Consider the following 132,693-nt stretch of genomic DNA (forward strand, 5'->3'; position numbering starts at 1 on the left):
CTTAGCTAAAGCTCTCATTTGACTCTGCATTGCTGCGTTAGCCATCCGGATACATCTGAAAATGTCTAAAAATGCTCTGTCGTTTTCAATTGTTTTCATCCACGCTGAAAACTCTACATTCCTGTACTGCGCATGCATGAAACGTAAGACCATTCGACCTGCGTCATTTCCAGCTGCCGTTTATTTACTTTCCGGCTCTTTGAAACGTCGCGGCAAAATGTTAAGGAAAAGCGCCGAGTTTATTTGGAGCTATCTGGAGCATTTACAAATGGATATTAATCTTTAATAGCACCATCAAAATTGAGAGTAAACAAAACAGCTGCTGTACAATGCCGTAAATCCCCACTTCCACTTCAGCTATGAAAATAACGCATTTAGAGTCTGGTTTATCTTTAGGGTCTTTGTAGCTAATTATCCATTTGTAACACATGTAGCGAGGACATTTTGAACGTGCATCCACAGGCAGCTGTAGCTGATCGCTGTCTGCTAGGCTACAGTGTTATTACTTGAAAAATAACACAAGTTTCTGTGCAGTACAGACCATCCAAGGCGTCTCTGCTCCAGTTTCGGTGAGTGAAATTCAAGTACTGTATTAGCTTGTAAGTTTTTACTAAAAACAGGCATCCATACAGTTTATATATGCAGCGTGTTTACTAATCTTGTTGGCCTAAATGTGATAACCGTACATCTAGTGTGACTTCTGGTTTAAGAAATGCCAACATGTCACTGTCGATGCTTTAAATTGTGGAGTCCTGAATCTAGTAGCTCATGCCAGAGTGATTATGTCCATCTTTTATATACAGTTTATGGGTGCTTTGTCAGCTGTTCCTCAGATGATTTTGACAGTTCAACACAGGAAATATTGATTTGTTCGTTCAGCTTGGTTGAAAGATGAAAGTGCAGCAAAGATCAGAACTGCGCGTTTTTCTCTTTCTTAGTGTTGCCTGACAAAAATGCACCAGCACAAGCTTTGACAGCTGTTGGTGCTGGTTACCATCTTCCTGGAAATATTGTAGTTTGAATTTTCCCGTGTAATGCACAACTAGAACCGTACCACACCTGATTCTTGAAATTTTTCAATATCAGTTCAGTGGTGTACAGCTAGAGTAGCGTAGTGAGTAAGAAGTGGGTTGAATGAGTCATTCAAATTTTCCTCTTCCCGACTGCGGCTCAATAAGAATAAACAGCAGTGCACTGAAGTCGTCGATGATGTTGCACAGTTATTTACATCGTCTATTTTCCTGAGTATTTCCGGCGCGTGAGCGCAGAAACCACTGTAAACATCTCAGATTCTGTGGTGTGAGAGGAAACATGGCTCGCTTCACCTTCTGGTTCACACATTGCCAGTGTTCTGCACCAGGCGTCTTGATTTCCTTTTCACATAAAAGTGGTTTGCTTATCTGCAGATGTTTAACCCTTCCTCAACATATGGATCTAGTCACAGTATGGCAGTTTGAGCTGGCAGCCGGTTTAAGTCTGCTTGGACCTTGACCTGAATGGAAACAGTTTGAAAGAAGGTCTTTGATCTGAAGCAAAGAAGAAAGAAAGAAAGAAAGAAAGAAAGAAAGAAAGAAAGAAAGAAAGAAAGAAAGAAAGAAAGAAAGAAAGAAAGAAAGACAGAGGGGGATAAATAAGAGCCAAAAAATTAAGACCTAGATTTCTCCACCTCATATTTCTTCTTTTGCTTTCCAGAGAATACACAAATGGATTATTAATATCCTGTCTGCTCTGTTTGGATACATTTTGCAATATGTGAGGGAAAAATCTTCTGAAGCAACATCAAAATAAAGCACATCCCATGTTCACTTTTTGCCCTTGCTGCTTGGGAAGTGACCTCAGAGCAATGTTTTTATTATATACTCCATTTATCCCTCAAGGGAGTCTTGTTTCCTAAGCATCGCTGGAGCAGGTAGGTTAAGACTCAAGGCTCAAGGATAGATGAGCACATGTAGCTCGTATATATAGCTTTTTGGTATTGGAAAGAATACCAAAAATCTATCCTGCCTTGGCTGAAGAACTGACACTCTAATCACATTTTATGTCATGAAATTTACTGTCATGAAAAGGCTGAAAAAAGCAGGTCATGAAGGAGGTACTAAAAAAATATCAGGTCATAAAAAGCTATCTAGCTACTTCTCCTGGTGCATCCAGCTTCCAGTCTGGCCTTAAACACCCTCTGTACTTTTACATTTTGGGTTATAGTTACGGTTGGATTAGGTTATCCTGAACCACGCACCTTATTTATGTTGCCATGGTCTCCCAGGAGACCTTCCATCATTAACTGAGCTCTTCTCCACTCTGTGTAGTAATAAATGCCACTACTGCATAAACTAATTTCTGATAAACAATGCCTGAGATACAGGTGGAGAAAACAGCTCAGTATGAATGATAGCTCATGGGAAGATCAAAGAGAGAAGTTGTTTTTGTGGCTCTGTGGAAAAAGGTCCAAAAAACCCTAAAAGAAGAAACACCCTTGTTAGTCCAGACTGCATATTTCAAAAATGAGGTTTTCTGTTAAGAAAATCTTTCTAATGGAGTATTTTCATACAAACTGGAAACATAGAAACTAGTGAGGAAGAAACAGCTCTCTTTAGGCACTGGGGCTCGAGGATGATTTTACATACAAAGGTTATAATATTCAGAATTTAAGTGGTCTTGATTAAAGGGACAGGAGCACATGAAAACTGTGATTCTCAAATCTGCTAATGTCACGTTACTCTACGATGCCTCTCGATGATTTATGGTATTTGTTGCTGCATGCAGTAACTGGCTCTATTTGTCTGTGGGTGCCATTACACTTACCAGCTGCTAATTTCATTGTTCATTTGAACTGCCTGCAGCTGAAACATGTCTATTATAATGAGGTGTCCAATTATTAAAAAACAAAGAAAGTAAAAAATTTAAATTTAAAAAAAGAATGAGAGGGTGTTAGTATCATCATGTTGTTCTTAACGATTTCTTAGATAACACTTTATTATATAATCATTTTAAACATTGCCTAATAACACTGGAGTAATAGCAGGACAGCGAGCAGAAGAAATCAGTGGTTGCCTGGTGACTGTATTGCATTTTTTCACTTTAGGCAAAACTGTTGCAAATAGCAGTAGCAACCAAGTGATCGCTCCGAGGTTGAGCATGCAAAACCGTCAGCCTCTGAACAACCACTTTCAACCACAGACTGAGGGAGTCTGTAAATAACTGCCATGTGAATTATAAGTGCAGACAGATTGCCACCATGTTGCACTCAAACTGAGCCATTCAACACTAACGAGGGCAACTCATCTGCAACGCTTCACTTTGCTCAACTGGTTGTGTTCTAGTTATATTCCCATAAACATCACGATTTCAGAGCATTTATGTCATGTGGCAGGTTAATCGCAGTTTTTCAGCAACTACATCGCTACATGTGAGATGCCAACGTGATCCCATTTAATTGTAAGCTGATAGCTGATTGGCTCTGGCTAACTGCTGTCTTCACACACCAAAGACTGTTCGGAGACGATAACTGACTGCATGGTTCCAGACCTGGGCCCCATCTTTGAAGCAACCATTTCAAAGGCAATGAGATCGTAAGTTCACGGGAAACAGTTGCAATCATTTTTTCCATATTGCAGTCTCCAACCATTGTTTTCACCAGTGTGACTGCAGCATAATGCAGATCAGTAAGCCCTCAAACAGAACATTCAATTTGACCCCAGGACAGCAGTAGAAACACTAGAGATTTTTTGTATTATATGAAAACAAACTATTGTAATAAAAAATGAAATTTCATGAAGAGAAAATTAAGTTTTTGAATGTAACTTTTTTTTTAAACAAAGAAATATTAAGGAACCCAAAAAATTGTAATAACAAAATAATAAGAGATTTTGGACAAACATTGCTCTGCATTACCCAGAGGGAATGAGCCATGTTCCCTTCATGGGTAATCTCATCACCAAAGTGAATCTACCCTTAAAACAAACATGAGCTATTCACTTCAGCTGACTTTCTTATCTGTACAGATCACCAGCAGTGACAGAGGAAAGCAGTCGTGGGCTGGAGCTTTTAAATGCTACATTAGACGCCTGCTAACCTGCCCCTGGAGGGAGATGGAGATTGAAAGCTGTTGTCAGTATGAGGGCTCCCTCAAGTCATGTGTCGCTACACAGTGGGAGCTGCTTCCTCTCTTACAAACACACGCTCCCTGCGACATCTCAATCAATAGTAGCCAACTCTGATCCATATACACGTCCCATTATCTGGCAGAGAGCGCAACTAAAGACGTGGACTAAGAAGCACCTGTAAACACAGGGCAGTTTTGTTTTGTTTTTTAAAAAGGTGTGTATTACTTTATGCAGTATTCTGTTAGCACACTCTGCCCTGCATTTGCGACATGCAGGTACCCACACGTCAGCAGAAATCCCTGTCCAAACAATGAAACAATGCAGTCATGTGAGCAGGTAAGTACATCCCATAGAAACTGTTTGACATCTCTGAACAGTGTCTACATATAAATATTGATATAGTCAAACAAACAATACAGAGTAGTCAAATTCTCAATACATAAAACAGAGCTGATGTACGTCACGAAAAAAGAAGCAGCAATATCCCCGAATAACATCTCCAAACCTCTGAAATTAGAATCAGACCAGATAGCAACATTGGCAGCGAACGAGGCTGACATCTGCAGTTATCTATGGGTCACATCTGGCCATGACTGTCAGCGCTGGCTCAGAGTCTGGATGCCTCAACTCTGCCACAGATCTACATAATGTAGGCCAGATGTCAGGGGTGTTATGGCATTTAGGGTGATATCAGGCCTATGTAGCATTTGCCATAAAACCCACATTTGGCAGCATCATAACTGAGCTGTAGTTTCCAAAAATAACAGAGTTTAGGCTTAGACTGTCAGGAAGACCCTCTGCAATCCAGTTCATCAACTGATATTGGTTTCGAGTAGAGGGCCAAAGATAATTCACAGACCAGCACGTGTCAATCATGGCCTGCATGAGAGATAAAGGCATGAACGTTCCTCTTCAACTCGGTCTAAACTAAGCTGTCCTGGTAAAGTAAAATAACTAAAACTCATCCTCGTTTCAGTTTAAATGCATTTGTCTGGTCGAACCTCAGCACTGGATAATAACTGTCCTGGGGCAGGCCCACAGGTCATGCTGGGAGGGTCAACAAATGAACCCACATGCTCAGGTGTAGTCCTCCAAATGTCCACCGTTAAGATTAGGCGTTGAGATCCTGTGGTTAGTGGTTAGGATAAGCTGTCAGGTTGGAGTTAGTTTCTAAAGTCTCTGTTTAAGGTTAGGCCTTAAAAAACGGTGCTTAGAGAAGATGACCAGGCTGGATGCCCATAGTCCCCTGTTGCCAGATCCTGAAATTGTTCTGTAGGCTATAACTGATAGTAACGCTCCCAGGAGATCCCGAGACAGCTGCACAAATGTCTACGCTGTTTTTGAAAGACTTTTTGGCTGTTTAGATCAATCAAGTGGAAATGCCATGTGGCTGTGCCGTTACGAAGAAGTGTGACAACCATGAGATGTTCTGTGTCATACTGACTGCTTGGAATTGGTTGTACACCTGCTCAAAATCAGCCACCAGCTCCTTATCTTTTCTCCACGTTTAGCAGCAAGTTTTCCTCAGCAAGACTGTTCTTTCCCGGGAGCTCTCACCGCTGTTTGCAATCCAGTTGCAAAAATCACTGTGATGTTCTCGCTATGTCTGTGGATGCGGTGATTGGTGTGCAGCATGAACAGGAGGGGACTGAGCACACAACACTGGGGAGCTCCAGTTTTGAGCACCACAGTGGGGGAGGTGTGACTGCCAACTGTCACACCAGGAAGTGTGGCACTCAGTTTGCCAATTAGTTTCTTCAGGGAGATTCTATTGAATGTTGGGCTCAAATCACTGTATTCAGAAATAGGTGTTATTTTCAAAGCGCGGGACTATAGATTTGAGGGCAGCGGGAGTTGGATCCTCTGCGGATCGATTGTTTATAAATGCAAAGCGATGAGGGTCCAGGCTGGCTGGGATGCCAGTCAAAACAACTCATCCGAATTGAGGTGATTGCCACAGTGCAGTATTCATTTAGACAAGACACTGCAGACTTTCCAGGTATAGGGATAATGGTGACTGCCTGGAAGCAGGTGAGATGCCGGCAATAGCATCAGCTAGCTGATCGGCACATGTTTTTAGTACACAGCCAGAGATGTTTTCATGCCCAGCAGGTTTGCTCATATTCACACTCAGCGGGATTCTTCTCACATCCACTGCAGATACTGATCATGCCAAGATCCAAAGAGCTCTCTAAGGCCCTCAGAAAAGGCTGCAAATGCCCATGAGATTTTATAAGATCTCAGAATATTTTGAAATAAATAACTTTAAGGAACTACTAGAGGTCAAGATTTCACAAGCGTGACCGTTTTCAGGACTGGTTGGTTGCCACAACAAATTTAGCCCAATCGCAGACTATAAAAAGAAGTCTGCAACAATCCCAGAATCTCATTAGAGCATCTGCAGATAACTCCTACAGCTGATCTTGGTGGTGATTCATCTACAGTCACAAAGATATTTTTACAGAGTTCAACCACATGAGAGGTGCGCTTAAAAAAGAAAACACAGAAAAGAAACTGAGAAAAAAAACAGATTTGAAGTGAAAACAGCGGTGCATGCTTGAAAATCGTCAGACATATCGCAACTGGTAGGGAGGCACCTACAAGTTACTGCTGTGAACTGGGGCAGAGTTACAAGCTTCTGAAGCCAAGGGTGTATTTTATTTTTCAAATATCACATCATTTGATGTTTTTGACAAAGCAGTAGGTGCGATCAAAACGTTTTAGGATCATCTTCATAAAAATCAAGAACCTAGACTGAAATATATCGGCCCGGTCTCACAGTCAGGGTCACCTTCATGGGCACGTCCAGATGAATTCCAGCACCGCTGCTATTTTTAGGTCTTTTCCTGGAAGAACCGTTTTACCACCACAAACTGCAAACTTGTACAGAGAGGGAATATAAGGTGTGTGCTTAAAACCCACTCGAGTTTCATGTGGAGTTCATGGAAGCGCTGGTCTCCAGTTACGCATGAGCAGTTTTCAGTTTCCAAGCCAGAAGGCAGCACCATCACGTGAGGATGGAGACCAGGAGAATATTTGCGTGTATGTGTTGTATGAAATCATCCCTCAGGCCAAGACTATCAAGCAGATTTCTGCTGTAATGTCCTGAAGCATTTAAGGAAGAACATGGGGTGTGCGTCATTGAGGCAGTGTGTGAGTGCATTGGAGTTTCTTGGCCACACCACTGCTACGTTCGCTCTCCTCCTGCTGGACTTGCCAGATTTGCCTCCCTGCAACTTTGTCTGCTTCTTGAAGATAAAAGGAAGCTGGAGGATTCTGAGGCAACGGAGGCGACACAGTGCAGAGGAACAAGTTAACAAGGAAGACGCTGGCTTTCCACAGGCACATCTAAAGATAGCACCAGCACTGAAAACGATGATCTTTAATGGCAGACTGGCCAATGTTTAAGTTTGGTATGGTTAATGACTTTTAGGCTTTTCTCACATTTAAAAATGTGTTCAAAGAGCCAACATGTTTTTTTTGTCCTTTCTCAAGAAATTCCAATCAACTCGATATTGCCACTCTTCAGAGTTTGTAGAGTGCTTTGTTCCCGTCACGTGAACAAACTAAGATCTGCTGACGTTTGCTCAAACTTGCATGAAAGGTTTTTTTTTAATGTCCAGTAAGTAAAAAAACTGAATAATCACTAGATCAGTAAGTAATGTAATGAAATCTGATTACTGACTTAAGGAAAAGCAATGTCGTGCATTTGCTGTAACATAAGCACTGCAACGTGACTACAATGCTTTGTAACCCCGAACACTATACAAAGGACACAGAACAGCCAGAAAATAGATAACTTTAACAATTTTATTTGTGAAAAACTACAAGCAAAATTCATAAATAGACATTTCTATTTGAAGCAGAGGAAAATGATCGGGTTAGCCTATAAGCGCAAAGTCGTGCACATGCCAGAAACATGTATTAGTTCAACATTATAAGCTAGACAAGGAGCTGTGATCTGCTGAAAATGCTGAGTACATTTCCACACCAGGAACATAATGTGACCATTTCACAAGGGAAAACAATGACACATCAGCTATAAGTTTAAAAAAAAGAAAAGAAAGAAAGAAAAGAAGAAAGAAAAAACTAAAACTGGATTAAACAAAGAATGGATTATTGTTCTCTCCCTACTTTTTTTTTTTTTAATTTTTCTTTTAAACAGAGCAATAACTTTAAAAGCATTGTACAAGACATCGTTATAGGAAGAAATGAGTTTGTATAATACACGTAATTGGAATTCACGGTTAAGCTTATACAGTCAGTAAACAAGCATTCTATATTTGGGTCTGACAAACAAAGCTAAAAAATGTAACCATCTTTACACAGTAAATTAAGGTTACTGGTCGCACACAAGAACAGAACTGCTTGCGCGGGAAGGAAACAGGAAACAAAAAAAAAAATACTTCAGCTCCAATGCCAGTATTCATAGTGTTTGCTTTTGCACCTTTTTAAAATTCTATATACAAGCAATAATTCATATACTCAGCAAATGGCCCATTTGTCAATAATTTAACCATGAATCCTTTCTGTTGGGAGTACTCAGTCAAAGTGAATGTGGTTGCAGATAAGGCAGGTGAAAAGATGGCTTTTTAGGCCCATTTCTAACCGATTGCATTACAAAGCAGGGTTTCATTCTCTGTAAAAATTGGACAAAACATTTCCCCTCTGACCAGCAGTCCCACTTTTTTTTTAAAGTTCTATTCACATTGCTTTTCCTCACTTTGAACACTGATTCCATATTTGAATGCAATAAAGTACATAATTACATATTAACCATCGCTCAGAAGCAGAAAAAAATAAACACATCTCCTGACAACACACATGATTATCATCCCTACGTGTGACTCTGGAAAGCGTTTGAGTGTACACAGATCAAATCCTGCCCCTCACTTCCTAGGAGGGTTTTTTAGTTTTGGGGTGGAGGGGGGGTAAAGGAGGGGACGGTTACCTCTCGTAACCTGGCTTTTAGTTGCTCTGGGAGCGGCTCAGTTTGTGAGCTGGGGCCTCCGTTAGGGGAGCTGCATGTACAATGGTAGTCCAGCAGAGCGAAGAGGGGCTCGCTAAGGCCAAAGTCTTAAGACCCAGAGCTCTTCCCACGCCCACACTGCTTCTCACTGTGTGCACGACGAGGCAACATCCACCACTGCGTGTGGAGCTGTGGTTTTCCCTCGACTCCGCTCACAGCATGATGACCTCTGCCCCAATTTAGCCACGCACAAAGATGAGTGGACAATAAGAACACCATTTACATGGATTATATTAGTCTTTATTTAAACTGTTATTCATCTCACACATTAGATAATTGCATTTCAAATTGTTATTCATCTGTCTATGTATCATGTCATTATGAAATTCCTTTGGTCCTTCAATAAATAAAACTAAGATATCATATACACATTTATTCTTTATACAATTTCATACAGTTAAAAGGAAATTATGTTGGTCTAGTATCAGCTAAGGTGAACGTGAATTAAAACCCTTAAATAAGCCTTGCTGCATTAAAATTGAAAGAACAATTGTCTTCTATTTAACTACTGCAATATTGTTTTGCCTTCAATGACAGGAGTCTTAAATTAATACAAATAAAAACAAGTCAATTGAATTGTCAGTCTTTGTAAATTGTTCTCGTCTCTGCACTCTGTTTTCTGGGTGGACTTCAGGACCACAAAAAAAGAAAAGAAAGAAGGTGGAGGAGGAAAAATAAAATAAAATCGACTCACAACAGCTTGACACAACAGGTCTATTTTTACAGCTCGATATGGTTTTACCAAGTGGAACTGCTTTTAACCATCATTCAGTCACAACAGAAAATGCTCTGGCTCCTCACCAGCTGAGAGGACAGCTCTGCCTGCAGCCAGAAAACTCAATATTTAAGTACCAAATGCAGAAAAATATTGACAGCTTTTAGTGTTTTACACAACAGCCTACACTGTACAGTTAAAGACATAAGATACTGTATAAGAGATCTGCTATAGCATACTAAATCATAGACAATCTAGTTGAAAAAGTCAGGTGTCTGAACTTTAGGTGACCTTCTTCTGATGCACAATGACCTGTACAGAAAAAGTAGACGGACCTGGAGGTCCCGACAGTGTTCAGCGAGACAGTGTTGTTGAGAAAAGTGAATGAGAATTTGATTCATCAGCACTTTGTCACATTGAGCGAATGGGCAATCCCAGATCTGCAAAACCGCTTCACAGTGTATCTAGCACCAGTGTGTGTATGTGTGTGAGTGTATATGTGTGTAGTATCTGACGTGTGTGTGTGTGTTGTCCTATTGTTTTCAGACTGTAGTAAAAACACTGAAGGAACGATCGATCTGCAGAGCTACACAGCAAAGCTTCAACATAAAAAGGAGAATATCAAAGTATACAGGTGCAACAGGTAATAAATAAAGGTAATAATAGTTTTAAAGTTATTAAAAAAAGTGGTGGTTATTGTGCCCAGCGGAGAATTCTTCTTTACAAAAACAAAACAAAACAAACAAACAAAAAAAAGTTGACTTGGCCTCACATCCACGTACAAATATAAAACAATACATACAAGTGTCTGGATGCTACTGGGGAGGGGGCTGAGGGGAAGGAATGAGGGTGTTATTCCGTGTAGGCCACCTCTCCTCGCCTGTGCCACAGGTGTAACCACGAGGGATATTCGCCAAGCGGGGGGCGCTTGTTTTCCGTAAAAGATGGCACCTCACTGTTCCTCTTAGCATCCAGGGGAGATCGTGGAATGAAGGCGGGTCGGCGATGGGAAAAGGTGAAATCCCTCCCCCTGTGGGATCCATAGTGTCCAGAAACATGGGGAAAGGGGGGAGCGGTGCAAGGGTGGGTCATAGGTGGTGGAGGATGGCAGCGGGACCTCAGAACGATTCGTCATGCCCCACAGAGAGATCCCCTTTTGGGGTGGAGGCGCGTGACGAGCCCTTGTCCATGCTCTCGGAACCGGAGCTCTGGTGCTGCTGTTCGGAGCCCGCGCTGGATGTGACGGTGGATGAAGATGTGGAGGAGGAGCGGGTCTTCTCCTTAAAGTCTGTTATGATCACCGTGACGTTCCCTACGGTGATAGCCAACTGCTGGGCAGTACTCCGGTCAATGTTCTTCAGTTTGGGCCTGAGGAGAAGAGAAGGAGAAAAACTAAATATTAGTAGTCACAATTGCCAACTACAACATGTGCATCTCAGCAACAACAATGGGAGGCTTCCAGCACTGTGGGGGTGGTTACACTAAATTGCTCAATTCATCGGGTGACACATGCACAGTCAGAACAAGTGCATCAAAAGAAAGAGTGGGCGTTTAGTGTAAAAGATCATTTGTGAATCAGCTGAGCTTTCCCACTAACCTTGTGCTAGATGAGTTTCTCTGACCAGAACTACTGCATAGTCATACAAGTTAAACCACGTGCTCTGTGAAACACATGCAGAGCAGGGGAGTGGGCTACGCACCTGGAAATGTGAGAGTTCTTGTTGGTCTTGGTTGCTGATTTGCCAGACTGTATGCTGTGTTTGTCACTGGGTGAACTCTGATGGCTGTCAGATTTGGGTCTGGAGGAAAACAAACGCACACAAGTGAGGATTGATATCAGCACCACTGCAGGCATGCAGAAACATGCGCTGTGATTCGTACGCTGACCTGGTCTTTTTGCTGCTGGGCTTCTTCGTCAGAGCTGGGCTGATCTCCTTCTCTCTGTCGGGTTTGTCTTTGATTGGCTGCTCCTTGTCGCTCTTTTCCTTCTCAGGAGTGTCTCCCTCTGGCCTCACTCTCTCTGGACGTTCGACCTGTGGGCGTCCTTCTCCGTTGGCTCGCTCTCCTTCACCCTCCGGGCGCTCCTTGTCTATGCGCTCGCTCCTCTCTCTCCGCTCCTTCTTGGGTGGGGGAGGCATCGGGTATTGCTGAGCCACCTGCTGGGCAACCAGCTGGGAGTTGATCCGGGGTTTCCTGTGGAGGAGATCCAAGGCACAAACATGGATTAGCCTTGTAGTAGAGCTGTGAACTGACTTTGGCCACAGACCAACGTGGTCATGCTACAGCTGACGAAGAGAAGCGACTGAACGTGGAGGTCAGCGGGGGGGAAGGCTTGTTGCTCCCAGCTGCTGCACAGGCAGGTTTGTGCAGCCGCTTCCTGGCGGAGCAGCTCTATTTTAGGACTAATCTCATTAGCTCACGGTCATAATAAAATGAATGCACAGGATCACAAGGTGGGACATTTGCAGCACGTCACTTAGGTCCTCTAATCTGATTACTGTAGGGTTGGCCCAATTTGTCACAGATTGAGATTCAGCTGGACGTGGTATTGCTGCTCCCTCTCAGTGAGCTCACCAGCAACCACAGAGCCCTTTTTTTATAACTCATTTGAAAACACAAATAATCACAAACCGCAATCTGACTGAGCATTCTTATTCAGCAGAGACAATAAACGCAAGGAAGATAAATGTCACAAGCAACTTCTAATTAACCAGAGAGGGAGGTTCACATAAAACAATTTGTTCCTGAAAACATCTTTTCTGTGGTCTCACGCCACAGAACTGCTGAATAGGGAAGTTGTGAGGTAACCCAAAGTCGGAGGGACTGAGCCAAAACACACACCTGCTGCATGATGAACATCAGCTGACAGCATCTGGGGGGGGGGGGGGGGGGGGGGGGCACTCGGGGGAGAGGGAAAGATGCCTGTAGTCTTCCAGAGACTCAGCAGAGACCAAACCGCAGCCAGCAACATGGATAATCACAAGCCAGCACTGGGCAAGCGTGGTGAGGAGTAAACCACAAGTACGATCACACACACACAAACATGCACTCGAAAAGCTTAGCGTGCAAACAAACAGCCGGGCACAGCTTAATGGCTGCTCAGGGGCCCTTTCAACAGGAACAAGTTCTACTAGTTAGATGTGTATACCCAACCTTTCCAAAACCATTTCTAATCTTGGCAGGAAGTTTCTTTCTTTCTTTCTTCTTTTTTTGCAACAATACTCCAGCAGAGCAGAAGACAGCCCTCATCCCTTGACCTCTGACTGCTTTAGTAAACCTGTGGTCACGGAGTGAGGCTTGAAAGTTGTAGAAACTCTGCTGGTCCAAGTATCAGTCCAGACAAACAAGGGTTACTGCTGGAAAATGAAGCTGTAGTGTGTCAGACTGTTTTAAGTGGCTTGCAGTAGAGAGTGGTTTTCAGACAGCAGCTTAAGTGGCAGGCCTCAGTGTTTCAATTTAGCAACATCATATTGCCACTCCTGTTACTCTTGTTTCTGCACTTAAATCCTCGCACATCTTTCACAATTGAATCTCCGCTCTCCAAGTCTCCCAACCTTTTAGTGGCCCGCTGCTTATAAACTCAGAGCTGTGTCCATCTTTTCTGTTTTTTTTCTGCTGATTCGCTCCCAATCCTCAACTGCTCCATCAAGCTCGTTTATTCTCCTCCTGCTGTGAACTATTACAGAGTGAGAAGGAGAGGGTGGGGACCCGCAGCTGATCAGAAGACAATCAATTGGGGTATAATAGAGCATCATGTTGTAATGCTTGCACTACATTTCAATCAATACAGCAGCTGTGCTGAATGCTGATGAGCCCTGGGCTGCTGATCCAGGATCCATTAGCTGCTGTGGTTCTCTGGAGCCCGTTTTCTTTCCCCTCCTACCTGCTGCCCCTGTGTGTGGCCTCGTTTTGGGAGTGTTCTGTGGGTGAAAATTAAAGCTGGGAGAAATCTCATCTTTATAATTGCCAACCCTATCCTATTCCCATCAAAGAGATCCCAATTCCACTTTAATTTGGAGTAATTACTTCCTGTGCTGAGTATGAGAGGTCCTAATTGGAAAAGCCAAACTAAACTCAGCAAAGCTTTTAAATACAAAGTGATGAATTTAGTAACTACAGTAATGGACTGGATGTTGTGTGTCACATCTCCAAGGAGATAAAGCGTAATGTTCGATGACATTAACATGAATTCCTGACATAGGATTTTCCTTGTCCTGTCTCGATGGTTCTCTCTATGGGAATTCAACAGATCTCTGGACCTCATTCAGTATCATCATCATGCTGGAAATATGCACAGCTAACAAAATATGAGAACGTATTGAAGGTTTTAAATCTACTTCTTTAACCCACCGCCACAAGTAAACAGACAGGATCCAACAGGACCAGATATCATTCTTTGTGGCAGCCAGTGCTGTGAGTCAAGGAGGTGGTGAATGAGTGAGTGACTGATAAGCCCATTGCAGAATTGATGCCCTGGTCAGAGCTTGAGATTTGTGTCGACAGCACTGGTGGCAGCAGAAGCCGTCCTGCTGGTTAGCCGGTGATTCAGTGCCAGCTGTAAGTCAGCCATGAGCTGTTGCTGGCATGACAGAGCCACTGCTCTCTTTACCCCATTATTTATTCACTGACCATACATCGTGACTTTGCACACTGCTGCTCTGTGGCTCATTAACACGCCGCTCTGCATGACACTACGGTGTGTGCTACTGGATTTCATGAAATAATAGAGGCCCTGAAAAAGTCTCCTGCTTAAAAACCATTACGGTTCATTACTGAATTATTCCACATTGTTGAACATGGGAGTGTACTAATTAAACTACAACACCGCTAAAATTACTTTTACAAGTGAATATCCAAATCAAATAAGAAGCATCTATATAGCACAAAGGAAAATGGATACTGGGAGTAGGACCAAAAGTAAACCCCAGGGTCCAATTGCAGAAATTGCTCCAACCTCCCACTGCTGCCAATATATTCCTGGTAAAGTGTGTGTGTGTGTGTGTGTGTGTGTGTAAAGCCTGCTGTTGAATCATTTCCCACTGTGAGGGCTTACAGCATATTACCTCCCCTTCACACAACAATAGGCTGTGATTGACAGCTCCTCCCATGCTTGCCTCCAAATTCCACAGACCGGGGGGGAGGGAGGAATGGGGAGCCTCCCTCTACGGGATGCCCTGAAATAACTATCATCATGCTTAAAAGCTCCTAATTCAGTCAGACTGACACCCATAGTTAGACTGCTCCACTCAGCCTGAACTGTCACAGAGGCAGACACACCTCTGCTCAGCTGGTGCTCTCACTGGTCAGAAGCAGCCGATACTTGCCAGCCAGGAGCAAAAGCTGAGGCTGCTATTTCAGAGGCAACTCTTTCTACAGAAACTAAAAACAATGAGCCTGAGCACTTCACAGAGAGAGACTAATGAAGAGAGGGAATGAGCGATGGAGAGTGCGATATACAGACGGACACAGAGAGTGAGAGAGAGAAGGAGGAAAGCCCTCATTAACACAGCTCTTTTATTTGAAGTGCTGTGGAGGACAAGCAATTATTTCCTGCCAAACTGAGTGAAAGCAGCGGCAGACAGCTGAGCGAAGAGGAGAGAGAGAGTGAGACAACTAAGAGACAACAGAGTTCTTTGGCCAAGGCCAGCCCGCTAAAGAGCCAGGCTATTAAACGTCACCCACTCCCTCATTCAGATATCAGCGCAGCAACAATGGGGGCTTCCTTTTCTTCAGTGATCTACAAAGTTGTTCTGCAACTTGAATCCTGCATACATTCATGGCCAACCTGAGTTTCTCCACTCACAGCTGAAAGACTAGAGAGCCTCAGCCTGGAGCACATGTTTCAGATCCTGCATCTGAGAATGTCACGGGCTTTTAACATCTCGATCAATGGAAATCACACCTTATTTTTAAGTAATCGATTGTCCCACTCTGTTAACCTCATTATTCTAAATGATTCACAAACACAATTAAGAGGCTGATATTTGCTACACGTTAAATCATATTATTCTAGTTATTTTATACATAAATGATAATAGACCCAGAACTAACAAGATGTCGAATGCACATCTTTATGTGCTTTTATAAAAATAAAAACTACATCAACTGGTTATGCCAGCACTATAACCACAGAGTAATAACCAACAGGCTTCATGTCCTGAGCAACAAATTCCAATAATCATCCTGTGACATCACCTTCACGTTTTGATGGGAGAGGAGGCTTCGAACTAGTATGGTTTGAGGATAGCTGCTGCAGCCAAAGCATATTCAAATATGCAAATTACAGGATGTTCACACTCAAAGTAGATGAGTTAGTATACAGGTTTCTGATGATATGACTGTAGCATGCAAATTGCTTGCAAAGTTTTATTCATTAGTTTTTTTTTTTTTTTTAGACAACCCCTTTTAACAAAATGCAGCCACACTGACAGGAGAAAAAAAAATCTTGTGCTCCTCCCAAAATGAAAAGTAACACAATCATCCTGCAAGGCTCCATCCATTTTATTCTTGTGAAAATGAGAAGGACAACTGTCTGACTAATAACAGCTTATGACAGCATACTGCCAAGTAATCAACCCCAAGACCTGGAAATTATAGCCCTACTGATGCTCTACATGCACACATATTTCTCAGCAGTTCCTTTATGCTTGGATCTTTCTGTAGACTCAGTGTTTGCCACCCCTGACTAGAGTAAGCACAGGCCAAGAGGTGACAGTGCTGCCATGAATGTGGTTACTATAAGATGGTGATTTGTCTGCACAGTTTCTCAGTCTGTTGTTTAATGCTCGTCAGTCTCTCTAGACTTTCTATGACAAGCAGCTCATGGTACCTGCCTACTAAACTGTTTGGTCTAACTGCTAATAAGATTTTCTCTGAAATGATGCGTAAAGTGGTATCTTCATGTCTAAGGTGATAAGGTGAAAAAAACGTCATAATTCCTGTGGATTGCATGTTATTCATCTATAGCACATCCCACCATTATATTTAAGGAAAGTTAAAGCAAATTCAAACATAAAATCTATCAGCAAGATTTTTTTTATTTTAATGAACTGTCACTTTGTTTGGCTGGAAAGAATTTACTTTAACTAGCAAATAATTCCTTCAGGCAAAAAAGAAAAAAAAACATTTACAAAAATGTGTAATAAATAAGTAAAAGTACAGGGCGACAGCTTCAGATTTCAGAACAAAACCCAAAGACGTTCACTGCTTAGCACTTATTAAAGTCACCTCATGCTTTATAGTGTTCTTGTTCCGCACAGCTGCCCCCATTGAGCACTGCATGGTACCACATGAACCAGAACCCAACCTGCTACAGGTTAAGACGGGAACTGCAACTCACAGCAAATCTTTCAGAGGTTCTGAAGCAGTGAAGTTTTCAGTAACCAGACGGAGACCGACTGAAGAGGCAGCTGACTAAACACTGACCAGAAAATCTATGCAATCACTAAAAATGGCATTTTCAGTCTAAATAATCACAAGATCTAGTTTTCCTTAGTTGCTGTAGTAAATCCAACTGTTGGATCACGCATCCCTGGAAGGCTATTCCAGTGAAGTTTCACAAAGAACGTGACTTTTGACCTTACAGATTTATCAAAAACATGACAGTATCATTTATCAGCAGAAACTGGAAGTGGGCGGCACCTCCCTGCCTGCGAGTACAAGTGAACCTTGGTGCCAAGAACACCTCTCTCAAGGCGTTTCTGAGATATTGCATTGACAAGAATGATCAGCAACCTGAAAAATAATGCCTTCGGCTCACGACACCCTTGCATAAATATGTGAAAGTGGGACACTGAATATAATTTGATTCCTTTTAATATAGCTGCATAGCCCACCATGGTAAAGAATGTGTGAGAAACACTGGCCTTAACTGACCCAAATACAGTACATACCTTATTTAATGTGAATTTAAATTGAGAAATTACATATACAAATTCCACTGAAGTGCAGAGCTTAGGCTCCCAGTGATGAAATTTTGCACCTGAAGAGACTGGAGCAGTGCTGTCACCTCCAGCCATCCATGGGTAAAGTAATGTGTGTAAGTGAGTGTGCTGCAGAGGCCGAAGCACCTCAAGAAGAGCCTGGGGCTATAGCACTTCTCAAATCATTCTCACTGCCCACCAGAAGCATTAAGCATTCAGCCCTTCATCTGCTCCTTCCACTCAGGATTTTGAGGGCTTAATGTTCGAATCACTTCTTCACTTCTTGTCTCTACCACAAACATCTTAAGAAAAAGCAAGCAACCAGAAATAGTATTTTTCCCAGTGGTAGCTACCATATAATGCCATATCATGTCAGTTAAACTACAGGCTGCAAACAATCACAAGGAACTCTGATTCAACAACCCACTTGTTTTTCAGTCAGCTTTGACTTGACTCTAGCTTGTGTGTGTGTACACAAGCAAGTGTTCAGATTTGAACATGACTGAATACAGTGAATACCTGTTTTTATTCAGTTTACTTAAAACTACTTTTCAGTTCAACTACTTTTAAATTTCACACTTTGTGTTGGCACATAAAGCATAACTAGTTTTGTTTGATTATATTAGAAAAATAAACACAGAGAAGACAATAAAAAGGGAGGAATAAAACGTTCCTGCAGAACACTGTGATAACTGTTAATAACATGAACACACAAAGAACTGCCCAACATTATTTAGCTAGCGCAATGATATTTTACAGCCTGCAGCTACAATCTGAAATTACACGAAGAGCAGTAGATATGAAATGTTAATTATTGATAGTTAAGCTGGAACATACAGACTTTGCAAACAAATTCTACACAACCCATTAATCTAAATTTTAAAAGCCTCTGATTCACAACTAGGAGATAAATTAGCACAAAGGCCCAATTAGACATGCATTAAGAATAAGGCTGCCTGTTTTTGGCAAAAAAACATAAATGGTATGATATAGCACAATTTTTCATAAACTTAAAATTCAGGCAGTTACTGATGTTTAAACAATTCTCTAAATATAATTAAAATGAAAAGTAAATGAATGGATTATGGTTGCAGAGAGCTTTAGTCCTGGATTAGCAGGTCTTTTTGACAGTAAAGAGCATCTCCTAAGGGCAACTGCCTATCCCACCCAATCTGCTTCTGTTATGGGGAGTCTTGAGGGTAAAGACAGGAATGATGAGAATCCCAGGCTACAAAAGGCTTGTGTTCCTCAGGAGACCTGCACTGTAGCCATGGGGCAAGAGAAAGAGATGAGCCGGCAGCCAACTGCTGCGCACCGCTTAAACTGGACTGCATGAGAGACCCTGAGCGATCCAGACACAAAGACAGCTGCAGGCAGCTACAAATCCTTCCTCGGGTTCAGCTACGAAACCCTGAGAGTTTTACTCATCTTGTTAACTTTCAGTCAGCCTGACTCAAGCTGTAAATAGAGTACGTTTAGGCTTTTAAGTAGGGGGCAAAGTACACCTCTGTGAAGGAAAGGCATGCACTTGATTTATAACAAGGAAAAAATCAAAAGAGCTTTGCAGAAGAAGAAAATCTGTTACTTGGAAAATCAGAGCAACAGATCAGCGTTTTTTTTCTAGTTTCTTTTAAATTTTAACTTTAATCTATAGCTTAAATTAAAATCAGATTTCTCACCTTACTGAAAACTTTAAAGGTGTCCTGTATTTTCTTTTGCTATAAATACCTGAAGATTTGCTGTTTTCTGTGTATATACACACATATATATGTGTACACACAGTGAAACAAAGAATGCTTTTATTGTGGGTCTGGTCTCAGTTTCAGAACCACAGACATTACCCCCCTAGTTTCTATGAATTAAAAAAATAATCTACTCATGGTCCTCTGTGGATTTGCCACTGTGTTTCTATCAAATTTTATTAGGTGTTCTATATAGACATTGGGTTTCTTGAAAGCACTGACACCTTCATCCTCATACAACAATAGAACAACAAGAAATGACATTCTGAGAAGAATTCACTGAAATCACTCCAAGATGTCTCAACTTTTCTCCAACAAGTGTTTTGCACCATGCTGACTGCTGTGGGCATGCATTTCTGCTTCTCCCAACAGCCCAAAGAGAGTCTGTATACCTTTATGTGTGGGGGCAGGGCAGGGCAGGGATAGCTCAGTAGGTAGAGTGGTTGCCCCATGATCGGAAGGTCGGGGGTTCGATTCCCCTTAACAGCTACCCTGAGGTACCCCTGAGCAAGGTACCGTCCCTACACACTGCTCCCCGGGCGCCCAATGGCTGCCCACTGCTTCACTGAGTGAATGGGTTAAATGCAGAGCGCAATTTCCCCACGGGGCTCAATAAAGTACAATAATGTACACACTTTCTTCTTAAAAGATAATATAATGGACAAATTTAAAGCACAGAAGTCTAATATGTGCAAATAATGCTTTATCTTCACTTTAACTAGCCTTTCCATGACTGACCTTTCAGGCTATGAACAGCGAGGCATCAAGCAGACTGACAGCAAGACATTGCAAAAGCACTGAGCACATATGAGCTTCCTCCATCAGCAGCACTGTCACATTACCCTGTATCACTCATTTGTTTTCCTCTCCACCACCTCTCAATCATTCTCTCTTTGCTCTTTTCCCCACTTCCTCGTCACTTTCTCCTCGTCCATTATCCCCCTCCCATCCTCTATAAATCCTGCAGCCTTTAACTACGTCTCTTCCTCACCTCACCTCTCTTCTGTTGCTTTGCCACGACTGTTACCCGTCAACTGGATCACTGTATCATTACTGCTGTCCTATCATATTCTTACCCATTCACTTTAGAGAAAACACAGCCTGGTTTGGAATTTCCTGAGGAAAAAAAAAATCACTGCGCTGCCAAAGGGGACACAACACCTTCACAGCAGGCTTGTGTTCTCCTTGTGTTCTACAAAGGGAACAACAGTTATCAAGCAAACAAAAACAAGATGTGAGGGAAACCCGACATCAAGAGGGCAAAGGTTCTGCCAAGCACAGCAGCCAGGACTCTTTCTGCAGGATTTATTATGCACTATAACCCGTGGCTTGGCAAGACCAAACAATCAACAAGATCAAACCACTAGTAAGGCAGTCGATTCTTAATTCGCTCTCAAACTCGTAAAATTTTGCTGTTCTCTTCCCATGGATGAATAGTGGTGCTAGTGGAAATGGAATAGGCTGTCCAGTCTTTCCCTCCCTGGGTAATGATGCGCTTCACTCTACTTTATCCCCCGGAGACTCTTGGCTCAGTGAGCACATCCCCCTTACAGCCAAACCCCCTCTCTCTTAATACACACACATAAATGTCCAGACATAACGCTCCCCTTCTGTCCCTTTACTGGTCCATTTCTCTCCTGTCCTCTCCTTCTCCTTACTTACACTTAACAACTCCCCCTCTCTTTGTCCTCACATGCTTTCATTCCTGTATTTTCAGAGGACTCCTCGCTCCCTCACTGTCACAGTCATTTGCGTGCCTCGTCTTTTTCCTGAATGGGAGGAGCCCCTGGATTCAACAGCTCTCTCAACATTTCTCCGTTTTGTCAGATTGCCAAATTGGCTATTGTATTTAATCACTCACACTGCCAAATCCCATGAAGTAATTAAGAACTTTTAAATCCGGCAATTAACATGTAAAGATTAGGGCTACCCGCTCATGCTCAGGGCTTTGGTGCAGATGCTGATAATGCTGGATAAGCAAAAGCAGTTTCCTCTGAGTGGGGGCTGCAGTGGGGGCTTGTGCGAGGGAGTGCGGATATAAATTGAGCGCCCTCTTATGTAATTCCATTATTCCAGACAATCTGCCTTAATGTGACAGTGCGAAAATCCACGCTTTATAATAACCATTTCGTCATAGCATAAGACAGACAAAACACACACAGAGACACATGCAAACGCACTGACATAATTATACTATGTGTGTATAACATATACATATACAAACACTGATGGACTTTCCTCATTTTTTAACCCTATATTAAGATTTTAGAGCTAGATATCATTTATATTCCAGCCACTCTGAATCTCCTTGAGGACAATAACTGAGAACATTTGACTTAAATGCAGCATGTTTGCAACAGTCATAAGACACAAGACGAGGTAACATGAAATGCAGCTGACTGGAGAGAATTAGCTTGTTTTCACTTAGAGCCTCACTTGTAAATGTGTGTGTGGGGGTGTGTCATATTTTTAGCTAAATCAAATTAAAAGAAAACAGGAGTGTTCAAAAGAGTTTACATTTTAGGCTAAATACCTGGCTACTAGACTCAAAGATATGTTTTACTTGGAACGCATCACAAAGGATGAAATTTTTAATTACAGTGCTATACTTTCTTTACTTTCATGCTTTAACTTGTCCATCTGCAGTCGCTGCGTTTTAACTAGACTTAACCCAAGTTGAATATTTTCTTTTAAAATGATTCATTAGAGTTTGAGAATTAACTTGTAAGACCTTTGAAATCTACTTTTAAAGGTTCAGGTTCTGCCGCCTTGCTTGAGTCTACGCATCAAATAAGCTGCACATTTGCATTTAAGCTTTTTTAAACCAAAACGCAGTACTGCATTTTGCTTACGTGTCAGAGACACCCATTTATCCTGTTTTATACAAAGCAGAGATGAAAGCTGCTTGAAATGGTTGACTACAGAGTGGAGATAACAGCGCAGCAGTCAGAGACTGAGGTACCTCAAGACTTCCTGTGATCTCCACCATCAATCAACTTTAGAGGGCTCCTAATGGTTTCTCTCTAGGCCCCGGGGCTGCCAGAGGTTCATACCAAACACAACCACAAAGCAAACTGATGCACAGCAACACAGTGTCACATTCACACAGTGATCAGGTTCAGATGCCAGAAACATTTAAATATGATAGCGGCCACCACAAGGGATGCTAATGCAAGACCTACTCCAATTACCAAAGGAGCGGGCACTGAATGCAGAGGCTGAACACCCGGGCTGTTTGGACTTGTAGATTAGCAGAAGGTCAGGTGCAAAAGCAGGGGTGCTTTTTGTTTAAGAGTCAAGAGTGGCAGAGGGTACATTTAGCCTACTTGGGTATCATGTTTCAACACTGAGCTGAACTGGGTCAACAGGTTCGAGTACTCGACTGGGGAAGACGGGGCCTCTCCCTGCATGCTGATGCCACAGTCTTGCTCTTGTTAATGCACATTTTTGTCTCCATTAGCATGAATCACAGGTGAATATCTCACAGCTAACTACGTTTCCTTTCGCTGTCAGGGGACAAAGTGTGATTCAGGTCACCATCTCCAAATCTGCAAGACCCATGTCACTTGTGTGTCTCCCATCAACACCAGAGGGGTGTATAACGAAACATGATTGACACGGCCAGGATTTTTTGTATTAGCCGGTTCAACGAAACCGTAAAACCACATGTGCAATAACATGTATCACAACAGTGACTAATAACTTTGTTAACCCAGGCACTCTTCTTCACTGTCTGTGCTGTGGGTGCTCACATTAATGGGGCTGTCTTATGCGTCATTTACTCGTCCACAGAAGTAACACAAAATGGATCAACTATGCGTATTTAACAGATTTATAATGAATAGCCTACACCCCCCCCCCCCCCCAAAAAAAAAATGGCAAAAGCCAAGCCAACACTGGTACTGCAAGTAAGGAAAGAAGGCAACAGAGCAGAAAAAAATATTAATACGTAAATATATTTATATCTTCACTCAGTGCACTGTCAGTGCTGGATTTTAATTTGTGATTTGACAGCTGCACATTAGAGCTCTGACACTTTCAAACTGACACATTTAAACATCAGTGCATTCAGCTCTAACACGGTCTTATAGCTGAATGTTAAGAGATGTAGAAATCACTAAGGTTTTTTTTTTTTTGCCAGATTGTAGCTAAATAATTTAAAGTGATTTATAAATCCTGCTGATAAATAGCCTATAAACAAACTGATTAATTTCTAATCTGTGTTTTATGAGCTGTAATTCCTGCAGTGTAAAATGGACTTGGCAGCAAATTAAAAATCTACGTAAACACATATATTATCTCTGAATTTTACACTGAAACTCTGAATATAACCTGCATTGGACCAGGTTGCATGCTCAGCATAAGTTGCTATGGTGATCTAAGCAGGCAAAAGGAGAAACACGTGCATGACACTGAAAACTCCCAACATCGATACTGCTTTGTAGTACAGCCCTCTGGTGTCTGGCTTCGTGCACACTGTGAGGATAGGATGCATCAAATTCAACAGAATGAATTTTTCTGATACTGGATTCCCAGACCCCCCAGACTCAATACGTAACTAGGAAATAGATACTTTGTTAGCTGGTTACTACCTGTTGTACCCAAACATATTCAATAACAGAGAGTTTTGTGACTGACCAGATGTTGATGGCCAGGACACAGAAAAGGAACTCTATATCGTGGAAGGAGTGAAAAGAACCAGCTTATGCACAATCACCCTGCGCAGAACAAGCTTTTTCAAACTTGCTTTAAAACACAATCATGTCACACTGACTGAATAAATCAATACCCAGCTTCGCTCATCTTGTAGCAAACACAAACCGGCGATCCAAATCAAACTTCAGCAGCGAGGAGCTCTAATTAGCAAACACGTGTGTCCTCATGCATAAACACACATCCAAAGTAGAGCCCCAGATAAAAGCAGCAAGACAAACATCCACACACAGCCTTAAGTGTAAATCATTTAGCTGAGAGCATTTTGCTTCGTCCCGAGCTTTGCCGGAATACATCAAACAGTGAAGAAAAAGATGGCTAATTAGTACTCATTAGAATAAGAGGCAGCCCCACAACTACACAGCTGCATTAATCAAAGGTTAACTATTCAGATCAAACAGGAATGTGTGACAACCACACCGATGATGTCATGCGCTTTACCAAATAGAGAAAACTGGACTGTTGCCAAAGCTTGGTAAATGGGGATGGAACAGGAAGGCTATGACACACTCGTCTCCGCTTCCTGCTTTCATACAGCGTGCTCAGCCTACATCATCAGCTGTGGTCTTAAACTACACGCTGCTGGGAAAAAAAAGATCAGGGGGGAGGGGAGACTTACAATTAAGATCGGGCTCAATCTTTTGGATTCTCAGCAAACCAGTCTAGTGTTTTCTCCCCATATGTGCCAGGAGTGTCAGACAAGCCGCTTATGGTAAACCACAGCTGTAAAGGTTAGAATGCGAGGGAACTTGTCAACAAACCCACAAATGACTCATCTGTCTCTCCATTACCACCATGCGACTGGTGACATTAGCACACAAACACAGGTCACGGCACACGCAACTTATCACCAAAAACATTCCCCAGAACAGAAAGAGTAGGCGTGAGTATACACAAAAACGAAAGGGAATCCCGTCAAGAAATTCAAGTTACACAATGATTTCATCTCAGTTTCCCATAAAACAATGCCTTCTGCTGACATCACAGATTTTATTCTGAGTTAAACTTAGGGGAAATGTCTGGAACAGTCACACAAACCCGTTACTATAAATGTTGACATTCATCTAGAGCAATATCTGAGAGCAGATTAAGGAGAAATAAAACAAGTTTGACTTCTGGTTAATAATTTACATGTTTTAGACTGACAAATATGATTTTCAAGACACAAGGCCATGCTTTGAAATCAGAGTGCCTTAAACTACTTGGCACAGGCAGTAAAAAAAGTCTGTTAAGACTTTTGAAATGCCAAAAATTCATGTTTAGTTTGCATCCAAACGCCAATCATAACCACAAAAATAAACTTCCCATCAGTCTCAGGCTCAATAAATCCAACTGTATGAGTGTTAAATGACAATCTGCAATCCTACAGGTAGGTGAAAGGCGCGCAGACACATTCACCTTGTTTGACTCGATGGGGGGTTAACAAGGGAAAAAAAACAAAATACAGCTCCTTCGATGTTGTGGATGCATCGTAGCTGTACAGCTATCATCAAGGACGGTCCCTCTTCCCCACCCCACCCCCTTTGGCTAGTGAAGCACGCAGCCTACCTAGACGGATGCATTTAAAAAAAAACGCGAAATACAATGTTTAGCACGCATAAGACGAGAAACTACAGATAATCCAGACAGCAGCGGGATGTGTTTGCAAAGACTGTCCATCAACAAGTCCCCATTCACTCACGGACAAATAGGCTGTCGATCAAAGTTGTCATTCCCATAAATTGCGATGCAATGCTGCTGCAGCCAGGCAAGGCAAGGCAAGGGGGGGAGGAGGGGGAGACGAGACGCTCAGACGAGTGGGAGAGCGAGGGAGAACGAGAGCTACGTTACCTTGTGGATGTGCCCTTCCTCACATCGCAGATGCTGCATTTGAAAGCCTCGGCGGTGTTCCTGAAGGTACAGACGCTACAGTCCCAGTAGCCGTCATCAGCGGTTTGTTTGGCTTGTCTTTTTGGCCTTACAAACGACACAAATGTTAAGGTCAAGTTAGTTTCTGAAATACCACAGATATAATTCACGAATAAACAAGAAAGGGGATTGTGACAAACAGAGCGCGTTGTGTAATAAACGAGCTCCTCAGCAAAGCCCGGGGCATGGTGGTGTTGTCATTAATATTGGGTTCGAGTCCCGGCAGTTAGAGCTCCTTGGTTCATAAATCTCCACAGCGGCGGAGCGAGCGACTATCCACAACGTCCGATTGAATCGCCAGCTAGGCTAGCGGGCAGGCAAGCACTGCTAAAAATTTCGGCATCGAAGCTTAGCATGTCGGCTAACAAAACCAATATCAAATAATGCCCATTTCGACATTGACCCTGCAAAAGGCTTCGTCGAGACGCAAGAGCGTTTCAGGGAATGCCAGGCGTATCCTCGGAAAAAATTCCCTTTGTCTGTTAACTGACTGGGCTGTAAAGCAGCGAGTAGCCGCCATAGTGACTGCACTATTCTAGCTAGCTGTGGCATACCAACTGAAAAAGGGAGAAACGATCCCTGTGTGAGAGAAACGCATCCAAATATCGAGCTCAAAACGCGCAAAACAAGTCGAAATCGACAGCGAGCGGTCGCATTACCTGGTAGGGCTCTTTTTGTCACCCATGGTGAAGAACAGTCCTCGAAAATAAGAAGAAAAAGGGCCTCCTTTAATTGTCAGTGAGTGTAGTATGGTCCTGGTAGAGCCGCTGTTGAAGCTGTTGGCAGACAGGCTCCACTCAGTGCTGGCTCGAGGCACGGCACAGCGACTGACTGCACTTCAGCACGTGACCAGCAAACAGCCAATCACATCTTCCATGGGTTTAAAAGTCTGGCTTGGATATTTAGTAGCTATTTTAATAACTACTACAGATATTTGACAGACCGCTCCTTTACCCACACACATACATATCTACAGATTGCAGCGTTGCAGCGCTGATACAGCTTGCAGCTCTTGTGATTAAACAAACATACACAGAACTTGTAAAGCGCATTAAAAGCGCTTCAGAAGTTAAATGAGGAAAGAAACAATACAGAGAAACAATAAAGAAACGGAAAGAAACGTTACACTGAAGCTATTCACAGAAAAAAACATATATATACACGACATAGGTTTGCCAAATAGACAAATGTGTGTTTTTTCTTTTTTCTTTTCTTTAATCATGTCAACAATTTGATATTTGCTCCATTTCAATCAGTTTTCACCTTCACCAGGACTGCTTGCTGTTATCTGAATGAAGAAGCCCAGGTACGTGCAGGTGAATCTCCATGGGCACGCAAACATCATCACGTAATTAAGCCCTACACTTAAACTCTATAAAAAGTGTTTTCACATACATTATGTCCACTTAAATGAGCACTGTTTGTCACAAAAAGCAATGCTCTTGCATTTAAAATACATCCACTGTGAATAGCCACATTTGATCATTCAGTCTCATGGACCGTATTACTCCTCATCAGAAAATGCCTAAGTGGGAAAGTTACTGTTTACTCATGCAGGCACAAGTAACTCTCTGGGTCTCCTGACTGATTCTAAACTATACAAAGACACAGAATCCTTATACAAGAGAAACTTTTATCCACTGTACCCTCCCGGCTCTAACAGGCTGCATCCTGGAATGTGCTGGAGCAAGCAGTGCACCTCTTGCGCGCCTCCACTCTGCCCAGGACAAGGCTCTCTGTGGGGGAGGCCAAGCGTGAATCATGTAGGCTCATTAGCTGCTCTCCACGACTCCAGGTCCTATTGTGAATCCCTCGCCTTTTCTGTTTGGAGTGAATATCCATTCCTCCACGTTAGTTTGCCCTCCGCCCAGTGATTACCTCTGCTTAGCTCATAGCATGCTGCTCTAATTGAGCTTCATCACGGTGGCCTACTGATAACTACAATTCAGTCAAAACAACATTACGCATTGCCTCGCTGCTTCTGTAATGAGTTCCTGGAAAAAAACTGGGGTTTTTTTGTTTGTTTGTTTTAACTTGCAAGTTATACACCGCTCACTCGCACAGAGTGTAGTGAGTCGAGTTCATTTGTATTCACTGTATGATTCCTTGGAGCAACGTTTTTCTTTTTTTGGGGGGGAAAGACCACAACATTTGTGCAGGCCCAGCTAATTTATTGATACAACACAGATGAAGAGCATATTAAAGGAGGTGTTTAGGAACAGAACATCTGGCCTGAAGGTGAGAGAAGTGCTCTTATGATGCAGATTCTTCCCTCCCTACCTGAAGGAGATTAGGAATCTGGAGAACTGGTGCCAGAGGAACAACCTCCTTCTAAACGTCAGTAAGACAAAGGAGCTGATAGTGGACTTCAGCACTAAGCAGGAGAGGAACTACCAGACCCCCGTCATCAACGAGTGCCCAGTGGAGAGAGTGGACAGCTTCAAATACCTCGGAGTTCACATCACGCAGGACCTGTCATGGTCCTGTCACATCAACACCGTGGTGAAAAAGGCCCGTCAGCGTCTCTACCACCTCAGACGCTTGAGAGACTTCCAACTGCCCTCCAAGGTGCTCAGGAACTTTTACTCGTGCACCATAGAGAGCATCCTGGCGGGAAACATCTTAACCTGGTTCGGGAACAGCACCATGCAGGACAGACGAGCTCTACAGAGGGTTGTGCGGTCAGCTGAGCGCACCATCCGCTCCGAGCTCCCTGACCTGCACTCAATCTACAGCAGGCGGTGCTGGACCAAGGCCAGGAAGATCGTGAAGGACCTCAGCCATCCCAACAACAGACTGTTCTCTCTGTTGAGGTCAGGAAAGCGATTCCGCTCCCTGAAGACCAACACAGAGAGACTGAGGAGGAGCTTCTTCCCGCAGGCGATACGGTCTCTCAATCACACCACCACACAGTACTGACCCACACATATGGTTCTTACACACACTGGACTTTCTGGACATTGTTTTTGCACAACACTGGTCACTATATTCTTCATTTCCAGTTAATACTTGTACAGCTGCTGTTATTGTGTATATATTTATTTATATTTAGATTTCTTCATACATTCTTATATAGTTCTATATTGTGTATTTTTTTGTACAGTTATTTTATTTTCAACTTTAATTTATATATTTTATCTTATTCTCCCAGTTAAATTTACCCTTCATTCTAATTTGTGTTGTACAGTTATTTCATTTTTAACCTTAATTTATATTTTATTCCTTCCTAGTTAAATTTACCCTTTTTAATTTTGCATATTTATTTCCTATCTTATTCATAGCCTTTCCTTTTTTTGTTTTCTTTAGGTCACGAGCAGTTGTCCAAGCATTTCACTACATATCGTACTGTGTATGACTGTGTACGTGACAAATAAAATTTGAATTTGAATTTGAATTTGAATTTCCCTCATCAACTGCAACCTTAAGCAAGGCGCTTGCATTACTCGCAGACGATTTCACAAAACAAACAGTTAGCCCTCATCCATTATTTATGAGAGGTGAGGAGCCGAGTTTGAACAGCATGGCATTAAGGTGGTGAAACAAATCAGGGGTGAGCTACGCAGAAAGAACTTTGAAGGCATTTTATGATGCCGAGGAGGATGACAGTCATGCCAATCACGCCGGTGCAAAACTGCAAGAAATCTAATTCCACCAGGCTCGAAGAAAGTGCGAATCGCTGTCAGATTGTTGGTTTACCTGCAACTCAGAACTGTTGAGACTCGATCTGACTGCATCCCTCATCTCAAACAAGCACTTTGTTTGAAGCGTGAAGCAGCCTTGAATTCCAATAACTCCAGAGAGCTGCAGAGCGTCTGAGAGTAAAAGATTGGGGTTGTACTGCTTCTAGGCATGAATGTGTAAAATCTGAGTAATGTCGGGTGTTTGGAGGAATCACGGGTTCAGTCTCTGCAGCAGCCAACATGCTCATCAAAAATCATTGCTCTGTGACACAATACACAAAGACACATACACGCCCAAACCCCCAAACAACGATGTCCATATTGAAGAATTCCACACCTCTTTGTTTACCTCTAACACTAAGAGTTCTTGCCATGGCTGAAATCAATGTATTCTCTATGTAAAAAGGTGGAATGATAGGTTATGAAAAAGTCACTTGTAAGATTTGATGTTCTACTTTTTTGATGCAAATACTCATCCTTAAAGTGGACTGAATAGCCACGATAGAAAGATGAGGACATGGGATAGAGGGTTAACAGTGCAGTGACCTGTCCACGGTGTACCCGCTCTTTTACACTATAACAGCTTGGATAGGCTTGAGCCCTGCTAGGATCCTAAACTGGATAAATGGTTAAGAAAACGGATGGATGGATAATGGGCACATTTTTGGACCATCCAAAGGGCAAATGGACTGGTTCTTATATAGCACTTTTCCACCTGAGCACTCAAGAGTATTTTATACAACTCACTCATTCACCTCATTCACCCAAGCACTTTTATCTACACCTAAGTGCTTTCTTTCTAACATTCACACGCATTCACACTCCAGCAAAAGCATCGGAGAGCAACTTGGGGTTCAGTATCTTCAAGGATGCTTTGGCATGCAGACTGGAGCAGCCAGGGAGCAAACCATCAACCTTCTGTTTAGTAGATGTCTCTTGTGCTGTTCACAGCAGTGTAAGAGGTTGTAAAAATGGAAAAAGAAAGAAACAGTTGTGTCAATTATGACCCAAAAAAAAGGAAAAAGCTCTGAATCTTGGCTCTTTTCTCACCTATCAGATAGCAGCCAACCGACTTGTTGAAAATGTGGATTTGAGTGTGGTTTAGAAGCTATTCGTCCAACCAGCCATCACTCACGTGAAGCCCAACCCGTTGCCAAACACACTCATCCAGAAAACTCTAGTTTGCACAAACCTGCTGTTCTCGTTTGTCCTTTTTTTTCCCCTCGCCACAGTCGGACCTTAACCCGGTGTTGTGATTGCCTAGCTCTAATCTAATCATCATGCAACAGTTTTCCTTTAACCCTAAAGGTCTCTCCATGTTTGAAGTGAACTACTTTGTACAGTGTGTCATCCGACCGCATCTTAAGAAAAAGATGTTTATAGCTGTTCCAAATGGCTCACAGTCAAAAACAGGGTGAAAACCCTGCTGTCAGAGAGAGTGGTGAGACATGATATGCATTTAAACGGGGATAAAAGCATAAACTGTCAGAAGGTTTTTCTCCTCATAGGCATTCACAATATTCTGCCCATTTGGATATTTGAAAAGTGAAAAACGCTTCAGTTCAAACACCAAAACGGGGGTCAGGGATCTCAGATGTTCCGCTATCCAACAAACACAAGAGGAAAGCCTACGGGACACCAAATAGTAGCTGCTGTGGCCAGATACTGCATATAGAGAGAATAAAAAAACAAACTGGCATGGCTGCAGTAAAACATGTTGAAATCGAATGTAATCCACAGCTTTGCAAAGTGTGTTAGTGGTACCGTTAGGGTGAAGGTGAATGTGTACTATGATGTAATGGTTGGAGCTCTGCATGTCAATTCAAGGCTGGACAAGATATCAGTGCACGAGAGAAAAACAGAACAAGTTCTCACTTGTAAAAGAAATATTGGAGATGAAGTCCTGTTCACTGAATCCTTAGACTATCCTGCGTGTCACGGTGTATTTAAGCTGAAAGATTACACCTTTATTAACAGGACAAAAACAAATCAGATGTCTCCAGGAAACCTGCCCAAAGCTTGAGTAGCAGTAAAACACCATCGCACAACAACTGCAATTGCACTTAGTGAAAAATAAACCTTCTTTTGTCTCAAGCACTTCGGTTTGCATCGAGGATCAGAAACTCCTCTGCAATTTCACCACAGGAGCCCACTGTGCAATTTCAATATGCCACTGAACCGTTTATGTGTGGGCACACAGAAAGACGTGCACGCTGGTGAGCACAGCCACACAGGAAAACACACCAGAAATCAGTTTCTGAAAATCTCTGTATGGGCCATTTCACTCTGTTTACTCATTCCTTGAGAACATTTTGAAAGTGGGAGAAAAGATAAGATTGAGATAGAGGGACAAAGTGGGAGAAATGGCTGATAAAAAAAAAAGGCCATGGGACTGCAGATTAAGGACACCTCTTCTCTTTCTCGCTTTGGCACTGTTCCATTCACATAGAGGAGAAAAGTGACTAATGATCATCTATCACAGAATTCCCTACTAACATTCCTTCAGTCATCCACACCTTGCATCCCTGAAGAGAACTTTATTTTACTCATAATTCAAGAAATTTTATCTAAAAGTTGTTCTCTGTTACCAGTGACTGCTGCCTGATCCACTCTCTGTGTGGGGGAGGGGCCCACATACACACATACGTGTTCAGCTATCGCAGGATGTTCACTTAAATGAAGTTCAAGCCTTTTGTCTTTTCTTTAAACCTAAACTAAACCTAATTCTAGTTTCATAACATCCAATACAAGCTTTAGTAATGAGGTTCTTTACATAGCACTTCTGAAGGGGAAGGAAGTCACAAAGTGTTTTACAACAAATACCAGCCAATGCCAAAAAGCAGAGTGGAACCACACAAACTGAGCCAAATGACACAAAACATAAAAATTATACCCGTCTGACCGGGATGACTTTTAAGCTGCGTTAAGCCTTTTAAAAGAGGAAATTGAGCCAAGGGTGCAAAGAGTGAGTGGCCAGTTTTAGCATTTAAACGGGTCTTTGAAGAGGTGTGAAAATATAGGTTTAGAAAATACATATAGGTTTTTATTAGATTGTGCTTAATTGTTTTTATCCTTGGTTTCCTCTGCTAAAAGTCTCGATGCATGCTCAAGAGAAGGAAATCCCAGGAAATTGATTCTGGTAATCTGGACGTAGCGTTTCAAAGCAACTGAAGAAGAAAAAAGTCCAGTCTCAGTCCGACACTGAAGAAACCACTTAGCTGAGTGACGAAACTTTGCTCCCTGTGAACATCCAGATGACCAGAATCAACTTTCTAGTTCAGTCATGAAGTTTGGACGAGAGGCTCTTGAGAAACTTGCAGTTCACAATCTCCTGCACGATCGCACTTAGAAAAAGTACAAACATGCATGCAGTGAGTGTATGCTTCTGGCGGTATTCTTTTCAAAAAACTAACTTCACGTTTTTTGCACGTGATGCGTTTAGGGCGCACCTGTAAATTGTGGCTATACTAAATTAAGCAGACGTAAACTCTCCAAACAGGCTCTGCACTAGTACATAATCATTTAAGTGATTTAAAGCCTTCTTTCTGCTCCCCACCTCCCTTTAGTGCAGATTCCTTAATGGATATCACCACAAGTCCTCTTCCCACTTTGCCATAACAGCTTTTGGACTCCTGTTGTGTCTGTTCCATTTCCACTATGTTACCACGATTGCATGTAGTTGACCCATCACCTGCAGGCAGTTCCCAGGTGAGTCTTGTTTCTGCTTCTGTATTGTTCTCTCTTTAACTCGCCCCATTTATCAAAATTACCGGCAGCACGGCCGTTGTTATTACTGCTTTTACCCAGATCTGCCGTCTGGTTTTAAAGAGCGCTCGTGCGATGTTAAACAAATTTACTCTTGTAACAGGCGCATAACAGCCCTCCAACAGCTCTCTCAGCGCTCTTCAGTGTAATGCTTGCTTTTCTGCGAGCGCTTTCATGGACTACTAATAAAAAAGAAATAAATTTTGAAAAACACATACAGTGGAAGAACCTCTCCAACATCTTACACGCAAGTGGGGTGAATGAGCACACTAAAGAAAAGTTGAGACTCCTGCTCTCAAGCCAAAAAATTGATGTGTGAGCACATGGTGATAAATCATGTGGAATAAGCTTATCACAGATTTCTTTACAACATTAATCTTCAATCCTTCTGGTTAATGCTCTCTCTTTCTCATACATTCCCATGCACATACTCTCTCCCACCCCTCTCATGCATAGTTATGCACATACTCTGTCTCCCACAATTTCTGTTTATCTCTCTCACACACACACACACACACAGATGCATGCACACACCCAGACTTGCAGCCCTCTTCATTTCCATCTCCATGCCTGTGCTGAATGGTTGTAGTCTGTGCCCGCTCTTGTGGTTTTTGTGCTTGTTTGTGTGTGTTTATGTGTGCTGATTGTCAGATGGTCAAGCCCCGGCGGGGCTGTGTGGGTTGTGTGGAAGACTCTTGGTTGGGAGGGGCTGGGGAAAAAGGGGAGTGAGAGGGGAGCTGCGGTTGAGGACACTGTTTCCCTCAGTGGTGGAATGTCTTCATGTTCCTGTTTGGAGAGGCTGCTCACAGCTCCCAGAAGTTGGCAGGAAACCACATGCTGCTTACACTGGGGCCGATAAGGAGGAGGAGGAGGAGGAGGAGGAGAAGGAGAGAAGAGGGGAGGAAGAGAAGAAGTGGGGTTGTGATGGGAAGGGAGGGAGGGAAGCAGGGGTGCTTTAGCAAACGTTCAGGAAGGTAGATTATCCCACGAAATGCTGGCAGAGCTTCAGCCTTTGTGTGTGTGTGTGTGTGTGTGTGTGTGTGTGTGTGTGTGTGTGTGTGTGTGTGTGTGTGTGTGTGTGTGTGTGTGTGTGTGTGTGTGTGTGTAGAGGAGAGAATGAGAGTGTGACAAAAAAAAAAGCTCCAGCTCCTTCAGCTCACTCAGCAGTGGAGAGTTTCAATGAATCCGGGGCAGTCTCCACAAAGGGCTGCAGAACAAAAGGCCTGCAAGCTGAGAATGTGCAGCGTGGAGGCACGGCCCAATCTCACGCTTTGTTAACTCTCAAACATAACACTGAATAAAGACTAAGACAGTCACACCTCACTTGTCAATTACCTGCCTGTTGATTAAAAATCTGACAGCTCAACACCTCAGACTGGAGGACACGGCGTCTGGCGGCTGCGCTGCATCCCCTTGAAAGCTTTTTATGAGTTTTACAGCGTTGCGTTCATGTCTCAGTCTTCTGATAACTAAAGGCTGAAAAAGATTTGTGCTTAACTTGCAGACATTATCTTTCATAAAGAAGTTATCTATTAAAGAATAACTATGCCCCCCGTCCTTTTGCCTTGACGTGTCTGCTGTAACTTCATCTTGCTTGCCTCAGAGTGTGCAATCAGAGCTGCAGTGGGTACTTTCTGATTGGCTGTTTTGTTCCAGCAGTTTGAAATGCTCACCGGGGAAATTTCACCCGTGTGCTAGTTTTTGGTTAAAGAAATGCTTTTCTAAATGTGTAAAAGCAACATGGAAATTATCATTGAGGATAAAGCTTCTAAATTATTACACTATTTTAACCTTCTCCTCACATTTGTTTTTCAAATTAGATTGAAAGAAAAAATACTGAATATAAACTTAAAAATTAGTAATGTATTGGGCTTCTGCAAGAAAATAAAGGTATATAATAAATATTATTATTCTGTTTTACTAATGTATTTATTTGACAAGTGACATGTTAACTCGCAGTCTGTGTTTTGTCATTTTAAAGATATTTTAAGTATTTAGAATAACAGATTATTACTGTGTGCATATAGTTTTATTTGCTGTGTGTTTTTTTCAGTAGCTAATTCTTAGTGTCCCCGGGGACTGCAGTCCTTGCATGTTAAATATGTTGGAAGGATGAGCGTTAATGCTGCAGCTGCCTTTGGGGACAATTTTAATTACTTTCTGTAATTTTCCCTGGTGAATCCAGTCTTAAACAATAATAACACGTCTTGCTTTATTGATTCTTTGTATTTTGTATATAAACCTGAATCAGCACAGGAGCTGGTGAAGTACCTAGAAGCAGGAGCTAGATATCTGAGGAATTTTCATTCATCCATCCATCCATCCATCCATATGTCCATCCATCCATATGTCCATCCATCCATCCATTCATCCAAATTCCAATCAAATTCAGAGTCAAAGAAGTTTTTGAGCTTTGGGCAAGAGGCTAGGAACTCCCTGGGCAGGTCACCAGTTAATTACAGAGATTCAGACAATCACTGATGCCTGCAGCACAGCAAGCTCACTGTGGCCAATTTAGAATTACCAGTTAACCTCACATGCACGTCTTTGGGAGAACATGCAAACTCTACACAGAAACAACCAAGCTGGCCGGCAGATTTGAACCAGGAAGTTTCCTGCTGTGAGGCGACGGCGCCAATCACTGCTCCACCGCGCTGCCTCACAAACTGTTTATATGCCCGTAAAAAAAAATACAGACTTTAAACCTGAAATGTGCCACCACACACTCAGGATTGAAAGCCAAATGCCATTCAGCAGTGTATTAAAAGTAAATCAAATGAAAAAGACTTCATAATTGTCATGCAAAAAGATGGCGACAATTGACAAATGACTGATCGGATAAAAAGGTCTTCATGGGTCATTTCTTCTAGCTTTGCTGTGCAGCCTTTGAGAAAGTAGATGGAGCAAGAAAAATTGCAGAGACATGACTGAGTCCACTCTCTGACCAAGCTTATCAGAGTGTACGACCCTTTATACCCCTACAATACAAGCACATGGGTTGAGCCCTACATGTTCAACCACGGGCTATGGTAATTCCCACAAGTGTGCACATACGCATGATCCAAGGGATTATAAATCACAGGTGCCTGGGAAAGGCTTCAGCTGACTATGGCTGGTGTTTATGGTTTTCTATGACTGACTCCAGCTGTTTGGAAGCGCACAGTGCTCTGGGAGGTGAAGTCAATTTGGCAGATTAGTGTATTGACAGATGGTGAGCCATCCATCCAGCAATCAATATGTTTTATTTTAATCCCTTCAATTGTTTTCTCAAGAATCTGGACACTGAACATCTGTCTCATCAGCCTCCTATTGGATGTTTACAGTACCTGCATCCTCCTGTTACACCTCTTCCATCTCTCTCACCTTTTTTCATCTTTGATTTTCTTTCCTCACCTCTTTGGAACGACTTTTCAGCCACTTTTCCACGCAAAAGCAACACTCTCTCCAGAGTGCAATGGGATACGCTCCCCCTTCGTCAAGTAGGGCAGCCAAATCGAGCAATGAGACAAGACATCCATCACTATGTTATAGGGTGGAGTAAATGACCTTGATGCAGTCTTCACACTCAATTTCAGATACCCTTGGGCTCCATTATGGGGAGATTTAAGCAGGAAAAGCGTGGCCGGCCTTCACATTTGATTCTTATGATACTGGATGTGATAAGTGTGCGATGCAGCGAAAGAGAGAAAGAGCAATATAGGAGGCACAGAAGGTGGGGAGGGTAAGGATTGTAAGGTGGAAAGGGTGAGTCAGCAGGTGATGAAAGGAGCAGAAAATTAAGATGGAGTAACAGGACTCCAGGAGATGAGAGGAGGAGATGGTTGAAAATAGCTGCGGGAGCGAGCAGGTAGGAAGGTGGCTGTGAACGGAAGAGGATAAATTGCTTTTCAAGGACTTTCTAACCCCCCTGAATAAGAGCGCTACCTCAAAAACCAACAGTACTCCACGTGGAGTAGACACAATATAAGGGTAATTTTCAGAGGGGGAGGGGGGGGGGATCTGAAGAGTGATACATCACAGTGGAAGCACATGAGTGATTTCAACTGTGAGTGTAAAAGCCCGGCGCTCTCTTTCTCTGTTTCCGCACTAGCTGGTGGAGAAGAAAGCCAGCCTATGAAAGGGTAAGTATAGTCACACCCCTCCCCCTCTCAGCTGTCTTTACTGCTGGTGGGAGGTGGTGCTGCTGGTGGGGGTATATGCACAGATGAGCGCTCTCCAATGAAAACATGTTATCATGCCACGCAGGAATTCGGTGACATGGTCTCCATTTTGATGGCGCAAACAAAAAAAATCAATAGGGAGCACCCGCTGAGTTTTGATGTAAAATGATTTGGACCGTGCTTTCCCTATAGTTTCACTTTTTGTCCTTTGATTGACTGCGTGTTCCTCCATCCCTTCCTACCAGTCAGGAGCAATGAGCCGCTTTAGTGCGGCAGCCGTGCACGCCGCTCCCCTGAGACTTCATTTGAAAAACACCACCTGCAGCTTTGAGTGGCATCATTAACAAAGGTCAGATGTGCTCACTGTGAAATTATACACACATGAATTTCTCATTGACTTGTTAATACACCTGATTTCCTTGCCCAGGGTGACAGTTTGCCCTTTGCTGTCTGCCAGGGGGGAGAGGTAGTCGAGAGTGCACCACGTGGCTACTGTGGATTTGATTCAATTAAAAGGCTGCTGATAACACTCTGCGCTTGAGTTAATCGTGCATGTAAATAAAACTAACGGCATTAACAAGCCAAGTGGCAAAAACAAATCAATATAGAGAAGATTGTAGTGCTTCAATCCCCATCGGAGGTTGCGTGTTCTTATCCGCCCTTTAGGAATTGGCTCTGCCTTGTCAGACTAATATTAGCTGTAGATTAAAATAACTAATAACTATCTTACAGTAATGTTTGATGTGAACTGATACACGTTTCTTTATGTGTGCACACTCATTAAATAAATGATACGATTTTACCAAATCCAGGCTAAAACAAACCTGTTCACTGCCGTGCAGCAGACCTCTTCAACTACTTCAACGACTCAATTGTTTGCCTACTATAAGCTATTCTGAATCGCTTGCCGGTGTATTTATTGGTAATACTAATAAAAAACTACAAGATAATACACATTTTAGGAGTTTTAGCTCAACAATCTCTTTGACAACAACAGTAGAAGCACTTTAAATCAGTTTCAGAGAACTGATCAAGACAGAAATACTGGGCCACCTACACTTGACGTCTACAAGATCTTCTCAGCCGTGGATACCCGTGCTGTGAAGTCTCTGGTCCACAGTTTTATGTGCTGATTTTAATGAGGCAGTTTGGAACAAACTTGAGTCAGCAGAGCATTGGCTTCTTTTACAGTCTGTAACTTTACGTGGTCTGCCTTCTTATCTGAGTTCCTAAATGTTTCTACTTTGTAATAATACAACTTCCAGCGGATTGTCGAATAACTGACTTTTTACAACAAATTTCATCCTATTACACTACCACGCTCGAATTCAAAGCTCTAAAGATCGATTCAATCTTTCACAAATGTTCATAAAGTCACATTTCATGGCTAGGTGCTTGATTTTCTACACTTGTGGCTATGGGACTGAGAGAAACTGAATTAAAAGATAACAAGGTGTGGTGTTTACCAGTATATTTGTCCATGTAGCATGTGTTCACTACGTTCTAAACAAGTAAGGCTCATTGTTCAGTTACTCTGTGGGATCCACATGCCTACACGTCTCCCGTTGGCATAAACCTCCTGTGACCAAGGAAGTTATGACTGGATGAAGCCTCACTGAAGAACTGGGCAGCTCAGCTTCGATTCGCTGTTCTTTCTCGAGTTATTGCTTCATGTTGTCAACGTCCAGTGTTGACAACTTGCAGTAGACTTGAGAAGTCTGAACACCCTTTAAAAAAGCTAAACTGTAAGGCCAAAAACCAAAACTGGTAACTCGGTTTCTGAGGCAGCTTCTTGACATTTTGACTCCTGAAATCACACAAGAAATGACTCGGTGAGAGGAAGCTTTGCGTTATTGGCTTTGTCACAGATTTACGTCAAACCTAAATAACTTTTCTTCTGTTCTTCTTCTGTTTGTTTTGTTTTTATTAGAGAAGTTCATTTTGGGGGGAAGAAAATGAGAAATGTTAAATTTACAGGCTCAGAGTAGCAAGCTAGCTAACCAGTACCACCACATTGCAACAAGACTTCTGGTTATATGGAAGCCTTTGGGAAAACAGCCCTTGGCGCCCTTGTACTGTGACCGCTGTAGACATTTTCCTAATAAGTTTATGGCTTTGACTGCTTGCTCCAGGTCATAATGAAGAAAAAATGACATACATTTTGTAAATTATGGTCCTTGGTAGAGTCAGAGAGGAGAGTTATTCAGAGTATGCTTATTGCTGACGACTAGCATCAGTCACAAGAGGTGTCCTCTGTTTCAAAGTAGTTCCCACTTTTTTCTTTTTATACCTTCTTTTAAACCTTCTGTGTCTTAATCGTAGCTTAACATTTGGCTACGGACAAAAAGCCAGTGATGAATTTCAGTGGTTTTCCACTCAACAATCAAACACAATCAATGCCAGCCTCATATTGATGATAGAGATAAGGTGATAGAATCTATCTTATGGGACCTTCACAGTCTAGAAAACCTCCATCATCCAGATCAAAGACTGGACTACAAGGATTCCCACACAGAATAGATTCTTGAGTTTTGTTTCAAGGGGAAAGACATCCATAAGCTTTTTGCACATTTCTGTACATAGCACAAAACATATAGCTTATCACCAGAGAGGTCATTGTGGTAATTCCACATACAGTATGTGTGCATCCCTCTAATGGTCTCACATAACACGAACAATTTGTGGTCATAACATTGTGTGAAGGGCTGTCGCGATGTGAAATGCACCATTAAGATTCAAGCAGCTGTGTCAGATCAGACTTTTACGCTGCCCGCTGCTTTCGTGTACGAGAAGGTTGCAGCTTGTCCTTGTCCACTGAAGCGAGTGTTAGCACAGTGGAAACAGGCCCAGGGCATGCTGCGTGTGCTCCACTCATCCATGTGACTGTAACACATAAAATCCTCCACGGTGCTTCTACTTTTCTGCCCTGTGAGTAAGTGTAAAGCGTGGAGGCTCATGTGGCTGAGATGTAATCGCAGTCTCACGGTGGAACGAGATCTCTGCGTTATCGCCGCGAAGCTTGTGCCGAGCACACGAAGCGTGGCTCGTCCCGCAGACGACACAATCGTCATTTGGATGCAAAGTATGCAATGACATGAGGAAAAATCATTTGATCATTTGAAAGCACAGATATATATACTGCCTTACTGATGTAAGTTAAATCAGACATCTCCTAGCAACTACTCTGAAGGCATCCACCAGTAGAGCTTTATGTCAGGTTAGAGTTCATTAGGGTGAAGATTACGATCTGGCAGGATGACTTTCTTATCAACAAATCCATTGTAAGCTCTGTCAAATAGGAGAGCTGCATGTGTTACAGCACAGAAAGAGAGGTACGGACACTATGCTCCCACTTTCTAAAACTGAATGATGCAACTGGGATGAGGTTTTAGATTCTGTGCTTCTGACATCCTTCCTGTCCAGAGGATGAAATAAAATGTACATGTTGATCCTTTGACTTTTACTCCAGTGTTACAAATGGGTCAAAGCTTTCACTTAACTTAACTTTCACTTGATCTACTGAGCTACGGTCAGCCTGTTCTCACTACAAACCTGTCACACACTGATGCCTGGTTAGGATTCACAATGTAATACAATAATACAATGTTAACAGTGTAAGCTAAAGTGCACTGCTGCTGTTGTCACTGTCACAGAATTTTGACAATCAAGGAAATGGCAAAGATGCTTGTCGCAGATGAGAGATGTTCAACTTATAACACGTGGTTAAAGGTGTGAGGTAGTGCTCTTTTTTGTTTTTGCCCGAGCCTAAAACAAGTACTTGTTGAGCCTAACCGTGTGCTTCTGATGCCTAAAAGTGACGCTAAAGGTTTACTAACCTGAAAGAAATAAGTATAATAAAACATGAAAAAAGGGGGTTATGAAGCGTTCTCACAGATAAGTGAGAATGTGTTGTTCTGGTTGATGGTTTGCCACACGTAAGATCAGCTTTGCATTGTGTTTAGTGCAAGTTAGCAAACAAACAGGTGGTGAACACACTGCAGTGACACTGTGGCATGCTCAGTGTATCGCAGTGCCTACAAACCGCTCTAGATGGCTATTGGCTTGTTTAAACATGTCCTTTGCTGTACTTGGTTGCCTCTGACAAGCTCCTGTTGGTGCCCTGAAAGCCTTTAATCATGTACCAAGTTTCAGCTAAACAACTTCATCTAAACATAAAATCAAAGTGATGGATGGGTGAAGAAACCATCCGTTCAAAGTCTGCAGAGAGTGTTATGTTTTACTGCACGCTGCTGACACGGTTGAGTCATAATTTTAAAATGGCCAAGTCATAAAGGAAACAGCTTTTCTCGATATTGTTGCTAAGTGATGCTGTCAGGAGAAATGAACCTCCAACACAGTGGCCACACGATATGCTCATAAAGAAGTGCCCACAAGCCAAGCAGCCTACCTGCTTTCTGATAATAATCGTGCTGAACAAACACTAACAAGCTGACACGAGTACAGCGCACTTTCTCCAACAGCCTCTAAATAGAAATCTCACAGTTTGAATGACGAAAAGACGTTTTTTCTTTTTCCACTCAAAACTGTCCAAAATCAGGGTCTGTTCTCAGTTAGAGGCTGTCACGATGCCTTCTGTCACAATCCTGAAACCTCCAGCATACTGGATAAATTTGTCAAGACGTACGTTTCCAAGAACGATCGTGCTAGCAGTAGATTCCCCACTATATGTTGTTCTCCACCTTTCTCCTTCCTTCCCTCAGATAAATACTGAGAATCATCCACTCCCGTGTTTATTCACCGCAGCCTCTTGACCCTTCAGAGTGAAGGAATGCTTCTGGTCAAGTTCAACGCTGAGCACTTATCGAACTCCCCCGCATGTACAGAGAGGAACGTCACACAGGTCTTAAGATCCAAAATAGTGTGGATGGGAGAAATTTCGGTTTTAGTAACACTTAAAGGGTATCGTCCTCTGAGAAACACCTTTGGTGCAAGCAAGCCAGGCTAGCTGTTCCAGCCCTCCTGGCTCTAACGCTGAAAAGCAATAAAAACAAGCGTGTGTCAAACCATTCCTCACCCATTAAATGAGGATAAGTATGTTGACAAGGTAATATTAGCTCATCAGTAGGTCATTCATCAGCTTAATGATTTCATTTGCATAAGTCATTATGTTGTGGTGATTTTGCTGGTTTTTACTGCCATGGAGTTGGCAGCGCACGGTGCCTTTACTTCTGCTCAATAGCAGAAAAGGTCGCCCTGCCGCACTACGCATTTGCATGGATGAGAGAGAGCAGCGGTTTGCTCTAAATAATCAGCATTTGTCGTTAGTTCCACTTGGGGAAGTGACATATTATCTCATATTTGTGGGCTCTTGAGGGAGGTCCTGTTGTCTTCTGATAAGATTCACAGCAGAGTATGCAGTGTGTCCTGATATTACCCCCAGGCTCGGGAGAGGTGTGTGAATGAAAGTGCATGGTTTGTTGGCATCCTAGTAAATCCACGAGTGACGCTAACATCCCACAATACGTGAAGGCTGGAGTCTCCTGAGCTGACAGCGGGGATGAATGGTGGGCGGGTGCCTCATTGATTTTTCTGTTGGTAAGATTAGTGCAGGTTAGCGTTACACACGAGGGCTGGGGTGCATTAAAAAAGGCATATACTTTTAGTTTGAATCCTGCACGCCCATCAGCCTTCCTCTCTGTTCACTGACATCAGAGGCTGGTTGGACCAGGCTGCAAGTAGATGGATTACCAAAAATATACTTTTGAAGTCTTTTGATCAAATAGTGAATGCTAATGTTAGAAAATGTGGGTTGAATTCTCATGTGTCTCATTTAAAATGAGATCCTTTGGGCATGATGCGTTCTCTCTGGCCTTTGCAAAGAGTAAATGTAACAAAATAGGTTAAACAAACATAGACATGATCTCATCCACTGTATATGTTGTATGTATATATATATATATATATGTTGGATGTAACACTGCATAAAAAAATACATTCCCTTAACCACATTACATTTTTTCTAATCCAAGTAAGTAAACAAATAATCAATTCAGTTGCCACATTATGGTTACAACTATGAAAGAAATGAGAAATTAGACAATTAAAAAGGGGAAAAAACTTTAAACATGTCAAGTGTCAACTTTGTCCAGGAAAGAGATAACAGCATTATACTGCTAACACAATACTGGTTAATTGCAAACATCTGCACAGACAGCATGCTAACACAAAGCAGCTTTGAGTGAAGATAAAGCAGAGTGTATGCTGACCGCAGCACGGCAGCCAGAGCCTGAACTTCAACAGGTAACAAAGGCAGCCAGGTTTGCAACACTGTTGCCTCCATTTCTTCTGTAAATGTTTCTCCAGTAGAATCGTACTGTTGATTGTTTCCTTGGGCTGATTTGTTTACTTTGTGTTGTTGTTGTTGTTGTTGTTGTTGTTGTTGTTGTTGTTGTTGTTGTTGTTGTTGTTGTTGTTGTTGTTGTTGTTGTTGGCTTTGTGTTCAAACTGAAACACTTACAGAAAAATCTATGTGTGTCCTCATTACGATAAAAAAATTTAACTTATTTTTAAACTATGAAGCTCAGGGTTTATATTGCCAATTGGTAATTATGTCACAGTGCATTTCAGGTCATATTAGGCAATAAAGTAATATAACAAGTAGTGTAATAAATTACTTTCCCATGGAGTATATAGGCAATAAATACTTATTTTGGGTAATAACCCCAGTGCTGGTTGTCATGTCACCCACTGGTTTCTGGACTTTCATTGTTACTGACATGGCCATGGTGTTTTTTGAACTCTCAAGTGATAACATTTGGATACGAGTAGCAAGCTGGCTGAACAAGTCGCATCCTGTTTGGGTGCAAAACAGATATTATCACAGCTACTTAGGACACTACACTTTTACTTAGCAGTGTTCAGACCTTTCATTTTATGACCTTCATTTAGCAAATGGTCATTGAAAAGCCGATGAGCACCAGCCAGTAAAATCATATATGGGGAAAAGTTCTAACTCTGTCTTGCATGGATGTTGCTTTATGGTGGTTGTGAATAATTAGGTCGTGGAGTTCTTCCTTACTAGACCTACGCTGAGCCCTAGTAAGTAGTTTTTTTCTAAACAGGAATGGTGGTGTGTTTAACACGCTTCGCATGTTGAATCTAAACAGCTTGCGCTTCCTGGTCGTCAATGCCCTGTTAATATGCCATGGTTTCTATAGATGTTATGGATGACTGGGTAACGCAAAGCCACTTGCACCATCTCAATGAACCCCACTGTTAACCTGGAAGACTGTATACTGTTTTCAAATGGGACATGAAACTTTTGGTCTGGTTCTTACTGAAAACTAATGTTCGCTGCATTTGCTTTCTCATTCACTCTTTTGCCATGATAATAAAAATGGAGTAAAAACAAGGGGGTAAACTAGATTGTGCAGCTGCTGTGGAAATTTCAGTTAGAATTTGGTTTACACAAAATATGATGTTGCTTTTGAAGCAGAATTCTGGCATGTGAGGCAGTGCATCTGTATGACATTCATTATGCTTCAAAAGCGTACGTTTGTATGTAGTCTCATCAAAGACATGCATGTTTTGTAGCTGCTCCACATGCCCACATTTGAACGTGGTGCAAAGAGCTCAACATCACAGATAGGTGTGCAGTGGTTCAAAGAGGAGACCCCAAACACAACACACCAGAGGGAGATTAAATACAAAATCAAAAACTTTATTGGCCAAAGGCACAATCAAACACAGTCGGCGAGGCAAACGTAGCAGCCAAAGAGGCAAAAACCAGAAACTGTCCAAAAGTCCAGATTAGCAAAACGCATCAAAAAGTTATCGTCAGAAGAGAGTGAGGAACAAACTGAGGGTATAAACTAGGAAAATAACAAGGACTCAAACTGAGTTAGTGACTGGATAACTTGATTGCAACAAGTTTGATTTCCAGAGACAACTGACAGAGATACATAATGAACAGTAAAAGGCAAATAAACTGAAAATACTGACTGACTAATAAAAAAAGAAAAGAAAAAATGGTGGAAAAGGCAGAAAGATGAGAATAAAAAACAAACAGTATATAGAGGTATTAGAACAAGTGCAGGGTTGTGTGGTAGCATTAACATATGGGCCAAAACATGTTACTATATCTATATCTGCATTCATTACTTATAGAAGAAGAAGGTGTAGCTGGTGAATCCATTTCTCTGAGCATTTCTCTGAGCTCTGTAAACCCCACAGTTTAATGAGAAGTGAAGACGAGCCATCGGAGGTACAACCATAAACTCTGCCCCCACAAACATCTGGAACATTCAACTGGAAACTTGGAAACTGGAAACCAGGTCAGTGTGACACAAAACCGGTTTTCTTCACAGGTTTAAGGTCTGCAGTGATGAAGAAGAGTAAAGAACAGTCTTCAAGCAGCACTGGGAACAGTCTAGAGGTGCGAGAGAAGATGATCTTAAAAGGGAAACACCGAGCAACATTGGACAAGTTGAAATCAGGGAGGTTTTGAGTCTTTCAGAACCTTATGATGACACCGTTTATGGATATTTAATACCAGTCCATCCATGTGTGCAAGAAGCCAATGGGAAGTCAGCCAGACTTGGTCATGCATGGGCTTGAGCTTTACGGCCCAAATTTGCAAAGCGTGTTGAACATCTAGGCGCCTCGTGTAGGAAGCTTTGTAAACTCTAGGGTATGTGCCCACGAGCAAGCCATTTGAATGAATTAGAAATTACAGCATAATTGGTTTCTGCTTCTCTTTAATACGTCCATGGAGGCAAAGCAGTCATTCGAACACTTTCAGCCATTCCTCGTGCTGCTGCTCCTCGGGGGTGCAGGCGAAAGGTGACAAAATGTGAAGAATCAAACACACGAGCTTTTCAGAGAAGCTCAACTACTGGTTACTTTTTCACTTCAACAGGCGCACACAATCTCAACATTAATTCCAACGTTGGAAAGAAATGAGGGCAATTTCAGCTGGAGCATGTAGTTAAAGATTTCCAACATGATAGCGATTGTTTTATACTATCACCTTAGCTTTTATATTCTTTGTTAGAAATTCTTAAAATAAAGACGGAGATAATTCTTCATTTCAAACTCCCACAAAACCAATGCAAAACACTCAGCTGCTATCAGATCAAATCTTTCAGCACACTTTCAGAGAGATCAAAGTCCCCACTCAGCACACACACAGGTACTCTATAATCATCCCACGCCATTTGGACTAGCTAAAGGTCATTTACAGCAGACACTCTGCCGGGGTGCAAAGGTCAACAGCCTCCTAGTGTACAAGTAAATGGATCCAAGTAAATGGAGCCTTTATCTTTTTTTAAGTGCTGAATCACTCAGCCTGTAGGTCATTTTAACCACATTATCATTTCTTATCTGATCAGACGCTGTTCCCAGAGTTGACACAGCATTAACGTGCAACACGCATATTCTGTAGCTCAACCGCAGGACAGTCCAGCAAGCTGCCACTCACACAAGTGTAGAAATCTCGTCAGGGCCAAAGCGCCACAGTCTGCAAACCTAATGACACTTTAGTGATGCTCTGCTCTTTGTTAACATGCTTTCTGAAATGTTTTAGCCTCAAATCAAATCGTTTGTGAGAAGCAGCAAAATTTCTCTCCAAGAAAAGTGCAGGCAAGAATGTCTTTTTTAAAGCGTGCAACCCCGACAGTGATTTCCCCCCCACCTAAGCCCCCACTTTTTTTCCTACGTTGATGCCGCGTGTCAACTGGGAGGCACAGCTCGATACCACGACGATGTAATCTACACCTCTCCGTGCCAGAGAAACGCGGCGGGCTGCCGATCCGTGACATGCTGACAGGATCGGCACAGCAGCACATGTGGGTATCTGCTTTCATGCGACACATCCCGGGGGAGGCCAAGTCATTGCGATAGCGGTGAAAGGAAGAGGTGCTGCACAACTGGGTGGGACTGCACATGCTTCGCCTGACATCAGTGTTACAGATATTTGGAACGAGAGCGAATTTAAGATGGGAGAGGATAAGTAAGGAGGCCATAGGCAGAGATGAAGTCCATCACATTTCAGCTATAGTGAGAAAAATGCAAGAGGGCCTACTTTTATGAGTGAATCGTGGTATTAGATACATGAGTGTTTTGAGACAATCATAGAAAACAAACATATACTACAAGTCTTTTCTGTTTCTCCTAATGGGCTGGATTTAAGTACATGAAATAATCCCCTGCACATTTAATATAATCAATATTAACAGGGGTCTTGTTCCGGAGTCTGCCGTGTTTATCTGCGTGAAACACTTTTGCAACCAATTGAATTGAGACCGCCAGTTTTTAATGAACAAAATATACTGTTAGAATGACTAAACTACGTAATGTGTTATGATGCGCTAACGGGGGAGCAGAGCCTGCAGACAGCTAAGGCATACAGCAGCAGACCGAGATGTTCTGTTTTTATGAGCCGGGAACAATGAAGGCTTCAGTTTATATTACTGACAAGCTCTTAGGGTAGTGTTTACCGCAAGTTATTAAAAGCGCAATAATTGAACACAGTGTTCATGATAATTAAAAATTGGAAACGGTAATGTTAACCCTCTGGGAAGGGACCTGCAACAGGAATTCAAGCAGTCCACGCAAAGCCAGTCTGACTGGTAATTCAGTAGAACTAAATCTATGCATTGATTTTACCACACAATTAATGTCGCCATAGGAAACAGCTGTATTATACTGTGAAATATCAATCACTAATCTTCACTAGTTAATAGAGCATGGCTAATATAAGATTTGTAAGGCTGTTACAGATGTTTAGTGATTTAACACATTTCTCTAACAATGGTTATGTGTAGTTATATAAAAAAATCTTGAGGTTGATGCAAGACTACCTATACTTTTGTCTGCAATGTTTTGTAAGAAGAAACTTATCCTGATGATAAAACAATAATTTGACTGACCAAGAAACCTATACGAATGCTGAATTTTCAAGGTATGCTTTAGCTATTGATCCATCCAGGGTACACGCTGGAAAGGTCGCCAGTCCGTAGTTGAACCTGGAAAAAAACTTTGTTTATTAGTTATTAGACTAACATGGATAGCCTACAAGACACACAAAGCTTAAATGAGCATGACTGAGCATGTAGCAGAAGCCTAAAGAAAAAGCAACTTCACAAAAACATTTTAATTAAAGCGAACATATGCTACATCATTGCAGTGGAGATAAGCATCTTGTTTTAACTACCGTTACTGACTCAGGCTTTGTAAGTCTGGAGTTTTATCCTGTGGTTTGGTTGCTTTTCACAAAGAGAAAAATCCAAGTGAACACCAAGCAAACCAAAGTGCGTCACTAGAAACCATGTGAGAATGCCCAGTCCGCTCATTGGCCAGTCTTGAGCTGGAGCAAAAAATATAAATAGGAAGAAGGCACTGTGTTCTGGACTACTGAAGAACATGGAGAACATTTACGCTTATTTCACGGCTCGTTGCTAGTCTGTACTGACCTTTGCACATCTACGGTACCCTGCAGCATCCCAGAATACAAAGCATATGTGTTTAAACCAGGAAGGTGTTTATCTCGAACTTGCAATGCGTACCAGAGTGGAAAATGAGTTTGATTTAAACGGACTAAACATAGCCGGCGTGAAAACACCCTTAGTCTCTCTTTCGCTATGGTCTCTTTTTCTGTGACGGTCCATTTCACTGTGTAACTTTCAGCAGTGAAGCAAGTAGATGTCATATGACTTGACTTGAGAGTCTCTGCTGACATCCACACCCACCTGCCATGGAGCCTATGGCAAAAGCTGACAGTGTATCGTGCTTGCTGTGTGGATTCTGGGAGGTCGGCCAGCTCATTCCTGTTTGCTATTTTATTCCTGCTCAAATGGATCATTTGTCACACGTCACAGTTTGGGTCAAATTCATGTGCGGGTAATGTCACTTGGCTTTAGGGAGTTTTTTTTTTCTTGTCTTGCATCTGTGTGATGTCAATAGGAGGCGCTGTCCTTAACGCAGTGATTACACAACGTGAACTGTCAGTCCAGAAGCCCCTCCCACCACGAAGTGGGATGGGTTTAGAGAGAGAACTCCTAATTTAAGCCCCGTCCACCGCGCAGTGGGAGGGACTTAAAGAGAAGTCAAAGCAGCTTCACACTGCAGACGAAAGCGCATCAAATTCGACTTTTTTGACCCTGTGCGACCTATATCCGATCATGCTATGACAGTGTGAACAGCGCAAATCTGGTATTTTCAAATCCGACCCGGGTCACTTTCGTATGTGGTACAGAATCTGATACATATCTGATGTTTTAGAAAGCGACTGCTGTTTGAACGGTCATGTCGCATTAAATCCGTCTTTTACGTCACCGACACAAGACAGACGCCAATTATCAGCGCCCGAGAAGACATTGCGAACGCTTCCTGGCCATCCAGTGTAGATTTTAGTGAAACTGTTGGGAAGACAACGTTGGAGGAATGTGAACATTTTATTTGTACTGTATAATCTGCAGATTGTGACAGAAATCTGTAACTATCCTTTGAAGCACCGCTCCTCTAAAACAGCAATAAGGATCATTATTAGGCCATATGCAAAGAACAAAATAACTTTATAACTTAAAGCAAAATTGGGAAACGTGAAGTCTGAAACAAGTCTTTATATTAAGGGCCATCAGTCAAACAATAGTGTTTGGTCTGGATCTAAACAGAGCGCGTTGTGTGTGACGTCTTCTTTTGCGCATGCAGACCGCTTTGAGGGTTCACACTAGAGCGCGTTTGCTGTCACATTTTATTTGTAGAGTGAACAAAAAAAAATCAGATTTTGATCAATATTAAATATTCAATTATTCTGAACTGTGAATCATTCATTTTTCAGGCCAAACAGTCTATGCACGTGTTCGCTTGGTGCATGCTAGCAGAGGCACTGGAACCAACGGGGAATTTCTTTTTAAAAAAAGTACCTGAGTGTGTTTCTGTGTTTACATGTAAGCAGAAGCTTTTATCTGTGTCAAGATGTTGTTGCAGGCAATAGCAGGGGAGCTTGTCTCGGAGTACAATCATGAGAAATCTTTGTTCCTCGTCTGTTTGTCAGCGTTCTTATATCCGTGAGGCATTGTTAGCTCGCTCCGCTCTAAAGCGGGACGGGGAAGAAACACGGACATCACAGAGAGGCCAAAGGGCACGTCCTGTGAACAGAGCAAACACCGTCTTGTGGAAGGGGTTTCGACGGTGGGGGTGGGGTTCAGCTCAGAAGTTCTTTTTACCTCATCTCTGGAAGGAAATATCAAAGACCCTCCACCTGTGATCGTTCAATCGACAACGTATGAAGTGATACACCTGGCTTATTCTGATTTCACATCACTTCTTCGTTTCGGGGAGTCACGAAAGACTTGCTCAACTCCATGAAAGCCGAACCGAGGAGGGGGTCGAAGGCGAACGCATACAGCAGACAAAGCGGGAGAAGACCAGAAAGCAACAGTGTTGGTTTGTTGTTTCCAGCTCCCCTAGCACTTAGACTTTCCCTCAGGCACAGTCTCTCACTGAAATATTAATCGTGTTTGACAGCTGTTTTAGCTCCGAAAACAAACACAAGACCGAAGCTTGTTTTTTTTGGAAAGCGCAGAGACATATGCACGAGCGTGGACTGGCTCAGATAAGGAACAACTGTTGTGGACAAAAGAAGGAGCAGGCTCGAGACAGCACAATGTGGAAGCAGCCTCATTAGGAATGTGCTGTTGTTTACAAGTGTGAAATTATGACAAGCTGTACTGTCTCTCAGCTGTCATGTCCTTGGGGGGAGCATTGTAATGCAATAAGCGGAGGAGTCGAGCGTTTATGTTCGCGTATCAGCGGGTCGGAGTCGAGCCTCGTGCCTGGCTACTCTTCCAGATAACTCTCCTCTACCTTAACACCTTAACAACATCCCTGCAACCCCAACGCACTTAACAAGGTGGTACAACGATGAGAGGCTTTCTCGCTCTCTCTCACACACACACATACACAAACACGGCTCTGGCGTGGTAGAGGCAATTTGCAGCATTAAGCTGCCTGATAGCACATGTCCACTGAGAGTTAGGGAGTGATTTAACGGACATTGCTCACACCAATTAGAGTGAATCAGCCAGGCAACGCTACTGACGACAAGTGGATGCCGGCGCTGTCAACACACAGCCACACACACACGTACGCTCCCACACACTGCGGAAAGGGGGGTGTTTCAATGTTTCTTTTGTGATTAAGAGCATGAAAATAGCCCATTTAGATAATCCCTCCCTGTCAGCACTGTCAGCCTGAGAGACACATCCCATGCACTCATTCCCTCATTACCATACGCCAGTCATTTTAAGAGGACCGAGCACAAAGCGGGAAGACTCAGCCGAAGGGGAAATGCTTCTCTTGCGGTAGTGTCCGACCGCCGTTCCCGTTCTCGTCGCCTGCCAAGCCTCGGAGCGACACCAGTCAGTATGGAAGGCCACAAACGGGAGAGCTGCGGTGGGCCGGGCGAGACAGAAAGGAGACGGTACACAAAAGGGGTTTCTATTTGCACGCCCGCTGGAGGAGTCATACCCTGAGGAGCACCTGATTCATTTCTTCTAGAGGGCTATTAATCTTTTCAAGCACCAGAATCGCTTTGCCTCTCAGGAGCAGGAGTGGAGATTGAGTTTTCTATTACAATCAACCAGAGGCAGTGTGTCACGGGGAGAGGGGGGCCAGTGACAACACTGTCCTTGGCGCTGCCTTTCCCACATAAAACAAAAAGCAGGGAAGGAATCCCTACCACATTAGTGAGATTATTTTTATATCTGTATTCACAGTAAGGCCAAGCAGGGTCACTGACGACCAGCTGCTCTAGAGCTTCTTTATATAAAATGCCACATGGTTAGTTTAATCTTCACAGATTAAACTGCAAATTAATTCACGTGTTAGCTCTAGTCTTCTACAGAGGGCACCTAGGGTTCTCACACTTACTGTTAGCCTTTGCGTCACTTTTCATGAAATGTCAAGGCATGATGTCAATGTGAGCAGGAACTAAGGTACACGATGGTGCATTTAAGTTCCACATATATCGGAGTTAAGCTCCAAACCTACCTTTGCGACTTCATCCTTAAGGGGTATTCTGGAGAAGAACTTTCAATTTCCTTTCTTGCTCTTGGAAAGATCAGTCCAACATCATATCTGCCCACTAAATATAACGCTACCCCAAATATAACGCCAGGAGATGGTTAAGCATAAAGACTAGAAGCAGGGAGAACAACTACTAAGCTGATGAGTGTGTCAAAAAGGCAGGCATGTTTTTAAGTTAAAGTTAAGACAGGCACTTGATTACTGGGAAGAAAGTCCATGAGCTTGGGAACAGGAGATCAGATGGAGGTTTTGGGAAGCTCCATCTGTACCTGCCCCTGCTGAAGGCTGCAGCAAGAAGACACTGATATTTGCCCCTGCTACATGAGTTTTGCAATCAGAAAATACTTCCTAGTCTAGGCCTCACCCCTGACACCTCCAGCTAAGTGAATCCAGGCAGCCGGCTCCAGAAGATGATGGATTTAACACCAGAGTGTTGTTATTCCCAAGTTCCAACACCTGAGGTATCTGGAACGTGATGTTATCTGCCATCCGTCTTAGACTACGTGAAGGACGAGTCATTCCCAATGATTGCACAGGAAGGGTGTACTCGAGTAAGACATTCAAACTTTTCATTGATGGCTCAATGAACGCAATCACTGGATGGGAAGCACTGGACAGGTCAGTGTGACCCTCTAAAGCTCAGAAACAGAGTGAATAAACAGAAATAGCAACCTCTTCCTTCAAGACTACATCTGTGCGTTAGAATCAGCTCCCACTCCCATTTACTGCTCATGTTCATGTTGGGATAATAATTTAAAGCCTAGCAGGTCTGGACTGTGAACAGATGATTTTTTTTTTTTACTTAAAAAGATAAGTCGAGTGATAAGGGCATGAGAAATGGTGCTTGTGCAAGATCCTCTTACTTAAACTTATACTACTAGCTTTAATAGAGTTACCTTCACTATTAGTCATCGGATGTTACTAATTGGCTCTACACAGACCATCCTAATTAGTCTTGCAGGTTTTTTTAGAGCCCTGCAAGTCAAAGGGCCACACTTACTACACTGGTAAGTGGCTGATTCATCAAATTCAAGTCAAAATAAAGCACACGTGTCACATTAATTATTGCCTTGTTTAATTAATCAGATCCGTTCACTTAACCGCGGCCTAGCCTCTTGAAAAATGTCTGTCGGCCGAGAGTATTAATTGCAAAAAGAACCAACTGAAGTTGCGAGCTCAGCCGCAGGTCTCTCAGTCAGGCTCCAGAACGGCGGCACTAATGGAGGAATACGGAGGCCACTTTAAGATGAAAAATGGCAACAGAGCCCCGTGTCACTTAATCAATATGAAAAAGCCAGTGGGGAGAAGGAAACCACCGCCTGCAGGGGCCACGCGGTCCCAGGTCTCATGTCCCCAGAATGATATGGGGTGTTTAAAATGGGCCCAATTTCACACCGTAACTCATCTCAGTCGCAGTGATGATGGCGCTCGTCCCCAAGGGGGTGGTTGCGAGGGAGGCGATGCCGTCTTGGGAGGTGCTTAACAACAGCATCCATCTCTGTAACATAATACTACAGACAGCTCCAACCAAAGGAGCCACCAGCACCGGTGGCTCTAGAGTTGCCTCCAATCACACTGGATGAGATTCCTCATGAAATCGCCTCGGGCAACGCTGCAGCTGTGCCACATCAGTCACTCTGCTCAGTTATAATCCGAAAGGATCACAAAGCCTGATGAATTCTGCTAACGTGGGTCATTCCTGCATTTTTTCTTCCGCAATTAAACTAATCAAGTCCCACTCGAGGGAAATTTATTTCCACACAAAGAGCGCTAAAGCAGAGAGGACACCGCATGCGGACATCTTCAGGGCTAAGAGTCCGGAGCGTCAGTTAGTCTCCGCTGGCCCTCTGCCCCTCTATCTTGCAGCTCCCTCTGGCCCCAGGGTGCTGTTATCTCTCAAACAAACAGCTCCTGTGCCGCAGCCCCGCTCGCAGACCTCATCTATCTGCATGACATGTGCTTCCCTGTTTGTTTTGTCTCGCCTGTTAGACGCGGCCGATGATATTGAGCTGTGTCGACGGCACTCTTCCGTTCACACCAGATGAATCAATCACTCCGGCGTGCTCCGCTGCCCTGTTTAGTGCAGGCAGAGTCTTTTCCACTTCAATCAATGCCGAGGGTTTAGGAAGAGGTTAGCGCTTTTCCTGCTATTTGTTAGGAAAAGAAAAGATCTCAAAAAGCAGCTCTGGCTGACTGACACACACACACACACAAAGTTTGTCAGTTTCCTGCAGTGTTTTGTTTATTCAAGCCCGACAGGAATATGCAGATTGACTGTGTAAATATGTAAATATACATGGTTAATAGAGACCACTGTTAGCAGATGTCAGCGCACTGAATTGAGCTCGCAGACGCTGTTAAATTCCATGAATAATTAAAAAGAAGCAGAAATTATTCATATAAAATCACACACTATGTTCAGAGAGCACGAATGTATTTGTATAGCAAGTGTGCCGCTTGGATAGTAGACAGATAACAGGCCAAAAACAAAAAAACAAACAAAATAAAAAGTAGGTTCGGCTGCCTGCAACTATCCTAATAAAACAAGATTATTTTGCACGTTTGCAGCGTTAAAGAAGAATTGAGACTTTGCAGTTTTATCATTAACAAAAAACAAACACTGTACAAAAATATTCCTTTAAGAGGGTTAAGACCCTAAAATTACACGACAAAAACAACACGCAGTAATTTCAAAAACAGAAAAGAAATCCTTAAAAGCAAAAACACTTCCTGAAATCATCTGACAAGGAGTTTAAAATGAAATCCTGGAACTTTCAAATTCCTTTCCATCAGCTGATAGAGTCCCCTTCAAGATCATCGGGATCTTGCTGTGTTTGGACAATGAGCAGAGGGTTTCTACAAGGACTCGGCTCTAACAAAGTCCCGCCGCTGCTCCTCCCAGACGTGCCTTCAGTCTCTGTCGCAGCGCTGCTCGGCTGTCTCGCTCCTTTGTGGCTGGAGTCTGGAGAGATTCTCAGCTCCTCCGTCACCCGTTCTCCCAGCACCTGAATCAGCTGTCTGAAGCCTTCTGAGGCTGAGGGAAGGGCATCCTCTCTCCTTTTTTCTGCTGAAAAGCTCGTGGGTGCCTGGGGGGTGGGAGAGACGGAGGCGGAGGGTTGGGGTTCTGGAGGGTTGTCCTTGAACATCTCTCCTCCTCCTCCTCCCTCCTTGGATTCGGTGCAGTCTTCTTCAGCCTCAGATTCCTCGCTCTCACTAGACGACTCGCTGCTGCTGTCACTGGAAGTGCTGCTGCTGTCAGAAGAGCTGCTGCTGTCGTCGCTGGATACGGGAGCCCTCTTGGAAGCTTGCTGCTCCTCTTCGACCGCCACGATCCTCGCAGCGTCCTCTAACTCGTCGATTTCCAGCTCCAAGTCGGTTTTTTGCAGGGTTGCTTTTTCCAACGTTGCTGCCAAGTCTGCCACCTTCTTGGACCTGTGAAGATGAGGAAAAAAAGTAATTAGGAAGGCAGAAAGTTTCAACTCAATACGACACTTACACACAGGGAAGGGAACGGAAAAAAGAGAGAGATCCAACTACCACTTCATCAGTGGTACCTGGGAGAGAGAGCGGCATGACAACTGACTGATCGACTGGCTCTGCGTACTAAAGACATAGCCACAGGATAACCATCTACAAATCTAATACCCATTAACCAAAGCCCATTCTCATATGAATGCTAAGTAGACCGCGATTTGCAGAGGCGACGGGGGCTCAATGAAATATGGAAATATGGATGTTTAATAATGTAGGAAGATGAGCGCTGCTGATACACGAGCCTTGGGATCTTCTCCTCCCTCCCCCAACTGCTGCGCTCTCTGCAAGAGGTGATAAGAGACCGAGAGGGATTACAGAGGGAGGCAGACCCCTCCTATTCCTCCTTCTCTACCTCAGTCCGTGCATGCAAAAAAAATCACATGCACACTTCCACCTATAAATATGAAATGGCTAAGTCAACCGCTGCGTATGGCACGATTAGTCGAGATGAGGTCAATATATCCTGAGTGTTTCGATGCTGGAGAGGAAAAGGAAAAAACAACAACAAAAAACCCCCCGAAACATCCAATAATAATGCTGCAGCTGGAACAAACCAGAACAAACACGAGCGCTTTGTGCATTGTGCGGAAGCAAATCAGCCCTAAGAGGCTAAAGACGGTGGAGTTGTGCTCCCAGTCACACTGCAATACAGTCAATAAAAGCGTGGATAGAGAGAGCGCGCAGGCTGAGGCCCAAACAGCTAAATGTCGCCAAAGATTAAGATGAAGAGAATGCCCTCATAAAGCAATACATTTAACAGAGTTCCCATCCCGCCACTTTAGTTTTATAGTTGCGACTGCTTGAAGAAAGACGCGTTTTTATTGCTGATGAATGTCCTCCTACAAGGCCCCGTTTGTGTAAAGGCATACAATTGTGTGGAGGCCCCAGCCTGCACATTATTCACGCTGGGAAAGCATGCCATGCTGCCAAAAACTTAAGTGGTTGCCATTGGGCTCCCCGGTGCAGTTAGGGCGTGTGTGCCCCCATCCCCTGTCCCTCCTCTCATTGCCATGGTGATTACGAGCTGACCTCTGCGGGTTACTGCGATTCAGACTATGTCCATTCAGGGTGGGAGAAACCATGTGTGTGTGTATGTTTAGAGGGGCTACTCTTTTTCTCACACACGGCTGCTGTTGCTCTCTCTGGCCCAATTAACCCACTGCTGAGCACCAGGATGGCTCCTCATTACCGTGCACTCCTAATGAGCTCCCCATTCTGGTGAGTAAAGTGTTTATGGAAGCAGCATGTAGGGGCTTTGCATTCATTTAGGACCTCAGGTGGAACTATGTTAACAGATCTCATAGTTGTGCTGTAGCATGAGGACACCCGTTCTCGGCACCACGACAGCCAGAAGAGAATCAACTGCAGATTGGTGGGATAAGTGATCCACTTGTTCTCAGCTGCACCTTCCCAGTCCACACTTAGGTAACGTTTAAACTGATTGTTTAAAAACAGAAGTTGTTCTAATTTCAATGGAGTGAAAATCATGGTGGACAGACTCTGAGGGCTGTGATCATTGGTGGATTTCTTGCAGAAGCCCATCCCAGAGTCATTAATGTCAGTGGCTCCAACTTTGAGCCCAGCAATTATGCCCAGCTGGTGCCAGCATGTTGACAAATGTCAAAGTTCAGGAACATTCGAGTGGGGCTTTCGCCAGGTGACAGTCTGGTTGAACATTTCAGCTCGTCTCACGGTCATCTCTGCAATACCTCGCAAAAATCAGTTTGCCAACGTATGCTGAGAGACTCTTCTCATAAACAGAACTTGGCTGCTTAAGAATAGAAGTGGTGTTGGCAATAAGTGTCATTTCAGATCCACAAATCACAAATAAACACAGCCACACCACCCCACATCTCTGTGAGAAGGCACCACATTGCCAGATGTGTCTCAGCTCCACCCACCAGACAGACACACGGACCCACAGCTCTGCCACAGAGAGCAGAGAGACAAGACGGCAGATGTAATGCCATCGTTTTGTTTTTGTGTAGTCTCAACTCGCCTCATCTTCACAGCACCGAGGAGCCGCAGGCAAACTATCAGAAGGGTCTTTTTAGTTCATTAATAAAAGTCCCCGGAATTTCAAGATCCAGGTGCAATTAAAAAAAAAAATCGCTTAAGGAAACCATGGATGACCACCTGTCGTCTTGGAGTTAGCATGTGTAGTTGGAGTTTACAGACATCCACACACAGCCTCGCGTTCACCCTCCGATGATGATGAAATCCGTCACTCAGACCTAAAACACTTGTGGATGCGGATATTGCAACTCGAGCGCAAGACAGCTGCGTGATGATCTTCACTGTCAAGAAAGCTGCATGAAAAGAAAACCCCAGCTAGGAAGTGATCCTACTAAACAAATGTCACCTGTAACATATTAAATGCTTCAGTACCCATTTTAACAAACTTTCAAGGCTGATTGGGTCTAACTCACTAAAGCTGCCATCTACAGACACAGACACGTAGAAAAGTGACGAGCTAGGAGCCAACATGCCAAACTTTAACTGTATTCTTCTGCTGTAACTAATAAATTACTTCAAATGTGAAGCGTCTGACTGAAGTCTGGTTAATGCAATTGAAGATGATTTTCCAGTTTGGGCAGTAGCACATAAACGCACCACACGAGAAGAGCTTCTAAATACATGCAAGCGTTTAGAAAATTGAAAAAAAAAATCAAGACGAGCACCAGAAACTGTTTGTTGTGGGCACTGCTCACTCTAAGTGTACGCTGTCTGAAGCTGTCACTTATGTGTGAACACAGACAACCACTGCATTCTTTGGAAAGCCGAGTTTAAAAGTCACTGTTTTTGTTTTAAACGATCACAAATAACTTAATGTAACCTCATATAATTATGATGATGATGATGATGATGGAGCCTGTTCAGGGTCCCAGGTTCTGCAAAACCGACGTGAGCGCTTCCTGTAGTGAGACTGTGGCAGAGAAGCCTCCTGCAGCACAGCCACTTCAAAGACTGCCCTGTATTCTCTTTCCCCCGTGGGAAGTCATTATTGCGTTAGCGTTGGAGAGGCGCGCTTGTTTTCTCTCCCCTCCCTTGCTCTGTGGTGGGAGAAGCTCGGCCTGCAGTGAACACAAAGGCCCTGTCCAGGAGGGGGGAGGGATAATGTTGTACACAATCCAGTCATTACTATACTGCTGTTGTGGCTTGCCTTCATTAAACTGAGGAGGGGCGCCTTTTTTCAAGGTTGGAAAACTTCTGGCGAGACAAAGACGCCTCCATCTGCCAAAGTCTTTAGATGAGAACGTGAAGGGAGAGAGAGTGTGTGTGTGTCTGTGCGTTGTCTGTGAAAGAGCCGAGCTAAATTACAATCTGACATTTCTTTCATCAGGCTTGTGTTCAGTGAAAGAGCAGCTCATTCAGCGTGTCTGTGCTCTTGAAAACATCTCAGATAAAGCTTGTCCTCAGACGCAGAAATCTGTGTACGGTAATATAAGCACCAGATTTCCTCAGAGTAACTCGCAAACGCATCATTCACCGGCTGAAGGGGGGGATAAAAGCCGACGCTGGGAGACGCGATCCGTCAGTGTGACTGAATGCTGAAACGGTCCGAGGCGCTGTAGCCTCTCCCGTTCCAGAAACGAGAAACACAGATGTATTTATCCGGGGAACCAGTGTTTGAGACCCCAATTACAGCTGCCTGAGGACCCTTGAAACACTGGTAGATGGTTCACACAATTGAGACAGGTGTGGAGGAACTTTTTCTAATTTTTATTTTTGCCTTTTTCTTTCTCTTTGGTCATATAATGGCTTAAAATGCTTATGAAGACAACATATTTACTGCAAGGATGTGAGAAGAGCAGAGCAACAGATGCTGACATCATAAAAAGGTTCCACCGAATTGTATCAACTGGGAACAGAAAATTTCAACCCTAAACACTGGTTGCAACTGCCTGGTAACTATTCCACTGCATTTCATGGCTGGTTGGCGAGTGGTTGCTTGCTTGTGGTTGCTATGTCAAATTGCTTGCAAACAGGTATAAGTTGCTGCCCTGAAAACCCTTTTGTGATTGCCACAGTTGCCCATAGTTGGTAGGAAAGTCACCAACGTTTCTGCAAAAACCAGAAAAAGAGACTGTTTGCCTTCAAAGTAAAAGTTGCACCTTCTGAAACATGTTGGTGTCAGTGGTAAGACAGAACTTTGACTTGCGGTCTCCGTTTCTGGTTTGTGTCTTTCAGATGTTACTCATCAAGAGTCATGCTGGCATCTTCCATGCAAATTACAGCCAACTGTAGCAATCTGCTAACAACTAAAGCAATCACAAGGAGGACAATAGGAATGCTTGCCAGGAATGTGAAAGTATTGATGGTTGGTGTCACAGAGGAGGCAATTTCACCAAGTGTGAGTCAGCAACCACTCAACAGCTGGTCAGGGTATACGCATTTTTCCTCTAACCGACCGTGGTTGCGAGGGTTGGTCTCCATGTCACAGTCTGAGACCAAACATCAGTCGATTAGTGGGAGAGCCCCCAGCGTCCGAGCCCGAAGGTGGTGCATCACATCCCTCAGGTCACGAGTGTGATCAGAAGCATGCTTGTAGTTTCTTTTCCAACATCAATGAAGATTCTGTGCAAATAATCCATTTACATCATGTTCCCAAAACTGAAATTCATATTGGAAAATCATTGGTTTGACACATTCGTGATAGGTGGGAAAGATTCTATCCTGTTCTAAATCCAGCTGGAAAATTATTTCCTGTTCTGACCACTTGGTCAAGAGCACAGGAAGGGATTTAAAAAAAACGAAAAAACGAAAAAACAAAAAACGCAGGATCGTTGGGAGTGGTGTAGTACTGCACAAAGACTCCATCTTGAAAGGGAGATCAGCCAATGATGAAACTATTTTGTGAAGGTTTTGGGGGTTGTCATTAGGGATGGCAATCGAGAACCAGTTCCCAGTAGTTGAATTCCTTGGAGTTGTTGGCCTGCTAACCTATCAATCCAGCTTATTGGCTCCACTTGTACTACTATCAGCTGATTTAATCTGATATGGACATTACATCTATTTTTATTCCACAAGAAGATGACAGCACAATGGTAAAGTAGAAACTGCATCCAGGAACAGGATGCAGAAACAATACACTACTAAAGAAACTTCAGCTCTTTGCAAGCACCTGGATGGACAGCGTGCTAACGCTAAGCTAGCCAAGACCCAAGAGTGACATCAAAGTGGACTGAATGCTGACCAAATCCAGCAGCCAGAGCCTGAACTTCAACAGGTAACAAACTGAGTAACAGTCAGGCTGCAGCCTCCATTTCTGCCTGTTCATGTTTCTAAAATCGAAATCGCCCTGACGATCACTTTAAATAGTCTTTGTGCTGGTTTGCATCTTTGCTTGTACTGTTGGCTTTGTGTTCAGGATACTAAAGGAAAGATCGTGTGTCCTCACTTGGGTAGGGATTTGTGTTGGTGTGTCGGACTGTAGCCTCATGTTAAATGGTGTTAAATATTACTTTTTTTGAGTAATGACACCAAAACTGATCACAACGAAAAGGTTAAATAGCATCAACATGCACAAACATTAGACCGCACAGGATGTAATTAATTTGTCTGTGATCTACTGCTTAGAGATGGTGGTGACTCTTAAAGCGGAACCAGTTAGAATCCATAAGGATTCTCACTGGGTTGTCATGTTCCCAAATCTCAAGAATTAATCTATCACAAGATGCAGATTTAGAAAAAGCATTCTCTTACTCTTTCTTAGTCCTTTGTGGATTTGGTGGCAGATAAAAAGAAGCGTCTCAAGTGACAAGTTTCTATTCCTACATCATCACTTAGGTTTAAAAGGAGGATTTTTAAAAAAAGCTCCAAGTATTGCAGGCTTTAGTTTGGTCTGAGCTCAAAGAAGTTAAAGACCTCACGATTGACTTTGAAACTTTTTGTCAGAATGTTCCAGTTGGATTTACTCTCTACTTTTGGGATTATGGGATCTTTACTACAAATGCTCAGCTCTTTACTTTTTCTCTGCTTTTACTGTCTCCTCACTTACCATCTGACTTGTGTAATCACAAAAAACGTTCAAGTCCTCTACTTCTCCAGCCTGTCTGCTTCATATCCCACTGCTAACATCTCTTTCTAGTATCTCACAATGTGACACAATTCAGTGTTAGACATCCTTTTCTGATACGCCTGTAGAAAAAAAAATACAATAATCAATTGAATTAACTGGAGTGAACACTCCACACGAGGGTTTAGGAAATTATGCAAACACAGTACTCTGTGTTTATGATGAGCTGTGTGTTCCAAGACAAAAATCTGGAGTGGACTCCTGCTGAGAGGAAATCTGTACTACTTATCCCTGTTAGCTGGGAGACATTGGTGTCTTTGTTCTGCCCAGTGGGGCCTCTAAGGATCTCGTTCAGTGATGCGGCTAACGGCAGATAGAGCAGCTCCATTATCTGTTTCAAAGCTTTCAGGACAGCTGTTTGACAGTTGTGTGGTGCTGTCTGCTGGAAGTCCCTTCCCAACAAACATTTGGGTGTCAGATCAGCTGGGAGATTGACACGTGAGCTGTGTTAATGTGAACAGAAAAGCTTTGAGCACAAGTGAAACAAAAACATCTGTAAGGGCCAAAGGCTGAAGGGGAAACCTGGGTAGTATTTGACTTGTGTGTTACAATAACACAGAGTTACGCTGAGGTAAAAACCACCAGTCGTCCTAGGCAGCGTGGGGAGAAAGTGTTGACACTGAGCACAAGGGCACTTTCAAGGTGTTTGACCCACACGCCTCAGCTGACACACTGACCCCACGCTTGACCTCCTTGCCCTGAGACACTTGCAGTTGTTAGAGCTCCAGAAACTCCCCCACCCCACCCGCGGGGGAGCTTTTGTCAGAGCTGCTGACAAATCTCCCCGACGGCTGCCGCCGAGGACACAACGCTGAGGTTGAACAAGGTGAGGGAGGCAGGGCGAGGGAGGCATTGCGAGCGCGTAGAGCCAGCGAGGGGCTGCTCCGCTGTCTAAAAACAAAAGACTGGTCTGAGGAAGGAGAATGCCTACAACTTTATTTTTCGACAGTTGCCCGTTGTTGCTTTTCATGCTTTTCTGTGATGCACTCTCTTTTCTACAGTTGAAAACAACACCCATTGTGTCTCTGAGGACTGCTCACTTCACACCTACCATTCACAATTATTTGAGTCTGTCCATTCAGCTGCTGTGGTGCGAGGCTCGGCCCATCCTTAAGCCGCTTCTTGTCAATTTTCCAGTTTTTGCAGCAATGTGTCAATGTCCATTTCACACATCTCAGAGGCAATTCACACATTTGCTCCACAAAAGAAAAAGACTAAATTTTCTTGCTAATCACTTCATCCTCTCCTCAGACTAACCCTGAAGCGCTTGTATTCTGTATTCTCCGCGTTTTTCTTTTTTTTTGTCCTGCTATAGACTATAATTGACCCAATTAATAAGGGTGGGTGGGTGGCTGCGAGAGAAACCTGTGTGGTAAAAGGAAGCTGCGGCCCTTCTGATTCTCTGAGGTACTGTAACACAACAACAGGCTTATAAAGCTTCGTGTGCGCTGGCTGCCGTGGATCTGTGTTGGCCTGTCTCCAAGCTTTTTGATAAAGGCAGGCAAAACAAAGAGAAAGAAAGTGAGGCGACTCGCTTATTTCCCCCCTCTTTTTTTTCCTGTGCAGTCCAGCAACTCTGCGGGGGTTTTGGCAGCTGAAGACCTTCAAAAGCATACAGTGAAACTAATGGACTGGAGAGGCTGCTGCTCCATTTGAAATAATACTGTCTGCTAACAATTCAGAGATAATTAGGATTGGACGGATGTGTGAGGGCGGATTAAAAACCATACCCAACAAAAGGATGTTTGTGTGTGTTTGTGTGAAATGGTGACCGCTCCAGTGAGGGGAAAAAAAATATAGCCCAAAACAAAACAAAAAAAGTTCCTCATTAATGAAACAACGGGAAGCGCAATTTGCTTTGAGGTTGCACGCTTGATCTCAGCGCAAAGGGGTTCTGCTCCGAGTGTCTGAGAGCGTAGAGGAGAGCGCCTGCCCCGTGGCTTAAATCATGATGAAGTCTTTACGAGGTTGTAAATCTGAGACCGATGTCTCAGCAGTCAGATGAACTTTAGGAGTAGAAACGCATGTGGGACACAGTGAGGAGATTAAATAAATCAACCACCCCCCCTGCAGCCAGCAAACATCCATTAATCGCCGTGTCCATCACGTATAGCTGATCGCATATGCCCCGGCAGCAGCAGCGGAGAGGGAGCGACAGGATACGGGGATTGCACCGGGGGGTGGGGGGTATATAGATTGCATCTCATCTAACCGCCTGGGCTCCCAGAGACGACTCACTTAGCGGAGGATGACAAATCCTGCGCGGGGGAATATCTCGCACTGTGGGAAAACAATGCCTACACGATCTGTCATCAAACCTGTCAGATGATACAAAGGGGGCCGCCACAACAAACCGCATGTATGATAGAGGAGGTTGGTCTGTGGAAATCACCGCTGCCGCCTCGCTCTCCTGCGCTGCTGCTTTGCATTCTGACTGCAGGCTCCTTTTAATATTACACTGCAAACATGGGAACATAGTTTCATAAACCGCGAGAGAAGACTGTATGAGGTTTCTATTGAGTGTGAGCCAGCGCGCTCATACATAAAGAACGACAACAACAAAAATCTGTTCACGCTTGGTTGCTCTCTCAAGTGGCAGGAGGTGATAGAAGTGCTTCTACTGTCTTTTTCACATCATGACAAAAAAAATAAATACTGTACACTTTTATTTAGACAAGAGAAATGTAATGATTCAATCACAGGTCAGTGCTAAGAGATCACGGGGCCAATCCGTTTAATGATCGATGAAGGGTGCAGTGGCAGCCAGCACGTTTGGCCAAGCTGACATTTAGTTCCAAAGTAGAGCAGGGAGGGAAGGGAGGAGGAGCAGTGCTCCGGTGTGCCTCGGAAGAGACTGATCGACTTTCTCTGTGAGTTGACAAGAGCTTCAGAAGCTCCGTGCGCTTACAGACTAAGATCGAGTGCGCGTCTTCTCTCTGCTCTGTGTCTCAAACAGCCCTGAACCCGACTCCTTATTCCTCCCACCCTTTACGAACGCAGCATCCGCTGCATTTTCTATTTCTTTAAAAGAGCAGCATTCAAGACTTGTGCTGGAAAAATGCAGAAATGAGAATGCGAGGAAGGGAGGTAGAGACCGCTAAATCCCTGCAGACCTTTTATCGTGTCTGCATCTGGGCACTGAGCCTACAACATCAGGCGCGCATTTTTCAACTGGGCTTTTTCCAGACGAGCACACCACTTTGCTGAACCTTGGCCAGGAGTAAAACTGAGCTCATTACTCTGTAATGTGCTCGCAGGCTCGCATTTAAAATGTGACTAATTGTTAAATATGAACTAGGCGGGGGGAGGGGAGGAGGAGGAGAGAGCCATCAGACCTGTGGCATTTGGGAAGAAAGTGCAGATCTGGCATCTTTGGGCTTGCAGTTCTAGGAAAAGGTCGCATCCGCCATAGATTGGAGAAGCCCACGCAGACGCGCATGAGCTCCTAAAGGTTTCGTACAGAGTGAATCCGCTGAGTGCAGCTGGCTCTTTTAACACCCACTGATGGTACTTTGACCACATAAACTGCATCTTTCGCAGGCTTGGTCGTGCAATTGGCCCTGCTGTGACAAAATGACACTGAAGCATCGCGGGAGGGGGCAGTCTGAATGGCACAGTGCATGGCTCTGAAGGCAATTCTATCTAGATTGAGGCCTCTGAGGTGTCTGCATGTGTGTGTGAATGGATTTGTGTGTGCTGGTGGACTTACTTGACTCTCTGGATCCAGATGCAGTAGTCTGTGATGTACAGATCGTTCAATATGTATGCCGGCTCGTTCTCTCTGAAGACTCTGTGAATATCCAGCAGGCATTTGAGGACGCAGGCTTTCCCTGGGCACGGCAACACAGCCGGGGTAGGCAAATGGAAAAACAGTGTTATTCGTGCTCACTATTAAGGATGACAATGCACTCCAGCTGCTGGCAGATGCAGCATGTGTCTTAAGGCTTGCAGTTATTGTTCCATACATAAAAGCCAAGATACAGGATCAGAGGGAAATCCCAGCGAGCAGCAGAGTAATTTCATCCATATGGGTTTTTTGTTTTTTAGGAAAAAGAAGTGGTTCATCTGAGACAAAGATGACAACTCTATTTCTGGAGTCTGTCAAATTAATAGTGTTTCTGCTCAAACTCTGTCAAACACTGCTTTGCCTTGATTTATCAAAAATAGCTCTGAATGTTTCTGATGATTTTCCACTTGACATAAATCTTAAGCCTGCCTGTTCTGCTACTGCGCTGCATCCTTATCTGTATCCATTTTGCTTCTGATTTGATGTTACATCAATTAATTAGACGTAGCATGTAAAAGCTGAATTTTTTAGAAATCTGCATCTTGTTGATTTTTCCCCCCTTTTTTCCTCCACAGCGCTCGAAAAACTATTTCTTTCCAAGAAATCCTGCCTGGTCCTAAAGGAGGAGGATCACTTTCTCAAAGTCTTTCTTTGGCAGTTGGCAGTACATTTGGTTTAATTTACATTTCTAACCTTAGAAATGCTATAACTTCCAAAACTGACATTTCTCATACTGAAAACTACAACAAGCCCGAGGGCCTGGGGGGAGGCGGGGTTGCAGGGGGAGACACTGGAGTCGCGTCTATGCAGCTCTTCATGCACACAGCAGATGTGGTCGTTCATTTCCTTCTAATCCTGTTTGTTTCTTATTTTTCTCTCCTAATTTCTTTCATAAAAATCTGTCTTTGCAAAACTTTAGAAATGTCACTGAAAAACAGATATGACACTAAAGCTTATGCTTAATTAGATTTTAAAATTAGGCACAAAAATAATTTATTTGCACTAATGACTTGTGGTGCTTTCATTAACACTGAGCGGCAACAACATTAAAGTTGCAGTGATGCCAGTAGATTCCAGATGCAAGTCCGTAATCCCAGCTATGGTGGTCGTTATTGCACAAACAACTCTAAACGCCGTTCATCTGTAATGAGTGTAGGCTGCCAGTGCGCTGTTTATCTCAGCTGGTGTCCACGTCTATTTACTCTGTAAAAGGAGTCCAATATGCATCGATAAATCAGTGAAGCTCGCTCCTGTCTGATGAAAGGTGAGTTGGTGAGAATGAATGAACTGTTGTTTTTGCCCGTGTTAGCCGCTGTAAGCAGAACTGTCTTAAAAGTGGACCTAATATTGTTGGACTCTGATGCTTAGTGCTAATAAGCTCTCATATGTTCTCGTTATTTGAGGGGGGGGAAAAAATCTCATCAGCTGCCATAATGTTAGCTTATAACCAGCTGTTATTGTTATTTGGCCACTGTCAACTGTCCGGAGATGGAGGGTCGCACGTCCAGTCTGCTGACAATAACTGTCACAATACTGTTAATAAACAACAATGTTTATGTATGTTTTTGTACAGTTAGAGCTCTGACTTCAGTTTAGGAGATGAAGCTCGATGTGAGGAAGAGCATGATGTTTTATCCAGATGCCGGTCGTGTTGGCCCTTTTGCCTTTGTGAAGGGGAGCCCTAATCAGATGATATAACAAAAGGCATGTTTTCAGTCTAAAGGTGAAGAGACAAATTAAAACACGTCTCCACAGCATGTGAATGGCTCCTAACTTTCTTCTTTTCCACCTTTGATGTATTACGGATGTGACCGGTCTCTAGCCACATATATAAAAGTCCATCTTGGTCACTGTTCATGAATCCAGGGCAACATGCCGGCTTCACAAACTCTGCATTTTTAATGGTTTAATGTGGTCAGACACCGCAACACACAGTAAAAAAGTTTAATATTGTGGCTGTTCTCTGTGCGTAAATATACTGATTTTTATATTCTTGGTTTATTTTGGGAGGAGACAGAAGAGGAGGTGACTGGATTGAGGTACCCACAAACAATAAGCCAATCAGCAACAAGGAGAGAGATTTAAGTGATTGATTTAATGTTGGAGAGAAGGACTGTGTGTCATTATGACTGCAGAGTTCATCCCAAGAGGCTGCTTTGGAAAAATGTTTGCTCTCATCTATCAAAGCAAGAGCACAGAAGATGTATGTTTACAGCCACCAGAAATATCCACCAGGAAGCCACCAGAGCTGTGTAAGCTGCAAAGTCCCAATATGCAGTTGATGTCTAAGAATAGCAGCACCTCATAGCTCTTTATTTGCCTTCATACACTTAACTGTATAACTATTGCCACAACACATTAAACGTGTTATTTAAATTTAATATAAACTTTTTAAGTGTTCATTTGTTAATGTTAAGCCAATAGGATACCATGTGCTTTATTTAATGCAAATGATAAAACATACAGATGGTGACAGAAAATGTCTACTGTCAAACTATCTACTAAAGAATCTGTACGTTCAGTCCTTATTGACATTTTTGACAGTGTGTTTTGAAATTGTTTTAGAAAAACCATTTCCTCTTTCAACACCCCAACTGCATCACACACAGAACCACAGTGGTTCATCTGGACGTAGAGTTTTCAGTGGGAGAAACGTTTCGTCACTCTAACAAGTGACTTCTTCAGTCTCAGCTGACTGCAGGTTTCCCCAACCTTACAAACAGTCCATTGCATAATGACTGAAACTAGCACCACTGAAGGAACAATGGGATGTGAGGTCAGTTCCTTGATTCCTTCCTTATTTTGCAAATTGCCATGGCCGTTGATTAACAACCACTGATCAAAGACCATGAGTACCATCCACAGTGAGCTGATAGAAAAAGACGTACCTTTAGGCCCCCTCCTCGATTCAGAGACGGTCTTTCCCTTTTCACGTAAATGGCCTCCTTGACTCCCCGCTCAAACCAGCGTTCCTCCCTGTCCAGGATGTGTCCAGACGTTGTTTGGTTTCCCCAATGTATAAGTCATGGCAATCCTCCTGGCACTTAACAGTACCTACATTGCTCTGTTTGTGTCAAGGGATCATTGGCATGGACCATTTTTGGCGGAGTGTGTTTTGGCGTTTGAAAGCCACGCAGTCTTTGGAGAAAATGCGTCTCAACTGTTCCGATACTCCTGACACATAGGGAATCACTAAGGGTTTTCGCTTAGGCAGCAGTTGTCCTTCTCTCCTGGATCCTGACCTCACAGCCCATTGTTTATTCAGTGGACTGGTTTCAGTCATTGTGCAAAGATACTGCTTATAAGGTTGGGGAAACCTGCAGTCAGCTGAGACTGAAGAAGTTGCACGGACGAGTGACGAAATGTTTCTCCCACTGAAAACATCCAGATGAACAGAACCAAATTTTTGGATTTAATTACCTGCATGATTGAGCATGCATCAAGACGATACACTGAATACGTGTGTTATTCTGAAAGGAATTTTCTCCTGAAGCACATAGCTAGTGCTGCAGCACTTATCCTTCAATCAGGCATATAAATAGCCATATGATGTGGCCAACAATCCGCTGAGGGCAAGAGAAAATGCTCCTCTCCACCTCCAGAGAGCTTGTTGGCGTTGTCCAGAGACATTCCAGACCAATCAAAATAAACAGCGTACTCACAGCGAGGAAAACCTTGAACAAACATTTGGTCCTCATTTAAAGCATGGCATTGTATACAGGGAACTGTGGCCTAAGGAAAAAACATAAAAGAATTTTTTTTTCTTTTTTAAAGAAAAAAAAAAAATCAAGGCTTGGATTGTGTGAAGCAAAAAAAAAAAAGGTCTTGCTTCCAAGATTTGATTTTTTTTTCCAGAGAGAAGCTTTCTAAGTTGTTTGGAGAAAACTGGAGCAAAGGTTGAGTTTAACATACTGATTGTTGGTGAAGGGTTTAGCACAAGTGAGCGAGGCATTTCAATTAGGTATCATTGGGTTATCCAATGAGTGGGGAGGGGGACGCATTCAAAACGTAGAGCAGTAATTCCTTCATGGCTGCAGACTGGGCAGGCATGCAGTGTGGTGGTGGGTGTGAAGTGGACCAAAAACAAAAGCCTGCTGTGTTTTCTAGACACTGCAGCAGCAAAGTAATCTTTTTTTTTTTTTTTAAACAGTTTTTATGTTTTTTACATAAACACTTAATGATGTATGTGAGAAACACAACCTCAGCCATCTTTGTCACAGCCTTTTCTGATGAGGAATTTAAAGTATTCTTATTTTCAAATATCTTGAAGGACACTGACAGCCCACAGCATTTTTTTTTAATTTATTGCTTAAAACATGTTGAGTAAAACTTCACAAAGACCAGTAAAACCACTGCATGATAACCTAAAAATGGTCCTCGCCACCTTGTCTTCAACTAAAAACAAAGCAGCTTCATATCTAAAGGAAAATGAGTGCAATTTCAGCACCATGTCTCAGTTTTGTTTTGTTTTTTTGCATTATAAAGAAGCACTAATGTCAAAAGTCAGTGGCAAATTGGTGCAGCACCTTAGCTTAACCACCTTACTCTGGTGTCGTATGGCAGCTACAGAGGATGTCATAGCCAGTACGAAAGTTGAAAAACTAGACTGTGTCGAAAGACTCAGACCTGTGGCTTGGAACAAACACTCATTACATTAAACATTTTAACTTTGCAACACAATGGTTCCCAGTGTATTTTCCGCTGGGAAAGTCCAACAAGTATTCCCTCCTTCTCAGCAATTTTCACACTAAAAAGCCATCCAGTGGTCCCTTATGCAGGTGGATATTTTACTGTGCTGTGAAAAAGTAAAATGACTTAACAAGGGAGGTAATTACTTGCTCCCTAAATAGAGCCAGGTAGATTTGGACATAGGTTTCCCTTTATACAGTCAGAGGAAAAAAATCATTTTAACACTTGCTTAAGTTTTTTGGGTTTGAACAGTGAGAGACAGAACAATAACAAAAAAATCCTGAAAAACGCATTTCAGAAAGTTATAAATTAAGTCACATTTTCATGAAAGAAATTGCACCAACTGTTGTCACCTTCTCACCCAGCTGCTTGGTGATGGTCTTGTAGCCCATTCCAGCCTTGTGTAGGTCCACAATCTTGTCCCTCATATCCTTGGAAAACTCTTTGGTCTTGGCCATGGTGGAGAAATTAATTGCTCCAATGGGCAGCATTCTTTTATACGCATAACAAGTTGTGAAGGCTCCCAATCGCAGCTCGTTGCCTGTATAAGATAGACCTGGGGGCTAGAAGTCCTACTGATTGATGAAAATGCGAATTCATTTATAACTTTCTGAAATGCATTTTTCTGGATTTTTTTGTTATTGTTCTGTCTCTCAATGTTCAAATAAACCAACCATTAAAATGATAGAATGACCATTTCTTTGTCAGTGGGCAAACTTACAGAATCAGCAGGGGTTCAAATAATTTTTCCCTGAATCAAGTCAACATTTAAACACTGCATTTGTAATTACTCAGGGAATCTTTGTCAAATATGAAAATTTGTTTAATTATATGAAAAATGCAAGTGTGACAAGATAAATAAATAAATAATAATAATAATGATGAGGAAGGGGGTAAATACTTTCTCTGTTTGACAGACCTGCCATCATGAGTAACTTGGGGAAAAGGAAATCTACTAAAGGTTCTTTAGCTCATATCAATAACATTTAAATTATATCTTTTTTGCTTTTAACTTTTCAGAGTAAGAGCAGAGGCAACAGGAAAAGCAGCAAAAGCAGCCGGAAGCATTCTGCCTTTGTCAGATTTACCACTAATGATGATATGCTTGAAAGGCTTCATCCTGTGGCAGGTCTAATGTGCTGGGACAATTCATCCCTGATGGCACTTTTCCTCCCACCCCCACAGACACATGTGGATATCCACTTCTTGTGGCTACGTCCACACTACGCTCCGTGTCCACACTGGCGTTTTCAGTCGGTTTTACAGAGTTGTGCGTCCACATTGAAACATCCGTGCGCAAAAGCGAGTGAGAATTAAAGAATTTGAAGAAAAGCTATCTGGAGCATGTACAAACGGATATTCATCAAAATTGAGAGCAATCAAAACAACTGCTGTATAATGCACTCCGCTATCTTTGTTTATTTGGTCACATGACTGCATCACATGACTAAAATGCGTCATCGTTTTAGCAAGTCTGCGTTTTCGAGTGTCCGCACTGCAATGGAACAGCTCCGTTTTGAAATGTATTCGTTTTTGAGAGCGTTTTCAAAACGCTGCGTGTTTCCTTGGGGAAAACGCCGTCTCAGTGTGGACGGGAGGCCAAAACGGAGAGAAAACAATGCGTTGGTGTGGACATAGCCTGAATCTCATCCAATAAAATATCACCCTGGCCTGAATGTAAAATTTCATTACTCAGACCAGAGCGCCTTACTCGACCTAAAACTTGACTTCCACAAATGTAAAACTTTCCCAAGAAATTCCAAAGAAACGTTGGCTGTAAAGGTGCTGTTGTGAATGAACAACACAGGAACATGGCGGACCTTTATCGAAGGACACATCTGACATTTCCTGTACCGCCCTTTCTGTTTGATCACGACAGCAGCACGACAGTGGTGCCCACCTCGACACTTCCTAACTCCGACTGGCTTTCTGCTCTTCTATACCTGCCCGGTGGCTCTTTAGTTACAGCCTCTTAGGAAGCAGGTGGAGGAGCTCCTTGAGAATGCTCACCAAACTGCCAGAAGGTTGTTTAAATATTTACCCCTGGATAACACTTCCTCTGAGGCCTTAATCTGCTCGCTGCCATTAATGGGTTTGTTTTGCTAATATGAATGTTTGCTTGTACAGACAGTTAAATGAAGTACCTCGAAAATGGAACGTGCATTTCCATTCGCCTTATCCTGACAAATTAATTAGTGTCTAAAGTAATGCTGGGAGGAAAGGCAGCCTCACACATGCAACAGAACGAATTACTGTAGTGTTACAGTTGATTAAGGAGAAGCCCTTTTACTTATTCTTCATAATTCTTGTAAATAATGAAGGTTATGAGCCGGGAGGGAACATTATTGCATATTAAAAAATTAAGTCCCATCCCTCCCCCCTCTAAATTTAAACAAATAAACAGACGCTTTGGCTTCTTATTATGCACAGAGTGGAGTTGGAATAAGATGTTCTTTCAGGTGTAAGGAGATGGAACAATTTCCAGGTTTGGGCTCAACAAGAGAAATCTCTGCTCTGAGGTAAAAGACAGAAAGGAAAGAGCGAGTCTAACTGCTGTTTCCCTGGCTCTCCTGATCAACTCATCTTCCTACTTAATGAGGCGAGGAAATGCTAATCTGGGGCTTAAAAGGCCTTTAATTTTCTGTCGTTTGCTAGTGTTAAAATCATCACAAGCTGGATAATCTTAGCCCTCACACATCCTGAGTATGTTTACACTGCTGACTCTCAGCTGTCTGCGGGGGCTTTTGATTTAAAGATTACGTGCAGCTTTGAGATATCAAAGTCAACAGTCCGTTTTCCTCTAATCCACATTTCGCTCCCTGAGGGGGTGGGAGCCCGGCCACTCTCGCTCTCTCGCGTAGCTGGAGGAATATCATTTTCAAACACTCGCTGCTGTCTTCTCATGGGCTACTTTCCATCAGTGGCAGGCTGCTTCTGCTAAACAATACTCCATGCAAAGCACGCTATCAGGCTATCATGCTGGCTATCAGGCTGCCTTTTCAGCAGCACGCACTCTCGATCGAGCAGCATCCTACAGGCTACGGACGCGCAGCAGACTCTGACTGCACACGCTAAAACCCATTTACATATGAAAGCGCTGCTCTGCAGAAACCACGGGGTGGGCAGAATCAATTAACACTAATTAGCCAAGATCCCGTGTTCACAGTGGAAAGAAATTAGAGTTGATTTAGCTTCTAGTTTTAACTCAAAACCACAAAACCCACAAAGAACACTGCAGATCATGTGGCAGATGTCAAAGGGTCACTACCAGTCTGCAGAGGTAATAATGGTCTTTATGAGCTTTTGTGCATATGTGTGCGTGTTGCCGGTGTAGGTCTGGTAAGCGTGTCTCACCTGAATGCAGAATTTTAGCCGTGTCATGAATCGCAAGAGAGACCAACGAAAAGTGTCTGTAGAGCGGGTAGCACAAAACCCTCCGTCCAAATGACACCAGGACCTCTTGCAGGGAGCTGTATGTCTGCAGGAAAGAGAACAAGACATTTGTAAGAGTATCCTGCACAGAGCCAGAGCACAGAAAGGGAAACAAAGATGCAATTGGCTGAAAGAGCTTGAGGTTTTTCCATCCCCTCTTATTCTTAGACTGAACACTGGCCCTTGTTGGTGAGAACTGCAGTTGATGGTTCTGTAATTACTCCTAACAACTACTCATTTATAGAGCTGGCAAAATAGAGGCTTGCAACTCTTAAACACCTCCACAGCCCTGGACTGTTAATTGCTGCCTCTCTTTAATCACTGCTATCACTCTCTGATGTTCTCTGCACTAATGGACATGGCCTGGAGACAGAACGAGAGATTTTTATCCCCCCCCACCCTCAAATTCCCTCGTTTTTTTTCTTTGTGGCTTGTTAAGGATGTATTGCAAGCTTGCAAGTGCATGTCATTGGGGATCATGCTTTCCCTTGGGCTTGTTTAGCAAGAGTGTAAATAAGGTCTGCTGCAGCCGCGGGGGGGGGGGGGGGGGGACTCACAGTCACACCAGCACAGTCGACTGAGGACAAATAAACAGGCAGCAGATGGGGGGTGGGGAGGTGGGATAAGGTGGCAGGGAAAGAGGAATGTTTGGCATAAGCGAGGAAAGAGAGAGCGAGTCAAGTCAGAGCATTAAAAAAAGATAGCAGACAGCAGAATGGAGTGAGGCAGCAGAGCTGTATCAGCAGTGACAGACAGATAGACAGGCAGTCAGAGACGGAGAGTAGAGCTGGGCGATAGAACGATAACAATATGTATCGCGATATAACTTTTACTCGATAGAGAAATTAAGCTATCGCGATAGACCTCGCTGCTCTTGTCCTCTTAAAAAAAAAAAAAAAAAAAAAAAAAAAAAAAGGTCAGCCAATCCAAATTCAGTAGCGCAGAGCCGAACCAATCACAGCCGCAGCGTCACGTCGCGTGACTTGTTACGTACAGCACAAGTGCCAAGCCGCACGTGTGTTTGTTTGGGAAGCAGCCAGCGGGTAATGGAGCCAGCGCGTAATGGAGGAAATGAATGTGCCGACTAGAAAAATCAACCGAGCGTGACCGAAGAGAAAACAGATGATGGTTCCAATGCCGGAGAGATTGTCGAACGGAAGAGCCATAGAAGTTCCGTAGTGTGAAGGTATTTCGGCTATTTCAAGTCTGACAAAAAACAGAGTAGCGTGCACTGTAAATTGTGCCGAAAGCAAGTCTGGAAATACAATAAACTGGTGCATGCGTCACACTGTGCGCCACGTTATTGTTTCGGTGAAATGAATTTCTACAATACTGTTAATTCTACTCTCTGCAGTGTTTAAATGCTTACATATACACACAGTTACTGTCCGTCCACACATACGACTCGGTTCTGCTTCTATGCCCCAGCTTTGTTTACTTTTTCCCACCGAGGCTTCTAGACTTCTGATTGGCCAACATTTCTGCACGGTTAGGAATCTAGCGCCACCTGCTGCTTTGGCATGTTCATAGCAGCGTTTTCCTTCATTTCTGCCTTTATGTGTGGACGGGATTATTTTTTAAAACGAAAACGGAAAATCTCAGTTTTCAAAAATACCCGTGTACGTGTGGACGTAGCCTCAATCTCTGACTGGAAGCGCTAATTCGTCATTCGGCTTTTGTCAGACTAAAGTAACTGTTAAAACTGTTTGAAAAGCTAAGCTATACAACAAGGAGAGATTGAGAATTTCCTTTTTGTTCTCAGTTTATTTGATATTGACAAAAGTTAGTCAGTTTTGTCTGTTCTTCTGTAAAACAAACTAAGATTTATTTTTAGAATTAATACTTTGTTTCTAAGTGGAATTGACAATTTAGTCTGTTTCGTTTGTTCTATTTTGAAACTTAAACGCTTTAGTGGCTGCCTTTTGTGTAGTTTGCAATATTTGCCTTTATTTATCTGAAAAAGTCTCATGTTCCTTAAGTACATCTACCCTGTTGAACTTATTATGGGAAATAAATATTTAAATAAAAACAAGCTGCTGACTATTTCACATTTTACTTGTGAGCAACGGCACATTTAAATCTTACAAATATAGTTATTTGGCTTATATCGTGATAGATATCGTTATCGCCTGAAATGAAAAAAACATATCGTGATATGAAAAAATCTCATATCGCCCAGCTCTAACGGAGAGGAATCCATTGTAGAGCAGAACAGAGCGAGGAAGTGGTGGAGGAGAGGGAGACTGAGTGAGGTGGCCCCTCAATGGGAGCTGACAGCTCTACTGACTGACTGACGAGCAGCAAAGGGCTGTCGTGCAGGTGAAGACTGTTCTGTGCTTCCCTGTCAGCACAACAGGGAAACTACTTCCTCTCAAACCATGGTCTAGGTCTAGGCTCCCAAACGCCTCCAAGAACCCCCACAAGACTTGTTTAGAACTGCATTTTGATCACAAGTGGTAATCATGTGTGCGTGCCTGAAGCCTAATGAGGACGCTCTGGGATCCCGTCACTCACTAAACAGTCAAATGCCCTCTGGGACCCTTTAACCACATGTGCAGTGTAGTGTGTCCCTAGCGTTAATGAAGGATCGTATATTCAAGTGAATCATCTGTTTTGGCAGATGTAGGATAGAAGCATGTTGCCCTAAGTGCGAGACAACTGGCAAGAACAACCCACAGGCCCTATGCGCAATAACAATGACTGAGCAGCTCTCGGGGTGTGTAGCAGCAACTGTCAGTCGAGGTTTAAGCTTGATTTATAGCTGTGTGTGAAGGGATAACAGTGGAGCAGATGTGCACCTCCTCAAAAATGTGACTTTATCTCTGTAGTGTTGGACAACTGAGATAACATCCTTCCACTCTGTAACTTTAAAATAAAGTTGCATTTTTCTTCCCTCCATTGGCAATGTAAGTGACAATTTAGGAGTTCTGATTGTTGATTAGTGGTGGAAAAATTTTAAGAGCTCAAAAGAAAATAATCCAAAGAGCAGCTGGACGATATGAGGAAAATCTAATATGATGATATTTTTTTGGCTATATCGCGATACACGAAATATATCACAACATGTTTAAATAACCTCCCAATCTGGTCATATATATATATATATATATATATATATATATATATATATATATATATATATATATATATATATATATATATATATATATATATATATATATATATATATATATATATATATATATATATATATATATATATATATATATGCTCAGCGCAGTGTGCCAGGTAGAAATTTTCCAGTTGGGAGGGGGTGATTAATGATGCATTAATGTGGGAGAAAATAAAACCTCACAGTGAATTACATGGAGACAGCTTAATACTAGAGATGGCAGATACCACTTTTTTATGTCCGATACCGATACCATAAATTTGGATATCTGCCGATACCGATATCAATCCGATATAGTGTTTTTTTAATCAACAAAACTGTTTTTTAAATATCTTGCTGCATTTTGTATAAGTTCATACTCAAGTTTAAAACAACAACTACACTAAAGCTATTCTGTTATACCTGTATGCAAAAAAAAAAAAATTTCATAGTTCAGCAATACTGATCAATCTAATAAACTTAGACCTACACCATCCTCCCTATTCTGGTATTTTAAAGAGTACTTAGCGTAAATATTAAGCAACCTAACTAATAGGGTTCCAACTCCCAGCAACAACAAAAATAAATAAATAAAAAATAGGGAACCACCCCTCATGATGCTTAATCGACGTGATCAACCTTAATTTGATGCATTGTGAAAAAAAAAATGCACAGAAATCAATTCTTTTTCAAGAAATATTAAATAGATTCAACATCTTTCTTCAACAAAATTGCAGACTGCACAGATGGTACCTTCCCAAAGGAAAAAGTACTATAGCTTACTAGGGTATATTAGACTTAATAGTTACTATATATAATTATTTATTAAAAGCTAGACATTTTAAATGAGAATAAGAAAGAAAAGTATGTCTTTGTGCCCCCTTTTCCCTGTTCATGCCCTATCGGCCCCCCTGGCTAAACTTTGCTAGATCCGCCCCTGCACAGTTACCAGCCGTCAGCTACGTAGAAAAAGATCCTCGAGTAGAAAGTAATATTAAATAAATTGTAACAACAGCTTATCAAGCTTAAACGTGCTGCTGTTGTTCAGCCGCTGGTTTCCTCTTTCTGGTGCAAAGTGGGCCAAAAACAAACTAGAGAGACGGACTCGCGACAGAAAAGCCGATCAGCTGATCATTAAGCAGTTTCATGATTGAAGTAGCAGCCAGAAGAGGCAGTCGCTCCATATATCGTTTGTTAAGCTTAACGCAGGAATGCTTTACAAACATTCAGAGATGGACTTACACACTTGCTTTACTTCTCTCGGGATAACTTTGTCGGAGATGAAATGCCGGGTTGCTAGCGAAGCTCCAAATGCTATCCAGACCACCGACAGGTCCCGCATGCCACAGCCGCTCTATCACGTGATGCATACTGCTCCGACGTGCTAACGTTCTGAGGTGAGTTACGGCGTGTTGCAAGTTTTGTGAGGTGCTTTCGTGATATTTAATGGATCGGATTACATTTTTTATTTTTCTCCGATATCCGATCCAGTAATTTAGGTCAGTATCGGACCGATACCGATACGTAATATCGGATCGGTCCATCTCTACTTAATACTGCCATGGCAATTTATACTCGATGGTTACGGTAAAGCCATTTTGACCATCATATGTGGAAAAACCTGTGATACATCGAGTATTTTTGATATATCGCCCACCTCTAATCCAAAGTACAAACCAACTACAATTTAGTGTGGACTTCAACAACGTTTCAGCAAGAAACAGAGTCCCGTCTTTAAATCTAGTCATGTGTCCTGTTAATGGTGGACAGAAACTAAAATATGCTATTCACTTTGCCCTGAGGGGTGTACTGTGAGGTCAGATTAAGTTTTTTGTGAGCTACGCTGAGTCTGTTAATAGAATGGCTCTCTATTCATCTGGTTAAATCACCACGGTGAGGATATAACCAGGTCGGGACCAGGTTATGTTCTGAGTTTTAGTTAAAACCGTCTTAAAAGTATCCCGTTGTCACAGATTCTTTTATTTACAGCAGGTTTTAAGTGTGTTACAGATTATCTGCAGGGGGAATGTGTTTTATATGTGCAAGCTGTTAAGCCATATCTTACTAAAAAATACTGAGTGAAGTGTCACATTGTTGTGGGACAGCATAAACGTACTCTAATCTGCTGGAACTGCAGTGTATTTTTCCATTATACTTTTTACATTCTTTAGAGATTTTCAATCACCATTTTCTTATCATTGTCATATGATCATACATCATCATAACTTGTCTGAGTGGGCTGCAATTATAGGGACCATTTTTATATAGAGGAAGAGTTATTTTTTTTATGTGAGTGCACACAGAGCCAGAACCAAGGAGCCAGACTTAACATTGATAGCCACTGTTGTGGTACCATTTATCTCCACCTGGGGTTTTAGGATTTGTCAAACCAGCTAATGCAAAGAAAACCTGGCTGTGTAGAACTTATATTATATACCTCTTTGGTGTTGTTGTTTTGTTCTCAAATGTAATGACAAACTTTTAAATTTACTCTCTGTGGCAACAATAAGAAGTGGCTTGTGGGTATTTAGTAAGGCTGGATATTACCACCGATTTCTAAAACTCAATTCTGATTCACAAGGTCCCGATTTGATTCGTTTCAGTTTTGACTCAGACAGTCAGAAATATAATAATTCTGATCATTTCTCACTACATATCCATATTTTTATATCTATGTATAAAAACAAAGCTGACACTGTGAGACTTCATCAGAGGTGTGAGCATCACAGCAGATGTCTTTGTGTCAAAGTAACTGAGGATAAAACATGAAGGAGATTTTCCTGGCCTGGCTTTTTATAGCAGATAACCACCTTAAAAATATTCTGCAGTAGATCAAAAACCATGAATCAACATTACCTGATGCTGCTGAAATGGAGCAGAGCAAAGTTACAAAGGTTTATTAGAGACACAGCCAAGTGTTTTGTAATTTGGCAGAATTTTAAAAAGTTTAAATTTCTTCAGTATTGAACAGCAGAAATTGTTCTCTTTTAAGGAGTAATTTTGTAAAAAAACAAAATGGTGCGGCCAACATAGCTGCACACAACGGTAGACTGGTGCGTAATAAGCAAATAATGCAGAAAACAGATTTTTGATTAGAAACTGCTCTTGACGTACAGAGAGAGCTGTGCAGGAAGTGTGATTTTATCATGGTGGAAACAAAACAGCAAAAGTAAGAGGGAACTAATGAAGATGTTTCTCGAATGTGAAGCGCAGTTTTGATTTTCTTTTGCTGCTGGTTCAGTCAATTTTGGTTGGAGAGAGACAACCTTTCAGCCCTGACGGCATGTCCATGTACATGCCGTGGGGCTTTTTGTGTCCATTTTTATGTCTTTTTGTGAGTTTAACCTGAGATTCTGGTGTTTCTGGCAAAATACATTTGTAAAAAAAATCGATTCAGGATTTACTGAATCGATATCACTTTACGGGGGATAGGTTAATTGAAAAATCTAAATTGCCCATAGGTGTGAATGTGGGTGTACCCCGCCTCTCGCCCTATGACAGCTGGGATAGGCTCCAGCACCCCCCCGCGACCCTGAAAAGGACAAACGGAAGTGAATGGATGGATGGATATCGCTTTATTCAAACCAAAATGCCAAACAAAGCTAACACAATAACAACTGTTGGTAATCTAACTAATAATTTACCAGTCTCGACAAACATTTATTCAATCTACTTCAAACTTGGCTCATGTGTTGCTGAGTGAGAGTGGGCATTTCCCCTAGAGTGTCTTTCTGAGGGCACTGACTGATGAAGCTCTCGCCCCCATATAACAACGTTTAAACCCAACCCTACTTTGAGCCATACAAAGTTTGAAACAACACACCTAAACGGATGCAAAAAAAAAAAAAAAAAAATTCCAACTTTTTCCAAAAACTTGATCGCTGTGATGATCTAAAAATTCAAACTGGTTCTTGTAAAGTCAACGGAACAGGTTTCCATTGTACTTTTTTTTTGTCTCTAGTTTCCTGTGGCGAGTGACTTCAGTCACTGTTATTTGGAAGAACTGTTGCAAGAAAGCTGCAACCCGCAATCTTCTCGTTATGCACAACAGCCATGTTTTAAACAGGAACAGTCTCAGAAACAGCAGTGCATCCTTCTAGACGTCCCCTTTGGAACACAGTAATGTTATGAGTATCTGCATTTAAAGCATATCTGCAGCTGCAAAGACACTGGTTAGTGTCTCCTTGAACGGGCTCTACTAGTAAAATAGTTGCTGGTTGTTAATAAGAAGCCAGTTCAAGGTTTGTGTTAGCGATGTTGTAATAATGTTGTAATAAACAAATGAACTTCAGCACGGCCCACATCTAAGCCAAACAACCACGATTTGCCGCCTGTTTGCAGTCACACTAATGTTAAGTGCGCTGAAAAAAAGAGTAAGTAGACTTCCCTTTTCCGTGGAATGATCTCTGCCATCTCAGCACAATGGTTTCTTTGCATTTCAGTGAATGAATAAACCTATCACTGAAACTGCAAAGGAATAGTCTCACGTTGAGTAATGAGATGAGGTGAAACAAGGTAGCTGCATGCAGCAATATAAGTATGTCCACAGTCTCTCTGTGTCATTGTTAAGCGCCTTCCTTCACGTGGCACTGGTGTCTAATCTAAAGCTAGTTCAACACACAGACAAGAAACTGGTCCTATAATCATGGGAGGCGTATGTACTAGCAGTTTATTAATATGACCTGAAATGCTTTTTGACTTTCATTTCTTAAAATTTCGAAAAAGCGGGTCACTTATGAAAAGGTGTCAAAGCCAAACTAGCTGTGCCTTCCCCATTTCCTCTTGGCTGCCTTCAGCCACATCCAGTAGCACAGTTTCCAGCAGCACCTACCAAGCCTCAACCAATCCGGTATTGAAATCTCGTTTCAGATGATCCACATGCTTGATTCAGCAAAGATCTCACACCAAATGCCGTTCCTGAAACAACCTCCCCTATTTATCCAGGCACTAGGAGTACACTAACTTGTGTGCACCCATAACTATACCTTCAAAATGACTCCTCACAGAAGAGGCTTTTTGGTCACTTCCACCTCTTCCCATTTGACAATATATTGCACAACAAAATACTTGATCTTGTTCCAAGAAGCGGCGTTAATGTGTAATCTGGATAACAGTGCTGAGTAAAATGTGAAAGCTCTGAAGCAAGCATATCTGTTTCAGGTCAGGATTTACTCAGCAAATCTATGCACACTTCTCAGTGAACCGGTTCCTTTAAACAAGCCAAATGAGTCAAAACCATTTTGCATTTCTCTAATGACTTTATCAGTCTGATCAAGAATCAGTGGTTAACAGAGTATTGTACTATATCATACTTGTGAAGTCTAAACTGCACACAGACAAAGACATCTAGAATTTGCACAATTTCACAGAAATACTTTATATGATAATGTAGCCCAGAAAGCAACATAACTAACTGTGGTGTAACTGCATGACGCAAAATACAGCAAATGGAATTTCTGCCCAAACATGGCCGAGCTGGGTTGTCAGGGACCATGCACCAAGGTTATTATCGTTAACGAAAACTAACGAAATACCGAAAACTAGAAGTGAAAAAACATTTTCGTTAACGGAAATAAAAATAAAATAAAAAAAGCAAAACTAACTAAAACTGTAATGAGTGTTCACAAAACTAACTAAAATTAACTGAATTTATAGCAAAAATGTGTTTAGTTTTCATTGATGTGTGCGTGTCATACAATAGAGTGAAAATGAAGTTTAGTTTCCAGATTTTTTTTCTTGCCGTGTCTCATTATGCCAGCAGGTGGCAGTACGTTAGTCGAGTCGTCTGTGTCGCTGCTCCGTCCACGCGCAGAATCATGTCAGGAAAAGTCGGGAGAAAGCGCCAGAGTCCAATTTGGGATTACTTTGAATATGACTGTGTTTTGGATAAAGCAAGTGTCTTGTAGTGGAAAGAGACAAATTATGAGGGACATTTCTAAAGGGAAAAAAATCCCACAAACCTTAAAGTGCACTTGAAAAGCTCACACAAGAAGGCTAACCTAGCTTACCTTGAGAAGGTAAGGGAGCACACTCAACCCTCATCCCCAGAAACAGACGCTAACAAGGCAGCGTGATGCATCCCGAGACAACAGGATGGGGATATCTACATAACTGTGTGAGTCAATTGCCTTCAAAAAGTTTATCAATTCACTTGAACCAAAATTACAAACACCTGGTGCTGCAAGAGTTAATAGTCTCATTGGGGCCAAGATATACATTTTATAGTTGCCTGGTATCAATGGTTGTTCATCTGCCTTTATTTATTTATTTGTTTAAAGAACCCATAGGTGGGAATGTGAGTTGTCTGTCTCTGCGTGTTAGCCCTGCGACAGACAGGCGACCTGTGCAGGGTGCAGGGTATGGTAGCTGGAATAGCAACATACCAAGGATAAGCAGAAGAGAATGACTGATATGATGAAACTGGGATTTTGTTACACTTAATTATTGCAAACAACTAAAACTATAACTGAAACTAATCAAAACTAAACTGAAACTAAGGATTTTCAAAAAAAATACAAACTAAACTAGCAAACAATTGGTAAAAACTAATTAAAACTGATATAAAATTGAAAATCTGAAGTCAAAACTAAATAAAAATAAAAACTAATGAAAATTGCAAAGCTATTAAAACCCTGCCATGCACTCACTGCTGTTTTGCGGTGTCAATGTGAAGAGCAAACTTGTCAGAAAACAACAGACTGGATGGAGATTTTCAATTTAGACAACTTAGACTCCTGTGTCTGATGCTGTTCAAACACCCTCTGTACACTAAAGCGATGGTCTCATGGCAGGTTGTGAGAGCAGACAGTAGAGGACAGATCACACACACTCAGAATTTCAGCTGGGAGCGCCTGTTGCTGCTGTAGTAAATGCCTCTGGTTTGACAGATAGATGGAGCCTGGGCCCGCTCTGTTTACTTCAGTGCAAATATCAGTAACGGAAAAGGCAAAAAAAAAAGAAGAAGAAGAAAAGAAAAATCAGCCAGGGTATCAATATATTTACACAAAGTGAAACTTTATATGCAACAGACTCGCAGATGCATTTGACATTCCCCTCAAGAGTCTAATTACTTTTTACCACATCCAGCCTACCCGCCAGACAGTAGCTGCTGCGGAGCTACAAGCCTGAGAGGATAACAAGAGGAGCTAAACTTTTATATTTATTTATGGCGTTCTTAGTTATATCCAAATTGTGTTGTTTCAACAACAGCCTGTGGTTCAATACAGGCACAGCATTTTATTTATTTATTTAATCGTTTTACAAAGACTGCAGAAAATGCCAGACAAGGTTGGCCTGTCACTTCTTTTTTCTTAACACTTGACTTTCCAGGAGGAGGGTTTGCAAGAAAACTTCAATGCCATTATTAACTTACCATGGCGTTACCATAGCGACCAGAGAGCATTATGGGGCAGAGAGGAGGATGTTACTCTCAATGTGGTTGGTGCATTTCAGGAGGACTCTGCTGATAAAAGTTACCAGCGGTCCCCAACCTTTATTGTGCCATGGACCGGTTACACAGTGAATTCACGTTTATTATTATATTTACAAATACCACAGTTTTTGTCTTGGTCGTATCATTTTATTTTGCTGTATTTATCCACGACACCTTAAAGGACCGGTCTATGAAAATATTGTCTGACATTAAACCGGTCCATGGCCCAATGCAGGTTGGGGACTGCTGGTCAAAGACACAGCTACAAATAGCAGCTGAAATAGGGCTGTGCGATATGACCAAAATCTCATATCCCGATATAAGACATCTGTCGTCCCGATAACGATATAAATCACAAAAATGTAACATTTTCTGTAAATTCTGTGAATCTCGGGCAGCTCGACTTGCGGGAAGTGTTTCCAGCTGCGTGTCATGTACCTGGAGTCGAGTGTTTTAACAGATGCATGAAACAATACATTTTAAGACATAAGTTGTAAAGGCCGCCGTTTTCTTTGTGAGTATTTATTACACGGCGTGCTGCGGGGAAAAGCCTGTTCTAGCGTTTGAGTCTAAGGTTTATTTTTTTAGCACCTGGCGGCTCTTTTTGACTTCTCATCCGTAAATAATCTGCTCTTTCACGTGATTCAGTTTATTTTGAAAAGTCTCAACAGGATCTTGAGCTTTATTGTGAAAGGTTTACATGGAACATAAACAAGCGGACACGCGATGGTGTTACCGTCGTTGTTGCTAATGACAACGCATAAAAACAGGCGCTTGTCCGTCCGTAGTGTGGTTATATTAAATATAAGAGAAAGAGAGAACTTTAAGAAATTAATATAGCCACTACAGTGACCATCAGAACGATGAAAAAATATTGCTGTAAATAGTTTATTTTGCGACACCACGAAACAAACGATAGCGTAAAATGAAACGATAGACGTTTTTATATCGTCATCCAATATATATATCGTTATATCGAACAGCCCTAACCTGAAATACAGTTGTGCCATGATTTCTGCCGCTTTGTTCTTGGACTGCGGGCTTACTTGAGTTTTAAAGTAGAATGGGAGTCAGAGCCTTTAGCTTTCAGGCCCCTCTTCTGGTTCTGCTAGTGTGTCTTCCTGTTAAAAGGGAGTTTTTCCTTTCCACTGTCGCCAAGTGCTTGCTCATTTTAGGTGGTCTGATGATTGGGGTTTTCTCTGTATTATTGTCAGGTCTTTACTTACAACATACAGCACCTTGAAGCAACTGTTACTGCTACAGACAGTCGTTGTGTAACAAATGCATGCGGTGCTTCTCGAGGGTGTGGGTAGCATAGAGGCGCAGCGGTTAGCACAACAAAAAAGTACTGGGGTTGAGTCCAGCGGTCGGTTGAAGGTTGCACCGCATACATCTCAAAACCAATCGTTCTGTCTGTGAACACGACAGCTCAAAAGGTTTTGAATGAACTCTGATGCAACTTTGTAGGGGTGCAGAGTGGAGTCATGTTAGCAACCCAACAAAATTTAGCTTACAGCAACCGAGGTCTCCAAGGTCAACTTCATGATTTATTGGTGGGAAATTGACAAAAGGCCTTATAAATCAGAAGTGTGGTGTGGTATCGTCAACATATAGAGCGTGACCTCTGACCTCTCCTTCAAGGTCAAGGTGTGATCTGAAGGTCAAAGTGATAATAACGCTACATAGAGCTATATAAAGCTATTCCTACTGCCATTGTTTGCATTGAGAGCATATAGAGAATGATATACGGGGATTCTACATATCACATTAACCTTTGAGCTCATTTTCAACGTTTCACATCTGCCAACTTCATCAAATATATGAAATGGGTTTCAACAGGCTAAATAAGAAAAGCCCTGCTCTGGTTTTTACTGCACTGCAAACTTCTTAAAGTGCATTTAAAGAAAACAAACAAACAAAGAAAATAAAATGAATACATACAAAATAAATACTGTTCCCTCAAAAATGAATACAGGCCAGAGAGTGAGTTGTCTTGGTGAAGGTTTGCGCTCTTGAAGTGCTTCTTGCTGCGTTATAATTCACTCACCTCCAGCCAGCACAGAGTCCCACTGAGTTTTCTGATAGTCCACGGTGTTTCCACCTCCAGGGAAGAAGAGAGAAACTTGTCATCGGTGCAATAACAGACAGGAAACGCTACAAGAACATCCACTGAAATAAAGTGAAAGCACCACAGCGAAGCAGATGCTCAGAGTTCTGTAAAGAGCAGGCTACGAACCATTGGAAATAAAGTGGGGGGAGGCTCCACATTATAATACCGAGTGGAATTAAAATATTCACCTATGACAGATTTTGTTTTCATAGCTGAGATTTAATTCAACATTAAGGCTGTATCAAATATTTACCACATGGTTTAACAAGGCAATCAGATTTGTTCCTCTCGCCTTGCTGCAGCAGCTACCTTTAGTGAAGTGACACAGGGAGACCTGGACTGAGCTTTAGGATCTGCTGGTAATCTCTTAAGGCTCTGAACAAAATGGAAGGCGGTCTAAAGGATGTGAGGATAGAGGGCTTTGTTATCCAAGGATAAGTGCTGCTCAGGAGGAGTTTCCTCTTCACACATATCTACACACACACTCACATTGTGTTCCCCCTCCGTCGAGCGCACTTCGTAGGTGTAAGCCAGCAGGATGTCCACGAGGCTTAGCCACGCTTGGTAACGAGACGCCTTGTCCAGCAGGTAGGAGCGGTTGGTGAATTTCCTCAGCTGCTCTTTCTCATCATCAGTGAACGGTACAGCTGCACGAGACCAAAGATTAGACAGTCAAAACACACGAAGCAGTCTAGTTTTTAATGCGCAGACAAAAAGAATCCAGCTGTGGGTGTGAGAAGAGGTCACAGTGGTTAGGCTCCTTCTCACAGGTAAGCTCCCTGCAACATACTGTCAGTAAATGACTTTACAAACAGTCAACAGACACATCATTTAAGAAAGCTCCTCGGCCACAAGTCAAAGACGCAAATTAACGATTTTTCACATCAAATACATACTGAAACCAGCACGCATCGAGGTGAGGCACATAGTCTCACTGCAGGGATAAACAGCTTAATAAAAATAGGTTTAGTGCAGTAAGTCTTTAAGATTATGTCCACACTAAGCCGGATAAATATGAGCTGCGTGCCATTTTGCTAACCTCGTGTTGTAGTCGTGTTGAACACACAAAAGAGAGCCTTTGAATTACAATGAGACGTGAGGTAGGGTTAAATATGGACAGATTTGTGACCAATCCTGACGCATTTTAAGAGAAAATAAAATACACACACTACCGCACGTCCGTGATAGACATAGCACGTCGCCGAAATACTGGAGATTACAGTCCAGCTGTGTGTGAGAATATGTCAATGAAAACTAAAACACCCGTCTTATTTATTCTTATTCAGATGATGCTGGATTAGATTTCCATTTTTATTAACCAAAAAAAAAAAATAAAAAAATAACAGTGTAGTGTGCCACTCAATAAGATCGGACAGCAAGAGCAAATGATAGTCTTAACAAGCAGGAACCATTGTCCACCTCCTCAAATCCCAGAATCCACACAACAAAACGACTGCATCAAATGGATTTTCCTCTCCCTGTCTTACTACATCCACTGTGTCAGGGCAAGAAAAGTCATGGTAAATGGTAAATGGCCTGTATTTATATAGCGCTTTACTAGTCCCTAAGAACCCCAAAGCGCTCTACATATCCAGTCATCCACCCATTCACGCACACATTCACACACTGGTGATGGCAAGCTACATTGTAGCCACAGCCGCCCTGGGGCGCACTGACAGAGGCGAGGCTGCCGGACACTGGCGCCACCGGGCCCTCTGACCACCACCAGTAGGCAACGGGTGAAGTGTCTTGCCCAAGGACACAACGACCAAGACTGTCCAAGCCGGGGCTCGAACCGGCAACCTTCCGATTACAAGGCGAACGCCCAACTCTTGAGCCACGATCGTCATAGTCTTCCTACCGCAAACTGATATACAGTTATGTCTCGTTGCATAAACGCTGTGCGCACAATTATAAGGCAAGTAAGCATTTTGACTATATCATCAGTTTCAATGTGTAGCTTCCAAATCCTAACAATATAAACAGCAGTGGCTCGTGGTGTGAATTGGTCAGCTCTAGTTCATGTCCAAGACTGAAACCTTCCCACCACTGACCAAGTTAAGTTAAAATATCAAGACTGCGCCAAGAAATATCTGAAGACAGATTTTTGTAAAGGGTTTTATGGACTGAAGAAATGAGAATCATTCTTGAAAGGCCAGATCAGTATCAGTAACAGGCACAGAGCTCCGCCAGATGCCAGCAAGGTGGAGGTAGGGTACTGGTACATCTTGGTGTCATTAAAATCGACCTTTTGGATTAAAGATCGCCTCAAAATCAGCTCACAAACTACTGCCAGTTTTTAGAAGACACCGTCTTCAAGCAGGTGCAGGAAAAGATCTGAATCTGTCAAGAAGAGAGTGGTTTTTATGGAGGACAATGCTCCATCGCAAAAAGATGAAAGAATAATGACACAGTCCCCTGCCTCACCTCACCTAAAATCCTATCGAGAACTGACAGGCTTTATGAATGGAAGGCTGATGACTGGAAAAAAACAGAAAAAAAAGGGGTGCTATACTGGTCACAGATGTTGTTTTAAATGTTTATTTGTAAATTTAGAGTTTAGAGTCAACGCGGGCGTTCACACCAACCACGTTTTTCCACAGTAAAATAACTATTTTACCTCAAGCACATGGCTAGACGCTGCTCCGGGTCGATCTCTTTCTCTCCGAACGTATTTCTCCACTTCCACAAATGTGGTCCCAACTCTACCAGCAAGAGCTCAGACTGACATCCTGAAATATGCACGAAAGCTTCGACTCCTGGATCAAACGGTGAAATTCTCCATGCTGCTGCTTTCTTGCGACAAATAAATGAATCCAGAATCTCCATTTCTTCCTTTTTTCCTTCGGAAACATCAGGACCAGCTCACGATGGCTTGATGTCGACTTCATTTTTTTCTCATGCATTTTCTGAGGATACATTTTTCGCAAAATTGCAATGCTATATGACAATTTCACATCCAACATATCCAAAATCTCATGTCCTTTCTTTGTGGAATGTAGTTGTAAAATGTAATTTAGTTGCACAATAATTCTAAACACCAATAACTGCCCAACATTCACGTACACACAGATATTCTCTACAAAAGCCAAAACTTTTACTGTCTTAAATAATCAGGTTTGACTTTATGTAACGTTTTGGATTGATCGCGAGCGCTGTAGTTGCTGATAATCAAATTAATCCCCCAAAATACGACATGCCTAATAACTGTGCACAGGTTATACAAGAGAAAAAGAATCTGTCATCTGTGACGGTGTCTTCGGATGAAACCCAGACTGAAGGTTTGCACGCTGTTTTCTCACACACACATTTTGACTGTTGCCCAGTCCATGGCTGTGGCGTGATTGTTGATTAGATTCTGTGTTGAAAAGCAGAAGCAAAATAGGACAAATAGGCCCATATTAAATAAGCTAAATTAGCAGAGCTGATGTTATTAGTACTGTGCGTGTTTCAAAGTGGCTTTGCATTAAGAAAAATTGGAGCTCTGTAACATGAAAATATCTCCAAACCTCAGCTTCCTTTCTCTCTGCAAATTCGCTAACTGTTGTCTTTTGAAAGAGACATCTGCTTAATGGGGATCTGTGGCAAGCCTAATGGGGCGACACAAACAGACTTCAATCCCATTTTAAGCGATCTGCGATCATTCAGTATTGAAAGGCATGCTGAATGTCTGCGGCAACATGCTGTAACTCCAACTCCCCCCACCAAGCAGCTTATTAAACAGCTGAAAGCAATCCCTCTCTCTGCATGAGAAAAAGAGAGTCCCTGCTCCGAGCCCTTGGTGTGCAAGGTGTGTGCTGGCTGGAGCAAATGCACACACACAAACACATTTGATATACACAGACACACACAAACACACACAGACACACACGCACAGGCAGCGCTTCAGAGTGATCTCCTTGGCTGCAGTGGGAACTTGGCTGTGCTGCGAAGGAGATTCCTGCTGCATTACGTCAGGTTTCAGCTCCCTGCAGACACTACCCGAGTCCCTCGTCAGTGTAGCTGCAGAGGGAGAGCTCAGACACAAAGATCTGCGTGCATGTGCGCTTTTAACGTAACCGTACAGGCACCGAGATAAGGGGAGAAGCTATAAATATGAAACACCAAAGTGACTCACTAGCTTAAGTAACAGCTATCTAAGTGAATGCGCATCTGTGTCGCTCAAACACATGCGTGCGTGCAAATGCAAGGATGCGTGAGCACTTGAGGAAAAACAAAGCAGCCTCTCTCTCCTTCAGCACAGACCCAGCAGCTTCATGCTGCTGATATATTTTCTATTAACTCCGCGTACCCGATTTACCCACCGCCACGTTCATTCATCTCCACTACGGAGCCAGTCGATTCTAGTGGGTATTAGCACACAGCCTATGAGGGCCTCTGCTGATTGCAAATTAATTTCTGACCTAAATCCTCCTGTTGGAACGGAAGCCTGGCTCGTCACTGCTCTCTACAGGTCCAGATGGCCGGATGGCATGGAGCAAATATGCCTGGTCAAAATACTGCTGAGGGCTGGAAAATGCTCAGAATCACACAAATGCTAGAGGTCAAAGTTTGACCGTGCATACGAGAGTCGGTTAATTTTGCGCACTCACACTGTGATGATGTCAAAGATCGAATCAAAGGGACATTTAATGATCAGTCTGTTCAGACGTGAGCAGTGTTGCGGCCTAAATCAGCAGAAGACCATCTAAGCTGGTCACAGGTCCGGTTTCTACATCTAGCCATAACAAAGACACAAAGAGTGTCAGGTAGAGAGAGAGGCCAAGCTGTCAGGAGCATTTAAGCTGGACCAGTGCGTTAATACAGGCCTCCAGTGGACAGCTGTGGCCTGTCAGCACGCTGGCCCTGACACTGGAGAGCACAAAGGGGCCGGTTTTCTTGTTTTCTACTTCATTAGCACTTGGGTCCACATCCATCTGTCAGGTGACATATATATATATATATATCAGGCTTAGCAGAAGCGAGGGGGGGGGGGGGTGTCTAGTAAACCCAGATAGAGGAATTGGAGATCTCCGTTTGAAAAATATGGCAAACAGTTAAAATCATGAGCACGCTTTCAAGATTTGACGGCAAGCTGCTTAAATCTCCTGACTGACGCCATTCTTCACACTCGGCTGAGGCTAATGCTATTCGAGCTGTCAATCAAGCCATTAAGTTTAATTTGGCCCATTTATCTACGCCCAGGCTCCCGACTGAGCCACTCTGTCTTAGAATGCAGAATGAGGAGAGGGAGCCGGCGGAGCTACAGTGAACCGTAATGTTCGTCAGAGGCTAAACTCCAAGATGAGGCTAATGGCTTTTGCCGCGCTGACTGATGGCTGCTCGTCAGCGCTGGTAAAAGCACGGCCGGCAGCACTCCCTCCAGCAATGCTGCTATCTGTTTAATCTAAATCCTCCCTTAAGCGTACAACATCCATTCACTGCACACAGGCTGTAGCTGTGAGCCGCAGTGAAAGGTCTGGAATTAGCAGACTGTTAGTGAGGCTGGATGGCACAATTACACGGTCTCTCAGAGTGCTAGGGTTCACAAGCTATCACTCCCGTGGAAGTGGCTGAACAAAGAGAGGAAACCGGGACCCCTCCGGACAACAAGCAACTCTTCTCAAACTAAATTCATAGACTATTAATGTAAGCAGACGGGAAATGTTGAGAAAGGAGAAAAAAAATGATAGTTTAAATTAGTCAGCAGGCAGCAGACGGATGGAGAGATTAGGGAAAGTCCAAGTTCAATCCTTCATAATGACAAGTGTCTTTCCTGTTCAAGTGCCCCGCGGCACTTTTAGCAGGGAGCACAAGCTGAGGTCTGTCCTTCTGTTAGAAGGGCCCGCTGCAGAGACTTGTGCGTCCTTTAGGATTTCATATACTGTCAGTGTCTGACAAGCTCAGCAGTAACACTCTTTTTCGCCCTGATTCAATCCGCAGAAGTACTGGGGAGACGATTTAAAATACAGCGAATGGGAAAATGATCAGTGAGAGGTTAAACTTATATAATAAACAATACACGATTGCTCTCTTTATTTTTGAAATGTCATGCCACCTCCTGGTAGCATTCAGTAATTACTTTGCTGCTGTTCCAATAGCTTGATGAATGATCCGCATTCAGGTCACAGAATGTGTGTGACATTGTTTTAAGTAATTGGACATAAAGGATGCAGACTGAGGGCGGTAAAGCATGCACTGCATATGTAAAAATGCAGATGTGAGTTGCTCATGATTAAAAAATGCAGATGTGAGTTGCTCATGATTAAAAAATGCAGATGTGAGTTGCTCATGATTACCTTGCAAACACATTAAAGCACACTAAACTACTACAAAACATTGGGTATCAGGTCTGAGTGTTTCTAGATCAGTGATGGAAAGTAACTGAAAACATTAACATGATACTTTCAGTACTTATTTAAAATGCACATGCAGGTTCAGTTTTAAAGTACTCAGATTTTACTATGCAGAGTATTTCAGTTTAATGTTTTTTTACCTTTCCACTCTACTACATCTCCTAGAGCAGGGGTCTCACACTGAGATTCAAACCAGTCTGTGACCTTTAGTCAACATACCTATGGTATCAGTTTCAAACTCCTATGTTCCTCGTTCTTGAGTTATCGCATTCACAAACTTATGCGTCCGCCCGCTCTGCAGGGTGATGACAATACCCCATCAGCATCGTATGGCTGAGTGATAGAAACTGTTAAAACTCCACCTCTGTTCCTTGCCTTAAGATATCTCAAGTATTAAATATATAGTTAAACTTCCGTACAGTGACAAAACTGGGACTTTTACTGGTTTATTTTCCAACTTCGTTTCCTTTCACACCATGTAAAAATGAAATTTGTGACTTTGGACCAATCACAGAAAAATGTCCAATGTGGGCCAATCACAACAGATCTGCAGGATTTGTTAGTGGGATTATTGATCCTGATCCAACTAAAAACTCTGGTTTTGTCATATTTTACAATAAATCTAACATTAAAAAGACAAATGTAAACAAATCTGTGTGGCAGGACTTTCTCTACAGTAGACAAAAAACACTGTGTGTCATCCAGCTACAATCCTGAAACGCTGCTGACACATCGTTATGTATCAGTAAGAACATTTTAACATTTTCCATAACAGTATCATGCCATGTTCTCAAGAGCAAGTCATCTTTCTTTAATACTTTTAAGTGCATTTAGTGAGTAATGCACGTGTTCCTTTACTTTAGTTTGATTCAAAGGCAGGAGATTTACTTGCTGACATGAGTACTTTGTCACCCAATGCTTCTTATTACAGCACGTTTATCTTATTAATTTATGTCTCCTTTTTAGAAACAGCCAAAGCAGAGACTTATCTCAACAACAGTAATTAAACAGATTTAGATGATGACATAAACTCACCAGATTCGCCCTCTTGCTCTGAAGAAGGGCTCAGCTTTGTCCACCATGGCCTAAACTTCAGCAGCCCCTTTATCTCACCATCCTCAAACCAATCAGCCCTGCAATTACACGCAGCTATAACTGAGTAAAAACAGAAGAGGATTAAAGATGCTTTACCTGAGAGGTTTTTAGCCTTGTTAAACTTACAGGTAATGGTCAGTAGAGAAGGCTGATGCTTCTGCCTCCAGCCGAGCCTGCCTCCTCTCTGCTGCTGATGTTCCTTCTGGGTTCTTGATGTCGATCACGTCACTGAGCTCTTTCTGAAGAACATTTACAGCACGGGTGAGTTAAAGTCCAAATCTGTAACGCACCTTCATCTATCCATGGATCTTACCTGCAGTCGGGCAAATACTCCACACCTCTGATTGCCAAAGCCGTATTTCTGCAGGGCTCTCAGCTCTTCCTCAGACTTCTCCGTGTAAATCTCCTGCTCAACTTGCCAATCAAAGTCTTCTTCATCTTCGTCTTCATTATCTCCCACCCTTTCACTGCACTCTTTAGAAATGATAAAAAGCCACCACATTGTAGATTGTATGCCATCTTTTCCACCCGTGTGCACAAACTGAACACTGTCTGGACAAGCGAGGTAAGCAAATGAATAAATGACTTACCAGTACTCACTTCTTCCACCAATGGTTTGGCTGAACGGGAGCCCTTTGGGGCGAGGAGACTTGTTAGCATCTGAAGACCTTCGAAGTGCTCTCCCGGTGTCTCCTTAGGGACCCAAAGAGTGAAAAGACCTATAGCAACATAGCACGTGTAAGAGATCACATGTTTAATGTATTGTGTGTGTCTTTGTCATGAAATGTACTTGAAAATGAAGGCGGGAAGCAGCAATAACACCCCCCAGGAGCCAGAGGCAGACAGAAATAGATCTGAGAGGACTGCACCATCCATGATGCAAGAGGACTGGAGACCTAAGACCACACATCTCTGCGATATCTGTGCACCCATCCCACCAGGAGAAGGAGGGAGGACCTAAAAGGGCGCCAAGAGGTGTTAGTCCCAGAGGCAATGTGCAGCCGACTCCATTAGGGGCCTCCCTCCCTGGTGTGAACAGAGATCAGGGTCCAAGGGCTCCAGGTACCCAAGAACCACCCAATACCCAAAACGCAAAGATGCACCTGCACATACATTGACCTCACGACCCTCCTGGCGAGCAGAGACCCCCCCCCAGCATCTGGCAGAGTGTGTGAAAGGGGTAGGAAATACGTAGCTTGTTTCAGCTGCTTGAACCGCCGCTGTAGGAAAAAGCACCTACTGTGGGGTATGTACTTGTTAGCATGCCTGAAATACTCACTGAGTAGGGCTCCACAGTCGCAGCAAGCAGACTGTTTTTCCCACCCTGCAGTGGAAAGGCAGCCACTGCCCACACAGTCCAATGTCTCCATACTTTAGATCACAAGAAGTACACAACATCTAAACAGCCTCCAGCCAGACACAAAAACTGTTTTCCAACCGACACTACTCCCTACCCAGGCTGAGAGAGACTGTTCTGTACCTTAATTCAATGTTTTTTTAAGATTTTTCAAAACCTGCAGTTTCCTTTGGGGAAAAAAATAAATCATAATAAGGAATGATTAAAATTGTAGCTATGATTAGCTGACCCGCAAAGCTAGATAATTAGCATTCCTCAAATGAGTATTTACTTGCTTTCCTGCATTTCATAACATTTTAGACTGAGTGTGTGCGACTGCTGATGAGCCAAACAAAGCTGCTTTTAGACTTCACACTGCGCTGGGGTAACTTTTAGATGAGAATTTAGATCACAGACATTTTAAAAGAGACACCACAATAAATATCAGAGAAGATCTTAAGTCCTACATAACAACATGACAAATACCTGATACCATACAGCATCAAATCCAACTCAAATCATGGATTACTGAAGTCAATGATTCCATGCATGTTTCTACAACAAACCATTGCTGATCAACCAGGCCATCTGTCCGCACCGTGCCTCATACTCCAGGAGCTGCTTCACAGAACCGCTATTAAAACTAAATAGGCAACACATGATTGATGATTTGAACGGCTTGGCAACGACGCAGAGATAATCTGATGGTTGCCTAAAGACCTCATAAACTTTCAATACACCCAAGCGTTAGGGCTTTGAAGTGCTTTACAATGGGAGATGACTAATTGCTCGAGTTGCAGGCCTTGCAGAATGGAGAGCCCGGAAGAGGGATCTTAATGATTGCTCATTATAAGTCTAAACAAGGACACTCATTAGCGGAGCTTTATTAGCAGATGTTACAGGCTTATTTGGACGCTGCGTGTTAACTGGGGCCATGCTGACAGACAGGCAACGAGGTGTCAGAGTCCATAAGGCAGATGTCTGCGTAAAGACGGCTTCATTATGACTGATTATGGGCAAGGGAACGTCAAAGACAGACCACAGCGATGGGAAGTAGTCAACATCACACTCATAAGCATTATGATTTGCTCATTAAAGAATTAAAGAAAATCCCACATGAGCTGTCACAGTCAGTGCAACAGAGCTTCCTGCACTCTGTAATCATTATGACATTAAACATGGCTCCAGCATCCATTTAAATGGGATAAAATAACATGACCAGCTAAGGCTAATTTACCATTTATCGAATGACTGAAGCATAAAGGGGAGATGCCCCCGAGGTACAATCGGTGACTGCTACTGGAACTGTGACAGTGCAACATCATCACCAACATCATGTGAAGCAAACACAGCAATAATTTTGTCACAATATGCCATGAAGTCCAAATACAATCAAACATAAACAAAATTGGTTTTCTAAAGTATGAAAAAAATGTTATTTTTGATATCCACTTAACACCCTTCTTCACCCAATCTGGAGTCATTAAAAGGAGATGCAGAGAGGAGAAGGTCAGAGCCTATCCCAGCTGTCACAGCACAAGATGTGAGGTCTGTCTGCTCAGTCATCACAAGGCTAACACAGCGAGGCGGACTCATGGCCACACCTACAGCCACTTTAGACTCACCGACTAAACTAGCATGCATGTCTTTGGGCTGTGGGAGGAAGACTCCACACAGCAAAGTCCCCAGAGAGCCAGCAGGTTTAAAGCAAGAACATTTATACTGTGAATCTCATTTTTTCCACCTAAAAAGATTAACAAGGTAACGTGTGCTGAACACAGAGGTTCGGTTTAAAATCTACAGGAAGTGCCACATTGTCACAGAATCACATGTTCTAAAAGTGATCTAGATCTCAGCTGACAGGAAAAATTGCATATTCATAACGTGTTTAAATGAGGCTTTCTGAGCTCTAATGCATGAAACACCACTGCTCAAGCAATAAAACCAAAACAACATTTTCCTGGGAACATTAAGACAATCACTCCCACGTTTTCCATGTTAAATTAGAACTGTGTCTGTGATTATATGTTGAATCCAGCCTCTTCTTCTGCTCAAATTTCTGAGTTATCCTTAAAAAACAATCACACTAAAGGGGTAAAGCAAATACATGACAGAAGGGTCAAACAATGTGTCAAAACCCCTTAAGTGCGCTCACATTCTGAAGCAGAAACAAAGAAATCACATCCTGAATTAACTACAGACGTCGTGTTACCAACTATGTCTCCAATAAAAAAATCGTAAGACCACTACTTCTGTGTCAAGCTGACCTTGCTGAATGAAAAGCTCCATACTGCCTTATTCTGTCTCCATGTTATCTTTCAGATACATCACACATTTTCTAAAAGTTATCTTTTGTACACGACGTTCTGAATGTATTCTGTGACCATGGCAGACAGATAGCTTGTGTCTACAAATATTCTACGGCTACAATCCCTCTTTGTCAGAAACATGCAGACTGCTGTCATGCTGTCTGTACTTTTGTCTGACCCCTTTGCAAAGGTAAACAAAACTCACACAGACAACCAGGATGTGTGCACCTCAATTTATTTCAGATTTCCACAAGTCTTGATTAGGGTCTAAGGCTCTGTAAGGCCAGTAAATGTAAAGGAAGCATGGCTGTAATAAACTATGTACATACATAATACAGTCTACAACCTTAGCATTTACCAAAAGTACCACTTGTAAGTTGTGTTCACATAGACACCTCAAACAGACATTTCATAGCATGCTGCTGCCACATTTTTGCTTTGATATTTCATTCCCCATGGTGAATATCTTAAAGGTTCAGTAAGTTTTCCTTGGTTTTTTTATACATTGATTCGTGCATTATTACATCTTCCAGCAAACTGATGCCTTTTAATAAACTTAGAAAGAATCCATAAAGCTAACGTGCTGCCCCAACATCTCGCATACAGTGGGCAGGATGGACACCGCCGTTCCATTTAATCGCATTTTATGTATGTAGCTATACACCGGCCACAATCATAGTATGACTCAGAAGTTATTTGTGATCTTTAAATGAAAAGTATCCATTTCAAGCTATACATGACCATTTAACATCTATCTGTGCATATTTTCATCATCTCTTTCTCATCATGTCTCTCTCATTCATCTCTACCAAAGCCTCTTCCTCCTCACCTCAAGCCTCATGTCCTGAACGGAAGTCGGGCTGAAACACATAAAACCGTGCTTATGTATTCCCAATATTACTGCAGTTTTTTTTTTTGTTTTTTTATTGTCAGCAGATTAGACGTGCGACCCTCCTGTCTCCAGACAGCTGACAACAAGCCAGCTAAACAACAACAGCTGGTTATGAGCTAACATTATCCCAGCTAAACTTGGAAAGCAGTTAATTGGTCACAAATAAAATCTGCAGCCTGACAAAGCACCCAAACACACAGCCAGGCTCCTACAAAAAGAAAAACAGGGCCATATAACAAGTGAATATGTGCAACGGGACAGTGACAGGTTCTCCCAAGTACTTGAAACACTCTGTGTATCCCTCCACACAGGGACACTGTGTTTCATACCAGAGGTCTTGTGTCTGAATCGTCATTCAGTCTACGAATCCTCCTCGCAGCTCCTATTCAGTTTCTGGATTATTGGAAATTATGGTATAATTCAGTGGTTAATATCAGCAGGTTAGATGTTTGATACTGAAAAGAAATGTTGCATGTTTTTTTTTTAACAAGAAGCTTTTTTTTTTTTTTAAACAATGGAAAAGACAACAGTTGCTTTTTCCCCCTCTTGCCTCATCGAGTGCTGATATTTTATTCATTGCAGAGTGAGAGACATTCACAAGCAGGAACTTTACAAAGGGGGAGGTGGTCCTCTGGTACCCAATTAAAGCAGCTAAAACACCCAAGCAAGCTTTTGATTTGCCTCATACTGTTAATGCCGTGCGACCTACCTTTATCTATGTCGAACTTTGCCTTTTCCCTTCCATCCTCTATAATTCTTCCAGGAAGAGTTAGCCTGAAAATCAAATATTGCGTCCCTTTTAAGTTCAACATTGCGATTAAAAAAACAAACAAACACTCTGAATATTAATTTAGGCGCGGTGTAGGTGGTGCCATTTGAAACAATTAACTGTACATTGCTTAACTCACCTCAGAAAGTAGGGCTTTGCAAAAAACTTTAAATCTGTTCCATCAATGTAAAGGTCAAAGTCTGACGTTCTGGTGTAGGGCACACGGATGCTGAGGATCAGGTGGTCAGGCTCTTGGCTCAGGTCAAACGCAGGCGTTATCATCTTGAATGATGATGTAATACTGCTCTGCAGCATAAATTACAGAAATGACATAAGCGTCAATTTCACTGTATAGGAATGCATGCCCGACCGTGTTAACACGGGGCAGCTGATTATAGCATGCCACCTGGTGGATAACTCTATTAAATGTTGCTGACCACGTGACCAGACCACGTACGTCCCACTGACGGTGAAAACTGTCAACACAGGTCACGTCAAACATAACGGGCAGCTTCTTGTATCTTTAGTAACTTACAAAAGGGGTCTTTATGGTGGCTTAATGCTAGCTTTTAAGTCCTCCTTCATGTTTTCGGTCGCCTAGACGCAGTATCACACCAAACTACGTTAAAGAAATCTGGACATTTAAACTGGTACTGCTTTTTGGCAAACACGTGAGATCTCTACATTTTGCCTTATCATGTTCTTGAAGCTGGAATGAAAAACTTGTCGCCGGTGTGACAGCTGAAATTCATTTCTTAATCATCTGTAAGCAATTCATTAACGTGACATTACCGCAGTCTAAGAGCGAAATTATGAATTGGGTATGTACATACAGTGTATAAACAATAAACATTTTTTTATTCAAAAACTTGTTGTTTATTAGCTTTCTAACTGCCCGAATTTAACCTCACACCATAACAATTACGCGACATTAAGTGGTAGTCAAAGAGGCGAGTGCGGTGTTGATAATCTTTATGCCAAACAATTTTGACAAATTTTTAAACGAAGTTCCGCTCGTGGTTAGCATGCTACTAGCCTGTATAGCAAGCTAACACATGTCTGGGGCTGCTGTAGCACGCAGCAGTACTAGCCGCTACAACACGACTTTTAATCTGCTGTATTTATTGAAAATTGACTTGCAAATACGTTCAAGTAAATCGCTGATACAACGCATGTTGAAAAAAAGTTAACACGCAGCCACACTCACCCCAAATACTGTGACTTATCCCAAAAAGCAGTGCTGGCAGCTCTTTGATGTGGCGTCCATCTTTTACCGTAATACAGAGTTGAAAACGGCAGTTAAAAAGTGCTGATTTTAAAAAATCATTACTGTCAACAGTTGAAATGAAAAATCTAAGGTTTTATCAGAAGATGACATAATCAATTTATTTAAAATCATTTATAACTTATAACTTATATATTAGTAGATATATGCTGAAATTGGGAACAATGAGGACATTTAGCCACTCTTGATACTTTAATTAATATTATTATTTCAAATATTAAAATAAATAATAATAATAAGCAGTTACATTATTATTAAGTGACGCACATGTTTATCTATTTTTCATTCCCTTAATTTTGGACATGATGAAAGCCTCCACTGTAGGTGGTGTGACACAAAGAGAAACACTCCCTTGTCAATGCAAACTTGTAAGTATTCTAGCAGATCATTTTTGTTTGTCCTCTTCTATCCCCAGTCATCTGAAGCACTTTTAGCTAAGCGTGGTTTTAAATACAGGATCTGTGAAACCCAAAGTCAGAGCTGATTTAACTTTCATTAATGGTTTTACATTAAATGTCTATGTAAAATAAATACATAAATAACGAACACAAAGACAAGGATTCTGCCGATCATACACAAGAAAGAGAGCAGCACGAATCTTTAAATTGAATATTTAACCCTCAGTTCTAGTGTAGCACAGCGAGTTAAATTCGCTGAAAATTCGCATCCCCTGAATGAAATTACTCCCATGGCCAAATCAGCAGCTAGTCTGACACCATCGTTAATCTATTGCATTCATTAAGATTTAAGCATAAGCATTAGCATTGCCTTAGGAAGGTAAGCTGTGGCGTAATAAAACAGACAAACATTTCAGATACTTTCGGTCTGGTCGAACTATCGTGTGGCGCTATTACTTCAATCATTACGGCAAGGCTGGGGAAGCCACGCCTCCGCCGTATAATCCTCTATGGACGATGAGAAACAGCACTCCGCTCTCCATCATCATCTGCGGAAAAATGCGAGCGGGGAGCGGTAAGAAAATGTCAGCTCGCGCTGCCCTCCCTCCGCCGCAGACATGAGCGCAGTCCCGACCGCCTCTTCCAACCGCAACAAGTTGCTCTCACCATGCGGATCCACTGCAAAGTAGTTGTGATCGCCGTGTGTTTTGGAGTTTTCTTACTTTTGTACTTTTTGGGGGGCAACGCCGCGGATGATCCGCTGTTGAAAGAAGTTGGAGAGGAGCCGGAGGAGGACAGCAGCTCTTCCCAGTCGCCCTCCCAGCTCGAGCACAACGTTGTTGCAAAGTTTCGGAGGAAATCGCCCGCAGGAGTCGGCGTGCGTCCGGAAGAGCCTCTTAAGGGACGAAAACAGGGGAGACCAATTAGTAGAGGGGCCAGCGTGAATGCAAAGAGGTGAGGAGTGAGGGGGGTGGGGGGTGTTTCCGTTTAAGAGCCGATTTCCTCAAGGCTCTCCCTAAATGAACGTCTCCGCTTTCTCATCCCCATCTTTCCTAGCCTCTGGGAAGTTTCAAAGTGAGGGTGTCGGGTTATAATCGTGCTTTGAGTGAGCCTTATCCTCATCTATCAAACTGCCTACGTTGTGCTCAAGGACGCAGGCTTCACAAAAGCCAGATCTTTTAAGGGACACCCCATCATGCATCTGCTGGGCTGCTTTTCGCTGTTGCAAACATGAGTTTCTCAAGTATGTGGCTGAAATATGGCCAGAGAGCTTGACTGATGTGGTTAGGTGGAAGTGTTGTCAGTATTTGCAAAGAGGAGATCAAACACAAAGCACAACAGGGTGATGAATTGTCACGTGAGCTCAACATCTCGATCATTTGTGCCTTATTATGTGTGAAAGCAGGGCATGGTCTCAGTCCTCTGTTGGTGTTAAAGGGGGTAAAAGGTCACCTTGAAAGACACAAAGTGCACTTCATAAAGGCTGCTACTGTGTACGGAGCAGCTCGGGCTCCCATTTGGTTTCACTTGAACATGAGTCAGACATTATGGGAAGTAGTCTGCTAGAACTATTTACAGAAAAGCTTATCGGGTGTGATTTTTATTTTTGTTCGTTACAAAGAAGCTGCCACAAAGACAGATGACCTGAATAAATCAGCACCGTGGCAGTATCTCATATATCGGCAGCTGCTATTTGTGTTTAAGATTGAGGGCATTTTGTCTTCCAGCTTTCTAATTTCAGCCTTGCATTTCCTCCTGTCTTGCATGCCAGCTGTGCCATAATGGCCACTATGTGGCCGTGGAGATTACCCACGCTGGCAGGCTGCTGTAATATGTATTCCACTCCATAGCCGTACTCAAGGTTGGGGACACTGTTCGGCAGATAAACGCCATCAAGGCGTTACGCCGTGAAAGGACCTTTGCGTCTTTGCAGAAACCACGCTCCTCCATGTGTGCTGCACGCTGATAAGGAAGATGGGGTGGAAGGGGTCACCGGTGGCCATTAAACAAACACGAACAGGTTGGAAAATGCTCAAGACTGACTGCTGCGATTAGGGGAAGAGCACTGAGCATCTTTGCCAGAACCTCTAAAAAAACAACTTTGTTTTGTCTCATTGCTCAAGCTGAGAGTATCAGACCAGAGGACTGGGAACAATTGGGAGTCGTTTTCAGGTCTGCAGACACACTTTGCAGACTGTAAAGCTCTGATAGTGAATCATAACGACACAAACGGAGAGTTAAGTTAACACTCTCTTTTATTACAACTGTCTGTTCAATCCATGCTTCATAACTTGTATCTCTCCCTTTGTTTGCGAGTCTGAACCGCTGAACAGATTTCCTGTGCAGCTTTCTTATTAGACAAACATGCCTTTTTTTTTTCCTAATCATATAATTTCCTCTTGACACATCACACCGTTTCCTGTGGCCAAAAATAGCGAAGAACGTCCTCTATGTCGCCCCAACCCACACGTACTGGAGGCTATAATGCGTTGTTGTCTTTATCACTTCAAACGCCCAACGCTTGCGAGGTCCACACACCCAAAATGTGAAGTGTTTTTCCTTTTTTTTTTTTTTACGATTTTTTAAACAGAGCGTGATTGGTTAATGTGCTCCCCACCCTCAGCTTAATTAAAAACAGAATTAGGGTTTAGGTCCAGGCTCTGTGACTTACGATCCTTACCTGTAACTTTCCCGTTCCGTCACTCTGACGTCTTCATTATCGTCAGCGTGTGTTCCAGATGCTTTGTTGCACTGCGTTAAAGCGTGAATCTGCAGGGTGAGACTGGTGTTGATACTCTGTGTCGAAACAAATCCCCTGCCCTGTCACTTCAGATATAGCTAAGCAGCATTCTTCCCAGTAAAGAAGTCACTGCCTCGCGGTGGCATTATGCATAGCTATAAAAATGTCATCTTGCATGACTGAGCACTCACTCAGCTCGGAGTGGTTTTTGAAATCTCCCTGCTTGCCTGTGCAGCCGACGTGGCTGGAGAGGGTGCTTGTGTGAGCCTCATCGGAGGGAGTTTTGCTTCTCTTTTAGTTTGGCTAACTCACTTTTAAATTGCCAGTAAATGAGTCATTCTGAGGCAGAAAGATAGCGTGGGGCTGGGTAAAATCCCTCATCTGTAAAGAGCTGGGTTTGAAAGTCATAGCTTTGAACTTGACAGCAACAACAAAAATAAAGATAATAAATGATTAATAATAGAAGCATTTACTGAGCACTAAGCTGATTCATTGATCAGCCAAGCTGCAAAAACTTTGATCTACTGGGATGAGTAGGACTCTGATGCCAGATGTTTGCTTTGTATTCGTTTCTGGCAGCTTGACATTATAGGGAAAAAAATCTTTTATACCTTTACACAACTCAATAAAGCTATTTGAAGATGTCACTTTGGGCTCAGGGAGGTGGTGATTGGTGTATTCAACTCATTTTTGGAAGTTTTCGTGTGCACATTCCAGCTTTCACAGAAAGTCCTTTATCTTTTAACGTCAACCCCGCATTTGCATTTATTTTCATGACTGACTACGCTGTTAATCGCATTTACACATGCCAAAGTTAGAAAAATGGATTTTTGTGGTAGTTCCCACTTTCACTTCATTTCCAAAGTGTCTTTGAGCTGCAGGGGTGTATGATACACAGGCAGTCATGGCATAGGAACTTACCATGCTGGTGTTTGATGGTTGTTATCACTGTAAAAGAGGTGTTTGCGTGGTGCTTTTTTGGTTCTTATATACCACTGGTTTCTCTTACTGGTAAAAGTTAAATAAACATTTCATATATGCTTAAAGATCTGGGATGTTCTGATATGAGATGGAGATACCTGCTGTAAAGATCTCACCAAACACTCATTTGCTAAACTCTCCACTAACATCCATCAGCCGTATCACTCTGCTGAAGGAAGCAGCAGCATACCCATGACATATCTATCACTACCACCTCATCTCCTGAAGCTATAGGCCAGGGACAAGATGTGTATTTCCAACATTTAGTGCAGTGTGGAAAATCTCACCATTAGACGTCCATAGATTACAGAGCGTAGTCGTAGCTACAGTAGGATCACCATTACTCTTTAGTGAGCCCTTTTAGTCTGGAGGAGGTAAAAGGAGTCGAGGAGTCAGCGAAGCTCGCTTCTGTGCACTGACAGATATACTGATGTTGAGGATATCCTCAACGTTTTCTGTCAGTAAGCGCTGGTGTTTTTGTCAGTGTTAGCTGCTGTTAGCTGGCGTTAGTGGGTCTAACATTGCTGGACTTGGAAACTTCAAGAACTCACACAGTATGAGAATGTAATCAAACAGTTGTAATCAAGCTGTTTTTGTTATTTAGCCGACTTAACGTCAGCTGCTCGGAGATGGAACGGTCACATGTCCAATCTGCTGACAATAACTGTCGTTTTCGTGTGTTAGAGCCCCGACTTCAGTTCAGGAGATGAGGCTTGAGGTGAGGAGGAAGAGCGTGACGTTTTATCCAGATGCCAGCCATGTTGTTTCTGTCCTTTGCATTTTGATTTTCAGATGATAAACCATTGGTATGATCCTTCGTATCTTGAGTCTGAAGGTGCAGGCTTGCATTAAAACTTGCCTCCATGCACACAAACGCCTACAAGTTCTGCTCTCTTCCGCCTTTGGTGTTCTACGCATTTGACCTGCATGTAGGCGCGTATATAAAACATGATTAGGCAGAATGGCAGTGTACTTTTAGTACCAGTCCAAAGCAGAGATAAATGGAGAGGGTTGTGTCATGGAGTGCATTTGGCATAAAATCTTAGCTATATCAAACACGTGGTTCATAAAATATGAAGAAGAAGATTCAGTATGGCATGAAATAAGCAACTTACTGTTTACAGACATCAATCCGAGGACCCCAAGTCCTTTTTCAACCACCTTTTGCAACCATCTTGCCATTTTGGTTATTAGACATTTGTGAGGTGGCTTCAGTTTTCAGACCCAGAAGCCGTTTCCTTCTTTTTAACCGTCTATGTGTGGGAATCACATCACAGTCCCAATGTCCCCACTTTTTTTTTTAATCTATTAGAAATGTCCATATTTAGTACCAGTGCATCCTACTGCTGTATAATACTTTGATTTGCATTTGCAATTTAACTTTAGAGAACTTGGTCAAGGTTTGTGGTGGACACAGAAAAGAGGATATGATGATGGCAGCAGTGCGTGCGTGCCGCTCTCTGTTCGGGTTTCTTTGCATCGGCCTCTCTGATGAATCTCTTACTGGGTTTTAGAGTTTGTGAAAGTGAATATCTCCGGCCTGAGTCAGCGCGTTTTGGTCGTTTAAGAACTGCGCATGTTTATTTTAGCACGTTCGGCTCAGCATGCTCATGAATGCAAATGTTCTGAGAGGGCAGCTGAAATGAACACATAAAACCAGATTCTTGTGGCAGCTGCGTCAGTGATTGTTCATGAGTGGTCACATGCGATCTGAGGTTTTCTTCTGTTTTCTCTTGTGCCCCAGCTGAATAACATTCAAGCAAAGAATCCAGCGGATCAGCCCCGAGAAGTAGCTCTGGCACTCTCTGTCGTATAGTCTCAACTTTAATCAGCTGAATTCTGTTTAACCACTTGAGACGGGCTTCTTCAAACCAATGCGAACACATCGGTCAGAAGTCCACCAAACAGAGTTACATTCGGATTAATTAAATGTCTTCAAGGTGTTCTCTGGGACATCGCTTGTACATTTTTCTTTTATCTCTAGAGGCGCTGCCTTTTTCCTCTCCTTGCGTGCTTTGAAAGGGTCGGTGGTGGTGCTTTTGTAGGCGAAGGGTTCCTCTTGTGCCTGCTATGCAGCCGATAAGGAATTCAAGTCCTTTTGTACCTCGTCTGTGCTTTTTGACTGCTTCCAGATGTGAGGAGCGGTGCCATGACACAAACCATTATGTGAGCAGCCCATGCTTAATGTGGCAAACACATTATTAACGTATTTTTTATGTAGGGTTTTTTTTTGTCTTGTCATTCAGGTTTATGCAAAAAAGCCTTTATTTATTTTGCATGACTAAGTGCAACGCGATTGCATCCTTGCAGGGGATAGGGATTGCATTTTTCTGTGGGGAAATGGGTTGTGTGTTCAACAACCTTGACAGAACATCAGCCCCTGAAGCGTGGCGGACAGATTTCTCAGCACCTTCTCGTTCATCCTAATCTGCAGTTCATCATTGTCCCGCACCCATGCAGAAAACGAAGTGTCACGCTTGAGGACTGCCCCGCAACCCACCTGTCGAGTTTCACTCTTCTCCCTTCCTATCCATTTTATGCTAGGCTCCCGCTTGTTTCAGACGCAGAGGAAATGCATGTCTTCTACAACTGTCTTCTCCATTTTGCCTTCCCCAGCTCTCCTCCTCAAAGAAAAAAACAAGCAAAAAAAGCTATATGTTGAAACAAAAGGTTCTTTGTTCTTTTATTCGTGCCAGACTTTTTCCTCTTTGGCTAGGTCAACATTCATGTTGAAGGTATTGTTATCACAAGCGGCCCCATGTAGTGCTTACACAGAAGAAAAATAGATGATGTTGACCTTAACTTTAGGCTGCCCCATTACATAAATGTTTCCCTATCATAGAGCAGGCTAGGCCGCGCTGCTCTGCAGAGAGAGCGCTTAAACCCGATAAAGAACCCCCTTCCCTTTGAACATGGAAGAGCAAAGTCCAGTCGCAGAGGTAGTCGTGTGTGAAGGTGTTTGTTAAATGATATACTGAGGCGCACATGTAACATGACTGAGAAAAATAGTTGACCTTTCATTTCAATAGGAGGATGGCTGCTTGTTATTTTTTTTAAATTCTTCACTTCCTCCTGTTGTCATCCATATAAATCCCAAATGATGTTTTTGTTGTTGAAGTAAGAAGCCGGTACTATTAATACTGACATCCATACAAGTGGCAAAAAGAGCTTAAGGCTGAATGCATTTGTTTTTTAACAGATATAATTATTCCCAGTATCACCCAGACGATTTGCACCGACTTTAAAAAGATAACAGCAGGAATAGAAACAAAACACGCTGTAATGAAGGGAAAGTGGAATCACAACCTTTTACTCAATACGCTTGCATCATTCACCTGAACCTAACCTTGCTTAAACGTTATATGGTGTGATGTTATTGCTTAGCTTCTTTTTTAAAGCTTTGATTATTGATTCAGTTCAGTTTGTGGGTATTAATTCATGCACAGCTCTCTTAAAGTCTAGGTCTGTCAGGTTGAGCTCTGGACTTTAACTGGGACATTGCAACACTTTGATTCTTTTCTTTTTCAGCCAGTTGTAGATTTGCTGCTGTGCTTGGGGTCACCGGCCTACTGCATGACCCAATTTCAGTCAAGCTTTAGCTGTCAGATAGTTGGCCTCACATTTGCCTTGATTTGTTCAGTCTTTTGATAAATGTGCTAACATGTTAACCAAGGCCTTTAGTGTCTGAATTTGGGGGTTTTTTGTTGGGGTTTTTTGTATTTTCTCTGAGCCTGGGATGAATTTGCTGAAGTGTGGACTCCTGGAAAGGTTGTGCCATTGTTTTAACACACATCTGAATGTTTGCTCCCAGCAAACTGTCAAAACTTGTGCTTTTATAGAGGCGCTCACCGCGCCATGTATTTGATTAGCAGCACCTGCTAATCAAATGTAAACAACTCCTATGTAAGCAGTGAGGGTATACTTAGTTTTCTTTATAACAGGACTACACAGTACATCTTTTGAAAACGCTGTTTTTCACTTGACTGTGGGTCTCTCAAGTTTTTTTTTTTGGTGTGGTTTGTGTGCAGCTAGCTTGGTAGCCATTGAGTCTGGTAGAAAATAAACGGTAATATCTTTAGTAAAAACCTTTCGCTGACTAAATAAATGACAGAATGAATCTAAAAATCTCAAATTGGGTTGATATTTTACATATGCAGTGTTTTGTTGTTGTTGTTTTTTTTAAAATTTGTTTTAAAGTCGGGTTTTGCAAATCTTCTTTGTGAAATATTAGAAAACCACTCTGTTGTTAACAGACCCTATTGTGCCCTGAATATTTAGACATTTTAAAAAATGCTTTTTTCTATAACATAAAGGACATTTTTAAATGCCCAGTGTGGCTAAATCAAACTGCTGAAGCAGCCTTCATGCTAAACACTGGAGCTAAGTGGAGGTGACGCTAAAGCTCGAGGTTAGCATTTTATTTCTGGCATTTGCATATTTCATTGAAAATTTAACATTTTTACTTTAATTTATACAGCACCAAATCACAACAACGTTTGCTTTAAGGCATAAATGTGAATATTATCTTGCTGAACAAAAACCTAGCATCAAATTGTCTTGGTGATGAACTATGTTCTAGCAGTACAATTACGTAGGGTTTATAAGGTTAAAAAAACGTAGAATTATCTTAATAATTATTATCTGTTTATTCACTTATGGGCTTCCCCACCAAGTAAAAAGTAAAAAGTGTCATGCTTAAGTATAATATTATTTTGGGGTATTTTCATAAATGGTGTTCATGGGGATATATGTGTAGTTATAACCAAAAGCCATCAGTTTATGTTGGCTTACAAGAAATATAAATATAGGTGTCAGCTTTCCAAAGACCATATGGGTTGGAGCTCTTGTGGAAGTCTGAAATTATGGCGTCCGTTTCAGTAATTTCATTTTTCTGTGTATGTTTTGGTTCCACTGTGCTGTGGTCCATCTGTTGAGCACAAATTGCTCTTCACAGGCTCTGCAGCTTGCAGGCCAATTTGCTGGCGATGAGTGAGGGGAACAAGGTTTGTGATTGTCAGCACATACACCCCCACCCCGCCCAAACGTGTGGCCTTGGCCCATTGAAATCTAAAACGGACAGCTAGGTGGAGGAAAAACTCGACATCCGGCACATCTTTTGTTGCAATTACGGCCAGCTTTTGATCTCGACATAGTAATTTCATTATACTGAGGTGTTATTGTTTTTCTTTTATACAAGACTGCCAGTGCTTCATCTTCTACATTTACTCTTTTCTAGTAAACCACGGAGTAATGTAGCCCGACCTGTAACCAGGCGCACCAAGGCGGAGGACGTCATGCATTTGGCCGTGGTGGCTTGTGGGAACCGTCTGAACGAGACCCTCACCATGGTAAAGTCAGCCCTCCTGTTCAGCTTAAAGAAGATCAAGTTTCACATTTTTGCTGAGGACCCCTTGGCCCTGCAGTTTAAAGAAAGGGTAAGAACCCTGTAATGTGTTTTGAGCCAAAAACCTGTATTTTCAATGCACCTTGCTGTCTGCTTTGCTGTTCAGGATCTTACTCTGATTTTTGAGCTACCACAGCACATGTTAAACACTCCTCCTTTCTTTGTAATAGATGACACCGAGATCACAGCAGTTGTAACTCGGAGCCTCTCTTAGACTCACTCTTGTACCCTTTTATCTCAAGGCCGGGGCGTAATATATCACCGAGACACGCTGCGTTATTCCGCCTCCCCCCGCCTCAAAGTCACCTTTACGGAGGTGCGTTGGCGTGACTTTGATTAGTTCCACTGATACTGTAACTAACAGCCTTTTAACATTGCTTCAATTGATGGGCCACAAATATCAGCAGAAGTACCTTTAAACAGCTTTAAATCTTAATCCTAAAAGCCCCGTGAGCCAGCGTTCCTGTGTGCGGTGAATCACTGCCATGTGTTGAAAATTCCCATGAGGGGGGAGTCGTGGTAGCTGAGGCCTGTAATAATGTGACACATATGCCAGAAAGGAGCCACAGGAAAGGTTAGTCTTACCTCCCTTGATCTCTTATGCTCCTCCTGCTTGTGGCGCTCTCTCTGTCTCTCTCGCTCTTCCCAGGGCCAAACTGTTGAACTGGTGATTATGGAGAGATTTAACGCCTAACTGGTCAGATAACGCGAGCTTCAGCAAACCTCGCCATGCTTTAAGATGGTGCCTTCCCTTGTTTAGATTATTGCGTTTTAATAAAATAGCAGCTGGTTGCTGCACGCGTACCAAAAAGAGCCAATCAGCAGCCGGAGACGTGACTTCATTGTTTGAAATGGCCACCTGCACAAGCTGATAAGTCTGTGAAAAAAGCAAAAGGGAGATTAGCTTTCAGTCTAATTGTTGTTTATCCTGACTCTTTCTCACGCAGCCTGCCTTACTCAAAGTCAGTTAGACGCTTTTTTTGGCGTAACACACCGCATGTTGCTTTACTTTCAGCTGAACCAGTGGCCTCGCTCTGTCGCAGCCAAGTTCCAGTACAGAATCTACTCCATCTCCTTCTCGGTGGGAAACGCTGACGAGTGGAAGAAGCTCTTCAAGCCCTGCGCTGCTCAGAGACTCTTCCTCCCCGTAAGCCTGCCACACTTATCTCACCTAATATCCCCACCATGCTTAATGTCATTAGCCGGTGTTAAGAAAAAATGTTAATCCATCTCTTTTCTACTTAAACAATCTTATTACCCTCTTCACTGGATGATTACAGCTAGATACTGGCTTGTTTATTGATGATTTCATACCTTCTCAGCAGCAATTATGTAACAAATAAGAATTCCCCAGAGAACAAATCCAGTAATTCCATCAAGTGAGGCTCATGCCGCCTATTGATTTCCTTTTTCTGACACGGTTCATTGCAGTAACAGTCAGCGTTCTTACCATGTAATGAACATGTGGCAGATCAATAGGTGTTTTTTTTTTTTGTCTTGCTGCAAGGCAATCAATAGACATTCACTATTCACTTTATTAGGAACACCTACTGAGCACCTTTCTATTGCCTCGTCAATAATCTGAATTAAATAGAACATGCCTCTTGATTCAGTGTTATCACATATTTCCATATATGTTACAGTTAATGCTGTAGAACTCCCTCATTACTAGAGTCAGACTGTATGGACATAACCGCATCATGTCTCCTGTATTTTGGGAGGTTTGGGGGGGGGTTAAGGCGTAACTTGCCATATCTGGACTTCACCCACCAACACTGTATAATCCTCTAGTAGGGTTTGCTGGAACACACAGCAAACTGTACTATTTGTCAATTAATTCTGCTCAAATGTACAGTGGCCCTGAGAGGTCAAATGCATTAAAACAAATAGAAAAGGCTGCAAAAAAGGACTCAAAAGCACAGTGGAAGTTCAATATAAAAACCTCACAATTGAAGCAATTTTGGCATACGAAGGATGGCACTGTGACATGCTTAGAATAAGCAGGGGACTCACTGATGTTGTTGGGGAGAAAAAGATGAAGTTTTTTAGCATCTTTCTCTTTATGGACATTTTCTTAAGTTGCAGTCCGTTTGACCGCTCAGGGTCGCCGTGCAAAAAGGTTCAAAAGGCAGCAACATAAAAAACATTGTGGAGAGCTCTGGTTCAAGTCTAACCACAACTACAGCATCTTCTTTAAGCACGTGTCAGTCAAAGCAGCTACATATCTTTACCAGTATCCAAATGGATGAGGTATTTAAAGGAAAAAAAATATTTACAGGTTCTGTGTTTTGTTTCATTTATCCTTCCATGTAAACTCTAGTTTGTACAGATTGGATTGGTGCTGGTTTAATTGTTTTTCCAAGTAACGTTGCTTGACTTCGCAACATTCCTGTAGCAGTGTAATGAAACCCAGATTTCCTCTTGAAGAACTAAAACTTGTGCACTGCATCCTCCACTTTGTTCTTTAGCATTCTTCCTCTGCATCTTCCTGTCAGCTGAGCCAGGAAAAAATAAAGCAGTAGTCTGTTTTGCTGCTACAGAGCAGATACTACAGTATGTTTTGAAGGAAATAGCTATCTTCACGTGTTGGTTGGGATAGTTGGGGTTCATTAATACTGACATTCATTTATATGTGCTGTGCCGTCTGATGATACTGCCTAAGAGAAGCCTGTATAATGTAAACAGAAGTGGTCCTAGCACAGAACCCTGTGGTACTCCATAGTTAACTTCAGTGTTTGAAGAGGACTCTCCATTTACATAAACAAATTGGAGACTATTAGATATACATGATACAAACCACTGCACCGGAGTACCTGTAAGGACCCGAAGTCTTTTTGCAACCGCTCTAACAGTAATTTTCCTCCAGCCCAACTGGACAAACGAACAAACTGTATTATTGTAGGGTCTGTAACTTAAAATATAAAGTGCTTTGAGGCAACTGCTGTTAGCATTTGGTACTATATAAATAAAATTTAATTGAATTTGGGGGTTAATTTTCCCTGTATTCTTTTTTAGTACATATTGATAATGTGTGGCATAAACCAGCGGTCCTCAACCCCTGGGCCATGGACTGGTACTGGTCCATGAGTCGTTTGGTACTGGGCCGCGAGAGTTGAGGCTCAGGTGTGACATTTATGGTTTTCAGGGTTTTTATCAGTTTTTATTGTAATTTTCCGTCGTTTTTATCGTTAACTCGGTTTCCCTGGGTCTTTTCCCGTGTGTTATGAATAAATCTTTTTTTCGGTTTTATTTTGTTGTATTTATCCGCGACACCTTAAAGGCCGGTCCGTGAAAATATTGTCAAACATAAACTGGTCCGTTGGTGCAAAAAAGGTTGGGGACCGCTGGCATAAATATTGTATTTACGTCTAAAATTGTACTTCCAGGTCATCTTGAAGGACGTGGACTCTTTACTCTATGTGGACACTGATGTGCTGTTTCTGCGCCCTATGGATGATATCTGGAATCTACTGAAGTCCTTCAACAGGACGCAGCTGGCAGCGATGGCCCCAGAGCACGAGGTACCCAAGATTGGCTGGTACAGCCGGTTTGCCCGCCACCCTTTCTACGGAGTCACGGGCGTCAACTCTGGTGTCATGCTGATGAATCTCACACGGATCCGCAGCACGCTGTTCAAAGTAAGGTCAAAACAGTACTATTTCCCCACACTCTGATCGGTAGAAAGCTAAAGTGGGCTGCAATTTCCTATTTGCATTCTGAAGGGCTGTTTCCTTGAGCTCAAGTGACAGGCAGAGTGCTATGAGTGGGCTGTGATTAAAGCTTTCCAGATTACCATGACAGCATCACAGACTTCTGCCCTCAGAACTCAATTTAACAGCTCTAATACTGGCAGCAGATTGCACATGGAAGCGGGAATGTAAATGTGCTCCGCCTTTGATGATTTTTTTATTTATTTTTTTTAATGCTCCTCTTAAGCTGTTCTTTTTATTAATCCTTGTATTTCAGAACAGTATGATCCCTACTGGCCTGTCTTGGGAGGATCTTCTTCATCCACTCTACCAGAAATACAAGAACCATATCACCTGGGGAGATCAGGACCTCCTCAATATCATCTTCCACTACAACCCAGGTACAAGCTCCTTTTTCAAGTGTGTGTGTGTGTTTGTCTGTATACATAAGAAATGCATTAATTGCACTATGTTACGTTATGTTTAAGGCCTAATCCAAACTGCTTATCCATGCATATGAGTGCACTTTGAAATACCAGTCTGCAGACAGCCCAAACAACAGCTTCTCACCATCAACATGTTTCCAAAAATTGCATCTTATTTTCACTTTTGCTAAAGTCTGCTTCATGAATCTGGCTGTGTAAACACCAAGGCTGTGGCTGCAGGCGAAAGCAGACTGAGATCCAGCTGCAGCCGCCAGATGTAGGCATCAAATGCTCAGAGCCGTCAGCAGAGCTGGCATCATTCGCATTTGCTCAGAGCCAAATGGAGTGTCTTGTTTTTGTATATTAAGCGCTTTGTGTTCTCTGCTGTCTGAGTATATTCATATATTCATGTTGGTCCATCAGCGTTTTTCTGATCTGTGTTTTTCTTGGTGAGGAAACTTTTTCTCCTGGTAGTAGCGTACATACCAATCAAGGACCTCATGTTCTTTAAGCTAATGCACCACTATTGAGGGTTCAGAACAAATAAGTTAATCAATATTTGTGTTTCTTTTTCTATTGATTTTTATCATGCAATTCAATGATCAGCTCCTCTATTACAGCAGAAGCAGGTTTTTTGTTCTTTGTGCTGACATTAAAACGATCTATTTTGCCAACTCTGTTTATTCTATAATCTTCTGGTATGTCTGGATGCATATTTAGTTTTCCCTTCAAGAAACACATTGATGCAATTACCTGATTAAGAAATAAACCATTTCATCGTTTCCCCCCCTCCAGAGCGTCTATTCATCTTTCCATGCCAGTGGAACTACAGACCTGACCACTGTATGTACGGTAGTAACTGCAAAGGGGCTGAAGAGGAAGGCGTGTCCATCCTCCATGGCAACCGTGGCGTATATCATGATGACAAGCAGCCAGCGTTTAAAGTAGTCTATGATGCAATCCATAATGTGAGTATCCCAGGAGGATCTGAAAGTTATGTGTGACTTATGCTTCTGAGGGAAATCTTAAATTACATTTATCCCTACGCCACAACCTCTTACGTAACGTTATCAGTTCAGTTTTATTTACATAGTGCCAAATCGCAACAGCAGTTGCCTCAATAGGGATGGGTATCGAAAACCGGTTCTTGTTGAGAACTGGTTCCCACTGTTTCAATTCCTTGGAATCGTTTGCCACTTTTAAAAACGATTCCCTTATTGATTCCAGTCGCCCCGAATGACGTCATCACGTTGAGTAGCGTCTTTTACCCAGTAGGAAACACGGCGCCTGAGCGGCACAAACGCTCAAAAGTTTGGTTACACTTTATGAGAAAGGATGACAACAGGGCAACGTGCAATACTTGCAAAGTAGAGATTTCATCAAAGGGAGGAAACACTACGAATATGCAAAAGCATTTGCTCAAAAAACACGCGATTGCTTTCAACGAATGTCGTGTTTTTGATCCGCTCCGGACTAGCGAAGCTCAACCCAGCAGCAGCGGTAGCGTTTCCACGTCCTCTCCCGTTAATACTGCAGGTAACTAATCAATTAGCATTGCATATTATGTTAGCGCGATTTACCTTATTACAAAACCTGCTATTACTGTGCGTTGCATTTAGATAACCATGATGAGAGAGACAGAGTCTGGCTGGCTCAGATGCTGGCAGTTCTCGCTGCAGTCTACTGGTAGCGTCTCCTTTCAGGCCAGGATAGACGAATGTCAACCAGCAGTGTCTAAGTTTGTGGTCAAAGGCTTGCACCCATTTGCCACAGCAGATGCCCCCGATTTCACTTTGGTAAGTGAATGTGTTTAATTGTAGGCAGGGACATTACTGGATATTCTTGTGTAATTGCTACAGAATAATTTATGTTAAACTTTGTTATTGCTACAGGAGAATATTTTTTTTATTATTTTACATATACGTTTTTTTTCCTGGGGACCCTGTGACACCCCATTGAAGAGCCGTAGGCTGTGGATCTCTTAAGATCCCACTGTTGGGTTTGTAAGGCCATGTTACTCCTAAATTTCTATCTTGTTCAAAGAGAAGATATAAAACAAAGTTCTAAGCTAATCGACCTTAGTATTCTCCTTTTTTAAAAATAAGAATCGATAAGAGAATCGATAAGGAATCGAATCGTTAAACAGAATCGAAAATGGAATCGGAATCGTTAAAATCTTATCAATACCCATCCCTATGCCTCAAGGTGCTTTATATTATACAGTAAACACCCTACAATAATACAAAGAAAACCAGAAAAATAAAAAACAACAATCAACAACAACAACAATGACCCCCTGTGAGCAAGAGCTTTAGCAACAGTGGGAAGAAAAAACTCCCTTTTAACAGGAAGACACCTCCAGCAGAATTTGGCTAAGGAAGGAGCGGCCATCTGCCGCGCCCGGTTGGGGTGAGGGGAGGAATAGAATAAAGACACACTGTGGAAGAGAGCCAGAGATGATTAATAACTAATAAATAACTGATAACTAATAAAAAAAATTTTTAGCAGTCTTGTAGGACTGGGACATGTTGGTGTTTTGAAGGAACCTGACGTGCACCTCCTGAGAAATGTAGCTACACATCAGGTTGCAGCATACCACAATGGTTTGAATAGCATGGAAGGTTGTGGTGTGGGGATTAAAAGGAGTTTCCAGTTCCTACATTAGTTAGGATGTTGATTTCACACATATAAATCAAGCTTTACTGACTCAGTATGGCAGTGATGCACAGTGCCCTCTGTTGGAACACTATGTCCAGTAGTAACTGGACATAGTGAATCGCAGGGCTAACACATAGACACAGACAACCATTCGCACTCACATTTACACCTTTGGGCAATTTACACTTTCCAATTAACCTATCCCCACTAACTACATGTCTTTGGACTGTGGGAGGAAGCCAGAGTACCAGGAAAGAACCCATGCAAACTCCACCCCGGCCTGATGGTGGAATTGAACTCAGGACCTTCTTGCTGTGAGGCAACGGTGCTAACCACATGATCCGTCAATATGCGCAGGCAATCAGCTGACCTCATTTTTGGGGCACATAATGTTGCTGAATCTGATCTGAAGCAATGACAGGTCATAGCACTTCCACCACAGGCTCATGTGGGTAGTTGTTGGAAAATACCTCAAATTCATTGGAGCAAAACACACATTCAGGTAGATGCACTTGCTCAGTACAAATTTCCATTGTGCTGCAATAAGGCCTGAAAGCTGTAGCATAGCTTGGCGTCATGATCGGAGGAATACTTGCTTAGCTCTGATAAAGCTGCTAAAATACAGAATGGAAGTCATGCAAATGAAAATGTGTCCCAACAAGCTGCTAAAGGAGCAATTCTACATATAAGTGTGTGTAGACCTGTTTCTGTAGCAGCATTGTTTAGCTCAGAAAAAAAGAACAGCTATGACTATTTATTTTGTGATTTCAAATTCTCTCCCCTTGCACTCATGAAACAATCTGGGTCAGTTTAAAATTAGAATTTGTTTTCTCCGGCAGCAGAGTCGGTTCCCCCCCTGCTCTGCTGAGATAAGCCTCTTAAAGACGAGCAGGGTCGTAATTTATGATTAATACCGAGGCCCGCCCCACCCCTGCCAACCGAATGTGTAAATATCATTTAGCCTATGATATGTTCTAGATCAAACAAAAAAAACCTGCGCAAACGCACAAAACTTTGGGTTTGGAACTGACATGGGCCGATGTCTCCGTCTCTGCAGTTTCCCTTTGAGGACAACATGTTCCAGTCGCTCTTCTACCCCATCCAGACCAAGTTCCTGGAGACGGTCAACACGCTCTGTGGTCGGATTCCCCAAGTCTTCCTCAAGCAGATCGAAAAGACAATGAGGAAGGTGTTTGAGGACAAAGTGGTCCGCCACGTCAGGCCACATAAATAACTGATGGAGAAAGTGGGTGTCCCTGTGGATTCTCAGATGAAACTGGTGGCTCTGCATTTGCAGTGTTCAGCGCATGACACTTTCTGGAATAAGGGTCTCGTGAACATTATGAGCCTCTGGTAATTAGTAATCACCCTATGCATACAGTGCTGGTCAGTGACGTCGCCGAATAAGTTTGCCTTATAACCGTCTTTATTTTGACATCACAAGTGATGTAACGTATAAGAATGTTGGAAAACTAGAAAGTATCAGCTCATCTCAAGTGTGTAAGACAAATTTAAGCCGTGTTTTTGTCAAGATTTGTACAAAGGTGTCTTGTCTTTTTTTACTTTTCTTCTCAAGCATTTGAAGTTCTCCTCCTAACCATTAGGGAGATGTGTATGTGCTACACAGAGTCAACTTTGGACAGCGTTACTACCTTGAAGTAGTAGATTTATAAACCACTCCTCTAAAATTGTGAATGTTTTATCAGCAAATAACTTGAAGTGTGAATCTGTGTAAATGAGTTTGTGGTCTGTTTTGCAGTTGCCAAATGCCGCTGACAGTATTACACACAGCACAGCAGAAGAAATGTAGACTTTTGTGTTGAATACTGAATGTCACAATGCACTTTGACATTAGGACTGGAAGGTTGTTGTTGTTGCACATATGTCTCCATTAGATACAACACGACTCGACTGAAATCAAAACCAAAAGTGCTAGATTTTGGAAAAAAAGGAAGGAAAAAAAAAAAGGTGTCAAACCACAGCAGATCATGTACCGTATGAATATTCATGTCTGACGTTTTCTTTCCTGGCAGAAGAAAATAAGTGCTGTAGATTTGTGTGTTTGAGAGTCTCCGAGCCTGTAATCTGATGTGTGGTGTACGTACCATGTGATCAATGATGAACGCATGGGCTGTATATTTTAAAGTTGCTTTTAAAGGGGTATAAAGCGCCAAATGTATCAAATCATTCAACCTGGAAACTGAATAGCTGTACACTCAGCGTGTGTTTCTTAATAAAACAATGCAATGTCCTGAGTTTACCTTAGCCTCATTTATGCTCATATAGTCTTGGTGAAAAGAACGTACCGCATCTGTCAGTTCTGAGGTTTTTACACATCACAACATCATAAAAGGAAAAAAAAAGTATCTAATTCTGAGCAGGTCTTAAAGTAAGGACAGGAACATGTGACATATCACTCTGTGTTGTTTATTTAACAAAAATGAAGCCAAAAGGCAGAAGCAGTGTGTGGAAAAAATTGAGTAGCAGTAATAACTTCCTGTGCGACTCCGACATCGTTGTGGAGGACTTATGGCCCAGTTTTCATTACAGTGTTGCTTCAGTTCAGAGGTTTGCACACTTCTGTTAATTTCAGTACGTTTCAGGTCTGAACTTTGACTTGGCATTTAAAACACCTTGATTATTTTCTCTTTCAGCCATTCTCTGATCCTGTTCCAGGATCCAGTTTAGGCTAAGCTTCAGTTGTTGGAGATGGTCTTGACTCTGTAATACTTTGGTATGCAGAGGAGTTAACAGTCTGCTCAATGACTGGGACTTCAAAACAACCCCAAATCATCACCCCTCCAACACCATGCTTGAGAGCTGGTATTAGGTGCTTTGTTTGGTGTTTCAGAATCAGAATCAGAATCAGAATACTTTATTGATCCCTGGGGGAAATTATTTTTTGTTACAGTGCTCCATTTTAAACCAACATTAAGACAAGACAGACAATACGCTAACTAAGAATAGTACAATATATACATATATATACATACATACATACATACATAAGTCACTTATAAATAAATATTTGGAAAAGAAACATGTGTAGCTGTAGCAGCAAACAGTGTGTTAAGTGGAGGAGTTGTACGGGGAGATGGCCACAGGCAGGAATGATTTCCTGTGTCGTTCAGTGGTGCTTTTCGGTAATCTCAGTCTCTCACTGAACGAGCTCCTGTGACTGACCAGCATGTCATGGAGTGGGTGGGAGGTGTTATCCAACATTGTCTTTATCTTGGACAGCATCCGCCTCTCCGACACCACCTTGAGGGAGTCCAGCTCCATCCCCACAACATTGCTGGCCTTACGGATCAGTTTATTAAGTCTGTTGGCATCTGCGACCCTCAGCCTGCTCCCCCAGCATGCAACAGCATAGAGGATCGCACTGGCCACCACAGACTCATAGAAAATCCTCAGCATTTTCTGGCAGATGTTGAAGGACCTCAGTCGCCTCAAAAAATAGAGACGACTCTGGCCCTTCCTGTAAAGTGCTGTGGTGTTTTTAGCCCAGTCCAGTTTATTGTCAATGTGTACTCCAAGGTATTTATAGTCCTCCACAATGTCAACACTGACCCCCTGGATTGAAACAGGGGTCAAGTGTTTCCTGGTCTTCCTGAAGTCCACGATCAGTTCCTTGGTCTTTGCCTTCCTTGTGGTCAAAAACCTCCACTTTGGTCTCATCTGTCTAAGAGACAGTGTTCCAGAAGTCTTATAGTTTGTTCAGATACAATCTTCCAAACATCAGCTGTGCTGCCTTGTTTTTCTTTGGGGTTTTTATTATGGAGAGGAGACTTTCTCCTGCCAATCATTCCAAACAAACTCATTGCAGAAAAATTAGAAAAAAAAACTAAACAAGTGTTTTTTTCTAATTGTACTGCAATGAGCTTTAGTATTTAACATGCTAACTGAGGCCTGTAGAGATACAGCTTGGGTTTTTTTAACTTCCTCCAAGCATTGCACATTCTGTTTTGGGGTGAATTTGGGATGTGCACTCAGTGGAAGACTGGTATTTGTAATGAATGTTTTCCACTGGTAAATAATCTTTCTTACAATTATTTGTAAATGGCCCCTTCCAAGACTGATGGAGAGCACCAATTGCTACTATAAGAACATTGCTGATCTCAGACCAGCAAACTGCCAAAACTTATATATAGGTTGCTGATGATCAATGATCAAATGCATTTCATTAGCAGCACCTGGCCACTAGAAAGCAGTAAGGGTGTCCTTAGTTTTTATACAGTGCGTCTACATTTTGGCCTTATTTTTGTTAATAACACGGTATAATAATATGTCATGTGTTGTTGTTCATCTCATTTTAAGACCTATTAAAGACCAGATAGTTTTAATTATGTCCTAATACAAATGTTTGTTGTTGCTTTTTTGTGTGTGTTTGTTTGTTTTCACCATGACTGCATAATAATCAATTGTGTTTTAATATGTTTGAAACAATAAACGGGGATGAATTATATTCTTTAAATGGTGACAGAGAGAGTACAGACGATGGTTACTGAAGATTTGTTTCAACAAGATCAGTAAGTATCTGATGTCAGTATATTTTGATCCAAATATGATAATACAGCCCAATCTTAGCGATTTGAAAGTGAAGCTAACACTCACCTAACTCTCTATCTTGTCTGTCAAACTCAAGGCCCGGAGACCTTTTAACCCACTTATCAGGGCTCCAGAAACCTGAAAAAAGTAGATTGTGATTTGTTGCTTATCATGTGCCTTTTTTCACACTTGAAGGCTATATTGAATATGTAAACAAGCGTCTACACGATGAAATATCTTTTTTCTTTTCTTTTTTAAAAGGCAGTTTCTCTTAAGAGTTGAGATGCCATGTCTGGGCCCTTAACAAATATGTAAAGAAATAAAGATTATTTTGTTTTTACATGAGGATATATTTCTTTACCTCCCATACTTTGTAAATGGTAACTGGTATTCTTGAATAAATCATATAATGGTAAGCAATATGTTGAAAATTATTTACAGAGGCCATTGTGTGCATAGACCAATTGGATGTAGGAAGAATATATGAGACAATAAACAATATTATCAAGGATTTCTTAAATTATGGACTTTTTCTCAGTCAGAGTATTGTTTCAAACCTTCCAGTGACTTATGAATCAGTAATCATCCAAGACCTCCCAGAATATGCAAAACATATTGCTGGAATATATTGTCATTGGCAGGGATGGTGTTAATTAAAGAATGTCAGCTGTCAAACTCACATATACACATCTGGTCCATGTGTTCACAGCTTCACAGTGGGTAAACCTAAATTTGACACCCCTCCTAAATTTAGTCTAAATTTAACTTAAGATACAAAATCTATATTTAGAATCGACATTTTAAGTTGTCAGATATCATAACTAATGATTCAGAAAAATATCTTTGTAAATATTCTCTGTATGCAAATGGTGATGAGTGCCTCTCAGTCCCAGATTGTATCTGTGCATAGCATCTTAATGTATCGATATTTCACATGCAGCATCTTTTTATGTTCAGTGTACTTTTATAGAAATCATTCTGATTCACTTGTTATTAAAAAATTATACAGCTGAGCTTGAATTTCCCACGTCTAAATGTGTATATCATAATGTTACATAACGCAAATAGATTGGCATTCAGCCAACCATGCCTTTTTTCACGAATAAAAAGAAATGCACATGCATTGTATTGGATAGCATAAATCCAAAACTTGTGCTGATAAAGACATTTAAATTACAAGTTTGGTTCACATTTTTCTGATATACTTTTTTATGTTTAAGATGAATTTGTTTTGGTATAAATTCTGTTTTAAGTCGATATTGTGTTAAAAGAATGTCGCCCCTTAAAACATTGTCTCATTTTCTCCGTCTGTTTGTGTAAATCCACCTCCATTCATAAGTGGAGCGCTTGTCTCCCCCCGTGTGTTTCAGCGAACAGGCAGTGACCTCACGGCGCCATATTAAAATGCTTCCTCCTCTTTGCCTGTCTGTGAGGTTGTAGCTTAGCAGCCGCAGCTAGCCGCCAGTCTGCTTTTTTTTTTTACATCTACAAGACTGACAGAGGGCAACGACGTGATGGAAATTGATTCGCTTCAAGAAGCTCTCAGAGGTTATACTCAGTTTATTCCTCTTGTTCTTTCATCGGCCGAGACCACACGATATTTGTGTCCGGCCCAGATTACTCTTTTGTAACAAATGATCGGATTGTATCTCGCACGCTAATGGCGCTAGCTAGCTGATACTCGAGGCTAGCGTTAGCTAAGGCTAGCATTATAAGCGGTTTCACGGAAATGGTTTAGTCATGAAAGAACGACGAGAAAATACAACTTATTCCTTTGGATTTACTGTAAAGTTCTTATGTATTTGCCCTCAGTAACTGATAATATTCTCACAGATATGTATTAAGTATATGACGACTGTCACCGGCTTTTTGTACAGTTATTTGCCGGCTATGGTCTTCTGGCTAACTTAACATGCTAAACTTAGGCTAGCCAGCGAATTAGCAACACTGGTTATGTAAATAGATAACTTTAACGAGATAGGGTGACTCCTCAGGGATCTGGTACCAGCTTTTTACGTGTCGGCTAGAGTAGATTATAACTGAAAGTAAACAAAATATCCAGGTTTATTGGCAGAGTTATCAAAACTGTTGGGAAAGCTGAGGTAAATCAAAGCCTGTGCACCTCCACTAGTTAAATGGTCATGTTAAGCCACTCAGGGTTTTTTATTTTATTTTTCATCTTAACAGATTTCGACAAGAAAGGAAAGAAGGAGCCATCTCCTCTACTGGAACAGTTTCTATGCCATATCGCCAAAACTGGCGATGCCATGTAGGTGAAAACTACAGACCTATTTATTGTATCCCTTTGCTCTCTCTCTTACTCTCTCTCTCTCTCTCTCTCACGCACACACGCACGCACACACACACACACACACACACACACACACACACACAAATACACAAGTGTTATCATTTTAAATAGGCCCTGTATGATGACATTTTATAGACTTTTTGGACTTGAGATAACAGCCTAAAGTATGTGTGGCTCAAAGCTTTCATGACTATAAGTAATTTCAATTTGCTGTTATATTAGTTAACATGTGTTTTTATAATTGGATCATTTAAAATCATAAGGGTTTCTTACTGCAGTATCCTGTAGTAAGTACTGTTGAAATCTAAGTGAGTTATTCTTACATAAGGCATAAGATTAAAGAAAATGGGCCAAATAAACACGTGGGGTTGGGTGATTAAAAAGGAAATGGTAAACAGAACAATTATTAAAATATTGTAATGAGAAAAGTTTAAGGTACTAACAAAGACCTATGATGGGAATTCACCTGTATTTTGGGGATAGGAAGTGAGTTTGTTTGTGGTGGGTCAGCATTGACCTGCTACCAGAAATTCCACATGCTGGTGCAGACAGCAGCCCCTCAAGCCAGCAGGAGGAAACGGTGGCAAATGACAAGAGGTGTACACAAAATGACCACTAGCTTTCTTTTTGTAAGTGTTGTAAGAGCTTTTTCAAACGGAGGTGTCAGATGTCCAGGGCCCTCTGCAGGGATTTGAAGCAGCTAGTCAGTGTGTGTGGTTGTAGTTTTGGTGTCAAGCTAAAGATGTTTTGGAGTATCTAACTTTCATACATTTATAGTTAGTACAAACTGATTTGACACAACAGATAAACATCAACCACAGTGTTTGCCTAATGCCTTTTTTTTTTTTTTTTTTTTTTTGCAGCTAGACCTAACCTTGGAAAAATTGTACTACACACATAAACACATATTCAGTCTAGGGGTGACATGTTTCTAGGGCCATGTTAAAATTACTCTTTTCACAGAGTAATCAATAAAGTTTTTTTTTTTTTTTAACATTTTTAAAAATTGTTTATTTGACCCTTTTTTTTTTTTTTTGACCTTTTTTTGCCTTTTTTGGGCAGCACGGTGGCACGGTGGTTAGCACTGTTGCCTCACAGCAAGAAGGTCCTGAGTTCAATTCCACCATCAGGCCGGGGTCTTTCTGTGTGGAGTTTGCATGTTCTCCCCGTGTTTGTGTGGGTTCTCTCCGGGTACTCCGGCTTCCTCCCACCGTCCAAAGACATGCAGCTTGTGGGGATAGGTTAATTGGATAATCCAAATTGCCACTAGGTGTGAATGTGCGAGTGAATGTGAGTGTGAATGGTTGTCTGTTCCTATGTGTTAGCCCTGCGACAGACTGGCGACCTGTCCAGGGTGTACCCCGCCTTTCGCCCTATGACAGCTGGGATAGGCTCCAGCGCCCCCCGCGACCCTGAAAAAGGATAAGCGGAAGCGAATGGATGGATGGATGGATGACCCTTTTTTTAATATTGCATTTGATTTCCAAAATGATTTGTGGTATCTGACATTACCTGGTCTTATTAGATAATCGCAAAAATACAAAAGTGTGGGGTAGATTTCAGACTGTAAAAATACAGTGGAAGGGTCCATTTCTTTCATATAGCATAGGTCTGTTAACTTTAACAACATTGCAGTTTCTAATTTATCTGCCATTTGTCACAGTGGTGGAAATGTTGAACTTTGACTTGTTTTAAGCTTCTAACATGTCTTCTGCCAGTGTGTTGACCTGTTTCTAATTATTCACTGTATTTCCTTTAGGGTTCAATGGTCTCAATTTAAGAACTACTTCCTGTTTAAATTGGAGAAAGTGATGGATGACTTCAGAGCCTCAGCACCTGAGCAAAGAGGTCCTGCAAATCCCAATGTGGAGTCAGTTCCATTTGAAGATATGAAAGAGAGAATTCTAAAGATTGTGAAGGGATACAATGGGTGGGTACTGAGCTGAAGTGGAACACGTGAGGCAGAAGTGGTATCAATAGAGAAGCCAAGCAAGGTTACCCTGTGTGTTATATGTGCACATATACACTTTTTCTTTCTTTCGTGTTTTTTTGCTTGTTGTGAAAGCATTTCCTATTGCCCAAGTCTTTTCAGGCCAGTCAGTTTGCACTTTCTTTCAGAATTTTGCATAATGTGTGTCAACAGTACTTTTATTCATCAATTTTGGATACATTTCAAGTTAATTTGTGGTTGGCAGCTTTAAATAAATGAGTGTACTGAGCAACTAGTTCAGTTATTTGCACAATTTTGCTGTTAAACCTATAGTTAAAGGAACCATGCTACTACTTATAACCTACTTTCAGAGTTGGGATTTAGCCCACCTCCAACCCTTCAGCACCATCTAGACCACATAAGACCAGTTCTAGATGAAAAACCATGCTGTAAAACTAGATTAAATTAGCAGAGTACAAAGATTGTTCAAAACCTGATTCAACTAGAGCTGTACCCAACTAAGTTTGTTTCTCTTCATCTCCTCTTCAACTGGTTGCCCAACTGGACCCTCTCTTAGCCTGGTTCTGCCACAGGTTTCTTCCTGTTTAAAGGGAGCTTTTCCTTCCCGCTGTTGCCATAAAACTTGCTCGTAAGGGGTTGCCTGATTGCTGGGGTTTTCTCTGTATTAGTGTAGGGTCTTTACTCTACAGTATGAAGCACCTTGAGGTGACTGTTGTGATTTGGGGGTATATCAATCAACACCGAGTTGAATCTCATTTCTTAAAGGGAGACTATTAGAGCTCAGAACAGTGTTTCTCAATATTATCTGTCCTTCCCTGTTGATTTTTATAACTGGTGACTTCCCACTTACGAACCACATAAAATAGATTCATGGACCTTCTGAAGGACACTTGTCCTGGTCACTGTATGGTGAATCTGTTGCTCTGCTTCCATTTGTAGAATCCCGTTCACGATCCAGCGCCTGTGTGAGCTACTTACAGAACCTAAGAGGAACTATACAGGAACAGATAAGTTTCTTCGGGGGGTGGAGAAGGTAAGACGTGAACAGAAAAGTTAGGTATTTTTCAACTAATAATGTCTGTGATTAACTTTATAAATTTTTATTTCCCTCTAGAACGTAATGGTGGTAAGCTGTGTCCATCCAATCTCAGAGTAAGTGATGTGTTCAAGTTTAGAGTTTAATAGAATATTTATCTGCATTCAGTGTCCATGCAGAGGGTTTTAATAATGCATTAATATTTTTTTCTCTTTCATGCTTTTGCAGAAAAAATGGATGCAGTGCTGTGAATAGAATGAATGGAGTAATGGCTCCTGGAAGCACATCTGCGTTTACAGAGAGGTTGTGTTGAGGACAGATTATTGACCTGATTTAAAAAAATAAATATGTATTTTCATTTATTTATTTGTTTTGGTTTGCTTTTGTGATAGGAAAGTGAATGGTCCAGGAACTCCACGACCACTGAACAGACCGAAAGTTTCTCTGGCCAGCTCACTAACAGCTAATGGTCTGCCAGACAGCACAGACAACAAAGACACTGACACGGACCCAGATGGCGACAAAGATTCCAGGTATGTCCGAATTCTTAACACACCAGGAGCGCAATCAAAGCTGCTGGTCTCACGTGTATCTCTGGTTTCTTATTTCATTTTTAGTGAGGTTTCGCCATCAGGCGGATCCCCGGGAAGCTCGGTAAAGAACAAACACGATGAAACAGAAGAGGACATGGAAGCTGAACAGCAAGAGGTGAAGAGACTTAAGTTCAGCAAGGATGAAGAGGAAGAAGATGAGGAGGAGGATGAAGAGGAGGAGCATGGGGTGGATGCATTGAGGCCTTCAGATGCCACCTGCCACTCAAAAGAAGCAGAAGCCATGGTCCAAGAAGAGGAAGAAGAAGAAAAGGTTGCATATAAGGAGGATGAAGCCTCTAGCAGTGCTGCTGCCACTGAAGACCAAGGTAGGTGTTCTTCAGTGCTGTTTGTTCATTGGTTGTGGACGTTAAGGCAATAAATTTAGTACTGAGCAGTTTGAGGCTACAAAGTCGAGCTGACTCTACAAACGTAGATAATGAAAAATACAAGCGATTGTGCAAATGTGCAAATGTGCTGGCTGTATTGGCTGTTCAGGTTTCTAGCGTACTAAACCAACCCCAGTTAACAATCAGATTGCAGAGTTTAAAAACAGAAACAGCTCAGATGCTTTGTGATAGTTTACCTTGTTCAAAAACATGCTTCAGAACTTTACCATAGGGAACCTGGAGAACAAGTCTTGGTACGGCAAAACAGCTTGTCACTATTTTGGTTAAAAAGTAATTGTTTTTATGTTTTAAGAAAAGAAAAGCGAGACTACTCACTTTCTTACAAATGACATGCTTGCTCTGACTTTACACTGCAACATGGAGCATCAAAGTCAGAGTTGGCTTAAACTCTGACATATATAACTATAACACGTAAGGTGTGAACATCTGGTACTTTTTCTTTGATCTCAATAAAGGGACAACTTGTGGCTTTTAGATTTTCAAGGGTACTTTTCACAAACACATGTTTTGGTGTCTCTTGTTGGTTGTTGAACAATTCAAGCAGTACTTTCTGTGTAAAGTGTGACTTTACTGCCCAATATTCAACATCATGACTGAGGAATTGATATAGATTGTAACCAGTTTCCAGTCCAGTTTCACAAATTGTCGCTACATTGATGTAAGCTGTAGTTTAACTAGTTAACTAAGGAATAGCGTTGAAAATAAAACTGACCCCATGTCCTATTAATACCATATAATTTGATGCACAGTGTGTGTAATTTGGGCAGCTGGCAGAAGAGAGGGACAGCCGAGCTGAGGGCCGAGTGGTGCTGGATTTGTTAACGATGAAGCAGGGATTACTCTGCACCCGCAAGTCTGCGAGTTCCACTGGTGTAAATGTCGTCATTACGCAGTTAGCAAAAGGATTCATGCAGACGTCTCTGTGCCTGTTGTTGTTGTTGTTGTTTTTTTGTGGTGAACTTGCATTACAATCCAGGCATCGGACTTCAAGCAGATATCAAACGAGTATAATACGAATGACCACTTGGCCGTTGGGTCTCCAGCTGTATTCTCAGCACAATATAATCCAGGTTTAAGAGGCCAGGTCTGCTGATACCTGAAGATGCTGTCAGTACCTTTTACTGCAATGACAATGTGGTGGCTGTGGTTCTTGCATTACGTAGTTTAGACCAGAGTGGCCTACAAATACCTCTGCATGTGTACTCGTAGAGCAAGACCTGAACAGATGGTTAAGTAAAGTAAAAAGGAATTATTTGTAGGCACGAAAGGATAGTTTTAAATGATGTAAACCACATAAAGAGTTCATTTACTGATACAAAAGGTAACATTTCATTTATTATAATGCAGAAGCATTATTGGAGGTGAGAGTGAATTCTCAAGAATATATAATTTTCTTTCTGTAAATATCTTCATACTGTACTCGCCAGTGTAATGTTGGGATCGCGTGCATCCCTCCCCCTCTGGAGCTACTTTTGATTTAGTTTTTCCTCTGCTCTTTTTCACTTTTTACAGAACCAACTAGCAGCACGGCGGCCGATGCATGTGCAGACTCGGGCCAGGAGGCCGAGCAGGCCGAGAGGGAAGTGCCGTGTGGCTCAGAGGACGAGGGCAGCGACATGGATCAGACAGAGCAGCAGGCACCCACAGGCGACCTGGAAAGCCCCGAGACCAGCAGAGACAGTGAGGAGAGCAACAGTGACCCAGTCATCAGCAGCAGTAGCAGCAGCGATAGCAGCTGTAGCATAGAGGAGAGAGCAGAAGCGGCCAGTGAAGATGTAGCTCTCACTCCCTCCAGCAGTACAAGTGAACCTCCTACAGAGGGCGATATGGGAAGTGCCATCTTAAACACTGGGAACACCGAGGAGCCTATGGAGCAGGACTAGACTGAGAGCCTCCCCCTCCCTTTGCAGCCATGTGTGACCATAAACCAGCTTGTCCTTGACTCCAGCTTGACTGTCACTGGGAACGAGGACAGCACCTCAAACACAAGAAGAACGCCTCGTTACGCTTTGGACACTCCTCCAAAATGGCTACCTGGCACTGATGTGGGCATCCCAAAATTTTTTTTTCTTTTCCTTCTTTTTAACTGGAATATTTTATTGATCTTCCTCTCTTCTGTTTTTAAGTTTGCTTTTAAGTTTCCCCTAAAAGGGGTTGGTTTCTGCAGCTGTGTTTTTGTTTTTGTCTCTTTCACTGGGGTTGTTTGAGTTCTGTGGTGGTCTGGTTGTTTAATGCCACTCACTCCAGCCATTTTGACATTATTACAGGATTGGTAGTCTTTAACCGTAGTGTAGCACACTGCCAGGGTCAGAACAGAGCTGCATCAGATCTTCATTATTTAAGAATTTCACATGTAAGCTAAACAAACCAGCAAATCTGTTCCTGACCTAAACTATGGCAACCAACTAACCAACGTGTGTTCCACCAGAGATGTGAGATCCCCCCCCCCCCCCCCCCCCCCCCCGTGTCCTGTTTAACCCACCCCCATTGATACACTACCAATCCTACTGAACAGTACTATGACGGTCTACCTTGTAGAGGCGTCCTTTGTAAAATGATATTTCGGATGCATAAAACCAACATAATTTATGATCATTTCAATGAGTTATTTTGACGTATATTTGTTTTTTGTTTAGTTTCGTCTGCCAGTTGTAGTTTCCAAATACCAGCTGTAAGTACAAAGATCAGATGCTTTCTTTGTATTGTGATGTCACCATGTTGTTTCACCAACCGATATCCAGAGCAGTTTTCTGGTTCCAGTTCTACACTTGTTTCTGCAGCTGTACTTTTTGATATTTAGAATTTTAAATTTCTGTAAAGTAGATTTTTTTGTAGATTGTAATACAGTATGTGTTCACTGCCTTTGTGAAACCATATCTAATTGTACAATTTCTGTGTATACTCTGAATGCTTTTGCTTTCAATGGGGTATTCAGAAACAGCAATAAATGTTAACATTTTTATGGTTGGTGGTCTTGCTCACTTAACCATTCATGTTGTGCATTAATTATTTAGGAATATGTAGATGATGTGAACAACAAGCATATATTTGATGGCTTTAGTTAATTTAGGGGCGAGTTCTTTCCAGGGTCCAGTTTGGGTGTGTGTGCGTGCTCATTTGTGAATGAGCAGGAAGTCCAGCCCACTAAATGGTTGTGTAATATTTGGACTTAACACTGTCCGTATATTATTTCTGTCTGAATCCTTGTCGGCTTTACAGCCCTTTTAATAATGAAGTTGCTACCTATGGCTTAGATTGCCACAGAGTGTTGGTGATAAGTTGGTTAAGCAAATCCTGGCACATTTCCACTTGGGTTTTTTTTTTTTTTTTTTTCCCCAAGCCTAGTTTTACTGGACATTTCTTCCTGGTAAAAGGGAGTTTTTCCTTCCCACTGTCACCAAGTGTAGTCATGTGATTGCTGATTTTCCTTTCCAATACTGTAGGTCAGGGGTGGGGGAACTCGGGCCTCAAGGGCCGGTGTCCTGCAGGTTTTAGATATGTCCCTGATCCAACACAGCAGATTTAAATGGCTAAATTAACTCTTCAACATGTTTTGAAGTTCACCAGAAGCCTGGTAATGAGCTAATCATCTGATTCCGATGTCTTGATCCATGGTGAGATCTAAACTCTGCAGGACACCGGCCCTTGAGGCCTGGAGCTCCCCCACCCCTGCTGTAGGGTCTTTTCCCTACAATATAAAGTGCCTTGAGGCAATTGTTGTTCAGAATGTGTTTATACTTAAGATCAAAAAACAAAACAATTGTTTTTATACATAATATAAAAACACTTGATCAGACGTGTGGCCCTCGAACTAAAATGAGTGATGCACATGGATGCCTGGTTTTACAGTAGTTTCTGATTTGGAAATAATTTTCGTACCCTGGTTTTTCCTAGCCATACAAAGTTCTGCTGTACTCTAATTCTGCATCACACACACAATGGCATACCATAGTTCTAACACTAAAGGTAGGTGGATCAGTCCAGATGTTGATAGTTGGTTCCAACGGTGGTATTTGTATCAGATCGATACTTTCGTTCTGTCCTCTTATTTTATTTATAGCCTATATCACATTTAAACAACACAATGATCCAAACTGCTTTGGATCAGAACCCAGTTTTCAAAATATGTGGAAAGCTGAAAGGTGTGTTTTGTTGCGTTAACTAATTATTGAGGAAAGTCAAATTCATAAATCACAGCACACTCTCTCTACATAAGCTGCAATACTGGCCCTGTATTTACTTTGTATCAGATCAATACTAACTAAAGTATTACACAGCACTACTTAGTATTAAAGATAGTCATGTAATGATAACTTATGTAAATTCATCAGAACAAACGAGAAAAAAAATCAAAATTGTTGTTTACCCTGCATTGTGACACAACTCTGTTCCCATTATTGCATGTTGACTGATGCAATTCAGCCTCAACACAGGCTGCACATGCAATAACATGCTGGGATCATGAAAAACAGCTGGTGCTAAGAACTTTAACAGAGCTTCTAATCCTTTTATGAGCCGAGGTAAAACGTGCCACGTAGCCTGCATGACAACAGCCTGTAATGAAATGCAGC

General features: G+C 42.3%; 4 protein-coding genes across 8 annotated transcripts; 2 read left to right on the forward strand and 2 right to left on the reverse strand.

Annotated features, from left to right (window-relative positions):
• Positions 1–10,842: 10,842 nt before the first annotated feature.
• rybpb (RING1 and YY1 binding protein b) lies at positions 10,843–26,956 on the reverse strand. The gene is made up of 5 exons (XM_026168904.2): positions 26,792–26,956; positions 26,055–26,180; positions 11,735–12,040; positions 11,548–11,646; positions 10,843–11,215 (listed from the first exon to the last, which is right to left on the reverse strand). The coding sequence occupies exons 1-5, from the start codon at positions 26,815–26,817 to the stop codon at positions 10,966–10,968; spliced, it is 807 nt and encodes a 268-aa protein (XP_026024689.1). The 5' UTR covers positions 26,818–26,956; the 3' UTR covers positions 10,843–10,965.
• A 28,045-nt stretch (positions 26,957–55,001) lies between these two features.
• shq1 (SHQ1, H/ACA ribonucleoprotein assembly factor) lies at positions 55,002–102,235 on the reverse strand. Of its 5 annotated transcripts, none has more exons than XM_026168910.2 (13): positions 102,102–102,235; positions 99,836–100,002; positions 99,637–99,701; positions 94,981–95,109; positions 94,704–94,864; positions 94,517–94,629; positions 94,331–94,428; positions 87,450–87,607; positions 87,270–87,356; positions 86,898–86,951; positions 74,229–74,352; positions 66,108–66,228; positions 55,002–56,217 (listed from the first exon to the last, which is right to left on the reverse strand). In XM_026168910.2, exons 2-13 carry the CDS (start codon positions 99,976–99,978, stop codon positions 55,575–55,577), a joined length of 1,896 nt encoding a protein of 631 aa, XP_026024695.1. In that variant the 5' UTR covers positions 99,979–100,002; positions 102,102–102,235; the 3' UTR covers positions 55,002–55,574. The 5 variants fall into 5 exon arrangements, with proteins under 5 accessions (XP_026024695.1, XP_080158227.1, XP_026024694.1 ...); XM_080302101.1 differs by lacking the exon at positions 102,102–102,235 and adding an exon at positions 101,836–101,859; XM_026168909.2 differs by lacking the exon at positions 102,102–102,235 and adding an exon at positions 100,904–100,969.
• Positions 101,889–119,527, forward strand: gxylt2 (glucoside xylosyltransferase 2). The gene is made up of 7 exons (XM_026168913.2): positions 101,889–102,333; positions 110,337–110,535; positions 111,520–111,651; positions 113,891–114,142; positions 114,471–114,594; positions 115,414–115,586; positions 118,334–119,527. The coding sequence occupies exons 1-7, from the start codon at positions 102,047–102,049 to the stop codon at positions 118,508–118,510; spliced, it is 1,344 nt and encodes a 447-aa protein (XP_026024698.1). The 5' UTR covers positions 101,889–102,046; the 3' UTR covers positions 118,511–119,527.
• Positions 119,528–123,185: 3,658 nt separating this feature from the next.
• On the forward strand, positions 123,186–131,084 carry ppp4r2b (protein phosphatase 4, regulatory subunit 2b). Its single transcript, XM_026168915.2, has 9 exons — positions 123,186–123,372; positions 124,012–124,093; positions 125,895–126,065; positions 127,026–127,119; positions 127,201–127,238; positions 127,351–127,425; positions 127,515–127,655; positions 127,740–128,041; positions 129,635–131,084. Exons 1-9 carry the CDS (start codon positions 123,339–123,341, stop codon positions 130,003–130,005), a joined length of 1,308 nt encoding a protein of 435 aa, XP_026024700.1. The 5' UTR covers positions 123,186–123,338; the 3' UTR covers positions 130,006–131,084.
• Positions 131,085–132,693: the final 1,609 nt, after the last annotated feature.

This window comes from Astatotilapia calliptera, chromosome 5, assembly GCF_964374335.1.
Source record: "Astatotilapia calliptera chromosome 5, fAstCal68.1, whole genome shotgun sequence".
Lineage (NCBI taxonomy): Eukaryota > Metazoa > Chordata > Actinopteri > Cichliformes > Cichlidae > Astatotilapia > Astatotilapia calliptera.

Excerpts from the sequence above, each read along its gene's own strand:
- rybpb (XM_026168904.2), bottom strand. The coding sequence starts at position 26,817 with ATGGGTGACAAAAAGAGCCCTACCAG. Across the intron at positions 12,041-26,054 it reads AGGAAGGGCACATCCACAAG|GAAACCCCGGATCAACTCCC; the intron begins GTAACGTAGCTC and ends TCTCCTCCACAG. Across the intron at positions 11,216-11,547 it reads AAGAACTCTCACATTTCCAG|GCCCAAACTGAAGAACATTG; the intron begins GTGCGTAGCCCA and ends TCTTCTCCTCAG.
- shq1 (XM_080302101.1), bottom strand. Across the intron at positions 94,865-94,980 it reads GGTGGAAGAAGTGAGTACTG|AGTGCAGTGAAAGGGTGGGA; the intron begins GTAAGTCATTTA and ends TCATTTCTAAAG. Across the intron at positions 66,229-74,228 it reads GGCTAAAATTCTGCATTCAG|GGAAAGCCTGCGTCCTCAAA; the intron begins GTGAGACACGCT and ends TGCCGTGCCCAG.
- gxylt2 (XM_026168913.2), top strand. The coding sequence starts at position 102,047 with ATGCGGATCCACTGCAAAGTAGTTGTGATCGCCGTGTGTTTTGGAGTT. Across the intron at positions 111,652-113,890 it reads CTCAGAGACTCTTCCTCCCC|GTCATCTTGAAGGACGTGGA; the intron begins GTAAGCCTGCCA and ends TTGTACTTCCAG. Across the intron at positions 115,587-118,333 it reads TCTATGATGCAATCCATAAT|TTTCCCTTTGAGGACAACAT; the intron begins GTGAGTATCCCA and ends CCGTCTCTGCAG.
- ppp4r2b (XM_026168915.2), top strand. The coding sequence starts at position 123,339 with ATGGAAATTGATTCGCTTCAAGAAGCTCTCAGAG. Across the intron at positions 124,094-125,894 it reads GCCAAAACTGGCGATGCCAT|GGTTCAATGGTCTCAATTTA; the intron begins GTAGGTGAAAAC and ends TATTTCCTTTAG. Across the intron at positions 127,426-127,514 it reads ACATCTGCGTTTACAGAGAG|GAAAGTGAATGGTCCAGGAA; the intron begins GTTGTGTTGAGG and ends CTTTTGTGATAG.